Here is a 144,179-nt window from a genome sequence, read left to right as displayed (position 1 = left end):
TCAGAAAGAGGCATGGAAGCAGGGGAAGGGATCCAGAGGAAGGGCTATATGGAACTCCCCACTTTATCTGAGATACTCTTAATCGAGACACAGGGAGCCCAAAACGATGGCAGCTGTCCCTTGTGCCTCCAGCAGATGAGAGCAAGACTAGAACTGATCTCAAATCATAGGACGGGAAAGGGAAGAGCGGCCAAGCCAGAGAGAGAGTATGGAGCAAGGAAGTCCATCACCCTGGGGAAGTACACACTGGGGTGAGGGCGGGGTGGCAACTCAGCAGTTTTCAGATTGGTCCTGAAAGAGATGCCCACTGTTCTCACCTCACTGTGTGATGTTTAGACTAGAGGACCCTTGGAAAGGATGAAAAGCCCACGTTTATTCTGTAGCTGTAGACAATATCTTTGAGAACTTTAAGTTCTCTTTTTCCCACAAATTTAAGGTAAAGCTTCACCCCAGTATTCCCGTACTAAAGGTTGTCTAGGGCCCTCTTCCCACCTTGACTGCCCATCAGCTGGTGTGGGGGAAGCTCCCCGTGCTTTACCACTGAGCGGCCCTGGTACTTCATGCTAGCACCTCCAGAGGGTTTACATGCACAATAGTCTTGCTTTGACAGAGGAGAGGGTGCATGAACTGGCCTCGTCCCATAACCATACTGATGAATATTTTGCATATCACCATAGATCCTTCATCTGGTGATGGATGGAGATAGAGACAAAGCCCCGCTTTGGAGCACTGGACTTAGCTCCCTAGGTCCAAATGAGGAACAGAAGGAGGGAGAACATGAGCAAGAAGTCAGGATCACAAGGGGTGCATCCACCCACTGAGACGGTGGGACTGATCTAATGGGAGCTCACCAAGGCCAGCCGGACTGGGAGCGATGGAGCATGTGATCAAAATGGACACTCTGATCGTGGCTGGCAATGAAGGCTGACTGAGAAGTCAAGGATAATGGCATTGGGATTTAATTTTACTGCGTGGACTAACTTTGTGGGAGCCTGGTTTGTTTGGATGTTCACCTTTATAGACCTGTATGATGGGGGAGGACCTTGGACTTCCCATGGGGCAAAGAACCCTGACTGCTCTTAAGACTAGAGAGGGAGGGGGAGATAGGGAGGGGAAGGAGGGAAGGGGGCGTGGGGAGGGGGAGGGAAAAGGGAGGCGGGGAAGAGGTGGAAATTTTTAATAAATAAAAAAAATAGTCTTGTTTTGAGTATAGCTCTTGCCACCACATTCAGAGAACTAGAAACTGAGGCTATGCCCATGACCTAGATCATGAAAGACAACATTTTATCAAAAGAAAACCCACAAACAACTGTGTTTAATTTTTAATAGACTTTTTAGAGAGGTTTTAAGTTCGTGGCAAAGCTGAGCACAACACTCGTTCATCACCAATGAGACTGTGCAGCCAGTCACTTTGAAAGGCAGTGGGTCGGTGTCTCAGTCAGGGTTTCTATGGCTGTGAAGAGACACTGTGACCATGGTAACTCTTATCAAGGAAACCATTTCATTGGGACTGGCTTACAGCTTCAGAGGTTTGATCCTTTATCGTTTTCATCATGGTGGGAAGCATGGGCACCTGTAGGCAGACATGGTTCTGGCTACATCTTGATATGTGGTCATTGGGAAGTGGATTACATCACCAGGCAGTGTCTTGCATATAGGAGAACTCAAAGCCCACCCCCACAGTGACACACTTCCTCCAACAAGGCCATCACTACTCCAAAAGAGTCATGCCTAATACTGACACTCCCTTTGGGGCCCATTTTCTTTCAAACTACCATAGTCGGTTTCTTTTAAAAATTAAATGCATCATGCAAGCCAGCAATCACGCTCCATAGTATTTATTCAAATGGGTTTAAAGTTCACGTAAGACATGGTGTCTTATGCCTATAATTTCACCTCAGGACAATGAAGCAAAAGTTCTGCTGAAAGTTCAAGTCCTGCTTTTAAAAAACAAAACGAAAGAAAGCTTACATCCACACAAAATCTGCTCATCGGTTTGATCTGAAACTGCCAAACTGTGGAAGCAATCAAGATATCCTGCAGGGGGTGATGGGGAGTAAGCATCCAAACAATGGAATACTCTTTAGCCATTAATTTTTTAGCCATTAAACACACGAGCTACCAACACACGAGGAAACATCGAAGAGTCTTAAACACATGTTACCAATTAAAAGAAACCTGTCTGGAAATACTACATGCTGTATGATCCAACAATGACATCTCGAGAAAGCAAATCATGAAAACAGCAAACGGACCAGCAGTTGCCAGAAGTTGGGAGAGAGTAGAGCAGGGATGAAGCCCAGAGGAGTTTTAGAACGAGGAATCTGTTACATCTGTCCAAACCCGTGGACTGTAGAGCACTGAGTGGATCCTGATGTCAACTATGAACTTTGGGTGAAAATGAGGTTTGACTGTATGGCTACCAGCTACGACCAGTTCTGGTGAGAGTGCCGGCGACGAGGAAGGCTGTGTGCACATAAAGGCGGGGGCTGCATGTGTACCTGCCAGTCAAGTTTTACCCAGGAAATCTTTAATAAGCAGTTAGTCCATGGCATCTTAAGAGACACTTACTCTTCGCTGAGTTGATGCACATGTGTGTGACAGTTGCATGTCTGATACCGTTTGGTTCTACCTACAGCCCTGTGAGGTAAGGTCTATCATTGCCGTCATCTCCATCTTACTGAAAATGAAGTGAGACTTGAGGAGACTGAGTAACTCAGCCCAAGGTCGCCGTCAAATTGGACAGAGTCTGGAAGATTGGTCATTACACCATGATGTTGTCTCAGGCCACAAAAACATATTACGTTGTAACCTATAAACTTGCCTATCATTAATAGGCAAGAATGCAAAAGACTGTGCGCTGACGTTTTCATATGAAGCTATTTATAAATAGGTAAAAAGATCACCCACACACCCCGAGCACCCTCTTCTCCATTGAGAGAACTAAAGAGTGGTTTTGAATCCGGAAACTTCGTGTGTGTGTTGAAGTGATATCTGCAAACCTTTTTCTGTCAAAAGGAGAAAGAAAAAAAAAACAGCTAAAAGTTTTCTAATGAACGAAATCTAAGTCGTTTCTAATGATTTATGCCCTGACTAAGAAAGAAAAAAGAAAAAAAATGTTCCTCATTATGTGTAAAATATGACTTCTTCACTTTTTAATGATTTATGGGTTGTAGCTCACACTGCGCCCTCGCAGGGCATGGACAAAGGTAAGGCTGAGATCATTAATAATGCACGGGACGCCCACATCTGGCTGGTCCTCCCAGGTGAATCAAGCCGAAGCCTGACTTAACAGATGGACACTGCACTGCTTCCTGACGGTAAAATCACCAGATGTTTAGAGATTCCAGAAGTACAGCAGCAGGAGGAACGTGTTAATGATGAGGTTTCTAACATCCCTTACATCCCTTTGAGTTATCTTGTGTGTGTGTGTGTGTGTGTGTGTGTGTGTGTGCGTGCCCACGTGCGCATGTGTATTATTTGAAATTTAATTAAAATCAGGTTTTTTCCCCCTAGAATATTCTAAAATTAAGCAACAAGGTGTATGTTCTTACATGCTGTCACCACGCCTTGTTTTTTAAAGCTTGACATTTTTACTTGTTTTATTTCTCCCTGGCTTTCATCTGCAGAGGCTCTGGCAGTGCCCTGGGCCAGGGGCCTTCTGGCAAAGATCTGTGGCTCTTGTTAGGTTCTTTCCCTGGCTGTGCAGGGGACCCTCTACCTCTGCTGCAGGGGGTCACAGCTGGCTCACTACAACACTTTCCCAGGCTGTGCCCATTGCTTTTAACACTCTCCCTCTAAGACAAGTCAAGTCCAGTCTTCTTCGAGAAGAGTGTGTGAAGGAAGCCGGCAATAGGGTCTCTAAGGTGTGGAACGAAAACAGTCAGCAGTGGAGCTACAGGAAGGATTTCACTGTGGCAGGAGTGTGAAACTGACAGCTATATAAGGAGAAAGACCAAAGTTCGCACCCCGACACCAGCAGTTACTAACCAAGTGATTTTACCCTTGGGCAAGTCACTTAGTTACTGTGCCGTGGGTCTTGACTTTCTCCTCTGTACAAACTTCTAAGGAGTGCGTTAAATATTAAATTATGGAGTGGACAGGAACACACTTTGGACTTTGTATAGAATAAGTCCTTAGATAAGAAGAAACCAGAGAGATAACGTGTGAACTTCAGGCATCCTTCCTTCAGGATATTTCTGTGTTGGGGTCTGAGTTATTCTAACTTTAACTCAATTGCACATCTCAGTGATCAAGGTTAAGATCCTGTACTTCCCTTAGATGAAAATGCTTGTCTTAGAACTGGGAGCTGGCTAGCCCACTCCCAACACAGCTCTTCCCTGCAGTTCCTCAATCAGATGCTAGGACAGTGGCCTCCTGAGCCCATCCATCTACAGAAAAAAGGCCAAGTTAAGAAGAGGAAAAGGGGAAACTTTCTCCAAGGACTTAACTGTGTGTTTTTAACAGGGTGAAGTTGCCCTAGGGTTAAGCACTGTGTTACCAACCAGTAGAACACAGAGAGGCTCAGCCCCCAAACAGCAAGGTTCAACTTCCCTTCTTCCTATTCTCCCTCAAATGCCTGCTGGGTGTCTGTTTAATTAGTGAACAAACAGTGATTCCCAGAGATTATAGAGTCTTTAGTGTTCACGAGGAGAGAGTCCCAAATGTTTTCCCAGCAGTATATACAATCATTTCCTACTTTTAAATAGTAGGCTGATCTGAATATTAACTACTTGCCAACTTCAACACACCTCTCCTATAAACATCCCCTTCCTGGGCAGGGAGGAAGCCCCCACGATGTGGTGCTGTGTCGTTCTCCAGCTTCCCTTTTTATGATTGGTGCAGAGCATCTGATCATTTCCAGGTGTTTGGGATTTTCTCATGGCCTCCTTGTTACCCCCGCCCCCCTTCGAGTTCCTTTGGCAATGAATGTGACCATGAGGTCCAAAGCTATAAAGGATGCATTCACCACTTCCCTCTTATGTCTGTCTCTTTATTTAACCACAAGTTCACTGTCTTTATCCATGTTAATTCCCCGAGGAATTCGCACAGCATTTGGGTTGACTGCCTTAATTTTGATCTTCTCTAATCAGCCCCTGCCAGATGGTAGTTAAAGTTTAATGGCCCCTGTAAAAATAGTTCCCTTTCTTCTTTCATCAGTCATGTGTGTTTACTTAGCTAACTGCTGGAGGTTCGGAATGAACACACAGTGACCACCAGCAAAACGAATTCAACAAACACACTGGCTTAACACTTTTCATGGCGGCAAAAGATGTTGCCTGCCTATCTCCACCCGGCCATTATCCTTACCTTTTATCATCTTTCAGTGGCTGTTCTGTTAGCTTTCTTTCCTTTTTATCTCCTTTCTTGGGTTGCTGGAGACCTGGCAGTCTTCAATATGAAGCAATTAAAGGGTGTGGACACATCCCAGCTGAATAGCATTTAAGGGCTAGATAGATGGCATTTGGCAAATCGGGAGAGCTTTCCTCTCCACACCCCTAGAATTCGAGAAAGTATTATTCTTTATGATTCAGATAAAGAAGAAGAAACAGCTCAAGAGGCCACCCAGGAGGCCATGATAGAAACTTGGCACCCTCAAGAAACAAAATAAAGAGGCAGAGACATAGAACAAGCCACCTCTAAATAAATATTATGCCCTTTGTGTCTTTACTACATCCTACCACGCGTCCTGAGGGAGCCAGTCCAGAACGAGTAATTAAATAAAGACAGTATATGCTATTTTACGGACGAAGTAACTGAGATGAGTCATATCACCTAAAGTCTTGCCAGGCCACACACATATCTCTAGCAGTACCCTGTCGCTTAGATTTACAGTCAATTTATTAAAATATGTAGGGGCTATTTAAGAGGAAAATAAAAGTAACCAAACGAAATCCCAGTATTTTAAAAACAAGCATTCTAGGTGACTTTATATGCATGCACCACTTAAAGCCTATAAACAATAGGTCTCTTGGTCAGGAACCAGCCAACTCTAGTTTGCAGATCAAATGCAGCTCCCTCTCTGTTTTTATAAATAAAGTTTTATTGGTGCAGAGACAAGTTCATTCTTATGCACACTGTTTATGGCTGCTTTTACATTGTGGTGCTTCAGATATTATACATTGTGGTGCACCAGATAGTATATGTCCTACAAAACCTAAAGTCATTGCTGTCGGACTCTTTATAACAAAAGTTGCCAAGCCCTGCTCCACACTTTTGGATTACGACATCACATACCATTCTATTTCTACTTAGGAACTTTTTCTCGTAGCACGAGAATGTTTATTAGATATTGTTGAACACTGATTGGAATGCTGTTGATTTACAATAGCGTTCAAGTGGGAAAGGAGTCACCTATTAAAATGTCTGTTTTAGTTATATTGATCTCCTTGAAGAGTGAAGACACTACGAATGTTGCCTGGCAGTGGTGGCGCACACTTTTAATCCAGCACTCAGGAGGAAGAAGCAGGCACTTCTCTGAGTTCAAGGCCAGTCTGGTCCAGGGCTACACAGAGAAACCCTGTCTCAAAAAAAACAGAAAGGGAAAGAAAAGAAAAAGAGAAAAGAAAAGAAAGGAAGAAGAATAGAAACTCCAAATATTCAACAACTTTAAATTTTCATTTAATTTTTAATTATGTATATGTGTCTCTATGTGTCTATGTATGTGAGTGTAAGTGTCCCAGAGGCCAGAAGAGGGCGTCGGAGTCTCTGGAGCTGAAGGTGACTGTGAGCTGCCTGATGTAAGTGCTGGGAGCAGAACTCTGGTTCTTTAAAAAAGGAGGAAGTACTCTTAACCCCTGAGCCATCTCTCTAGCCCTTCGACAACTTCTTGATAAATTAGGAAGTAGCTTATGGGCACTGTGTAATCTGCAGTGCAGATGAGTCACATCCTAACAGTGGGGGAAGCAATGATATTTGGCTAGGTTTGCAATGCATTCTCTGAAGAATCAACAATCTATGATCTGTCTGGGTTCTGGTTTTTTTTTTCATTTAGAATCAGTGTGTTATGGATTCAATGTTCTCTAGAGTCCTTTGCAGCATAAATATTCTATTGCCCATCTTCCACCTTCCCAAAGTGAAAATATCCCTCATACTCCCCCACCACCACCACAAAAAAAAGGGAAAAAAAAGCCTTATATACTCTCTCATGAGTTTGTTGCTAATTTCAGTTTTTTTAATAGTCCCTGCAGAAATCCTTGAATCTGGGCAATCAATTGTCAGGTGAGTAAAGACAATGTCATGCTTTAGAATGAAGAGCATCAGATAATATGATAACATCAAGCAAAATATTTTAGTCATAACTATATAATGGGAGACTTTTGGCACTGGAGAAATGGGAGGAAATGTACCTGGATAGAGGGCATCAGCTTTCCACAAAGGTTTGTGTGGAGACAGATCATTAGTTAAAAAATGGGAGTGGCAGGGGTAGGAGGGCTGGAGAAGTGGCTTGCATGTTTGAGGATTGGAGTTTGGCTCCTCAGAACCCACAGAAAAAGCCAGGTGTGGTGGTAATTGGCATACACATACAATACACACAAAATCTTTTTACATTAAACTGAAAAAGTAACGGTGATTTAAAAAGCCTTTCTAGAGTGAAACAAATATGTCCATGTTGTGAAGTAGGATTCAAAATACAGCATAAATTTTAAAAATAAAAGACAGTCGTTAGAAACTTTAAAGTAAAACAAAAGTTTTGTTCATAAACAAAGAACTTTTATAGCCAAGGCACCCCTCCCTGTGTGCCTGTTCACTGTTCTTGGTGACCAGAGTCCTCTAAGGGGAAAGTTGGAGGGGCATTACCTTATGGAGAATGAACTCTGAGGGTCTAGCGCAAAAAACAGCCTGGTCTACAGAGCTAGTTCCAGGACAGGTTCCAAAGCTACAGAGGGAAAAAAAAAATCACTTGTGCCTTTGAGTTTCTGCATCAAAATTTATAGTCTGACATCCCTGTGCCTCGACCCAGCCCTAAGAAGTTGATTTCTCCAGTATGTGTGTAAGTGAACAGGCTAGCTGATTTATGCATTCCCAAGAGCCTAGGTATGTTGTCCTCATGTTCAGTAAATTACTGTGAGCAGGAGTCAAACGGCATCCATCCACCAAATGATCTCTAGACGCTTCTCCAAGCAAGGGAGACGGTAAGAGAAGATGAAAGACTAGGCAGGGGAAAAGCCAGGAAATTCTATACTAACTTAAGGACCAGACTTAGCCAAGTACAACTCTGAGCCATGATTTCCTTACCTATCCATGAGAATTTAGGCCTAAAGGTAGACCCACATGTGCCAAATATAAAACTTTTAGAAAATTGCAATAGTCACCATGTAACTGCTACTACTATTATTTTCTCTTTCCTATATAAAAACTTACCCAGCCTTCTGTGTCTTCTAAGGACTGAAAACACGGTTCTTTTATGTGGACGGCTGAGTTGTTGCTTTGCCAGAAAATAACCAGCACTGCAAGCAAAGCTGGTATTAGCCAGTTTTCTAAAGGGAGACAGGGAGAGAGATGCAGAGATGCTGCCATGAGACTCAACAAAAATGAGCCTTAAGAAAAAAATGTTCGCTCCTCCCTTGGTTTGTAATTGCAGTCCCTGTCCCTACAGCCACCCAGAGAGGAATGACAAGGATATAACTGCTTCTTCCACACGTGGTTTCCAAAGTCACTTCTTTTTTTTTTCTATCCCAGCCTCCTGGAGGGTGGAAACCAGATCCAGATATTCACGAAAGGCAGCTTTCTTGCCTTGTTGCCGACCACCTTCCATGGGTAGCAGCTTAATCACATTTCTGCGCTGTGAGTCCTGCACCAGGCCTGGGAGATGGACCATCTGAACGCAGACCAGTCTCTGCTGCAGGAGAAGAGGAACAGAGAGAGGACAGGGCACTCGTGATCTGTGGGAAGGAAGAAAGGAGGCTGAAGAGGAGGTGCGTCTGTTAGTGGGGAAGACAATGTCCTCATACAGAGATCCCAAACAATCACCTCTTATCTGGAATATGAGGGAAAATAAGTTTGTTATGCTAAAACATTGTTTTAAGAAATCTTGGGATTTATACAGTTAAAGACCTCAAACTCTCTCCCCTGTCAAACAAATAGAACCTTTCTTCTGGATTTGGCCTTCCTCTCTGTGTTGGTTAGATTTTGACATTTCTAAAATAAAAAACAAAACAAAACATAAAAACACACAATGTGGTTAATAGTAAAAATAAACATCTTTTATGTGTTTCATAGTTACCAGAACTTCTCTAACAACTATTCGTAAATATTTTAGATTTTTTTCTTTTATTAGTTCTTTCAGGATTTTGTATAATAAGTTTTGACAGTATTCACAGGCCCACCAACTTCTCTCAAATGCACACCCCTTCCATCTTCTTTTCTCCTCCTCCTCCTCCTTCTTCTTCTTCTACGCCCTGGCAATGCTGAAGCATGCGTGGGCAGACCGTATATGGCGGTTCTGTTGAACTTGCCCATAATGGGTTTCATGGTCTAAGTTGATGAGGACGACTCACCCCTTCCATGCCCCCTCAATTTTCTACTCTCTCTCTTCACCCTTCAAGTCCAATTTGTGCTGCCCATGCATTTGAGGATGTGTGGATATCGGGAGTGCAGTCAACCGACCAGTGAAAACACTCGAGAAAGCGGATCTCCCTCCCCAGCAGCTATCGGAGGCCTATAGCTCTTCAGCTAGATGGGAGTTCCCATCCATCTCCCCGCTCCATGCTGATTTCATCTAGCCTGGACCCGTACAGGTTTTGTGCCTGCATCATAACCACTGTGAGTCCGTCCATGCGGTTGCCCCTTTGTGTTTAGAGAACTGTTTCCTTGTACTCGACCACCTCCTCTGGCTCTGATAGACTTTCTGTCCCCTCTTCCACAGCGATCCCTGAGCCTTGAGAGGAGAGGGCACAGTATAGGTGTTCCACTTAGGGCTGAGCATCCCATCAGCTGTGCCTTGGCCGGTTGTGGGTGTCTGTGTTCATCACCACCTACGGGAAGTAGAAGCTTCTTTGTTGAGGGAGTTGTGTTGATCTGTGGGTCTAAGAAGTCATCTGGAGTCTGTTGGCTCCAGTGCTCAGCTGGTAGAATAACAATAGGCGCTCCCCGGGGGCCTGAGGCCTGACTGAGCAAGAAACAGGCAGGCAAAGTTATTCTTGCCTATTTGTTTGTTTGTTTGTTTTTGAAGACAGGGTCTCTCTATGCAGCCCTGGCTATCCTAGAACTTACTTTGTAGACCAGGTTGGCCTCAAACTCACAGAGATCCACCTACCTCTGCCTCCTAAGTGCTAGAATTAAAGGCGTGTGCCAGCACAGCCCAACTTAAGCATGGTTATTCTGATATCTAACAAAACAGACTTCTACACAAACCATTTATCTCTTTTGCCCAATTTTTAAACTGTGTTTCTGGCCTTTTAAAAATCCTATCAAGAATCTCTTTATATAGATTTGGCGCGATTCTTAAATGAGTATTATTCATTTTTTTGTGGAGCCATTTTTAAAGATGTGTTTAATTAGTTATCCAACACCAAATGGCCAGCCCTGAAAACAAACATATAAATAACATTACACAGAGTGAGCAGGTTATAGTCAGGAATGTGTGAGTGTGTGTGTGTGTGTGTGTGTGTGTGTGTATACATGCATGTTCATGTGTGTGTGTGTGGGTATCTGTGAGTATGTGTGAGTATATATGCTTGTGATGGGGGGTGTCTGAGTATGAGTGTATTGTGGGTGTGTATGTGAGGGAGAGTGTGTGTGAGTGTGTGCATATGTTAGGAGGGTGTGTGAGTGTGTATGAGAGTGTGTGTGTGTGTGTGTGTGAGAGAGAGAGAGAGAGAATTTGTATGTTTGAGAATGTGGGGTGTGGGTGGAGGGTGAGAGTGTGCATGTGTGTGAGAGTGTATGTATGTAAGAGGGAATGTGTGTGTACACATATACATATATATTCATGTAACAACAATTAATGAAAAAAGAGACCATGAAATTGAAAGAGAGAAAGGATTATATGGAAGGGTTTGGAGGGAAGAAAGGGGAACTAGAACTGGTACAATTATATTAATCTCAAAAATAAAAGAAATAATTTTTCAAGATATATTTATTTTCTTTTTTTAATGAAACCAGATTAGTTGATTCTGTGGGTTTTCTTGTATAAGTGTTTTGCCTGAAAGTAGTATGTGCACAACACGCACACCTGGTGCCCACGGAGGCCAGAAGAGGGCCTCCTATCTCCTGGAGCTGGAGATAGAGATGGTTGCGAGCCACCATGTGGGTGCTGGGAACCAAACTTAGGCTCTCTACAAGAATAGCAAGCAGTCATAACTGCTAAACCATCATATCTCCAGCCCCTGGTGTGATTGGGTGATTGATTGATTGATTGATTGATTGATTGATTGATTTTACATCCCAACGGCAGTTTTCCCTCCCTCCTCTCTTCCCAATCTCTCCCCCAACCCCCTCTCTGTTCCCACTCCCATCCACTCCTCCATTTCTGTTAAGGAAAGGGCTGGTTCCCCATGGTTATCAAGGAAACATAATGGATCACATCACAATAAGACCAAGCACTTCCCCATGTATTAGTGCTGGGCAAAGTGACTCATTATGAGGAATGGATCCCAAAAGTCAATAAGAGTCAGAGACAGCCCCTGCTCCACACTTAGGAATCTCCCAACAGGACCATGCTGCAGAAACATAATATATATGCAGAGGGCCTACGCCAGTGCCATGCAGGCTCCCTGGTTGTCGATTCAGTCTTTGTGAGCCTATATGAAACCAGATTAGTTGGTTCTGTGGGTTTTCTTGTGGTGTCTTCAACCCCTCTGGCTCCTACAATCCTTTCTCCCGCTCTTCTGCAGGATTCCCTGAGCTCTACCTAATGTTTGGCTGTAGGTCTGCACGTGTTTCCATCAGTTGCTGGATGAAACCTCTCTGATGACAGTTGGGCTAGGCACCAATCTATGAGCATAGCAGAATGTCATTAGGCATCATTACATTGACATTTTCTCCTCCAGTTTTGGTTCTATCCTAGGTCTTTGGCTCATCCAGCCTGGGTCCCCTGGTGCTCCAGGCACTGTGGGGGTGGATGACTCTCCTGGCAAGGACTAACCAGTCATTGGTTAACCACTCCCTCTATGTCTAGGCCCGGAACCTGTGTTGCTTGGCTCACAACCACATGTAACTCCAGCTCTAGGGGCTCGAGCACCCTCTTCTGGCCTCTGAAAGCATCTGCACTCATATGTACATATCCACACGGAGACACACATACACATGTAATTTTAAAAAGTAAATTAAAATATTATTTAAAGAAGAATTAAGCTTGAACACAACTTACATATTTGAATTTACAAATTCATGTTGACACCAAACAAAAGCTTAGATTTATATATCAAAGTCTAATCAAGTTCTTTTCCTATCTAGATGTTTCAAGTTCAACGTAATCATTCATTAATATTTTCCCCTAAGTTTGTGCTTCATTATGTTTGGTTCAAGAAATCCCTTCTTATCTCTATATCATAAAAGTAGCCTCCTAAATTCTTTTAATTGTCTTTCATATTTAAGTTTTACTTCAAACTCTTTTTCAATATCATGTAAGATATGTTTTGGTGTTTAAATTGAATTTTAATCTCAATTCTCAGAAGGAAAGACAAAAGAAAATCAAAGAAGACATTTTATAAAAACTGTAGCTAGGATTTTCCTGGAATTAAAGTATAAATAAAAAAGAATCTGTGCTCAGACACAGGCAAAACAGCAGACAAGAATTTTAAAATCAGTAAAAGAAAAAAAGAGGATATTCACACAAATGAATAACCAAATGGCATTTTTTTAACACTGTTTATTTGGGAGCAGGGAGCATGCACACGCCACAGCGCATGGGTGGAGGTCAGAAGACACTCGTGGAAGTTGGTTCTCTCGCAGGGCAGCAGTGGCACACATCTCTAATCCCAGCACTGGGGAGGCAGAGGCAGGTGGATCTCCGTGAGTTTGAGGCCAGCCTGGTCTACAAGAGCTAGATCCAGGTCAGGCTACAAAGCTATAGAGAAATCCTGTCTCAAAAAAAACCGAAGAAGAAGAAGAAGGAGAAGCAGAAGCAGAAGCAGAAGCAGAAGCAGAAGCAGAAGCAGAAGCAGAAGCAGAAGCAGAAGAAGAAGAAGAAGAAGAAGAAGAAGAAGAAGAAGAAGAAGAAGAAGAAGTTGTTGGTTCTTTCCTTGAACCATGTGCATCCCAGTGTTCAAACCCATATTGTCAAAGCACATTTTAGCAGCTCAGTTATCTCACTGGCCCTATGGTTTTCAATATCAATAATGAAAGCCAGCCAATTTTACTGCTCCCAAATACGAAGAGAGAAGAAAAGTCTCGATTAAAAACCGTGTACTACTTTCTTCCTAGAACCCTGCTGCATGCTGCTGGCCACTCTGGCCCAGGAATCAGATTAGTGTCTCCCTCAGCCATCATCAGAGAAGCTTCCTCCTGCAGTAGATGGAAACAAACAGAGAGACCCACAACAGGACGATGTAGAGAGAGTGAGAGAACTTGGAACATTCAGTCCTAATGGGATGTCTTCATCAAGTCCCTTCCCCTAGAGCTCAGGGAATCCTGCAGAGGAGGAGGCAGTAAGAATGTTAAAGCCAGAAGGGGTGGAGGACACCAAAGAAACAGGCATTTCTAAACCAGCGGGATTGGCGCACACGCGTGCTCATAAAGACGGCGGCAATGTGTGCAGAGTCTGCACAAGTCTAAGTCAGATGGCGTCCCAGCATTGAGAGGGGAAATGGACACAAGTCCCCATGCCTAACCTAGAAGCTATTTAGTATTCTGGCATCTGCACTGGCCAGCCTTTGGGGTCCTGACAGGATCCATCCTCAGCTGCTGCCACTAAGAGCGCCTCCTGTGCGCATTCACTATGTTCCCTTTTAAAAGGTGGGTCTTACCCACCTCCCGTCTCTTTCTCTTTTGCTACTCTTGTCCTCAGGAACCAGCCTGTGCCCACTTCTCTGCCCCCTTCCCTGCCCCTTCTCTCTCCTCTTCTAATAAACCTCCCATGTGAGCCTTGTTGTATGGCATGACTTCTCTTTATGGCATTTTTAAATAAGTTACAACAAGCTATCTCTAATTGACAGCCACTCACAAATGGAAAATTAGTTTTCTCCAACAGGGTTGTGGTGGTTTGAATAAAAGTGGCCCCCATAGGACTCAGAGTGGCACTATTAGGAGGCGTGGCCTTGTTGGAGTAGGTGTGGCCTTATTGAAGGAGGTGTGGCCTTGCAGGAGTAGGTGTGGCCTTGTTGGAGGAGGTTTCAGATGCTCAAGCCAGGCCCTGCTGCCTGCTGATCCAAACATAGAACTCTCAGCTATGTCTCCAGGATCATGTCTGCCTGCACACCACCATGCTTCCTGCCATGATGATAATGGACTAAACCTCTGAACTGTAAGAAACCCCAATTAAATATTTTCCTTTATAAGAGTTGCCATGGTCTCTTCACAGCAATAAAACCCTAAGACAGGACTCTCACTGGGTCTACAAACCACTCTGAAGAACAGACCTCACACCTAACAATAAATGGCCAACACAAAATGAATCCAGTGGCATTTTTGGAGATTCTTTGTTTCATAACACTTTGCCTGAACATTGTTTTTATTTTTATTTTTTCTTTACAGGTCTTTTGCATACGTATTATGGTTTCCCAGCATTGTGTATGGAATTTCTGTATGTGTGAATATTTGTGTCTTGGCATCTATATATGTTTCTTGTGTGTCCCATCTCCCTTCCCCCACCTTTGGCTCTTTTTCTTCTATTTGCTTGTTTCACCCTATTCTGGTTTATTTTTATTTATCTTATTTATCTCACTGTTGTTTTTTAGATGTCTATTTGTATTCTACTGATATATATATATATATACATACATACATGGTATGAATTTGGTGAATAGGGAGTTGGAGCAGAGGAAACCATAATCAGGATATATTGTATGAAAATATCTATTTTCAATTTTAAAAAAACAACCTGTGTACCCTGCAATATTATATTTTATGAATGAGAATGAAGGGTCAGGAGTGTGGTTCACTGGCAGAGCACTTGCCAAGCATGCCCAGGGTTCTAGACTTGATTCCCAGCACTGAAAAACAAATAGTGAGATATATAAGGAACAATAAAAATTACTCCAAAATTATTATCTGAGAATGGAGAAGCAATGGTGAGAAAATACAGTGGAAATGGTGTCTGTAATTGTTCTCTGTTTAAATGGTAATGACAGCAGTGCCTGGTGTCTGATGGGACAGAAAAGGACAAGAACCAAGACATTTGACAGCTGCATGTAAGTCAGAGTAGAGAGATGTGATCCAACCTGGGAAATTCTTGTTTTATTCAAAGAGGGATTAAAATGCTGGAAGTGTAACTTTAGATTTTTGCTCAGTTAAATCGGTATAAAAAATTCTTTAATAACCAGTAGGAACATATGATAAAAATTCCAAACCAACAGAAGGGAAAAAGGGTGGGCAAAAGGAAATACATTTAAATGTACATATATCAATAAAATATAACTAAATTGAGGGTCTAGCTATTAGTTATATGGCCATTGGAATCTTTTGGAGTCAGTTTCCCATGTACCCCAGGCTAGCTAAAGAGAGGCTTGATTCTCTGACCTTCCTGCCTCCACCTCTCCTGTGAGTAAAGTATGCCCCACCATGTCTTATGTGGTGCTGAGGATCTAGCTTAAGGCCTTGTGTGTGGCGGGCTAGCACTCTACTCCCTGAGTTATATGCCCAGTTCTGGCCATCAAGATGATTCCATGAAAGGAATTAATTTTTTAACAAACAATGCTAGAGGAACTGGATAACTGCATGTCAAAAAATGGTCCTATTTCTTATGGTGTGCACAGAAATTAACTTTAAATAAAAGCTGGAGCTATACATTTCCTAGGAGAAAATATTGAATTAAATCTTTGTGACTTTGGGCTATACAAAAGCAAAAGTAACCAAGAGAAATGTAGAGAAACTAGACATGACAATATCAAACTTAATGCTTCAAAGGCAATCATCCGAAAGTACATGCAAGGGCTGGAGAGGTGGCTCTGTGGTTGGGAGCACTGATTGTACTTCCAGGGCCTGGGTTCAATTCCCAGCACCCACACGGCAGCTCACAACTGTCTAACTCCAGTTCCAGGGGATCTGACACCTTCACAAGGACATGAATGCAGCTGAAACACCAAAGCAATAAAATTAAATTAAAATTTAAAAAAGTGAATGCAACCCACTAAATGGGAAGGAAGATTTTTTTCCAATCATATATCATAAATGACTTGTACCTAGACTCTATAAAGAATTCCTACAGCTCAATAAAATAACAGAAAACTCAGTTTCCTCTAAATCTAAAACTATTAATTTATTTTAAAAAGACAAAGCCAATTTAAAAAAACACACAAATATCTGAATGGACACCTTTCCAAAGAAGACACACATATGCCCAGCTAGCAATGAAAAGATGTTTAATAGCATTACCCATTAGAGACATGCAAACCAAAACCCCAGTAAGAAGCCAGGCATAGTGGAACACACCTATAATCCCAGTTTGGGTGAAGCTAAGGCGGGAGGCTAGCCTGTACTGTACTGGAAGACCCCATCTAAAGATAAGAAAGAGAGGAAGAGGAAGAGAGAAAACACAAAATAAATAGTCATACTCACTAGGACAGTTTTTTTAAAAAATAATTTGATGAAGAAACAAAAGTTATTGGTGGAAATGTAAACCTGTTTTCTCACATTGGAAAAGTTGGACAATTCCACATATGTAAACATTTGCTTGTTCTACATGATCCAGAAATTCCACTATACTCCATAAAGTTTGGGCAGATGGGGTAGGCCAGGCTGTTAGCAGGGATCAAGCTGAGAGAAACAAACAAGAAAGGAAAGAAACAGGGAGGGAGGGAGAGAGGGAGGAGGGAAGGAAAAGAGGAGGGAGAAAAGAAAGAGGAAGAAGAAAGAAAAAGAAATGATCAAGTTGGGATCTACAGTTCACAGATAACCCCACTTCAAAGAGCATTTATAAACCACAGCCAAGAACCTCTGCAAGGCAGTGGTGGCGCACACCTTTAATCCCAGCCCTCCAAGAGGCAGAGGCAGGCAGATCTCTGAATTCAAGGTCAGCCTGGACTACAGAATAAATTCCAGGACAGCCAAAGCTTCACAGAGAAGCCTAGTATCGAAAAACAAAGCAAACAAAAAACAAAAACAAAAAAGAACCTTAATCAGTTAGTCCTAAGTCGAAAAAGTTGTATGTGGGCAACGGAGACATCCAGTTAATGGGTCAGCCTGCAGATGCTCACCTTTACACGAGTCTGGCTAGCTACCTACAGAAGGGGTCGCCAGCAGGCCCAAGCATCGCAGATAGATTTTGCACCCCACCCCCACTCCCTTGCTAAAAACCGTTAGATTACTTTCCTGAAGCTAGTCCCCAGCGTCTCTTCCCCTACTTAGCTACAGACTCATTCCTGAGACAAAATTCCAAGGTCCAGCAATCAAAATTCATTCTTCGGCTAACACTGAAATCCAGGCAGGATTTCCCAACTCACTAACACAGACTCGCCCTTTTTCTCCTTAAAAACTCACTCCTTGCCAACGACACCTCGTCACTGCTACTGCTGCTTTCTGTCCACCTCTGCCCGACCCAAAAGCAGCCTCCACCCCAACCCCCTGTTTGTCCCTCCGGGGTAATAAATCTGTTTTGTGCTGAGAATTTGGTGTCTGGGTGTGTCCTGTGTTGATGCTAAGGAGCTGTTCCTCCCTTATATCTATTATGCAAGCCTCTGTCTAAAGAAGGTATATTCCAGTTGGATATTACCCAGAACAAAAGGGTTACATAATTGAATGATTTTTGTCTAACTTTATGATGACAGTTATGTGATTGCTTTTTGGCAGTGACCAAGGCCAGAGTTGCTCTGATAAATTAATTTCCTTTAATACCCACCCTTAATCATCTCCCTCAGAGGCTCATAAGCTTTAGAATTTACTAGTATTAATTCACCTCAATAAAAAAAAAATTTCTTCCTTAGTTTCACGTCTATTGTGCTTCTGAAAGTTAATTTTATCAACAGAACTGCCGAAATTGCCAGAGTACAAGGATGAATGTCAGAAGGCCCAGAGTTTCCAGACAAATTCTGACAAGACAGAAAAGGTCAAAGCAGATTTCTTCAATGTGTTTAAACATGGTCCTGATTATAAAGATTTTTTACGAGGAATATTTAGGTTAGTTCTTAAAATGACTGTGGTATTCCACTCTACTCGATGGATTAAATTTTGCTTGGGATGTCGTCTCTAGCGCTCCCACCTCCTGCCTGGCTTCTGGTCTGCCCCACTTCACGTTTCTGCTGTTGGTTTAGGTGTCATCGCTTCCAGTCTTTCCATGTAGGGCTGTCAGGTGCCCCTTCAAATCCTTCTCTGGACTTAGAGTTCGCCTCTAGGGTAGTATGCAGTGCTGTGCATTGTACTTACCTGCTAGCCAGTGTATCCCTTTCCCTCTGCATGATAAAACATGATTTCTGTATGACAAGAACTTTAAAACTTTGAAGAAAGAAATTGAAGAAAACACCAGAAAAGGGAAAGATTTCCCATGCTCTTGGGTAGGTAGAATTAATATAATAAAAATTACAATCCTACCAAAAGCAGTCTACGAATTCAATGTAATGCCCATCAAAATCCCAGCAAAATTCTTCACAGATCTCAAAAGAACAATACTCAACCTCATCTAGAAAAGCAAAAAATCCAGGATAGCCAAAACAATCTTGTACAACAAAGAAACTTCTGGAGGCACCACAATCCCTGACTTCAAACTCTGATACAGAGCTACAGTACTGAAAACAGCCTGGTATTGGCATAAAAACAGACAGGAGGACCAATGGAATCGAATCAAAGACCCAGATATCAATCAACACACCTATAAACACCTGATTTTTGACAAAAAGGTAAAATATAAAATGGAAAAACGAAAGCATATTTAACTAATGGTGCTGGCATAACTGGACATCAACATGTAGGAGAATGAAAATAGATCCATATCTATCACCATGCACAAAACTCAAGTCCAAATCGATCAAAGACCTCAACATAAAACCAACCACAATGAACTTCATAGACGAGAAAGTGGGAAGTACACTTGAATGCATTGGCAAAGAACACCACTTCCTAAACATAACCCCAGTAGCACAGATACTAAGAGCAACAATTAATAAATGGGACCTCCTAAAACTGAGAAACTTCTGTAAAGCAAAGGATATGGTCAACAAGACAAAATGGCAGTCTATAGATTGGGAAAAGATCTTCCCTAACCCCACATCAGACAGAGGACTGATCTCCAAAATATACAAAGAACTCAAGAAACTTGACATCGAAAGAACAAATGATCCAATTTTTAAAATGGGGTACAGACCTACATAGAGACTTCTCAAATGGCTGAAAGACATTTAAGGAAATGTTCAACAGCCTTAACCATCAGAGAAATGTAAATCAAAACAACTCTGAGATTCCACCTCATACCTGTCAGAATGGCCAAGTTCAAAAAACACTGATGACAGCTTGTGCTGGAGAGGATGTTAGGTAAGGAGAACACTCCTTCATTGCTGGTGGAAATGAAAACTTGGACAGCTGCTCTGGAAATCAGCAGGGCGATTTCTCAGAAAATTAGTAAACAATCTACCTCAAGACCCAGCAATACCATTGTTCAGTATATGTCCAAAGAATGCTCAATCATATCACAAGGACATTTGCTCAACTATGTTCATAGCAGCATTATTTTTAATAGCAAGAGCCTGGAAACAACCTAGATGTCCCTCAGCTGAAGAACAGATAAAGAAAATGTGGTACATTTACACAATGGAGTACTACAAAGTGGTAAAAAAAAATGATATCTTGAAATTTTCAGGCAAATGGATGGATCTAGAAAAAAACATATTGAGTGAGGTAACCCAGACCCAGAAAGACAAATATAATATGTACTCACTCATAAGTAGCTTCTAGACATAAAGCAAAGAAAAACCAACCTACAGTCCATAACCCCAGACAACCTAAACAACAAAGAGGATCCTAAAAGAGACACACATGGATCTACATAGGAAGATGAAAAAGGCAATATTTCCTGAGTAAATTGGGAGCATGAAGGTCACAGGAGAGGGTAGAAGGGGATAGGGGAGGAAGGGGAAAGGAGGGGAGTAGAGAAAAATGTATAGCTTAATAAAAAAAATGTTTGAGGAACAACATTTAAATGTTTTACATTCCAAAAATGTTAAATGGTTGTGGAAAGTCCAAGAAATTGTACCGATAAATGGTTGTAAAGAAGTCCAAGAAGGCATGACACCCATCCTTCACAGAACCCTGGATCAAAAAAAATAAAACCTTAATGGGACAATTTAATTGGGTCAGTTAGATCAGATAATAATATTGTTTAATGTTTGGTTGCATTAGATGTCAACATTTAGGGATCTGGGTGAAGGACATAAGAGAACTTTTATCTTAATAGTTTTTAATCAACCTAAAATTATTTCAGCATGGAAAGCTATTTTCTTTTAAACAGAAGCAGGTATGTGTAATGGTCTGTCCTATACCTTTAAAAGACAAGCCTCACCCACTCCCTTCCCCATCCCTTCCCCAGTCAAGCCGATCTTCCTTGCCTGAGCTCTTTCTTTTCAGTCTCTCTTCCTAAGAGGTAGCTTCTCCTCTCCTCTCCCCCTCCTTTCTCTCTCTCTCTTTCTCTCTCTCTCTATCTATCTCTTTCTCCTCTTTCTCCTTTCCCCTTTCTCCCCTATAACCCACTAAATAAATACCCGCTTTCTCTGCATGGCATGCCTATCCATCTCTATCTCTCACCTGCTGCCTCCCACCTGCCTGGGACGAGCAGAGGCCTTTGGTGATGGGACCTGCTGCCCCTTGTGGCCCGCTGCCGCCCCTCAGAGAACTGCAGCATTTTATCTAAACCGTTACAGTATGTATATGTTGACTTAGTATAAAAAGGAGGGACAGAGACATAATGGAAAGAGGCAAAGAAGGCCAGAAGGGGTGAGAGCTAGAAGCCAGCTGACTCTGGGAAGTTGAGCTAGAAATGGACCTGGAGAATTTTTATAAACATTGCAACTGAAAGTCCATGTTGCATTCTCATTCTCTCAGCACTCCAATCAGGGGGCTCCATTCACTGCCACCCACTCTGCTGTTGCTCCCGAGTTTTAGTCCATGTGCTTTCAAAATGTTTGGTTCCATTCAGCAAGGACTTACCAAGTGCTTGCTGTGTCCCAGGTCCTGGAGTAAGCAATAGATGGATGCAAAGGTAGTAAGATTTGATCCTTGCCCTGGGTGGGAAGCAGGGCACAGTCCGAAGGGAAGACTGAAGAAAAGGAAATCAAAAAGTGTCCATACAGTAAGAAGCATGAGCTGTAGACTCAAGACCCAAGTAAAGAAACGACACAGAAATATGGATGCTTTTCTCAGATGATGGAAGCCTCACAAGAAGGGTGACGTCCTGTGGTCACCCAAAAATGTGAGCTGTTTCCACCTTGTCTGAAGGTCAGAGAGTTGGAACTTATTTCGGTTCCTTCAAGGTTAGTTTCTGTTTCTACCTCAAACAAAGGTCCGCCTTGATTTGGTTCAGAGAGTTCTGCTCTTTCAAGGTTATTATCAGCAAGTGTGGCTATAGCCAGGTCTTGTGCTCCAGGAATAGAGAAGTAGATCTGTTTCTACCGCAAACAACAGTCTAAGGATCCAACTAAGTTCTTACTCCCCTAACCGCCCAGGGAGTGGTTTGCCGACAGAATGTTTTGGTCTAGTGCATGAGCATTACTTGTCTCGTTCTAGCCACAGAATGTTTAACTAAGAATGTAGCCTGCAAACTTCAACTTGTCTGTTCATTTCCTTGTATCATGTTAATGTAGTTTTTGTCTTACTTCTACTATTTGGGGTCAGGGTATTATAAGTAAAGGAAAATTAAACATAGGTGATTTCAGTATTCACTAGAACTCCTTCCCGATACTATCCTATGCTTCTGTTTTATTATTTTCACCTGTGTCTTCATTCTCGTTACTTATCTTTCTAATCCCCATGCCCCTACCCTGGTCATTGGTATCTTTGCCAAAGCTGGTCTCCAACAACATGCAAGCTGAATTTTGAAGGTCAGTAGAATTTTTTCAGATAGAGAAGTTAGAAAGAAACTTCCAGGCACAGTGAGTATAAGATCTCAGTCATGGGAAACAGTAAAGTTTACTCAGCAGATCTGAAAAGAGAAGCAGACACAGTAGCTGTTCTAAAGTGGTTTCTTGGCTTTCCACAGGGAGTACAAGCATCACTGCTACCTAACTGCAAAATATTTTCATGGGGCTGTGTAGGGTGCCAAGGCGCCACAGCCCTGCCATCATTTCCTGTCTCTCAAGCAGCTTCCGCCCCGCCCTGAGGCACTTGGCGCGCTTTCCCGAATGGCGCGATCCAGCCGCCAATCGTGAGCTGACTCGTAAAATCAGGAGCGGCCAGAGCCATTCAGACTCGGACACGTCTCAGGCTTTTTTCTGCACGGCTTATAAACCATGCACAGTCCAGGGTCCTTCGCCATCAACCTCAAGTTGTGCGCTCCCAATAAAAGTACGTTCTGAGAAGAATCCTGTTGTGGTCGTCTCTTCTGCTGGCGGATGCGGCGTGCCACAGGGCTGGAGAGACAGCTCAGAGGTCAAGAACACTGGCTGCTCTTCTAGAGAACCCAGGTTCAGTTTCCAGCACCCTCACGGCAGCTAACAGTCATCTGTAACTCCAGTTCCAGAGGATCTGATGCCCTCCTCTGGCCTTGCATGCACTTCCAGGCATGCCAGTAGTGCAGACATACGTGCAGGCAAAATATAAATAAAACAGAACAAATAAATCTCTTTTTTGAAAAAGAGTCATTTTTTGAGGCTGGAGAAATGACTCAGCAGTTACGAGCATGCAGTACTCATCCGGAGGACCTATGTTCAGTTCCCCGCACCCATGTCTTGTGGTCACAACCGTCTGTAACCCCAGCTCCAGTCATATGAAATTACGGCCCATCCTAATCTAGTATGACCTTATTTTGACTTAATTATGTATGCAAAATCCTTATTTTCAAATAAGGTCATTGTCAGGAATGCAGAGAACTCATTTATTAGTTCATTTATTTATTAGATATATAGAGGGACACAAATGAACTCATCAAAAGTAATTTTTATTTGTTTGTTCAGTTGGTTGGTTGGTTGGTTAGTTTTCGAGAAAGGCTTTCTATGTGTAACAGCTCTGGCTGTCCTAGAACTCACTCTGTAGACCAGGCTGGCCTCAAACTCACAGAGATTCTCCTGCCTCTGCCTTCTGAGTGCTAGGACTAAAGGGGTGCATCACCACACCCATCTACATTTGATTTTTGTAGTAACATTTAGAACACGTTTTGTTGTTGTTCCTTATTTGTTTTTGTTTTGATGAAGTGTAACTTATCTATTTTCTGCTACCTATACTTTGGTTGCTGTTTTGTGTTTATGATTTAATTTTGAGCTGATATATAGAATCTTGGTGAGTTTTTATTCTCAACTTGAAGCAACCTAGACTCACCTAGGAAGAGAAAACCTCAACTGAAGAATTGCCTCAATCGGCCTTTGGAAGTATTCTTAAGAGATTGTCTCAATTAATGTCTGATGTAGGAGAATCCAGCCCGCTGTGGGCAGCACCATCCCTAGACAAGTGGACCTGAGCTGTCTAAGAAAGCAAACTGATGAAGACACCACAAGCTTGAGGCATAGAACATGGAGAAATCAAGCTGGCACCAACCTAAGATCTTCATCTCTCTGACTAACTTTAGTAGTGCTAAAAGGTTCTATGCATGCTACCAGGAGAGAAAAGTAATTATCAGTCTTACCCAACTGTGAATCCTGAGAGATATGACAATAATCGGCCTGACAAGACATGGCCACTGGCAGGATCGTGGTACAAGTGTTGTGGGAATAACCAGTCACCTTGGATCTAAAGCCCGTTCCACAGAACAGAACTCATGCCTAACACCATTAACAGGGACAAGAAGCTTCCTCTCCTATATGTGTTAAACAATCTGCAGATAAATTGCAGTACCTAACACAGTGTGAATTCTTTGTCAACAAGTGTTATGTGATATTGCGTGGGGAAATAAGGACAAAAAGTCCGCACACGTTCTGCAAAGGTGAACTTTGTTGCTGATGATTTTTCATCCACAGTTGAATCCTCTGTGCAGAATCCACAGATACAGACAGCCAACTAAGATGAACAACTGCTCCAAGAGAACATTTTCCTAACTTGCAGTGGTGTGGGAAGAGTCTGTGAACTGTGTGCTACCTCAACAGGGTGTTCACAGCAAGAAAACCTAGAACACAGCACCCTTCAGTCTGCTCCTACGCAAGATCTCCTGCACAGCTGGCTCCCCGCCCTTCCGTAGGCTGCATCCCAAGCTCTTCGTCCATTTCTAAACCATGTGCTCTGCTCTGGGGTCATATTTTATGGAACAAATTATGTAATACATGCTTGAATCCATAGACTGATCTCCCAAATCCCATTTTAGTAGAGCTACAACTTGAAATAAAAGGGAATGAAAAATTAAGATAAATCATTTTCACTAATAAAAATTTAATTACTTAAGGTTTTTTTAATTAACTACAAACGTTGCTCTTCACAAGAAGTATTTCCACATAGAAGCCGGGGAGATGATCAGTGTAGATATCTGTGGCAATCTACAGGAAACTCCTAGTCATTTTCAAGGGATTCGGGGGCTAATAAAGACTCTTGGCTGATTCTCTCTCTATCCTTTCTAAATCCATTTTTAAAAGTATTTTTCTCATGCAGGCACATGAGGATACTTAATGAAAATTATCTTAAGTTATAACTTATTTTTGGTTTTATGTAGGCATTTCAGCAAGGGCACTCTTTCTAGGATTTTAATCCCATCTAACGCAGGCTACACCAACCATTACTAAGGAGGTGCCCTATCTCCTGGCTTTTCTGTTCTCCCGACTCTTCTGTAGCTGTATAGCTCCAGGACTCTCTGTTTACTTTTAAGAATTATTTCTTTTTCAAATCTTACGATTCAATGGTTTCTTTCTTTTAAACAGTGTGTGTGTTTACTGTATGCTTTGCTTTTGTCTATTATTTTAACATGTGTAAAGGGCCGGGCATGGTTGGTGCACACCTTTAATCTCAGTGCTCAGGAGGCAGAAGCAAGTGAATCTCTGTGTATTTGAGGTCAGGCTGGTCTATAGAGTGAGTTCCAGAACATGGTGAGAGAGTCTCAAGAAAATATTAAAATGCACAAAGAATTCTTAAGCCTGAAAATGAATGATTTGATGTCAAAATAGACCAAGAGCTCATATGCCAATGTTGATGATGGGACAGACAAAACAATATCTATTTGATGTAGAATCAATGTAACTGATTCATAATAGAATTGGGATTCTGTAGCAGAAATCTCACCCTGTATCTTAACGTTGTTATTCCGTCTTTTAAAAGTAAACTCGGACTTCCAGGTTCTAGTCGAAAATATAAGAGGTTGTGTGTTGAGCGTCTGTAAGAATGAACATGAATACTCTGAGTGATATTTCCTTTAGAAGAATTTTTCTATTATAGGTTCCCAGTAAAATGTAAGTTAAAACCCTGTGGTAACCAATACATGGAGCCCAAATCCAGATCACAGAAAACGCCAAGCCCTAGTGAGGTTATGGGCGACACTAGTGAGGTTATGGGCAACACTAGTGAGGTTATAGGCGACACTAGTGGGGCTATAGGCGACACTAGTGAGGTTATGGATGACACTAGTGAGGTTATAGGCGACACTAGTGGGGCTATAGGCGACACTAGTGAGGTTATGGGAGACACTAGTGAGGCTATAGGCGACACTAGTAAAGTTATGGGCGACACTAGTGAGGTTATGGGCGACACTAGTGAGGTTATGGGCGACGCTAGTGAGGCTATGGGCGACACTAGTGAGGCTATAGGTGACACTAGTGAGGTTATGGGTGACACCAGTGAGGCTATAGGCGACACTAGTGGGGCTATAGGCGACACTAGTGAGGTTATGGGAGACACTGGTGAGGCCATAGGCGACACTAGTGAGGTTATAGGCGACACTAGTGAGGTTATAGGTGACACTAGTAAAGTTATGGGCGACACTAGTGAGGTTATGGACGACACTAGTGAGATTATGGGCAACACCAGTGAGGTTATGGACGACACCAGTGAGGTTATGGACGACACTAGTAAGGTTATGGGTGACACCAGTGAGGCTATGGGCGACACCAGTGAGGCTATGGGCGACACTAGTGGGGCTATAGGCGACACTAGTGAGGCTATAGGTGACACTAGTGAGGTTATGGGCGACACTAGTAAAGCTATAGGTGACACTAGTGAGGTTATGGGCGACACTAGTAAAGTTATAGGCAACACTAGTGAGGCTATAGGTGACACTAGTAAGGTTATGGGCAACACTAGTGAGGTTATGGGAGACACTAGTGAGGCTATAGGCGACACTAGTAAGGTTATGGGAGACACTAGTGAGGCTATAGGCGACACTAGTGAGGTTATGGGCGACACTAGTGAGGCTATGGGCGACACTAGTGAGGCTATAGGTGACACTAGTGAGGTTATGGGCGACACTAGTGAAGTTATAGGCAACACTAGTGAGGCTATAGGTGACACTAGTAAGGTTATGGGCAACACTAGTGAGGTTATGGGAGACACTAGTGAGGCTATAGGCGACACTAGTAAGGTTATGGGCGACACTAGTGAGGCTATAGGCGACACTAGTGAGGTTATGGGCGACACTAGTGAAGTTATAGGCAACACTAGTGAGGCTATAGGTGACACTAGTAAGGTTATGGGCAACACTAGTGAGGTTATGGGAGACACTAGTGAGGCTATAGGCGACACTAGTAAGGTTATGGGAGACACTAGTGAGGCTATAGGCGACACTAGTGAGGTTATGGGCGACACTAGTGAGGCTATGGGCGACACTAGTGAGGCTATAGGTGACACTAGTGAGGTTATGGGCGACACTAGTGAAGTTATAGGCAACACTAGTGAGGCTATAGGTGACACTAGTAAGGTTATGGGCAACACTAGTGAGGTTATGGGAGACACTAGTGAGGCTATAGGCGACACTAGTAAGGTTATGGGCGACACTAGTGAGGCTATAGGCGACACTAGTGAGGTTATGGGCGACACTAGTGAGGCTATGGGCGACACCAGTGAGGCTATAGGCGACACTAGTGGGGCTATAGGCGACACTAGTGAGGTTATGGGAGACACTGGTGAGGCTATAGGCGACACTAGTGAAGTTATGGGCGACACTAGTGAGGTTATGGGCGACACTAGTGAGGTTATGGGTGGCACTAGTGGGGTTATGGGCGACACTAGTGAGACTATAGGCGACACTAGTGGGTTATAGGTGACACTAGTGAGGCTATGGGCGACACTAGTGAGGTTATGGGTGACACTAGTGAGGCTATAGGCGACACCAGTGAGGCTATAGGTGACACTAGTGAGGTTATGGGCGACGCTAGTGAGGCTATAGGTGACACTAGTGAGGTTATGGGCGACACTAGCAAAGCTATAGGTGACACTAGTGAGGTTATGGGCGACACTAGTGAAGTTATAGGCAACACTAGTGAGGCTATAAGCGACACTAGTAAGGTTATGGGCGACACTAGTGGGGCTATAGGCGACACTAGTGAGGTTATGGGAGACACTAGTGAGGCTATAGGCGACACTAGTAAAGTTATGGGCGACACTAGTGAGGTTATGGGCGACACTAGTGAGGTTATGGGCGACACTAGTGAGGCTATAGGTGACCCTAGTGAGGTTATGGGCGACACCAGTGAGGCTATAGGCGACACTAGTGGGGCTATAGGCGACACTAGTGAGGTTATGGGAGACACTGGTGAGGCTATAGGCGACACTAGTGAGGCTATAGGCGACACTAGTGAGGCTATAGACGACACTAGTGAGGTTGTGGGCGACACTAGTGAGGTTATAGGCGACACTAGTGAGACTATAGGCGACACTAGTGAGGCTATAGGTGACACTAGTGAGGTTATGGACGACACTAGTGAGGTTATGGATGATACTAGTGAAGCTATAGGTGACACTAGTGAGGTTATGGGCGACACTAGTGAGGTTACAGGCAACACTAGTGAGGCTATAGGTGACACTAGTGAGGTTATGGGCGACACTAGTGAGGTTATAGGCGACATTAGTGAGACTATGAACAACACAACTCTCACCTATTGCTGGTAGGGTTGTGAAAAGCCACAGTCCTTTAGAATGACAGCCCTTTACACGACTACACAAGCCAGCAATTGTGTCCCTTGGTATTTCAAAGCAGTTATAAAATCACGTCCACACAAACCGCTGGAGAGGTAAGCTTAGCTCCTTCATTCATAATTGCTGAGTCTTGGAACAACCAAATGTCATTTAAGAGATGAATGAATATATATGCTGTAATGCATGCTGATACATCCAAATAACCAAGTGGAAGAATACTATTCACTAAAAATAAATGCGCTGTCAAGCCATGAAAAGTGAAAAGGCATGAATGAGGGAGGGTGGTGGTGGCACGAACCTATCATCCCAACACTCTGAAGGCAGAGACAGGCAGATCTCTGTGAGTTTAAAGCTGGCCTGGCCTACAGAAGAACTAGGGCAGCCAGAGCTACACAGAGAAATCCTGTCTATAGATAGATAGATAGATAGATAGATAGATAGATAGATAGATAGATAGATAGATAGATAGATAGATAAAAAAGATAAAGACACAGGAAAAATGAAATAAATGTGTGTTACCAAATGAAAGCCACCCAGAAAACTACCTGCTATGACTCAGTCATACAGCACTGTGGAAAATGTACAGTCCTGGAGACAGTCGGCTCCTGATGCAGGAGATCAGAAGGGAGAACTGAGGACTGGAGAGCGGTTAAGAGCCCTGGCTGTTCCTCCTGAGGTCATGAGTTCAATTCTTAGCGAACACATACCATCTGTAATGAGATCTGGCGCCCTCTTCTGGCATGGCAAATCTCTTTTAAAAAAAAAAAAAGGAGGGGTGGAGAACTGAATAGACAGAGAGGCCTGTGAAGCTGTTCTGCCTGACACAGTCAGGGTGAATATATGCTATCATGCACTTGTCTAAACTCGAGACAGCAAGCGTGCATACTGTAACCTGTGGGCTTTGGATGCCGACTTGTCAATGTAGGGCCATCAGTTGTCATGAGTGTGCCACGGCGGTGGGAAACCCTGCCAGCACACCTGGGGGTGACGGCACGCGTGAGAAAACTCTGCACCTTCTCTTGGCACAGAGAATCTAGAGCTGGCCTAGACATTTAAATCTATTCAAAACATATAAACCAATTTTGCCTAAAAAGCTCGAACTAGAGAAGGTTTTCAAGTACTGAACATGAACCTACAGGAGAGAAAAATAGAGCCAAAATTTAAATTAATAAAAAAAAGTCATAACAAAGAGCTAGCCGCATCTTCAAAGGAGCAGGAGCGGTGCAGCTGCTCAAGCCTCCGGCTTCAGGCATTGCCCGTGTGCCGTCCTTTAGAACGGCTTCCAGCTCCCTGAAGAGAGAGAGCTTCTCGGCAGGCCAAATTACAGCGCTGAGACAGTTTGGGAAGAAATATAATCAACCATTTGTTGATTATTTATTCTTTAATCATGTCCTCAAGCACCTACAGATGTAAGGAGGCATGTGGCCTCAGACTGGAGCTTCCGCAAACCGCAGGATAGCCTGGCCCAGGAACTGGCCCTCGCTGTGTGATGAGAGCCGCCCCTCTCAAACCGTGTTTGGTTAGCACCTATGCCCTGCTGAAGCTGGCAGAGCGCATCCTCTGTGGGCATGCTGCCAGCCTAACAGATGGCTCTGAATGTAACCCTGCCAGAGAATCAGTATGTGCAATGAGTTCACAACTGTGGTCAGATTCGCTTCCAAGGATGTTGCATCTACTTAGACTGCCTAGCAAAAATGGACAACTTCCGTGTTTTCAAATGGCATCCATAAATATGCAAATCATTCTTCGTGTCAGTGGTTCCCTGGAACAGCAGCATCAGCAGCATCAAGGAAATTGGTAGAAATGTGAATTCTTGGGCACTACCCTTAGTTAAGAAACCTGAAACTCTGGGAAAGACCTCGTCATGTGGTATGTGCAACCCACCAGGTTAACTCTGATGCAGCTGGTAAGGTCCCCAGTGCACAGAAATACTTGTGAAATTTTTCAAAATACTAATGTGGCTGGAATGATGTCTCAGTAGTTAAGAACACTTGCTGCTCTTGCAAAGGACCAGAGTTTGGTTCCTGGTACCCACACTGCTTCTAACTCCAGTTCCAAGGGAGATGAAGCCTCCTTCTAGCCTCCATGGGCACCCACATGCATGTGCACGTTCACACACATAAAATAATATAGTTTTATAAAGAAAAGAAAAGCAATTACTTTACGTTGTCAAATGTCCTGAAATGCACAAAACGGCTTTCATCAAAATGGCAGGAACACCATAGTGAGAGCAAAGTCAACACAAGACCAGACTCTTAGACACGACTAGAAGATAAGAAAGATCCCCAGAACAGAGGCTTGGGAATAAGAACCAAGGGGAACGCAGAGGATGAACTGAACCCCAAAGTAGAATAGAGGCCTTTGATGTGATATTTTTAAGGAGCAACCTTGAGACAGTCACCTGGGAAAAAGAGAATACAAACAGGGCTGAGCAGAGGCAGAAGCCAAATAGGAAGAGCTGGCGATAGAGTGGCTCACCAAAGTCACCTCTGCTTGGGCGCAGATTATAGGACGAAGGAAATGATTATGGAAGTAGTGTGCCCTAGGGAGATATGACCTGGAGCTAAGCGGCTCTCTATTAAACACTGAAGAGGACAATAAGTGATGGTTGTCAATAGGACTCCCAGCAGCTGAGCTGACAGGTCCTTCATTAAAAAAAAAAAAAAAAAAAAAAAAAAAAAAAAAAAAGGTCTTTGTATTACATCACAGAAATTGACAAGCAACATGTAGAACGACATGGAACCCCGGTGGTCATCACTGCAGTACTGTTTCCCGGGTCAGCTTTCACTATGAATGCCCTAATCAGAACAGATTGCCCAGAGCCTGGCTGTTACCTCTGATGATGGGAAGTTGAATCTTTTTAGGTTATTGCTCATTAGTGTGTGTGTGTGTTATTGCCATTGTTGTGTGCACATGTGTAGTCATATGCGTATGTGTGCACATGCATATGAGTGCATGTAGAGGCCAGAGGACAACTTCAAATGTCTTTCCTCAGAAGCTAGTTATTTTATCTTTTGAGGCAGTCTCTCAGTGGCCTGGAGCTTACCAAGTAGGCCAGTCTGGCGGGCCAGCAAGCCCCAGGGAGCTACCTGTCTTCAGCCCCTTGTGTTAGGACTATAAGCACATAACCTGTGTCCAGGTTTTTTATGTGTGTCCTGGGGAATCACACATAATTTACACAGCAAGCGCTTCACCAACTGAACTATCCCCCCAGTCCCTCCACATCCCACTATATTTATTAGTTAGAATGGCCTAAAAAAAAAAAAAAAAAAGAATTGGTGTTGGGCAGTGGTGGCGCACGCCTTTAATCCCAGCAGCACTCGGGAGGCAGAGACAGCAGATCTCTGTGAGTTCGAGGCCAGCCTGGTCTACAAAGCGAGTTCCAGGACAAATTCCAAAGAAAAAAACAATAGAACAATAAAAGGAATTGGTCAGTGATGCTATGGAACTTCCTTCAACATCAACAGCAAGACACTGTCTCTCTACCCGTTCCTACCGCATCCAACCCAGCCGGTACCACACCCAAGTACAACTATGCTTTAGGTACCACCTCTCTGTCTTTGACTAACTTTGTCTGGGAGGAACAGTAACTTCTGCCTTAGCTATTTAGCCACTGTGGCCTTTTGCTAACAACTCCAGTTTATTCAAGAGTCCACATGGCCTTAGATGTGAAAATATTTCACTCAGTCTGTTAAGCCATCTAGTCCCGGCCCAGCTGCTCTCTCAGGATCTGGACTGTGTTGATTTCATCACAGGCTGTCTGGGATCCTGCTTTGAACTACACCGAACTTACCGCTCCCTGGATTCACCAACTCAGCCACTGCTCAGAGAAGCCTACAGCAGCAGTCCCAGCGGATCTAAACAAACACGTGAATCGGAATTGTGTGATTTGCTTCAGATCCCTTGGCCGCTGGTCAGGTCAGTCCCTGGACTTCTGTCCCATAAAGCTCCAGTTTCCTGTCACATCTTTTGTATTAGTTGGGGTTTCTATTGTGATGATAAAACACCAGGGTCAAAGGCACTGTGAGGAGGACAGGGTTTATCTCACCTTACAAATTTTAAGTCCTTTACTGAGCAAAGCCAGGGCAGGAACTCAGGAAAGGAACCTACTGGCCGGAATGAGAGCAGAAGCCATGAGGAGTGGGGAGGTCAGAGGACAGCTTTGTGGAGTAAGTTCTCTGTAGCCATCTTTTCGTGGATTCTTGTTGCCAGGTTTGCAGCAAGTGGCGCTCCACAGAGCCCATCTTACTGTTCCTATTTTCACATCCTCATAAATCTATGGAAGGCCCAGGGCAACCACGGCCAAATCAGAAGTTATCTACGACATGTGAAAGGCCTTTAGAGCACTCTCTTAGCAAATTACTTTGCTCATAAGAGGAAAGATACCCCCTGTAGTTTCTCCACGTAAGAAAGACTTGGGGTAAAAACTAGGATCTCAGGGCAGTCGGTGAGTGGGGACCAGAGCAAGACCAGAAAGAGATGCTCAGGAGTGAGAGCTGGATCGTCTTCAAAGTGCTCCACCAGAAACCCAGCCCAGGCTCTCCGCACCCCACCTTCACCAGTCTTGTTGGCGTTCCCCCAAAACTAGACCCCTCTTTCTTGCCTGCTTCCTTCTCACAATTGGCTTAATTAGCATCTTAGTTTCTTCAAACTGTGGCTCTTCATACTCTGACTTTGTTCTTGCCCTCCAGTCTATACACAGCCTTCTTATACATCCTTCCACATCAATCTCTACTATTACCCACCACATATTCTATTTCCCAAATCAGATTCTCATGAACAACCAGATCACGGGTCCAATTTGTTCCTCTTTTAATAGTCTCTTGAATCACACCACCCCATCGGTTGCTCTCTGATCTATGTTTTGGCTCTCCCTACTCCAGGGAGTCATATGAAAGGCAGATTTATATGGCACCAAAAAATAGTTTCTTTCCAAAATCCCTTTGGTCAGGACAGTGTACCACCACATCCAGTACAGTCTCATTCTACAAAGCTTTCTCACTTTATGCTCTAGAATAAGAGTCCCTTCTCGGGCATAGTCACAGAAACTACATCTGTTACAAAGAGCGGCTTGTTCCTCCCAGTCACCCAGAACCAAAATAACTACACAGAAACTGTATTAATTAAAACACTGCTTGACCTATTAGCTCTAGCTTCTTATTGACTAACTTTTACATCTTAATTTAACCTATTTCTATTTATCTGTATATCACCACAAAGTCGTGGCCCACCAGCCAAGTTTCAGCATGTCTATCTCCAATGGTGGATCCATGGCATCTCTCTCTCTCTCTCTGCCTTCCTTCTCCCAGAATTCAGTCCAGTTTTCCCCTCCTACCTAAGTTCTGGCCTATCAACAGACCAAGGCAGTTTCTTTATTCATTAACGGTAATCACAGCACATAGAGGGGACCCCCACATCATACATCTGAAGCATCTTTGGTATGGGATTAATCCCAGCAGAACTTCAGCTATTGGTGAGGCTGAACACCAAATGACTGACCAGGAGAGGTCAGCGTCAGCCATATCTCCAAGAAGCCTCCTTTGCTCTGGGCACCAACAGTGGACAGCCTTACCGGAGAGCCAGGAAGGTGAGAATTCAATGCAGACGAAATTTAAAACACCTAGCTTGGAGGCTAGAGCTGTGGCTCAGTAGAGACAGTGCTTTCCCAGGCCAGCTCAGCCTTTCCCTCTCTGTGCTCTTCATGAGGCCCTCAGATCCGTCCCTGGCACCACACACACTGCGGGGGGTGGTGCACGCCTGTAATCCCAGCACTCGCTCATCCTAGGTTACATAGCTAGTTTGAGGCCAACCAGGACTACATAAAACCTTGTCTCAAAAAAATACGGTTAATAACATTATATAACATATATATAATTCTGTATGATATTATATAATAACATACACATACATATTTCTTACACTTGCTGGCAAATTAGTATGTTCTTAATTTTGGCATGGCATAAATTTTAAAAATATTACACAAATAAATCTTTTTTATCGGAAAATTATTTTTAGTCTTTGGTCTTAAATCCTAACATTATATATAGCACATTTGGCCTGTAGCAAATGCACTAATTATTAATATTTTAAGCATCACATAATGGTTTATGTGTGGGTAGCAAACTATGATACTCCCTGGACCTGCAGAGAAAGGAAGCCGTTCTTGGAGACATCAGATCTGGCTATCTGAGGCTTCTAGAACAGACTGAGCTTGTCCTCTGGCTGCATTCCAGTTCTGCAGGGCTGGATGCTTCTAGGCAAGAGAACAGGCAGAAAAGCTGCATTGTGGGTGCCCCCAAGTGGGTACTCTCTGAGGTGCACACTGCAGAATCTCTGGCCAATTCCGCTAGCATGAGTTCATGTGTGTAAGATGTTTTCAGATACAGGGAAAAAGCTGGACATGTATGAGTTTTTTAGCATACATCTCTCACTGTCATATAACAACAACTGAACTAATATTTAATATAATAGTCCAGGTTATCACAGATCACTTATTTTCTTACAAGTATCTTAAAGTAAGGTTTTCAAATTATGTCTTATAAAACCATGAAGTAGAAAAATTATAGACTTTAGTAACAGATAAAACCTGACTTTGAAACTAACTTATTATGTAAGTTATTTTGGGCAACTACTAACCTCCATAGTCCACAATTGCCTCATTTTTAAAATGACTGCCTAAAAATAAATTTATCTCATAAGATTATATGTGACATAAGACAATACATATAATAGGGCAGAGTCCAGTATATTATAAGCACTTAATAAATATCATTAGTATTTTTATTAATCCTAATACTATTAACAATATTATTATATTTAACATACACTGTAAAAAATATATGAAATAATATATACTTATATACTGGCACTATAGAAACTCCTAAATACCTTTTCAATAAACTCCTTTCTTATTTTCATTATCCAAAGGCAATTTCTATTGTTTACAACTAAGAAATGAACAATTAATATGATTATAGTAGTGAAAAAGGATGAAGTAGACTTACATTCTTCAAAATGGTGAATAGCATGAGAGATACCAAAAAGATGAAAAAAGTCAGGCTGTGGTGGTGCATCCTTCAATCCCAGCACTCAGGAGGTAGAGGCAGAAGAATCGCTGTGAGTTCAAGGCCAGCCTGGTCTACAAAAGCTAGTTCCAGGACAGGCTCCAAAGCTACAGAGAAACCCTGTCTCCAAAAACAAAAAAAAAATGTGGATAATTCCATAAAGGGTTTGGTTGAGGTAACTGAAATATGAATTGTACAGTGGATAAAAGTTCTATATCAATGTAATTTTTTTTAATTTGATACAATAGGCTGGTTATATGAGAGAATCTTCTGGTTCTTAGGAAACATACATGGAAATATCAATGGCACAATCCTTATTTTCATACAAATTCAAAAAATAATAAAATGAGAGAATCGTCTTATAGTTGCCAAAAAAAGTCTGTACATGTAGACAGTACTGTGGTAGTGCAAGTAACTCATCAAGAGGCAGAAACAGGATTCTCACAAGTTTGAAGCCAGACTGATCTACAGAGTGTGTGCACTTTCACAGTGAGGAGTGAGGACTACACTTACCTGTGGGTATTAAAACAAATATTTAGAATGTGGTTAGGATTATGTTGGTTTAGTGAAGTGATGGCTGCAGGCTCTCCTCCAAGATCCATGACTTCACTAGTCCTGGCTAGTTGGCTAGCTTCCAGGCATGATTCCCTTTTTGTTGGACTGTGGAATAATCCTTCTGTACACTGTGAAGATGTGTTGCTCTCATTGTTAATAATAATAATAATAAAGCTGATTATCCAATGGCTAGGCAGGATTTTCAGGGCAGAGAGATTGCTGGGGAGAAGGAGGGCAGAGTCACCAGAAGACACCAGGAGATGCAGGGTGAGCAGGATGAGAAGTACATACATGAGGTAAATGAGGCTTGGTACAGTGCATGGATTAATAGAAATGGGCTAATTTAATTTGTAAGAGTTAACTAGTAATAAGCCTAAGCTATTGGCCAAGAACTGATAATTATGTCTCCATGTGGTTATTTGGGGAGTGTGATGGGACAGAAAAGCACACCTACAAATGGCACCCAAATGTCCAGCACGTACATCCACATAAGATTTGAGAAAGCTTTAAAAGGTTTTAAACACACAAAAACAGAGCCAAACATGACTTCCTAGATATGTGTCTCTCACACCAGTCACAGTACAGAGAAGTGTCTCCTAACAGCTGCCTGCAAGTCAGAGCCAGCTGCTACACCATGTACTACCACCATACACTAAGCTGAGCTGGGATGGTAGCTGATGCAGCAGTTAAAGATTCGTCTCATGAGATCAGAGAACAATACAAATGCTCAATAAAGACAGATGCAAATTGGAAAAAAAACTCTAAATGGTTACAGTGTATTTAAATATATACATAGACTTGGGAGAGAAAAGGAGAGTATATTAAAAATAGTTTAAAAGTTAAGTAATGTCCTTAAAAAGGAGTAAAGTCCTAATTAGGGAAGCAGGGAGATAGATACAGAAGAAGAGAGAGGAGGGTGAAATAAAAATGTCTGAAAAGTGATAAAGAATCACACTATTAACTACCAAAAGAAACCCACTATAACACAGGTCAGTCTCACATGAATATATGAACAAATAGATGGGTGGATGGATAGACAGACAGACAGACAGACAGATAGAATTTAAATGATTTTTTCCCATTTAGGCTGACAGTGCTCCTACTAAGAGCCAAAGGCGATGAACAAGAACCCCAGCATCAGGCATGAGTTACGTATAATTTTTAAAAGATCATACTACTTTTTTTTTTAAAGAAGTTGGTCAGAAATCAAAGCATGTGCCAAAGAGGCTAAGAGTCAGTATTTTGGCAGGCTAAAAATCCAAATTAAATAAAAACTCTGAGGCAAGAGATCTCTAGAAGGAATTAGAAAATCTCAGGGGTAATGCTGCTTATCTAGATAACCTGGCAACAGCAAAGAGACGGTAAAGGCCTTCGGTCTGATTTTAGCTTCTATCCTGTTGTCACCACCCCCACACACCCTGGTTCTGCTGGTTTGGGGTTTTGCTCTCCCTCTGCACTTTGGCAGCTTGTATTTGGATCATATCCACATGAAGTCACTAAAGACACCAAGTTTGCTGTGAATTTAACTGAAGCAAAGCAGACACAGTTACAAAGTATCTCTCAAAACTTTAAGGGTCCAGAATAAGCCTGGTCTCACTGTCCCCTTGGAAATCACGTCATCACTTGCCTGGTACTGTGGTTCATATATATTTATGGCCCAAATTTAAGACCCATAACAAATGGCTTATCTCACAAGACAATGGGTAACTCAGCAGCCTGAACTCCAAATCAAGGCTCCACCCACATCCCTCGATTTGTGCTTTCATATTAATGGACCATGCAATGAATCACACAAGAACTTCATAACTTTTTTAGTTTCAAAATGCTGCCATAACAAATTGTCACACTTGGTGACTTCCAACAGCATACATTTGCTAGCTCCGTTTTGGAGTTCAAAGGTTTGACGGGGATCTCAGCACACTAAACTCCATGTTGGGAGCACTATGCTTCTTCTAAAAGCTGTACAGGAAAATCTATCCTGAGCCCCCCCCCCTTTTGGTTTTGCAAGACAGGGTTTATCTGTAGCTTTGAAGCCTGTCCTAGTACTAGCTTTTGTAGACCAGGCTGGCCTTGAACTCATTAGAGATCCGCCTGCCTCTGCCTCCCGAGTGCTGGGATTAAAAGTGTGCGCCACCACTGCCCAGCCCTGAGCCCTTTCTTGATCCTAGAAATGACCCACAGTTCTTGGCTCCTGGCCATTCTTGATTTCAGAGCTTGTAACAACTAGTGGAGTCTTCCTCATGTTGTGTCTCCTCTACCTCTGCTTCTGCCACCATATCCCCTGTCTCCCCTCTGTTTCACTTAGAAAGACTCTTGGGATTATACTGTGCTCGTCCAGATACAAGACCATTTCCTCATCTCAATATCTGTAATTTAATCCTCTGTGAGGACCCTTTGATCACATGAGATAACACATTCACAGGTTCTGAGGATTAGGATGTAAACACATTAAGGAGGTAGAACTGAAGCAAAATTCTACCTACCGAAAGCATCCTCCATGCCAGACATGATGGCTCTTTCTCTAATCCCAGTGTAGGGAAGGTGGAGACAAGGGAATACAGAGTCCAAAGTCAACCTTGACTAAACAATGAGTCCTAGGCCAGCCTCAACAAAGTGGATCATGTCTTTTCAAAAAAGCGTGGGGGGGGGGGGGGAACCTTCCAAAACCTTATCTGAAACAATAGCAGAGAAAAAAAAGACAATAAATCCCTTTGTCTACCTAGGGTTAGATTCTTATGCTTTGATAAGGCGAGAGAGGGACCTTAGTGGTGGGTCCCGTGGCGGCTGAGGTCCAAATGCAGTGGGTGACAGACTACTCCATGCAGAGAGAACTTGAGTGTGGAGTTTTATTAAAAGGGAGGGAAGGAAGAGAGAGACAGAGAGAGAGAGAGAAGGGGGAGAGAGAGAGAGTGAGGTGGGGGGAGAGAGGCAGAGACCTACTTGCCTCATCAGGAAGAGAGAGGGAGAGAGACAGAGACCGGAGTGGGTGGAGCTTGCCTCTTAAAGGGACCTTTGCACCTGCTTACAATCAGGGAACTGCTTGCCATACATAGGTGGGTGACTGTGCCAGTTCCCAAGGGGCGTCTGGATACTAGCACCTTATGCTGTTGGTGTTGGCAATGGTGGGGGAAGAGGAAAACGTGGTGTGCCTCTGGGGGAATAAAATGAGAAAAAACTTAAGTGATTCGATTGGTCACTTAATTTAGGGGTTAGAGAGATGGCTCACCAATTAAGAGCTGCTCTGTAGAGAACCTGAGTTCTGCTCCCAGCACCACAGAGAAGCTTACAAAAAGCTATAACTCCAGCTCCAGGGGATCTGGTGCCCTCTTGCTGTCTCCTCAGGCACAAAGCACACAAGCAGGGAAAAACAGTCATACACATAAAATAAAAATAATTTTTTAAAAAAAACATATAAATAAAATTAAAGTGAGTCTAAAGCAGCAGTTCTCAACCCGTGGGTCAAAACCCCTTTGGGATTAGAATAAACCTTTCACCAGAGTAGTCACGTCAACCATCCTACATATCAGATACTTGTATTATGACACATAACAGCAGTAAAATTACAGTTATAAAGTAGCAATGAAAATAACTATGGCTGGGGGTCACTACAACATGAGGAAATTTATTAATGGGTGGAAGCATAAGGAATGTTGTGAACCACTGGTCTAAAATATAAACATTGTATGATTTATTTAATGACTTGAAATTTTGTGATTGGGGTTGTTTAGAGGGCACCGTAGAGGGAGTTGTTTTGGTTCAGTATCCATCCCCCCACACACACAGGGTTTCATTGTTACCTAGAATGGCTACAAAATGATGCTCCTGTCTCCATCTCTCAACATCTGGGACCCTAGATGCACAACACTGTACACTGTTTTGAAGTTTCACTGGTCCTTTAAAGATATACTCCCACTGGGAAATGCCTGTATTCCTTTGCTGTGTTCCTTTATCTGGTCAATATAGTTGAAAGGACTCCCTTAAATGGTCAAGAAAGGCAGAATCTGACCAAAGAATGACAGAAACAACCGATAGAATTAGCAATTATGTAACATGTAGTCTCCAGGAACACACACAGTCACACAAACACCAGCTATTCTCCTGAAATGGCTGACCGGCTATGGAAGCAAAAACAGGACAAAAAGTGTCTTTTGCTTTGCAGATTGAAATGTTCTCACCTCAAGGAAGAACCAGACATTCTCAAATCCAAGCCTTTAGTTACTTAAACACTTGGTTTGCTGTATTGATTGCTCATAAGTGTTCATTTGACCATTTTTCTACTTCAAGCTTTTTTTAACATTTAAAATGTGCATTTTTTTTTTGATTTTTCAAGACAGGGTTTCTCTGTAGCTTTGGAGCCTGTCCTGGAACTAGCTCTTGTACACCAGGCTGGCATCAAATTCATAGAGATCCGCCTGCCTCTGCCTCCTTAGTGCTGGGATTAAAGTCCTGCGCCACCACCGCCTGACTTAAAATGTGCATTTTACAGTATAGTGCTTGCCTAGGCTTCATCTCCAGTACTGGGAAAAATTAAAAATCGTGATCTTGCCTATTCCAAATCAAAGAGGCAATTTAGGCAAAGCTCTGACTTGGCATATAAATGAATCTTGATGATTCCACTTACAAATCTTATTTTATAAAATGTATTTCTTTAATGCTTTGCTTCTGAAAAATACACTTTAAAATTGTATATGCATCACTACTTTAGACCAGGTTACCTGACTTGGAGATAGGCCATAGGAAACAAAGCTAATTATCAAAGTGCTTAGATTAGAAAGTCTTTAAGGGTTATATGGGCAGTATAAAGTGTAATATTATCCATATAATGGATAACTTTATTTAAATTAGTAATGGGAAAAGGTGCCAAGAAAAGTATGGTTAGTACTGTGTAACTGTGTTTTTCCTTCATAAGGCCATAATGATCCAGAAATATATTCAAAATGAGCATTAATCAGCATAAAGCATTTGCACAATATAGAAGCCCCAGAATTGATAGAGTAGCTTCATAATCACATTACCCCATAAATACCTCCCTGGGACTAGCATTGAGAAAAAAATGGTAGAAAGAGCTCTCTTGGGTCTGGCTTGGTAGTTAAGACTGTTTGTAATACCCATATCAGGCTGCTCCAAGGGCTCCCATCTTTGGAGTCTATTTGGGCATCCTCACTCACATACTCACACACACACACACACACACACACACACACACACACACACACAATTTTAAAAAATATTTTTAAACTAAAAATAGAAGAATGCTTACAGATGTTTTGAGTGTTATAAAATTTTTCATCTCATGGGCTGGAGAGATGACTCAGTAGTTAAGAGCACTGACTGCTCTTCCAAGAGAAACAGGATTTCATTCCCAGCACCACATGGCAGCTCACAACTGTCTATAACTCCAAAATCTGACACCCTCACACAGACATACATGCAGGCAAAACACCAATGCATATAAAATAAAAATAAATAAATTATTAATTTTTATCTCTTAAGCATATGTTAAATATTCAAGTCTTCTAAAAATAGATGTCTTTGATTTTTTGAGGGAGATGGGGGCTTACACTAAGAATTGATTTTCAAGACAAAACAAATCCACTGAAATTTGTGTAAAACCTACCTGTATAGAAAATAATTCTAGCCAATACGGAGGTAAGATGCCACATATATGAGAACATGATATTGTCACACAAGGATAGCCTAGCCCTACATATATTAAGAGTTTGAATGTAACTTGAAGGATATTGAATGCAGTTACCACCTAAAGTATACACAAGTTCAACATTGATACCTGAAATTTAGTATTCATTTAGTCACTTAGTCTTTTTCATCAATGCGAGCACAATAGAGAAAGGATTGTTATCGATCGCTATAAATTATTAAAATATCCCTAATATACTGATTTTTACATTTTTAAATAATCCATTTTTACTATAACATCAAATAATAGATAGATGAAATAAAAGATTAACAATTTCTGTATTTCTTCTCAGCCTTATTGCTCAATAGTTTACTGACTGCCCGAATTAATTAACAGATTAGTAAGTCAAGCATTTTCTAAACTGTGGATAGAGCAATAAGCACGACAAAATCTCTATCCTCGGGGACAAATATTCTGTGAGAACCAAAAGAGCAAGCAATAAATAAAAGATGAGGGAAGAGGAGCTGGGGAAATGACTCAGGTTTAGAGTGCTCCCTGCTCTTCCAGAAGACCAGAATTTAGTTCTCAAATGGCTCATAACCACCTACACCTCTAGCTCCAGGAGATTCAACACCCTCCTATGGCTTCTCTGGACCCTTACACACATGGCAGAAATACAGCACACAGACAGACACGTTAATAAAAAGAAAACATAGGAAGCTGGAGCGGTGACTCAGTAAGCGTGCTTGTTCTTGAGAAAGACCCACTTTTGGTTCCCAGGACCTACATGGTGGCTCAGTACCATCTGTGACTCCAGCTCCAGGGGATCTGATGCCCTTTTCTGACCTCCTTTGCTACCTGGCATACACCACACACACACACATACACACATACACACAAAACATTTACACACATAAAAGAAAAATAAGTATTTTAAAAATAAACCTTTTTCAAAGATGAAAAAGAAGACAGGCAGTGGTGGCGCACGCCTTTCATCCCGGCACTCGGGAGGCAGAGGTGGGCAGATCTCTGAGTTCAAGGCCAGCCTGGTCTACAGGACAACAGGACTGTGGAGAGAGACCCTATCTCAAAAACAAACAAAAAGGTAAGTAAGGGATTCAGAAAGTCCTCAGAGGTAATATTCGAGCAAAGGCTTGAATAAAGTGAGGAAAAGAGCTAAGCAGCTATCAGAAGAAAAGGTATTCCAAACAAAAGTAACAATAACCACAAAAATTCGGAAGCTAGTGTGCAAGAAATGGAGTGAACAAGGAGCTGTCTTCTTAACCCTTCATTAAAACTCTGCATTTACCCTGTGTAATTGGAACTACCAAGTTGGTAGTTAAACTTGTTCATTCTGCTTATTTTCCATTTCTAGGGAGTTTCAAAGCATTAACTCTTGTAAGTGATATCCATGTTTCCAAATTCAAGTTTATAGAGCAGTATTCGAAGTCTTTGTTCTAGAGCTGGGCATGGTGGTGCACTTGAGAGGTAGAGCAAGGTAGACCTCTGGGAGGTCAGCCTGGTCTACACAGTGAGTTCCAGACAGCCAGAGCTATGTAGAGAAACTCTGTCTCAACAACAAAGTTCTTGTTTCCTTCAGCCTACTGTTCCCCTCATAGATAATTATGAACCTCCTAGCAGTTCGTGGCAATCTGTGGCTACATAATAAGTTCAAGGCCAGGGTATATGAGATCCTGTCAGGAAAGAAAGAAAGAAAGAGGAGGGGGAGGAGGGAGGAAGGGAGGGAGGGAGGGAGGGAGGGGGACAGAAGAAGGGAGGGAAATAAAGAGGAGAGAGACAAGGAGGAGGGAGTCAGAGGAGGAAAGGGAGTAGGAAGGTAAGAAGAAAAGAGAAGAGAGAAAGTGAGTGTGTAAGAGTGTGCACACTGGCAAGAATGGGGAGAGACTGGGAACCTTGTATTTACTGTAGAAATATAAAATGGCACAGCCACTGTGAAAAACAGTATATCATTTTAAAATACAATTATATGATCCAGCAGTATTTTGTGGCATATGCCCCACAGAATTCAAGGTGGAAACTCAAATGAGTACTCCTACATCTGTGATCACAACAGACCAAAGGGAGTAATGACCCAAAGGCTCCATCATGAATGAGTGGTTAAGCAAGTGTGATACGTACAGGTACAGACATACACATATACACAGATATTATTCAGCCTTATAAAGGAAGAACATTCTTACACATGCCTCAACCTGGATGAACTATGAAGACAGCTGCTATGTGAAAGAAATCAGTTATTAACCAGGTGCTTGTGATCCTAGCCCTCTCAAGGCTGAGGCAGGAGGATACGAAGTTCCAAGTCAGTGTGAACTATATAACCAGATCAATCTCAAAAATACACAACATGAACTTAAGAAAAGGACGGGTATACTGCAAGATGGCTCAGTGAGTCAAGCTGCTTGCTCGCCCCTGAGCCTGATGACCTGAATTCAATTCTGGGATCCGCAGGGTGGGAGAGTACTGACTCCCTCCGGGTCTTCTCCGACCTGTACAAGCACACTGTGGCATAGACATCCATACACACATGCCTGCCCTCACACAAGCACAAAGTCAGTAAATAAATGTAATAAAAAAATTAAAAGAAATGGCAGCTAGTTACCAAAAAAAAATAAATAAATAAATAGTGCATGACTTAAATGAAGGACCTAAAGTAGTCAAGGTCACAAAAGAGAAAGAATGGTGATTGTCTGGGGCTGGGGAGAGGGCCAAGGAAAATACCGTGATTAAAACATTATTCAGGCAGAGCAAATTGTATTTTTATAGGTGTGTGTGTGTGTGTGTGTGTGAACGAGACCATGAATTTGAAAAAGACAGGGAGTATGTAGGAGAGTTTAGGCGAGGGAAACAGTAGAAGAGAACTTGTAATTATAATCTCAAAAAACATTTTTAAAAATCTATAACGAGACCAGAAGTTCAACAACAGTCATTTATCTGAGACATTCATCTGGTTTGTTCAAAGTTACCAAAAATAGGTGCTAAATAAACTTCAAAGAATATTCAGACACTTTTTACTCCAAAATTAAGATATTTATAATCTCAATTTTTGGTTTTTGCTTTGTTTGTTTGTTTCGAGACAGGGTTTCTCAGTAGCTATGGAACCAGTCCTGGAAGTTGTTCTCTAGACCAGGCTGGCCTCAAACTCAGAGAGATCCATCTGCCTCTGCCTCCTGAGTGCTAGAATTAAAAACGTACGCCAGTACCGCCCAGTACATTATAATCTCTTAATTCTTCTAATTATAAAGTTGGAAGAAAGCCAAACACAAATCGGGCAGTGATGGTGCACGTCTTTAATCCCAGCACTCAGGAGGCAGAGGCAGGTGGATCTCTGCGAGTTCGAAGCCAGCCTGGTCTACAAGGACTAGTTTCCAGGACAGGCTCCAAAGCTACAGAAAAGGCTTGTCTAGAGGGGGAAAAAAACAAAAAAGCCAAGCACAGTGTCGCCTTTAATCCCAGCACTTGGAAAACAGAGGCAGGAGAGTTCAGTGAAGGAGGCCAGGCTGGGCTACATAGTTGCAAAAGTAGTTGACCGCTCATTTGTTTATCCCAGTACTTCTAATAAGGACCTCTTTCTGAAGAAAGATTAGCTGTCTAAACACCTTTTTCTGGGTTCATTTAAAGAAATAATCTCTCTGGACCTGGTGGTGCAGACCTGTGATCCCAGCTACTTGGAAGGCTTAAACAGGAGGATCACAGGTTCAAGGCCTGCGTGGGCAACTCACCCTGTCTGTAATAAAAGTGCAAAGAAGGTTAGCTTGTAGCTCTGTGTCTGGCACGTTTAAGGCGCAAGGCTCGGTTTGCAATAGCGGGAAAAGATTTAAAAATATCTTCACCCTTAATGACGCTAACAACGCCGGGGGTAGCCTTTTGAGAGCTCTTTTTAATTTCACTGCCCGCCGGCCTGCTGCCGTGTGACTGTCCTTGTCCTCCTCTGATGGTTACTAATAAAGTTGTTACAAAGTGACCTTGAGCGTCTACCCCCCGCCTTCTCCATCCGGGTGCTGCGGCGTGGATAAGAGCCGCACCGCGCCTGCGCGCCCAGCCCCACTGCTTCGACCTCTGCCGCCGCTGTCGCCGCCGCCGCCGCCGCCTCGGGAGGTAAGCGGAGGTAAGCAGAGGGCGCGGGCCCGGGGCGGAGCGGGCCGCTGGGCCCCATCCACCGGGCTTGCACCTCCTGGGCACGCGGCCACGTCGTCGGCCTGCGCGGGGGCCCTGGGGGCCCGGGGTGGGAAGGGCAGGCCCCTGGGGGACACTTGACCTTAAGCCTTTTTTTTTCCCTCCGCAGAGAGGGAGCGGGAGAGGAGCCCACGTCGCCTGTCACCCACATCCACGCCGCGCCGCCGGGAAGAAAGATGTTCGCCTGCGCCAAGCTCGTCCGCACCCCCGCTCTGGTGCGTAGCCCAGGCCTCGGCCCAGCGTACCCGCTGAGGGACCGGCTCTCCTTCACCCTTGCCCCGGTGCCCTCCCCACCCTCCCTCCCTTCTCCTTTCCTCCTTTCCCCTTCCTTCCCCACCCTGCCGGGCAGACCGTCCCCTCGCCCTGCGTCCCCCGAGGCCTGTCAGGCTCCACTCGGCGTAGGTCACAGCCTCCTTGCTCCTGGAGCGCGCCCCTCCCCCACTCCCCGGTCCCAGTGGAGTTGGGGTCGACGCGAAGGTCGGGGTGCTGGGAGTTGGGAGGGTGCCGCTGAGGCCTAGCTGCCTCTGCAGCGCTTCCTTCCCATGCGTGTCTGTAGGTCAAACTCTGCCGCTGCAGAGGGAGGGCCTTTGCTTCCCTATGTGGGCGGAGAAAGGTGGTAGGGGAGCCCCGAAGCTTGCTTTTTAGAGACTGGAAGTCTGAACCCAATGGGTTTGTCCTAGAGAATCAGGTCTGGGCTCTGAAGGGATTTTCTGTGACCTTAGTGTCGTGGACACTCAAGGGCAGAGAAGCCAGAAGGCAAGACGTCCTTATAGTGGCAGCGTTTCACCAGTTCTTAAGCTGCCATCGAACTACTTCAACTGTGCAGTAAAGCTGTGATTAGTGGGCATTTAGGAATACTTTGGAGATACTGGGAGCTGTAAATACTGCTGGACTGTTGTAAATGACAGCATTCATAGTGACACCCCTCTAATATGTTGCTGGCCCGCATGGGCTTATTGAATTACAGCATTACACTTACTGAAACTTCCACAGCAGCGCACAGTCACTTTGTAACTAATTGTTCTTAGGATTTTAGTTCACAAATCGGTTACATAGCACGGTTTACAATTCCTTAGCATGAAATAGTGTTGGGTTCAAAAGGATCATTGTACAGAGAAGTAAATCTCTGCTCCTTTTCTCTTCAGCTTTCTCCTTTAGAATTTATGGTTACGAGAAGACCCATCTATATTCTTTATACTTGAAATTTTTCCTTTCCTTCCATTGATAGATCCGAGCTGGATCCAGAGTTGCATATAGACCAATTTCTGCAGCAGTGTTATCTCGACCGGAGGCTAGGACTGGAGAGGTAAGTAGTGATAATAAAGATGAGGAAACACTGCCATATACGTTTTCAGTGTTGTTATAGTGAAGGGTGAATGGCTCCAAGGTAGTTTCTTTCCACTTTAATCAACAGTGTGTAGAATGAGCCTCTGAGAGGAACTCTGCTGGCCAAAACAGCCTCCTGAATTAGCAAATAAGTGTTTTGGTCTGTATTTATATTTAAGCCGGTAGTTTTGAGTTATTTGTATTTAAGATTAAAGTAGTCATGACTATCAAAAAGAGCCTGCTGTGTTGAAAAGCATTCACATATTCTATGTCATAATTTTTAACAACTCTAGAAGGTATAGGTATAGATTGTTAATTATCTTATACAAGGTAAGAATTAGTCCAAGTTCTTGGTTTTGTTTTTCATTGTGCCATGCAGTTATTTGTTCATACCAAGCTACACTATAAAGACGTCACTGTTTTGGCAGTATAGTCGTTAAACTAAATGTGATTAATGAATTGACCTTTGCCTTATTTCTCGTTCCCAGGGCTCTACGGTATTTAATGGGGCCCAGAATGGTGCGTGTCAGCTGATCCGAAGGGAGTTTCAGACCAGTGTAATCAGCAGAGACATTGATACTGCTGCCAAATTCATTGGTGCAGGTGCTGCAACAGTAGGCGTTGCGGGTTCTGGTGCTGGTATTGGAACAGTCTTTGGCAGCCTTATCATTGGTTATGCCAGGTAATCACTTCTGTCCCAGAGGAAGTTAGACAGTGGGAAGCTGTCACTCTACATAGGAAAGTCGTGAAGTAATAGTAGCTCCTTTGTAGTGTCTGTTGTGTGTCTTCCATTGTATTTTGTGAGCTGTGTGCATTAGTCACTGAAAGGGCACACGCTCTAACCCCAGCCAGCCAGGAGAGACAAGGGGATCATAAGTTTGAGACCAGCCTCAAGAGTATCAGGACCCCTCAAAGTGGGTGTAAACTAAGCATTTATATATGCATATGAAGAGAGCTCCCTAACTTTGTGCCACATGATTGGGAGTGGGTTTTAAAAAAAACAGTTTGAGAGACAGAAGCAAGGTAGTGTAGGGAGATAGCGCCTCCATAGAACTTTCTAGGTTGCAAAGATCCTCACACTAGTTATCTGATCCTTGACCATTTGCTAAATGTGTAACCGTCGTCTGTGTTGCATTGTGTCTTTTAGAAATCCTTCACTGAAGCAGCAGCTGTTCTCATATGCTATCCTGGGATTTGCCTTGTCTGAAGCTATGGGACTCTTTTGTTTGATGGTTGCTTTCTTGATCTTGTTTGCCATGTAACAGAAATTACTGCCTGAAATGTTGGCATTCATAGTAATTACGGATGTAATTCTGTGTATCTTACTGTGACCCCAAAAGCTGTAGTGCTGGCGTCATGGAAATGTACCCTGTTTCCAAAGTCATTTCATTAAAGACGAAAACTTTAATTTCTGCTGTGGTTTGTACTTACCTAATGTGGGGTCCTCCTAGAGAAAATGACACATTGGGGCAGTTGGTTGTCCAAGTCAGAGGAAGGTGTGGAAGGCACTGCATGTGATTTCTATGGGAATTCTCTTAGAGCTCTGCAGATTGTGCTGTATGGGGATTTTATTTCTTAATGTAAAGGAGAAATATTTTAGTTCTTTGAGCTTCTTTGAAACATGATTAATACCACATCTAAATAATTTTGTGTTTTTAAAGGTTACCGTGAAGTAGAACAAATAGAAACAGAATCACCTACCACCCTACATTGCTGGATCTGAAAAGAAATCATGTCAGTTTCTAGAACTTGGAAGCAGTTACTGGGAGAGAATGTGACTTTGTTTTTTCCAAAAGCCCCACATTAAGTTGTTCTGTGTCCATAGTAAATAGCCATCGATCTTAGGAAAGGGACGCAGTCACACTGGCAGCTAGTTTCATATTTAAACATGCCTCTTTTAAAAAGCAGTTGCCAAAAGTAAAATTAATTGGCTACAGTTTTTTAAACCCCAAAGTTGCTAAAATGAAACACTCCTGCCACCATTTGTAGTGGAATTCTTAGGAATGATGGTTGAGCGAGGGTCTACCCCAGTAGTGCACGATGCTTCTTGCTGAGACTCCCTAGTGAAAAGAAGAAATGGAAAGACTGTCTTGACCTAGTAAGTAAGTACTGTTCGATTGACATCCAAGTTTCTGCCTTGGGTAGAAGATACAAGTTTTAGGATTTTTCCTTTTGGAAGATGGACAGAATTAGGACAAATGGGCTCTTTCACTTTAGTACCCTCTGCCTATGTTGCTTTCAACTGAGAAAAGGAATTGCTGAAGCATTGTGGGAAGCTCTCTTCCCATCAATGTCACCTAAGTGCTTGTTTAAATTAATCTGTGGTCTTTCTGCCCTGGGTAGCTTTGTACATAGTGTTGGAGAATCACTATTTAGACATAGCCTTGCTTACAAAAAACAACAAACGTCCCAAAGAGCAGGAGCAGGGTTGTTTTTAGTTCATTGTTCATCCAGTCTATCACATACAAAGTTTTTGGAAAAGCAATTTTTCAATCACTAGAAGGAATGAAGACAGTATTGTAGATGATACCTGTAATCCCTGATGGTTGAGAGGCCGAGGCAGAACTGATAGGCGGTAAACGTTGCAGATTCTAAGAGAGCTGGGTGGTGGTACTCCTTTCCTTTAATCCCAACACTAAGGGAGACGAAGGCAGGCAAATCTCTTTGAGTTTGAGGCTAGCCTGGTCTACAGAGCCAGTTACAGGATAGCCAGGGCTACGTACAGAGAAATCCTGTCTTAAAACACCCCCACCCCAAAGAAAAATGCTAAATTAAGTAAGCCAGAGACAGAAGACTATGAGTATATGATTCTGCTTTAATAAAATAGGTACGTTTGTAGAGACTAAGCTAATTAGAAGTTTCTGGGAATTCTAGGGATAAGGGAAGGTAGGTGACTGCCTAATAGTGGTGGAATTTCATCTTGGGTGAATGAAAATGTTCTAGCACCAAATGTTTGAACAAGGTTATAAATGTACTAAGTTATCAAATTGTATACTTTTTAAATGGTTAACATGACAAATTTATGTGTATTTTACAATTAAGTCCCTGTGCCATGTAACAAAATAGTAAAGTCATAATAAAATTTTTAAATCATAGGAAAATACTTAGAAGAACTAATCTGTTCCAAGTTCATTTTAAATAAAACCAATCTTGGTAAAGACTTATCCATGGTTGACAATCAAAATATGGAAACTGATTGTCTAGAATCAGATTCTCTAGAAGAGCTGCCTCTGCAGGGGGAATCCCAAGCATAGAAGAAATCTCTGTGTAGTGAGTACACAGGTTACAGTTTACTGAGCAAAAGGAGGTAAGTCTTTATAAACTGACTTGGAACTATAGGCTGTTTTGTGTAGATGGGAGGAATATTTATAGTGTACCATTTGCTGTTTTTCAGACAAAGTCTCACTAGGTACACTAGGTAGCCCAATACTGCCACAGCTTCCCAAGTGCTCTGGTTAAAGCCGTGTGCCACCACGGCACTGAACCCTTCAGTGGCACTGAAGGTTGGACGTGACATGCTAGGCGAGTGCTCAGTCACAAAGCTACATCCTTATCTGGGTGCCGCTTGTGTATCAAGTGCCACCTCTCTTAGTTTATGAGCTTTGAAACAGACTGACGGGAAGGACTGTTTAATAACTTAATTTCAGAATGGAGGCTGATAGAGATGTTACTTTCATATCAACCAAACATGAAACATTTTCTCTTTTGAGAATACTACGCTTATTTTAAAATTACCAACAGGCAAGAATACCCCAAAGCACTAGAAGGCCAGTTCAATGTAGAATGTTGTTCCTTGGTGCACTGCAGGTTTGTAATCTTTTTATTTGATACTGCGTTTCCTTTAATAGAGATATTTGGGGAGAAGGGCGATTTTCAGAACTGGGAACCAAACCTGGGCCTTGTTCAAGTTAGGCACTCTGCTGGGTGACACCATTACCTTGAAATACAGTATTTTTAATGTTTTGCTGATTAACTCAATATTAGTTTGAGTATGAAATTAAACTAATAGGAAACTTGTTATCTAGCAGTAAATTGTAGACTTGTATTTGATTAAAATTAAAACAGGTGAATTTCACATAAGTGCCATACGAAGTGAGGCATCTGGAAGGGGTAGGCATCATTTTCCAATGAAGAGATCCCTTGAAAAACCTTGAATAGTTTGAGGACAGTCCAGAAGGAGAGAATATATTGCCTAGTGAATTAGCATAAAGGAAGATAGAACAGCCAAGCACTGATACAAGAAAAACGTTTCCTGGAAATAGTGTAAGCTAGAGCTGAAAGGCAGGCTGGGACCAAATTATGTAAACAAGCAAACATGAGTTTTTATCATGTGATCATAATCAGCCACTCAAAATTTGGAGTTGTGTTTTAGAATTGTTAAAAAGAGACCAGTGTGGAATGGCTTGAAGTCAGTACCAGTGGTTACTAGCAAATCTGCCAGTGATAAAAAGGATGTTGCGTGACAAGACTTCTCCTGGGGAGACGCACACACATCTATACCCCAGACTGGGAGCCGAGGTACAGACACCACCAAACTCCACCTTGGTGAACCAACGGGTTTTATTGGGATTACTTACAGGAATACGGGTTACTTACAGGAGCAGAAATGGCTCAATACAGCTGCATCACCAAAGCCCAGCCCAGCGCCTGTGACAGTTCACCAGACTAAACCTGGAGCACACGGCAGGTTTTGAGTTTACCTTCCTGCTGAAGGAGCTTTCTTGCAGGATGGATGTTCCAATCTCTGTTGTTACACAACAGAGGGCTGACTTAGTCTAGGATGGTGACCCTGGTAATTTTAAAGACTCTTCAAAGGACTAGAGCGATGACTTAGTAGTTGAGAGCATTTATTACTCTTGTAGAGGACGAAGGTTCTATTCCCAGCCCCTATGTGAATCCATGGGGCTTCACAACCATCTGTAACTCCAGTTCCAGGGACTTTGAAGCCCTCTTCTGACGTCTGCAGAAACCAGGGACACATGGTATGTAAACACATATAGGCAATAAATTCATATGCATAAGATATTTTTTTAATTTTTTCATTTTTAACAATAAAAATCTCCAAAATAGTATTGGCACTTGCCTAGCTCTCTGGAGCCAGTCAGGAAAGACAAGGACGACCATTCCCCATCTATTGAGTGCTGCTCCTTATGAGAGAGCCTCCACACGTACTGTCAGCACTCAGAACAAGCTGAAAATAAAACCCAGCTCATTTCCTAGATTATATAACCATTGTTCAATAGGACCAGGATCTAAATCCATACGTTCCTGCTGTGGGAACTCCTTCAGCCAGAAGCCTTAAGATACCAGCCCACTTAGGTGTGGCCTCTTATACTACAAATGCAGATGTAAAGCACACTCTCTCTCTCCTGGCTTCTGGATTCGGTTTCTGTTCCCCATTCGTACAGAGGACTATGATCTGTGAGTCTACCTCTAAATAAATAGCCCTTTATTATACTCAATTCTGAGCTAGTGTGGGATTATTTTATAGTGTCCATCATCACCTTCCTTGATTTCAGAGCCCATGCTTTTAATTTGCAATGTGACTGTTTTAGAGATGCCAAGAGGAAACTGATTTGGGGAAATAAGGAATTTTGACTTTTGTATAATTTTAAACATGAGATAGAATCTTAGAAATGAGCTTCGTCCTGTACAGAGAATGATTTATAGTGTACCTAAAAGCTGTGAATAAAAGTTCAGAGCACAAGGTCTGAGAAATGGCTCAGTTAAGAATGCATTTCTCAGCCGGGCAGTGGTGGTGCACACTTTCAATCACAGCACTTGGGAGGCAGAGGCAGGCGGATCTTTGTGAGTTCAAGACCAGCCTGGTCTACAAGATCTAGTTCCAGGACAGGCTCCAAAGCTACAGAGAAACCCTGTCTTGGAAAACAAACAAACAAAAAGAATGCATTTCTCTTGCAGAGGACCCAAGTTCAATTCCCAGTACCTGCATGAGGCTGCTCACAACTGTCTCTAACCCCACCTCCAGAGGAGCCAATACCTTCTCTTTTCTATGGGTTTGAGACCAGCTTGGTCGACAGAGCCAGTTCCAGGACAGCCAGGACTACACAAAGAAACCCTGTCTCAAAAAAACAAACAAAAAACAGAATGACCTGCAAACTGAACAAGTGAAGAAAATGAGAGAGACAAATTTTTAATAGCTCAAAAGCCCACAGCCTCAATAGACCGAACCATTTTAGCAAGAGCTACAAAGCTGGCCAGGGAATTCAGAGTTTAAAATCTTAAAGAGTTGACACAGACATGACAAATTATCAAAATTTGTGACTAAAGGTGATGCAGATAGTTGAAAGGATAACATGCTTGCTGTATAAGCATGAGGACCTGCCTACTCCAATTTCTATTGCCATGATAAAACCATGACCAAAAGCAACTTGGAGAGGAAAGGGTTTGCTTCAGCTTACAGGTGTGGGTATTGTAACCACGCTTCAGAGCAGGCCCAGTGCCCATGCCAGCACAAAAACTACTGAGTGGTATTTTCATATACTTTTTCTCTCATACTACTTCTGGGGGGCATTGTTTCTGGTTTTTCAAGACAGGGTTTCTCTGTAGCTTTGGAGCCTGCCCTAGAACTAGCTCTTGTAGTCCAGGCTGGCCTCAAATTCACAGGGATGCACCTGCCTCTGTCTCCTGAGTGCTGGGATTAAAGGTGTTTGGCACCCCTGCCCAGCTGGGGAGAAATTTTTACCTTATTCATCTTTTACTTGTGTATTTAGGTTTCCACGTTTGTGTTTTGTGTGGGCTTCTTAGGGTGTGTTTGTTTCTTGTTTTGAGTGTTAAAGAAAGAAAGGATATGCACTTGAGTAAATAGGGACATAGGGAGGATTCAGGAGGACGTCTGACAAGAACCTGAATGCAGGAACTGAAGCACAGACAAGGAGGAACGATGCTTACTGACTTGCTCTTCAGAGCTTGTTCGCCTTGGTTTTTGACATAACCCAGGCTCACCTTCCAGGGTTGATACAACCACAATGAGATGGACCCTCCTACATCTGTCTTTAGTCAAGAAAATGCCCTACAGCAAAGTGGTGGTGTATGCCCTTAATCCCAGCATTTGGGAGGCAGAGGCAGGCAGATCTCTGTGAGTTTGAGGCCACTCTGCTCTACAGGCGAGTTCCAGGATAGGCTCTGAAGCAACACAGAGAAAAAACAAAATCAAAACAAAAGTAGAAGAGGAAAAGGAGAAGGAGGAGAAGGAGAAGAACAAGAGAGAGAGAGAGAGAGAGAGAGAGAGAGAGAGAGAGAGAGAGAGAGAGAAGGAAGAAGGAAGGAAGGAAGGAAGGAAGGAAGGAAGGAAGGAAGGAAGGAAGGAAGGAAGGAAGGAAGGGAAAAAAGAAAGAGAAAATGCCCTACATACCTACAGGCATAGGAGGTGGAGGAGGAAGAGGAGGAGGAGGAAGAGAAAATGTCCTATAGACATACAGACATGCCCACAGGTCAGTCTGATGGAGAAAATGCCCTAACTGACATTCTGCTTCCTAGATGACTCTAGCATGTGTAAAGTTGACACAAACACACATACACACCAAAAAAAAAAACCATAAACAACAAAAAACCTAGCCAACACAGGACCAGAATTCAGACCCCTAATGTCCTCAGAAAAAGCCCAGCAAGGTTGTACCTGCCTTGTAGTTCCAATACAGTGGATGTGGGGGCGCAGACACAGGAAGGTTCTCAGGGTTTGCTGGTTACCCAGTCTAGCTATAACAGTGAACTCCCAAGTTCACTGGGAGATTCTGTCTCAAGAAAGAATAAACTGGAGAATAACAGAGAAAAACACAAGACTCCAACCTCTGACCTCCACACACACACATTCGGGTGAGTGTACACACAGGTGCATAGATAGACATATATCACACACAAAAAAGTACCCCCAAAACTGTAGTCAGGTTGCTCAGTGGTGAAACTTGGTTATAAATACATGTTGTTGAAGTTAATTTTAAGGAATGATCATAAACAAGAAATAACGCTTGAGAAGAAACTCATGTTTTTGATGAAAGTTTTACATTTTATTAAATATAATTTGGTTTAGGTCTTAGGTGTTTGATAGAGGACACAGTGTTGTTAGCATTTTCAAAGCCTTTAAAAATAATGTAATTTTATACAGGAAATTATAAATGGTATTGAGTTCTCTGACATAATAAGCACATCAGCTTAGTAATTTCATATTATAATTCTACTGGTAATATTATGGTCTTAAGACCAAACACGGCCTGGAGGGATGGCTCGGACGTTAAAGGCTAGGCTCACAACCAAAAATATAAGAGTTCGGTTCCCAGCACCCACGGCTGTTCCTCCAGGTACTTAGATTAAAAAAAAAAAAAACAAAAAAAAAAACAAACACATGGCTCTCTGCTTCATCAAACATGGTAATTGGATCCATCTTTGCCAACAGCAACATTATACTCTGGCTTTCTTTGATGTAGAGATAGTTATAAAAGCCCTAACTTATCAGAGTATGGGATTTTTATTTTTTACTTTTCAAGACAGGTTTTCTCTGTGTAACAACCCCAACTTTCCTGGAACTCACTTTTCAGACCAGGCTGGCCTCGAACTCACAGAAATAAATATACCTGCCTCTACCTCCCAAGAGCTGGGATTAAAGGTGTGCACCACTGCCTGGCCTGGGACTTTTAAAATATATCATTTTCACGAACTTTTAAAGAGCCAACAGCATGACTGTATTTGTACTCTTCTCAGCCAACCCTCCCCATGTCCCAGGCTTACCTGTGTATACCACATAGCCTTTCTTCTGATGTGTCTTTCGTAATACACTGGAGTTTGCTAGCCAAAGTGAGATGCAGGAAGAAGTAGCATCAGCGCCCCCAACTGCTTGCTAGAAATGCCAGTTCTCGAGCCTCACTCCAGATCATCTGAATCAGAACTGCACTTCAACAAGGAACACAGAGGAGTTCTAGACATGTTCAGCTTGAAGTAGCACGACACAGCAATATTGCAGTTCTCTCCATGCCGTGACTCAGGTCATAGCTTTAAACACTGTCCGCTCATGCACTGGAGATTTTTTCCTCTCTGCATTGAAATCATTCCTAACTCAATAATACTCAAAGTGTGATCTGAACTGATGACATTTGGGGCTCAAAGGCCTTTCAGATGTTCTGATCTGTGGGCTATGTCCCTTTTCACCTACCCTGGGAGACCAAGTTTTCATTATATACTTCAAAATGTCACAACACATCATAAAAGCAGATATAAGAATACTACTGCCTCTTATCAAGCATGACATGGTAACTTTCAAACATGAAAATGTGCAATGTCTGTCTTTATCTGTACAGATGTACCCATGATGGCCATAACTTCTAGAAAATGTGTGATTACTGAATCAGCCTTTACTGAACTCAAAGCAGTTCCCCATTGAAAACCTTAATAAGTATCAATGGTGTGATATACATATTTTAGTTATCCAAATTCTACAAAATGGAGCATATCCATCTCCCAGATTTCATTCCTTTGAGTACTCTTTGGGTTACTTCCTGCTGGTAGTGGTGTTTGGTTGTATAAAGAACAAGTAGGACATCTCCTTATAATTTACTTGGCTTGTTGCCACATGATGGAAAACTCTTTTTTTTAACCTTTGCTATTGGCATGATGTTTTTAATGAAATTCTGAGGCCTTCAGCAATTTCCAATCAATAATTGATTGATTTCTGCATTACTTTGTGCTAGAGGACCAGCCAGACCTGTGTGAGATTGGAGATGTGTTATGTATATGGAATGACTCCTATTCCTGATTGTATCCTGTAACTGAATAAAAGATAAAGTTAATTCTGTATTATCTGGTATAAATTCAGAGATTTCAACATGCAAAACTCTTTCTACATATTGTTAATTGGTAACTATTTTGAGAGGTTCTTTAGAATCCTTTAGTACCATGAGAATAGCATATAATTCTGACTTTTGGACAAAATCATTAGAACTTTGATCCATTTATTAAATTTTCTGATTTGTAACCTGCCTTTTCTGAATTTATTTGCATCAGTATAGAATGTTGGGGCTTGAGCTATTGATGTGCCCAATTGAAGGACCCAGTTAGCTCTCTTTTAAATTATCTTGTTTTGAGGATAGTTGTTGTTAATCTCTCCCAAAAAGTTACTACAAGCTCTTTTCCAGGGTCTATTTTCTTCCAATAATTAGTCAATACCATTATTAAAAGGTACTATAATTTCTTCTGAGTATGTTCCTGTTAATAGATGATGTCTCAATTTTCCTTCCAGAATTAACTCAGAGACCTTTTCCACATAAGTTTTTAAATTTTTACTCAGTTTATGTGGTAAAAAGATCCATTCTAAGATAATATCTCTCCTCTGCATTAAAATTCTTGTAGAGAAATGTTTGGAGGGTAATATGACCAAAATGCCGTTAAGATTTGATTCCACATGAGCTACATGTGCCTTCTGTAATTTCTCTTCAGTCAAAGCCAATTCTCTCTCAGCTTCAGCTAATAATTCCCTGGGACTATTTATTTAACTCCTTGTCAACATCTAATGCTTTATTTAAATTAACCAGGTCATTGGGACCTATCCCAATAGTGTGCTGAAGATGGGAAATATCTCTTGGCACTCTTTGGAAGTTATTAAGAGTTTGTAATCGATCTCTCCTAATTTGCACCTTTTGGGGTCTAATTTTCTGTAAACCTATTTTGTAACCTAGATAATTAATAGAATCTCTTCTTTGAATTTTTTAAGGAGCAATTTGTAATCCTCAACAAGGCAAAATTTTCTTCTCTAAAAATTCTTTCTAAAGTATCTACATTTGAATCAGATAGCAAAATGTCATCCATGTAATGGTAAACTATAGATTCAGGAAATTGCTTATGTATCATTTCCAATGGCTGATTTACAAAATATTGGCACAGAATGAGGCTATTTAACATTCCCTACAGTAGGAGAATCTTCCATTGATTTCTTTTAGCACACTGAGAATTATTTTAAGTAGGCACTGTGAAGGCAAATATTCTCTCTTTTTCTTTTAAAGTTTAGTGAAAAAACGACCTTTTAAATCAATAATTATAAGAGGCCATCCTTTAGGCAATAGAGAAGACAAAGGAATACCAGACTGTAGCAAATCCATTGGCTGAATCACCTTATTAACAGCTTAGATCTATTAGCATTCTCCATTTTCTAGACTGTGTTTTAACAACAAATACAGGAGAATTCCAAGGGTTGGTTCTTTCTTCAATATGGTATATCTAGTTGCTTCTGTACCAGCTGTTCTAAAGCCTGCAATTTCTCTACTGTTAAAGACCATTACTTAACCCATACAGCTTTGTCTGTTAGTCATTTTAAAGGAAGGGCTGTTGCTGCCTTTGAAATATCAGCAGCTGTTGTGTCCTGTTCTTGTTCAACCTGAATGGTTGGCAACTGTTCTTTATAATAACATGTAATATTTTTCCTAGAAATATACATTAATTTATTGTTTGTTTCTAAGATTGGGGGAATGTTAATCTGAGTATTCTATTGCTTTAACAAATCACTTCCCCACAAATTCATTGCTATGTTAGCCATATGTGGTTTTAATATTCCTCTCTGTCTTTCTGGCCCTGTACGTTTGACCCATCCCATGGTCTCCTTTACTTGAGATAAAGTTTTGATCCCTGAAAACTAAACATGTACGTCCTGAAGAGGCCAATTTGGATGCCAAGATTCTGACAAAATTAAGTTACGCCTGCACCTGTGTCTACCAGACCTTCAATGACGATGTCATTTATTCATATTTTTAATTTTGGTCTTTGTTCATTTATAGAAGTTTGCCAAAATACTTGCTTTATGGTTTCTCCTGAATTCTTTGTTCTCTCTTCTATAGCTGTTCAATTATCCAGAGCAGTATGGTGTCTTACAACACACATCAGGTTCTTTAATAGCTCTGGGAAGGAGTTTCCTCTACACTGGCAGGAAACAACCAAACCGGATTTGGCATATGGGTCCGTGAGAGGCCCCTCAGTGAGTTTCTCCAAAGGCAAAGAATTACCCTGAATAGTCCTCCTTGAGTTACATTCATTAGTCCAATGCCTGCCTTTGCCACACCTCCTGCATAATGCACAAGGGAGGGGCTTCCTGAGTGGATTATTCTTAGAAAGAAACATTGTTTCTAGGAATTCTCTGTCTACAACCCCCTTTTAAAGTGACTTCATTTGCCACAATTATAACATTTGAAATTTCAATTTTTTCTCAAACCTCTGGAAATAACCTCTCCTATTCATGTATGATCATGGTAATGAGATTTAATGTAGCAATATCTTCTGCTCCAGTGAAAATTTACCTTTTTTACTCAACTCCCAAGGGACTTTCCCTGCAGATATAACTGTTTCTTCTGTTTATTTCTGCCCAGCTCCCCTAGCAGAATGTCTCGGTAAAGGTTCTTTTTGCTTGTCTGCTCAGTTTATGCTGCTTGTTTATTCTGATCCTCATCAGGAAAAGAAGATCTTTACCCAAAACTCTTAAGAAAGAGATTGATTTGGGAAGAAGTAGTCCAGGAGGTGGCTGCCTCTACCAGGGTGGGAAAGGACAGCCAGCAACTGACTAGTCAGAGGGGCTTTTATAGCGCTTCTTAGTGGTAGAGTTTTCCCAGGGAGATTTTCTGTTCAGGGATTGGTTAGTTTTCCTACTCAGGGACTGATTGGTTTAGTTGGTAGGGGCAGAGTTGGCTCTGGTTTCAGGGAGAAACTGTGTTTCCTTCACTGGCCCTTTATAGCCTTTTGGCTCTATTTTCAAGGCTAAGGCATATTTCTTTCACTGGCTCTGGCTCTACGGCCAAAGCATGTGTCTTTGGCTCTGGTTTCAGAGTCAGGGTGTGTTTCTTAGTTTCTAGGTTCAGGGCTAATGTGTTGTTTTCACTGGCTCAGGTTCAGGGCTAAGATGTAGATTTCCTGCTCAGGGATTGGTTGGTTTTCCTGCTCAGGGATTGGTTGATTTCATGTTCAGATGATCAGGTGCAGAGTTGGCTCTGGTTTCAGGGCCAAACTGTGTTTCTTTCACTGGCCTTTTTTAGATTTATGGCTCTAGTTTCAGGGCCAGGGCATATTTCTTTCACTGGCTCTGGTTTCAGGGCCAAAGTATATTTCTTAGGCTCTGGTTTCAGGGTGAGCATGTGTTTTTTAGTGTCTGGGTTCAGGGCTAAAGTGTTGCTTTCACTGACTTGGGTTTCAGGGCCTGGGTGGGTTTCTTTGGTTGGCCCTTTTACCCTACAGTGAAACCGTCCCAAACAAACAAACAAGAGAAAGAAAGGGTAGTGAGGAAGGGAGAAAGAAAAAAAGAAAACTCAATTCCATTTTTGTTTCTGGAAAAAATAGTGTTTTTCAGAAGTGTTATTTATGTTGTGTATTATTAGATGTCCAAAGACCCCTAACCAGAAACCCACTGATTTAATGTGCCAGTGAAAAACAAATTCTAATATTTCACTTTTAACTTTATAGACATTTCATTTACATTTCACTCAGAATTCTAGAGAGCTACACAGGATTGACTGGGTCTCTTAGCTGCTGGACAACTCCGTTTTACAAACTTTGTAACCCTATCTTTCCATGTCACATTCTTTCAACTATCAATCTATTTATACTCCCTAAAACTTGGCCCTGCTGCCTGGCAGGAATTTATATAATTTTTTTCCCACCTGAATGTTGTAAATGATGTATCTCTTCTGAAATATTTAGCAACTTAGATTTTTTTTCTCTCCAGAGAGTATCAATACTGAAGAAAAAAACTGACCTAAGACCTAGAGAGACCCATAACCCAAAGACTCTTGGTTGTTCTTCCTGTTTTTATAAGCTAGCATTCTGCTGATGTTGACAGAGACTCCCCAGGGAAACTATGGGACCTTGGTAACAGCTGATTTCAATGGTAGCATTAGTTGGTACTTTCCAGGCATAATGATTCCATTTTTTAAATATATATTTAAGTCTCAGGAATTTCTTCCTCTAACAGCTACACAAGGTTGGCTGGGTCTCTTGGCTTCAGGACAACTCAATATTATTCCCTCAAGTCTTGTATTTAGCAGAGAATTGGCAGATTTTCCCATCTCTCAAGAGATACCAAAAGATTTGCTAAACTCAAGCTTCTCAAACTGTATAAAAAGAGCATTTGTAACACTGCATGTTTTCACACCTTTTTTGTACCATAGAACATAACTCCATTTAAGTTATCATACTAGCAGAAAGAATTTTACTCAAACAGGGCCTGATGGTGCATGCCTTTGTCACTGGGGAGGCAGAGGCAGGAAGATCTAAGTCCAAGGCTAGCCTGGTCTACATAGTGAGTTCCAGAATATCTAGGACTATGCTTTTTGACCTCATCTCAAAAAATGAAACAAAATAACAGAACTTTTTTAGTATACCTCCGCCCGAGAGCCTTAGTAAGGTAGCTTCAGCCAGGTGCAGTGCTGGAGTGCCCATGCTTGAGGAGCATCGATGCCTTACAGGAGCTAGAACATTTAGTTGACGGGTGACCTACTAGGTTGTGTGCAAGGTAAAAGGGCCCGGGAATGAACAGTGTATTAGTCAAAGGGTCTAGATGACTATGAACAGAAAGACCTCCCTCTGTTTCCGGCATAAGGAATTAATGGCTTTGGTATTTCGTGGGCCTTAGGTTAACACAGACTTGTCGGGGAATCATGAAGGTCAAGTAATGTAATTGTTTCCTCAAACAGCTCCACACAGTTGGCTGGGCCTCTTAGCTCTCAAACAACTCATTATCTTTCAGTATTTAAACTTCTCAGAGGTAAATATCTAATTACTAACTATCTCAAGTGAGATATGCCATTCAGGAGGAGAAAGTAAGCATTCTTGCCAAGAAGCTGGGCCAAGTTTTAGGGAGAAAAATCTATGCTAGAAATTAGTTCCATATACATTTATTGATAACTTAAGAATGTACAATATGATGGCAATCCCTCCATCTAACAAGTCAGATTGGAGATAAGAGGAAACACTGATTATCAGGGATAAAAGTGAAGCCCTGAATGTCCATTTTCCCCTGAGCTTCTCCCATAGGCCAGCTGATAAAATCTGAAGACGAAGCATCCCCTTTTAACCCCCCCACGCTGTCACACAGCAGTGGTCATCATTAAGAAACGAAGGATTTGGTTTCACTTTGACAACTGTGTTTTTCAAATGTCATGAATAGAAACCTCCAAGGTGAGTATAGGAACCAAGAGGCAATAAAAACATTTCAACAATGTGCAGGAAACCCCGGGGTTGCCAGACGGTGGGACAGAGAACCTATCATGACATGGAAGAGCCTGGGATATCTGAAGCTTTCTGACACCTTGGACATTGGCCTAGCTGTCGTGCCCACTTTCTCCACACCTTTTACACTTGACCCCCTGGCAAAGTCCAAGCTAATCCACTCTATTACGATGTACATTGACACCATGAACATATGGAATATTTTTCCAGGGGCTTGATGCTAGTTGTATCAGATAGACACAGGAGCCCCTGAAGTACTCTGTGCCGTGCCTTGCTAGACACACAAAAGGTGTTTCATAGGTTAAATGCTCCCTCCCATGTATGTGGGTACACACATCTTTTAGCAATAACAGACTTGTGGGTTAAAATAGGCTGAAATACCACATGCCCTGACATTTGGGAAGTTTGAGAGCATTAAAGACGATTCTTGTAGCATTTAGTACAAGAGCACTTTCATGAGAGAAGTGAGTTTTTCCTAAACAATCTCTTCTTGTACCTAAGGGATACATCTTTTGTTCAGAAGCCATGTGTTTTTTTCTTAAAAATGTCATTGTTGATCATGCACTTAGGGACAAGTATAAATTGATATCTGGACTGTTCATCAGAGAACATACTCCTAAGGCCTCTACACAAAAGGATACAAAGACATTTCAAACAGATAGTGCCTATATATCAAGGCACCAAATAAGAAAAATGTAAAAACACAGGGAATAGAATGAAATGCAGGTTTTCAGATAGACAGCATGTCACATTAAATTCTTTTTAATTTTTTTAATTTTTATTTACGTATCTGTCCATGTCTGTATGTGTGTTTGTATGTGTGTGTGTGTGTGTGTGTGTGTGTGTGCGCACGTGCGTACCAGAAAAGAGTGTCAGATCCCTTGGAGCTAAAGTTACTACAGTCTTCTGTGAGCCACCTGACAAGTTGGGAGCTTAGGTTCATGGTCTTCTTGATACAGCAGCAATGGATCTTAACCAAAGACCCATCTCTTCAACCTTTGTACCAAGTTCTTAAAGAAGACTCACTCTCCTTAAAGATAAAAGAGGTAGATACAGTTATGCAACAATAAAACATGCAAATGAGGGGCCCAAAGGAAACTTCCTACATTGTAAGCCAAAGACTGCAGAGAACTTTGTGGCAGCTGGAAACACTGAGGAATTAGACTCCATTTGGGACAATGGGGAAACAGGACATCTTATTTGGCTGGAGAGAGTTACAGATGGATGGGATCAGAACTGAAAATGCCTAGTTAGCTTGTTTCCGTCTGTAGAAAAGCTAGAGTGAGAGGGGAGGGGTAATAGAATAAGAGGTAAAGGGAGCTCCCTTGTTTACTACCAATTAGCCAATACGCCTAAGCAAGAACTACATTCTTTGCATTGGATTTTTTTTTAACTGAGATTTCACTTTTTTTCTCACCTGAAGCATCTTTAAAAAGTTAGCAAAAGCTGGGCAGTGGCACACACCTTTAACCTCAGCACTTGGGAGGCAGAGGCAGGCAGATCCCTGTTAATTTGAAACTAGCCTGCTCTACAGAGCAAATTTCAGGACAGCCAAGGCTACAAGAGAAAGCCTGTCTTAGGAAAAAAAAATAGTTAAAACTAAAATTTCCAAACAAAACAAAAACCACATTCCTTGCTTATATAAAAATTCTGAAAAGATTTTCTTTAAATAACATGTTCTTCTAGTACAGTGTGTAGAAAATTACTTGACAGCAGAAAATTTAATACCCAAACTTTTGATACTCGAGATGAAAATGAATCAGTCTGGATACAAGAATTTTAATTGTTCACATACATGGTGGAAAGGAAATTTAAAAACTCAGTTCTAGGGGCTGGAGAGATGGCTCAGTGGTTAAGAGCATTGCCTGCTCTTCCAAAGGTCCTGAGTTCAATTCCCAGCAGCCATATGGTGGCTCACAACTACCTGTAATGAGACCTGGTGCCCTCTTCAGGCATGCACATAGACAGAATATTGTATACATAATAAATAAATACATATTTTAAAAAAACCTCAGTTCTAGCTGATGTAAGTTCTCTTGCAATGCCTTACATTTTAAGGTGTTTCCTCACATTAGATATTTTGTTGGGTGAGGACAGACCATTTTGGTGAGCGTTTTCTAGTTCTAGCAGTTTATCATCTGGCAGTCCTACCTTTTGTCCATCATCATTTCGACTAGTAATCTGAGCAGCTGAGAGTTCGCTGATATAATTAGTGTTAAAATCCACCAACGTTACTGCAGTGTTACTACTATTACAGGTTGGTACTTTCATGTCAACTTCAGAACCAATGCTGTTAATAATCTGATTTCTTTCAGGTTTCTTGAGTAATTATAACTCGTTTTAAAGGAAGATTGAGTTGGCTCACACACATGTCCACGGGCCAGGAACCTATTAAAAGGTCCAGAGGCATGACAATTTCACTTTCCTGCTAGGCATCATTATTAGACTGCAGGTTCATTAACCCTCAAGCACTCTTCCCGATAAGCTTACAAGTTTAGTTCCACTTGGCGTGGAGAAACGGAGTGTATTTTATGTAGATACTTAAGTTGTACTTATAAATCTAGATTAGAAATAACCATTTCGCAGATGGAAAAGCTTGATACCAAAAAAACTGTGCTTTTAAAATGATTCATACAAAACTTCACAGACCCCTTAACCACATTTTTCCACTTGTGCATATTTGTTGGACAAACAGCATCCCTAAAATTAGCACCAAAATCTTCAGTTTGGACAGAAGATAATAAGGTAACATTAGGAATAAGTATTTTTGCACCTTACTGTTTTTAGGAGCGTACCTGAACTAGTTCTAGAGTTGTCAAGGTCTGTCTCTTTCGCCGTTGTTACACTAATCAAATAATCTTCTTTATTGCTTCCAGCTTTAAGGACTTATCACTTTATGTGTATGAGTATTTGCTTGCATGAACGCAAGTATGTGCAGCACACGTTCACCTAGACCAGAAGGGGTTGTCGGATTCTCATTTGTGAGCAGTCAGCCATATGGATGCTGCAAAATCGAACCTGGGTCCTCTTAATAGCAGCAAGAGCTCCTAACCACTGCACCATCTCTCCAGGTTCTTACCCCTAGTTTTTTAAAAACCTACTTCCAAATATTATCAGGCGTTTCTTTGGCACTAAAATTTACAAAGCAAAAGGAAAATATTGCTGTTAGAATGCCACTTCTATGCTGTGTTCACTGGTGTCTTTTAGTCCTTTTTAAAACGTTAATATCGGTTTCGTAAGCTTCAAAAGATTGAAGCGATCCTACTGAAATTAATGTTTTTACCTGTAATCAAGTAAAGAAAATGTAATAATAGAGAATACACCACGATCTTATTTCTCAAGTAAAAAGATCGTTGCATTGTTTTAAAATATGGTAACATGGTGGAAGACCTTCTATTTCCTTTTGACAGTTTCCTTTGAACACAGTCCTATGATAATATACAATGTACTTGATGCGGGGTGGGGGCGGAGAATCAGTTCCAGTTCTAGCTTAGTAAAATCTGAACAAAGACCTCTCTGAGACAAGGCTTCTCTTTCCTACGCCCCTAGGGCTGACTTATTTTGCTTCTGCCCTCACATGGGAGCAGGTGTGATGACTGGCAAAGCCCCACTCCCCCCAACCTTAAGCTTAGTTCCCCAGCTCTGGCTTCCGGGTAGCCGGAGGGTGGTCCAGGAATGCGTCTCCCTCGGTGTCTCCCAGATCCCTAGAGAGGCCGGAAACCGACACACCGGAGATGCTCCGAGCTCTGGGCTGAGCTCCTTCAGCCTCCCCAGACCTCACCTTTCTTCTCTCACACCGCCCACGCCCTCCGCTCTCCCTCCACTGGCACCTGCGCGCGCGCCCCCGATGCCGTGCCCGCCTTCCCGCTGGTTGCCAATCACAGCTTCCTGCAGTTCCCTGGTTACCGAAACAACGGTCCTGAGGCTTTGGCCACGCCCCCTGGCGCTGCTGCTTCCCGCCTTTCGCGCCCTTCGTCCAATCCCTAGTGTTCGAGTGCTCTCCGGTTCCCGCCTCCCCGTCCCCGCCCTCCCGAAGGCCCCGCCCCCTTTTGGAAGCACGGCGGCGTCACCTGACCCGTAGGCGCTCCCTCGGTAGAAAGCAGGAAGGGGCGTGTGCGCGAAAGGGAGGGGCGCGAGAAGAAAGCGGCGGGGATGCCGGGAGTGGGGCGGGGCGAAGGCTTGTCAGTCGGGTCTCGCGAGAGAGGACGGAAGCCTGTGGGAGCCCGTGGCCTTTAAAGTGCGATTCAGCCCTTTCCTCCGGGGCTACTTTGTAAACACGGCTGGGCTCCGGGCTGCTGGGGGGTGGACAAGACCATGAATTAGGGACCTGGACGGGTGAGTAGTGGGGAAAGGGCCGCGGTCTGGGGGGGCTGTGAGGATGCAGAGGAAGAAGGCGCTAACATGGCGACGTCTCTGCCCGTAGTCCCCACCCTCCCGCCTCCCACCCCCTTGGCGCCCCTGCTGTGGACCCCAACCCTCCGGACTGCTGTGGCCGCGCCGCCGCCGCTGGCCTGGCGGACCGACCGGACCCGTTAGGTAACGCGGCTGCTACGTCGGCCTCTCCCTCGCGCGCTTTCCCAAGCCTGGGCGAAAAGGTATAACGGCTCCTCTCAGACCCCTCCCTCCGCTGAACCAACCCCTTGTGTGGTCACTGGAGAGATCCCCGGGGCGCTCTTCGGATCCGCCCAGCCGACGGGGAGGGGGCCGGACCCCCGCCTTAAGTCCTTGATCGGGACGCAGGAGGGTCCACGCTGGGCTCCCCACCCAGGACTCAGACGGTTGAGCACCGCGGGGTTTGGGATGGTGCGGTGGAGAAGGCTTGGGCAGCGTGGCTAAAGAGCGAGCCGGGGTCCCTGGCTTCGGTGCAACGTGATGGAGCCGATGGTATGAAGGACTTGGGAGCTGGAGGTCTCTCGGCCTTTCCCGTCCTTTCTGCCACCCTAACACTCCCGCCACCCCCCACTTTTTCCAGGTGGGGCGGGGCTGAGGTGTGGGTGCAGGTTGATTCTGCTTTTTCCCCCCATTTTTTTTAAATCTCGACGGGTGTTCTGCAGAGCTAATCTGTTCCTTTTATCAATACCCGAGGGACAAGGGAGAGAGAATAGTGTGGTTTTTTGGGGTGTGAGTGTGTCTGCCTGCTTGCCTGCCTGCGCCTGTCTCTGTGTGTCTCCATAGTGCTCATTCATTGAACCAGACCTAGGAGGATCTGGGGACCATTTTTAATCCATCTAGGTAATATAAAATTGTCTCTTCTTAATGGGGACTCTTAAAACTGAGGAGGCCGGGTAAAACTACCGTCAATATAATGGAGTAAAAGGGATTATTCATGGTAGACGCTTAGGCCTGTTTACTAATACCTAGATTACCTTGTGGAAGTCACAGTTTCATAGGGATTACAAATTATGGAGACATTCACACCATATGCATGTAAACCATGCATGGTTTGAAACCAGACCAAACTCTGGCTCTTCTCTGAGCTCACTTTTTCCTATTTGAAGTAATTCTTAACCCCTGGAATTCCCATTGTCAGTAATAACCATTTCAGGAATACTCCTTCAGAGCCAAATGGCCTTGATCAATTGCACCAAAACTGGAAAGTAAGACTTTATAAAAGCCCATTTTCAAACAAGTAAGTCTAGATAATTTCCCAAAAGAGACACAGTAAGAATCTTGTATTTAGATTTACTAATCCCTCTTGAAGAATCCACCTCAGTAAACTTTTTCCAAACATAAGGGATATTTTGTAGAGTAAACTAAACATGTATCCTGTATAAGTTAAGAAAAGTCGGTTCATGGATTTTTTTTTTTTTTTGACTTTTTAAGACAGGATTTCTTTGTGTGTAGCCTTGACTGACCTGGAACTCATGTGTAGACCAAGCTGGCCTCGAACTCACAGAGAACCTCCTGCCTTTGCCTCCGGATTGCTGGGATTAAAGGCTTACACCAAAACTGCCCAGCAAGTTCGTGGATCTTAATTCATCAGTTGTGTTATAATAAAGCTTCTAGGTCTTAAAAATAATTTTGAAAAAAATCTTTCAAATTCACGGTGTTTATGCTGCCCTCCTAAGCTGTTTTTCAGTCTCAGTTTTAAAGATGCTGCTGCCATTAAGTTTTGAAAAATCCCTTAAAATGTAATATTGTGCTCATTTAGAACTTAGTTCTTTGGTATCTGTTTTTGTGGGAAGGTGGTTCGAGACAGTTTCTCCTTGTAGCCTTGGCTGTCCTGGAACTCCCTTTGTAGACCAGAGCTCAGAGCTCCTCCTACCTCTGCCTCCTAAATGCTGTGATTAAAGTTGTGAGCCATAATTCTAGAGAGGCACTTTCAGGGGGGTTGTCTTATTTTTGATATAAGGTACTAAAAACTTGTACCTGGAAATTTTCTTTAACATTACTAGGCTCTTTATTTTGTATTTGGAGCAATAGCAAATGTGTTGCCTAGAAAAGCTTACATTTATTTTTATGTAGAGGAGTAATGTTAAACTAAGATAGTGGTGGAACTGGTTATATGTCAGCTCTTTAAATAATTGGAGGGGTGCTTTGATGGGTGTTTAAAATTTTAAAGCTGTGTTGTTTTGAAATTCAATCATCCATTAAATATCTCATGGTTAACATTAAATCAAGACATCTAGGGGTTTTTTTTTTTTACTTTTAAAAATCTTGAAACCTTGAATTCTAATTATTTATCTGTACTCTCCTAATCAGTTATATATCTAAATCTGGTAAACAACTCTACCATACATGCTGTCTCCATCATTTTTGCCTTTGGGCTCCTCTGATAGGATATATGTGTCTATGAACTGGCATTGCTTTCTTTTGTAACTCTTATTGAAATACCCTTAGAAAGGTAATTCCTTCATATTTAAAACAGTTCCCCCCCCCCGGAATGTCCCTTGATTAGAACCAATGAAAGTAACTGTATAATTCAATTGACCTCTTTCAAAATTAATACAGATAGTTCTTGGACTACTTGTATTCTTAACTTGTAGCCTAGAAAAACTACCTAGTATAGTTATATAGTCAATAGTTCAACATTTTTGTGTTTATCTTATATTCACATCTATTTCTTCAGACTAAAAATTTGCCTGAGATGCTATATGTTCTGTGTATTTTTTAAAGATTTGCTTATTTTTATTTTGTTTTGCTTGAATATGTGTATGTGCACCATTTGTGTGCAGTGCCTTAGAGGACAGCTGAAATCCTGATTCCCTGAAACTAGAATACAGATTTTTGTAAGCCATCATGTGGGTGCTAGAATCTGTCCCAGGTCCTCTGCAGGAGCAGCAGGTTCTCAGCTGCTGAGCTTTTCTACCCTTGTTGGAAAGCTCTTTTCTATTGAGCTGTGCATTCCCAACCCCTCTTTATGTAATTTGTTTGTATTTTTAATTTATGTAGTATGTGCCTGTCTGTGGGGTGCTGGCATATGTATGGAGATCACAGGACAACTCTGAGGAATAAATCTTCTCTTTCCACCACATGGGTTCTGAGGACGGAGCCCTGGTCATCAGACTTGATGGCAAGTTCCTCACGCACGGAACTGTCTCATTGGCTCTAATGCTGAAACAGTAGTGATCGTCATCACTGTTTTTGTCTGTGGGAGAAAAGTCCTAGAAAAACACTTCCATTGTCTGTTTCTCAAAAAGTTCAAATAATAAATATGGAATACACAATTATAAACATGCATGTAATATATATGTCTTCTCATTGACTTTTATTGGCAAACCTAAAACTGGTATATTTTCAGTTTAAGATAGATTCTATGATGCTTACTTGGTTTTTGTTGATAATTGTAAAGGGTTTAAATTTTTCATCTTATTTATCATTAGGCTTATGTATAATGTGTTTATATTGGTGCATACATGCCACGACTTGGGTGTGGCAGTCAGAACAACTTTATGGAGGCAGTTTTTTCCTTCCACCTTATGGGTTATGGGCATTGAACTCAGGTTATTAGATTTATACAGCAAGTGCTTTGCTGGCTGAGCCATCTCACTTCCCCTAAAATAATAATTATTATTTCTATTTCTTTTCTTCCTCCTTCTGCTCCTTTTTAGGGAAGACCAAAATGGTCGTAAATATATTTTTGGGGTGTAGGTGTATTTTATTCAGGTTCATGTCTTATCCAGTAATTCTCAACCTTCTCCCCCATTCATATCCAAAAAGTAAAAAGCACTGGAACAAAGTAGTGAGTGACTTGTTACTGTGAGATCCTTGACAAAGTCCTTAGAGTAATTGTACTTGGCAAATGGACAAATGAACAGACAGACTTGACTTATTTTAGCAGTATGTGGTTATCCCCTCCCGTTTTGATACAGTTTTTCTGTGTACCCTGGTTATCCTAATACTCACTCTGTAGACCAGGCTGGTCTCAAACTCAGAGATCCACAGACCTCTGCCTTCCAAGGGCTGGGATTTAAGGCATGGGCCACCTTCGGTTTTTAAATATGTTCTCTAAAATGTTTTCCTTTTGTCTAATAGGTTCTAAACTTTTCTACCTTTACTTGTTAAGTTTTGTCTTTCCTAGCATTGTAGTTTTCTATTCTATAGATTTTGTGATGTCTGATGATTATCTACAGTTAATAAGTCACTTAAACCACTCTGAAATTCCCTGCTATTAAATGCCTGAATGGAAAAAAAAATGCTTTTTTTTTCTTTTTTTTGATTTAAGATGGGATGTCACTGCAGTCCAGACTGGCCTGAAACTTGTGGTGGCCTCAGACCCATGGGAGTCCTCTAGCATCAGCCACCCTGTCCAGCTAATTCGCTGTGTTAATTTATTTGTTTGTTTATTCATTCATTTATCCATTTATTTATTTACTTTTTTTGAAGTTTTCTCAAGACAGGGATCCTCTGAGTAATCCTGGCTGTCCTGGAATTACTCTGTAGACCAGACTCACCTTGAACTCAGAGATCTGCCTTCCTCTGCCTCCTGAGTGCTAGAATTAAAGGTGTGTTCCACCACTACCCGGCAGTGCAGCTAGTTAATTTTGGAGACAGCATCTTGCTGTGTAGCACTGACTGACCTGGAACTTGCTGTTAAACTGTGCTGACTTCTAACTCCCAGAAATGTGCTTGCCTTTCCTCATGAGTATTGTTGACGGTGCACACTACCATGCCTAGCGGCTGTGCTCTGATACTTTTTTTTTCCTTTCCCTGCTTTTAACATTGAATTAATGAGCATAATTTTCTGTTGTATACACTTTACAGTATTTGATACCTTTTTCTTTCTTTGAGTTGGTTCATAAGATAATAAACTCAATGGAATTGCTTATCAGAGGAAGTAAATATTTGTGGAGTTGCCAAGACTTTTGCTTTCTCCCAGAAAAAAGTTAAGCAGACTCACACTGGCATTTTAGTGTAAATGTGCTAGCTTTGCCATCATTTTTCTAACTTTGTGGTTATGATTGTTAAGTATGATGTGATTACTTAATTGGGAATTATTAAGGAAAATAAGTTGTATTGTTTAAGTTTCAAAGTCATCTAATTGACTGTATAACTTTATAGTTACTGAACAATAACATATTTACTGGGACAAATATCTATTTCATATTTTCTGCCACTTCCATTTGTTTCTCTTAAAGTTGACATGACAACCTAATAACATCAGTGCTTAAATTTTGTGCACTTTGCACATTGACCTTATTGGTTTTAATTAGCTACTTTCTGAATTACAGATTTTAAGGAATTACTTAATTTTCTTCCATATATTCTTCTGGGGCAATGAATGTAGTTTTAAGGTAATTGTTAGGACCCAAATTGTCAATAAATCCACTTATGACCCAAGATTTGCTTAGGCAAATTATTTGTTTTCTGTAAGGAGAACTGCACTTAACCTTGTAAACATTTGAGCAGTGTATATCAGTTCTCACAGCTGTGTCAGGACTGGCTGCATGCTCAGTGCATGTTAAGGTGATTACTGTCGAAGATCATCCAGAAATGCTCATCTCCTGTAGTCCCTTTAGGCATGCTTATGATATGACTGGCAGAGAGTACAACAGTCATTTATTTGGTAGCTTTGGCAACAAATTTGGATTTTTCCTAGGAATTTATAATTTGTGACAGAAATTCCTACCTTAAAATTTCCATAAACCTATTTCAGAGAATTTCATTTTGTTCCATATGCACCCTTTTCCCTAAGTCAGACTTTCCTTTTCATGTAGTAGTGTAGCATATGCATATTTTGAGGTTATAAAATTGATGCCATAGTTTTCACTAATCCCACCATCAACATTTTAGTGAGATCTTTCATTTCTTCTGATGAAATTAAAATACCACAGTTTTCCAGGAGGTGGTAGTTTGCACCTTTAATCCCAGCATTTGGGAGGCAGAGACAGGTGAATCGCTGAATTCTAGGCCAGCCTGGTCTACAAAGTGACTTCCAGGACAGCCAGAGCTATAGTTGTACCATCAATTCCCAGTTATCATGTTGCAAGTTTCTGGTGTCTTGGTGTCATTTGTCAGGTATGTTTTAGTGGTGACATACGGCTATTGGGCTAGGGATTTTTCTTTCACTTTCCTAAACATCAACATACTTAGAGAGTGAGAGAAAGAAGTGAAATTACTGTTACATTAATAGGAATTATATGTAATCTTAATCTTAGGAATTATATGTAATCTTAGGAATTATATGTATTTTCCTTGTTGTAATGAAAAGTTTTTATAAGTGAGTTCTTATTACTAATGATGATTGACTAAGTGTAATTTTTTTTAAATGTGTGGTATACCTGCACATCCATGAGGATGAGTGTATGTCTGCATGATTGTGCATTCACATGTGTGCACATCTGTGGAGGCCTGGCAAAATTTCCAGTGTTTGCCTGAATTAGTCTCTACCTTATTTTTTTAAAGTTTTTATTTGTTGTTGTTACTATTATGATGATGATGATGATGTATTTGTGCATTGCATGATGTGTGTTTGTGGGCATTCATGCCATGATATGGGTGTAGAGATTGAAGGACAATTCTGTGGAATCAGTTCTCTCTGTCCACCTTTGCATGGGTTCCAAGGTTCAAACTCAGGTATCTTGACTCATCTAGCCATGCACATTTGTTTTCGAGTGGAGTCTCTCACTAAAGCTGGAGCTCTTGCATTCAGCAAGGCTACCTGGCGATTGAGCTCTAGAGATCCACCTGATTCCTCTACCCCCAGCACTGGTTCGAAATTCATATCTCTCTTCTTGGCCTAACTTGTATGTGGGTAATGGAGATAAAATTCAAGTCCTCATTCTTGTGTCAGGTACTGTGCTGACAGCCATTTCTTTATCTCCTGAATAATTCCAGTTCTTTTTCTTTTCATTTTGATGTGTTTGTACATGTGGTGTATGTGCATGTACATGTACATGGGTACATATTAGATTATTTTCTTCAACCTTTCCTCTACCTTATTTTTTGATACAAGATCTCTCTCTGAACTTGAAGTTCACTTTTGGGTAGGATGATTGTCTAGTGAGTTCCCAGAATTCACCTGTCATGATGCGTGCTGGGAATTTGAACTCAGGTTCAATGCTGAATGCATTACTCACTGTGCTATCTTCCCAACTCCCAAATCATCATAATTCTTGAAGTGTGAATTTCTAGTTCTCGTACATAAAGGCCTAGGTTTGATCTCTGGCACTGTATAAACCTGACGTAGCACAGGTATGTGATCTCAGTAGTGGGAAAGTGGAGGCAGGAGAGCTGAAGTTTAAGGTTATACTTGGCTCCATAGCAAATTCCAGGCCAGCATAGCTCATACGAGATTTTACCTCTGAAAACAAATGCAACCTTGGCTGACTTAGAACTCACTAGATCCTTGCCTCTGCCTCCCCAGTGCTGAGTTTAAGGTGTTTGCTATCACACCTGGCCCCAAACATTTTATATTAAAATTTTAGAGGGGGAAGGCAGTAAGTATATTTTATTCTATGTCTGAGCAAAAATGATACTGCAAACATTGTATCATACAACTTAATTCATTACCAAATCTAAAACAATGTTATTAGTAAAATGATGTGGGAGTCGCCTCTGTATGCTGTGAATATCATTGGTTAATAAAGGAACTGCTTTGGGCCTATAGCAGAGCTATAGAGGGAAACAGCTAGGCAGGGAAAAGTAAACTGAATGCTGGGAGAAAGAAGGTGGAGTCAGAGAGAAGTCATGTAGCCCTGCCAGAGACAGATCCTGCAACTTTACCTGGTAAGCCACAGCTACGTGGTGATACACAGATTACTAGAAAGGGGTTAAATTAATATGTAATAATTAGCCAATAAGAAGCTACAGCTTTAAATAATATAGTTTCTGTGTGATTATTTTGGGGCTGAGCAGCCCAGGACAAGCGGCCTCTCTTCGACAGTAAAACTTAATCTAATGCTTTTTGTACTTGTTGCTTTTAGTCTGTGAGTTCTGGGAAACAGTAAGTAGCCCACTCAACCCAGGCATTGGTGGTCTGGGAATAATTTAAAATAAAATTTAACTTTGAAAGTAAACTAATTTGCTGGTTGGTGGTGGTACGTCATGCCTTTAATACAAGCGTTCAGAAGGCAGAGGCAGGTGGTTCTCTGAATTAGAGGCCAGCCTGGTCTACATAGTGAGTTCCAGGACAGTCAGGACTGTTATACAGAGAAACTCTTGTCTCTAAAAACAAAAAGCCCAAAAAAGTAAGCTAATTTATTTGTTTTGGGTTTTGTTTTTCTTTTGAGATATGTAGCTCTAGCTCACCTAGAATTCAGTATGTAGACCAGGCTAGATCTTCCCAGAGACCTCCCTTTCTCTGCCTCCTGATTGTTGGGATTAAAGGCATTGTGCCAGTATTACTTTTTTTTTTAAATTAAAGACTATTTTTGTGATATTGAACTGATTTTACTATTTACATACTCACTTATTATGTGCTTTATGACTCTTTATCAACTTTGAGATCAAAGTTTCAGTATACTGTTGATACTGATATGCCTGGGAAACATCTATTGTGTGTTATAAATAGAGAAAAAATTAAAAACTACTGCTTCATGTCTGTATGCTATGAATATGTTTTATTGCCATTGGTTAATAAAGAAGCTGCTTTTGGCCAATGGCTTAACAATATAGCCAGGCTGGAAAAGATACATATATATAAAGAGAAAGTGGGGTCAGAGAGAAACCATGTAGCCATCACAGGAGACAGACCGGATGGAACCTTACGGTAGGCCACAAGCACATTCCAATACACAGATTAATAGAAATGGGCTAATTTAAGATGTAAGAGCTAGTTAGAAATATGCATAAGCTAATAGGCCAAGCCGTGTTTTAATTAATACAGTTTCTGTGTGATTAATTCTGGTCTGGGCTGCCAGGAAACGAATGAGCCGCCTCAGACAACAACTGCTTCCCTCTCTGAGGTTGGGAATACCTTTCTCACTTTTGAGGAGTTTCCTTTCCCTCCATTGGTGAACTAAGCATTCCATAGCCAGTATACACAAGGATGATATCAAATCCACAAACTAACAATCTGTTTAACTCCCACGGAAGGTTTTGGCGTTAAATGTGTAATGTTCAGTTTCTAGGCATAGAGTATGAGTTAGTATTTATTATTAAGTATGATTTAGTATTAAGCATTAGGAAAACATGCATTTAACTTTAAAGTAAAATGTGGTATAACTTACATAAGTTTGATACTGTAAGTTTATGCCCTAATTTGTATTGTACACATTATTAATTCTTTTTGGTATCCATTAAGTACATGTGAAGGATTTTAGTGAAATAATATATAAAGGAAATCAGAGATACTTTAACATTGAATAGGTAGTAACTCTTTTTAGGTTATGACTTTAGGTTTCCATACTCATGGATTTAGGTTTGTTATGAGCATATTGCTGTTCCCAGGGTAGTTCTAAGATCATCTTTTACTTTGTGCTACTTGTGAAGTTACGATGAAATTGTGCCACAGAAAACTCCCTCCCTATGTATGGTTCTGCTGCCCTTGAATGACCTTGTGATAGAGCACAAATCCATCCTCCTGGTACCCTAGCATTTTTGTTTACTATAAAGGTTTTCCATTAGTGACTTATAAGTTGCCATACACTTAGCATCTTAAGACAGTATAAAATTATTTTTATAGGTCAGGAAAAGTCTATTTAATAATGTTCTCTGTGATGTTTCAATATATGTATAGATTATGTAGAATTTTTAAAACAAGTTGAAATTTTTCTCAGTCATCTTTCATTTCTGCATGTTGAAACACTGAAAATCTAGCTTTTATAGAGCGATAGTACATAATGGCTATCTGTAAGAGCATCTATCCATGTGTGATTTAGAACTCAGTGATCAGCCTTTCCTCACCTTCCTAACTTTTGTAGACGGATAATCACTATTTCATTCACTGTGTGTGTGTGTGTGTGAGAGAGAGAGAGAGAGAGAGAGAGAGAGAGAGAGTCTTGTAAAATGTGGTTTTTTTTTTTGTTTATGCATGGGTAAGAGAATGTAGTGCTTGTCTTTCTTGGTTGGCTTATTTCACTTAACATAAAACTTAAGTGTAAACAGACTGTGCTTTAGTTTCCCAGCTACCCAGACGTAGATAATCACATGGAGACTGTATTAATTAGAACACTGGCCAATGGCTCAGGTATATTCCTAGTTACCTCTTAACATTTTAAATTAGCACATTTCTATTAATCTATGTATCACCATGAGGCTGTGGCTGTGGCTTACTGGCAATGTTCTGGCATCTTTTTCCTTTGGCAGCTACATGGTGCGTCCTTGACTTCGCCTACTCTCTATATCTCTATGTCTCTGTTAAGATTTCCCGCCTGGCTTTACTCTGCTAAGCTATTGGCCAAAACAGCTTTATTTATCAACCAATAAAAGTAACACATATACAGACGGACATCCCACATCATCTCCCCTTTTCTGTCTAATTAAAAAGGAGGGTTTTTAACAGAGTAAAACTACATATCTAGTTATCAAACAAGAATTATAGTTACATATTGAGCCCGTTTACATTTGTCAAATAAAGGAAAATACTCTTATCTATCCTTTGTGAGTCTAAGTTTTATATCTAATTTATCTTTTATTATAACAAAAGTAAACTATCATTATAACTATCTTGTCTTCAGCGCCAACAAAGACCCCAGAATATTACCTAAGTAAACCGAAAGTGCATTATAAACAACTTCCAAAGTTCTAGAAATGACAAAGATATCTCACTGCCTGGACAGTCTCCTAAAGTTCTTTTGTAACATTGGGACATCTGTCTTCAGCCTTTAGGCCATAATATCTGGCAGACTTTTCAGTGAAACAGGAAATATGAAGATCTGTTCTGCCTTGTAATGGCAAAGTTTGTCAGTTGCTTCTTCTGTGAAGCAGGAACTCTGAAGGACCATCCCATCTTTTGCAAAGTTCAGCAGTCAATTTTCTGTGGGTCCTGCATGTCCATTTTATACAACGTACCATTAAGCAGTCCAGGCAAGAGCAGTTTCTTACTCAAATGACTAGCCTTGTCACATTGAAGGCAAATTTCATAACAAGTTTCTTCAGTGCACATGAACCTCTTCAAAGGTGCTGCCAGAAGTAGACATGTATCACTGTTGAGAAATTCTTAAGTTCTTAAAACCTTTTAAGTGCCATATTTTGTACGTCTTTGAAAGGTCTGTAGGACTAACTATCCATGTCAAATATATCTCTGTACCTCTAGAAATCCTAACTAACATTACTACAGTTTGACTGTTATAGATTACTATTAATCCACAAGTTTTAATTATACATTACATTTTTAAATGAGCTGCATAAACATAATACTTTAAACAAGAGTAGAAATATACCTATAACAAAATTGACCTTAAATTTGTATCAGTATTCCAAATTCCATACCAGTGTATTCATTTCTATATCATATCCCTCTTTTTTTCCCCTAGAAGAACCTTGACTGTGACCATTAACTGATTATAATCAACCTCCTTTAAATGAAAACAAACATTTATAAATTTATAAACAATATTTGGGAATTTGGGTGTAGTTCTCTAGACTACTTCCTGCTGATGGGTATTGTTAATTGGGTCTTTCATGGGGATATCCTGTGTGGCTGGTCCATCTCAGCCAGCAGTCCTGAAGCTGTTGTGGATATTGGACCGCTTGGGTCATTGCTTCATGGGGATTTGTTTTGACCAAATCATGAGCCAGTAAGAAATCCACAGCTTTCTGTTCTCTGTGGAAACAAAAGCAGAACCTCTTTTCCAAAGTAATATGCCCTTAGACTTCAATTTTGAAGTCAAGATACCTTTAAAATATATGTTGGTTTAGCTTAGCAGACTGAACAATGAAATATCTCTGTAGTTAGCTCATTCACAGTCAAAAATTTTTTTAAAAAACCACAGTAATATACATAATCTAGACTCTTTGTGTATTTTCATCTTTATGTGGCTTTTTTAACTCTTTTATTTTTTACTTTTGTTTTGTTTTGTTTTGTTTTTTTGAGACAAGAGTTTCTCTGTGTATCTTTGACTGTCCTGAATCTCACTCTGTAGACCAAGCTGACTTTGAACTTACAGAGATCTGCCTGCCTTTGCCTCCCAAATTCTAGGATTAAAGGTGTGTACCATTACACCTGGCTCCTCTATTTCTTTTCTTTCTTTTTTTTTTAAAGGACTTTCTCTGCCCTTTTTCTTTTTTCTTCAAAGCCTACGTATATTTTTAAACAGACTGTATGTTGTTTAGAGTTTTTTTTTTTCTCATCTGAATCTGTCTTTACGGTATACATCTATCTTTTTCTGAGCACGAGTCTTAAATCTGTAAGCAATATAGTGATATGGCTGGGATTAAAGCCACAGATTTGGCAGCTGATTCCACCCCATGCCTTGGCTTCCTGAGAGTCTAGCTTCATGGCGGAGGTACTGGCTGGAGCTACATTTTTTGCCACAACTCTGAAGTTTCTAGGTCCATACCACCACCAAGGAGCATGCCAGTGGGCTGCTCATAAACACCATTTAAGTGTTTAGTGGCAGGGCCTCTTAAAAGAGCTGCAAGGTTTTTGCCACTAATGCTGAATCAGGAAGCTTCTTTTAAAGGAGCTGTTGCAAAAGGAGCAGCAGGCTGAGTCCCGGCTCCCTGGCTAGTTTACACCTGAAATAATTACACAGAAACTGTATTCTTTTAAACACTGCTTGGCCCATTAGTTCTAGCCTCTTATTGGCTAACTCTCACATCTTGACTAACCCATATCTAATAATCTATATGCCACCATGAGGTCGTGGCTTACCGGCATGAGTCTAGCCAGCGTCCATCTCGGGAAGGGGAATCACGGCATCTGCCTGCCACTGCTTTCTTTCTCCCAGGATCCATTTCTGTCTACTCTTCCTATCTAAATTCTGCCCTATCAAAAAGCCAAGGCAGTTTATTTATTAGCCAATGAAAGTAACACATAGATAGATGACCCTCCTACATCAAGGAGCCACACTTCTGCTCACAGCCAGTAATCAGAGCTTACCAGAGTAAAGATGGTTACCAGAAGCTGTGCTTTACTTTGTTCCCTTTTTTTTTAACCCACATCACTTAAGAATCTCTACTTCTATTCATGTTGTTGCAAGTGATCAAATATTTAGGAGGTCCTAAAGCCAAAACCAGTGTGTTGACCATGTTGTGTGTAGTTTAGAGTTTCTGGGAAGAATCCACTTGCAAGATCATTCAAGTTGTTGACTTTGCAGTTGTAGGACAGCTGTCCCTCTTCCCTTGTTTCTCACCTGCCCAGTTCTGCTCTTAGCTTGAGGAGACTGAAATGCTTTCCTTGTGGCCACTCTTGCAATGGCAGATCCAGGTCCTCTATTTCTAAGCCATCTGACTTCCTTTTCTTCCTAAATCTTGTGTTCCAGATGGCAAATTGTGCAGTGTTTTAGTCTTTTGGCTTTTGGGGGGCCCACCACCCAGCTCCCAGCTAAATCACATGGAGACTTATTTGTAGTGAGGAAGCGATTTTTTTTAAAAAAAGAAAAAAAAAAAGGGAAAGTGGTGCAGGAGAATTATCTGTATTCTGTCAATTATGTTTTAAATAAACGCTGATTGGCCAGGCAGGAAGTATAGGCGGGAAAACCAGACAGGAAGTAGAAATGATGCAATGAGAACAGGAGAATTCTGGGAAGGAGGAAGTTGATTCCTCCCACTCCTGCCCAGAACACCGAAGCAGCATGATGTGATCTGCCCCACTGAAAAAGGTACTGAGTCATATGGCTAAAATAGATCAGAAAAATGGGTTAATCAAGATGTGAGAGTTAGCCAATAAGTAGCCTGACCTAATGGTCCAATTGACTTTATAATTTATGGAGACAGACCTATGTGTGGTTTTCTTTGGGGCTAAACAGTTGTGGGGTATCGGGCGGGACAGAAAACCCAAACAAGCAGGCCCGATCATGTTACAGAATGGTGCCCAAGCCCCTCATGTTACACTTATTCTTATTTATGATCATCCAGCCTTAGCTTGGTTTATTTCTTGTCAGCTTTTCTTAAATTAGTCTTTTTTTTTTTTTGCCTCTGGGCTTTTATCTTTTTCTATTTCTGTATGCCATTCTTTACATCTTTCTCAGTGCTGGATGACTGACCCCTGATATCCTCCTCTCCTTGTTCTTTTGTTCTTTTTCTTTCTCATTTCTCCTTTATACACTCTGCCTGCCAGCCCTGACTATCCTTGCTCCTGCCTTGCTTTTGACTGTTCAGCTCTTATTATTAGCCCATCAGGTGTTTAGACAGGCAAAGAATCACAGCTGTATAGAGTTAAACAAATGCATCATAAACAAATCAACACACCTTAAAATAATATTCCCCAACATCTCTGCTCTAGTTGAGCTTACTTGGATGGATAACAGGATATTCTGTGTTGGTATCTGTAATCTCTTTATACCTGGAGAGTTCCCTTTCCTTTTAATATAACCTAGTCACAGGTTTCAGGTATTAGAGTATAGACTTTTTAATATATATATATTTATTGTGAAAGTTTGTCTGATTTATTTTATTAATTTCATGTGTGCATGCATGCATGTCTGTGTGAGGGTATAGAATCCCCTGGCACTGGAGTTACAGACAGTTGTGAGGTATCATGAAGGTTCTGAGAAATGAACTGGGATCTTGAAGAACGCCCAGAGCTTTTAACTGCTGAGCCATCTCTCCAGCACTATGGAACATGGATGCTTTTGAGGGACCATTCTACCAAAAATTGACTCCTTAAAGTTTTTAATTGTAAGTTTAAATCATTGAAAAATTTAATTTCTGGTTTTTTTTTTAGATGATCAGCACTTTTTAAAAAAGTATCTAATAACATAATACTATGACTGGTTTGAAAATCAAGCTATTCTTAGTAGTTGAATTTTTCAGTGTTCCTTTTCATTGCTTCAACATAATTTTGTTTGGTCCAGCATATCTTAGTGTTTAAGAATACTTTATTGATCATTTTTTACTTTGTAATAACTGTGAACCTAGCTTATCAATTTTCATGTTTATTCTTTTCTTCATTCTCATGGAACTCCCTCTCAGGAAAGTGTATTTTAATTAGTATTTCATAAGTGGAAAACATAGTCATTAAATGAAAATTGTTTTTATTATGAAGTACAGGGCATATGAAGAATTCATAGCATTATTGAACACAGCAAGATACAGTTGATAAAACCATGTTTTGCCTTTAGCAAAAATACATTATTGTAAAATAAGATTAAATTAATGGAGGCTTTGTGACAGTCTTATTTAAAATTATTCATATTTTGAAATATAAAGCCAGGGCAGTGTGTGCAAATAAGATTTCGGATAAGTGAGGAGTATAAGGGCATTTCTGGTTTTGAAAGCATGAAATTGAGGACTCAGGAAAAAAAAAACAAGTTGAAGACCTAGAAACCAAGTATTCTTGGGAAACTTTCATGTGACATCATTGATACAGACCCCTCAAGGTTGTGACTTTGGAAGTTTGTCCCAACAATCTTACTATGTACCACCCATTACTTCTCTTGTATGTATTAGACTCTTGAGTTTGTGACCAAGAACAGATTGGTTCTCTTTAACACTGATGCTGGTCTCTGTGTTCTAGTAGTGTTTGGTTTGGCATATTTACTGTTGGCAGTCCTGGTACCTTTGTGTGGAGATATTGCCTATGCCCACAGGTTAGTTATGTCCAAATATACAGAAAGTGGGTAGGATGATGTTAGTGAAGGAGAGATTCCTTACATCTGTGCCTTCTGAGCTTTAACAAGTGTTACTTTAATGTTTACCGAAGTCTAGGTGATTATGGAGTAAGTTAAGCTATGTAGGACAGGTATGGCTGGTTAGTTTAACCTTGTTGCCTTTTGTTTGAAGGGATAATTGCCCTGGTGTGTTTCTAGATGCTAGTTCCAGATCTTTTTGTGAACTGCTGAAGTAAGAACATAAACATCTGTGTGCAAATAGGAATAGCTAAAGCCACACTTGTAAAAATGAACATTTCTCTGAAAAACAATAGTTTGTAGGAGTCTATCTCTGCTTGAAATATGTGAGCTTTTTTCCATTGTCACACAGGCAATATGCAAGGCCAATCTGTAGGTGACGAGGAAGAAGGGACAATCATGAATATGAGAATGGCAATGTAAGAGCACAGAAAAAAAAAACGAATTGTACTTGGAGAGAGTAAACTCTACAGACTGTCCACAAAATTGTCCTTTGAATTGCTGTCCCATATATAGCTTCATTTTGCATTTATGTTGCTAAATATCTTTTTTAAAATCCTTTCTCCATAAGGAGCAGTTTATATTTAAAACAGATTTTTTTTTCCCAGCCTTGAAATGAGACACTTCCTGGTTTCTGATTTTCTACTTTAAGATAGTAAGGAACCATCAGAAATCCTAAAGGAAAGTATTGCCCTTCTTTCCAATAGTCTGCAATAGGAAATTCCCCCAAATTCTTACATGACCTGATAATAGGGGTTCATTCCAAGGTGATCTATTTCCTTTTGAACATCATGCTTTGGAAATCAGTACTTTTCCCTAACATGGTTGATAGCTGAACCATCTGCCAACTTCTTATTCATCTCACCTTATCCAGTACTTACATAACAGTCTGTGTAGTCATTGTAAATTTTTTGGATTGTCTATAAGAACTTACCCTCAGCCTGGCTGTGGTGGTACATGCCTTTAATTCCAGTATTTGGAGGCAGAAGTAGGTGAATCTCTGAGTTTGAGGCCAGCCTAGTTTACGTCGGGAGCTCCAGGACAACCAGGGCTACACACTACACAGAGAAGCCCTGCCTCGAGAAACGAGAGAGAGACAGAGACAGAGAGACAGAGAGAGAGGAAAGAAAGTGTGTTTGCTCTCTCAAATGACAATGATTCAGATTTTTCTTTCCTCTTACATTGCCATTCTGATATTCATGATTGTCCCTTCTTTATTACCTACAGGTTGGCCTTGTATCTTTAGAGAAATCTTTATGAATGTTGGTCATTCTCTGACAGTGGCAGGACCTTTAAGACATTTTTATGAGCTGTCTACATTTTAGAAAGAAATGAATAGGATGGCAACTAATTATCCAACAATATGCATTCCCTTTTTACTCACTGATATTTCAGTTTTTAACTAGGCAGGTGATGGCCTGATAATGGGGACTCAGTCCCAAGGAAATGGTACAAGAACATCTATTTCCTTTTGAACACCATGCTTTAGAAATCAGTACTTTTCCCTGACAAAGTTAATAGTTGAACCATCTGCCAAGTTCTTGCCCGTTTCACCTTGTTCAGTACTTACATAACAGATCTGTGTAATCATTTGTAAGTTTTGTAAATTGTAAGAGTTTACTCTCAGCCAAATAATTTCCTTGGCATTTTTGGCCACTTGTGACTAAGTTCTACCCCATAGAATGTGAGTAGAAATTTTCTCTGGCATTTGTGAAAAGTTTCCTTAAAGGGAAGTCATTATTTACTTCTCTTTCCTTTGCTGTCTGATCTGCAACTGTGATGACTAGAGCTTTACAATTGTTAAAAACCTTGAAGGGAAAGGATTTATGAGGACATCAGAGCACCAAAGGGCCCTGAGTACCTTATGATTATGGTTCCGGGATGCCCGTGTTTATGTGAAATAATTAAACTTCTGAACAATACAAGATTGCATTTAATCAGTGGATCTTATTCTAGCATGCATGCATGAAACATCAAGCTATTTCCATGTAAGATACACATAAACTAGGGTCCATAGATTTTATTGTGTTAGCAACAACATAAGAAAAATATTAGTTTTCACTATGAATGTTATGATGCTTGAATTCAACTCATTTATTTCTTGTCCTTTAGGTATATGCTGCTAAAAATCATTTATTTTCTCCCTTTCACCATGCTTCTATTGCCTTACAACCATCCTTAAAGCTGGTCTATATCTAGTAGGTGATAATGTGTTGGCAATTGGGGGTATTGTTTGGTGACCATCTTTCTGAAACATTTGAGATTTTTGGAAGAAACTTTATATAATAAGATAAATAGTAGGCAAAATTTAAATATAACATGTATGTTAAATAGGGTAACAAGTGTTTTCTCTTCTGTTTCTCTCCTTTTCTCTAGAGATACTAGATGGCAACTTGGAAAGTGCTGCTTGTTTAACAAGAACTTAGGGATTCCTGTCAACAGAGTAAAACTCATGGCCCACCAGCTACAAAGGTAAAGGAATTTGAGCTTCTCCCCCATCTTGTGTGTGTGTGTGTGTGTGTGTGTGTGTACACGTGTGTGTGTACGTGTACATGTGTATACGTGCACATTTGTATCATGAGTGCATGCATATGTTGAGGCCAGAAGTCAATGTTAAATGTCTTTCCATTTGTTTCTACTCTAGTTTCTGAGACAAGGTCTTTGAACCTGGAACTCACTGATTCAACTAGACTGACTGGCTGACTGACCAGCAAGCTCCAGGGTTTCTCCTATCTCCACATTTTCAGTGCTAGCCTTTTTTTTTGCCATGAGTTTCTGGAGATCTTTTCATGTTTGTGCAGAAAGCCCTTCACCAACTATACCATCTCCCTGCTCCAAAGTAAAGCTTTGAATGTAAAATTGTTCTTTTCATATTGTAATGATTAGTCTCTAAAATATTAATGAAATAACAGCTGTTTCTGTTTGACAGTCCTCAAACACTAGTATCCTGTATTGATAGTGTTCAGTCTAGGGGGTCCAGGAGGAGATCTGGAGGGTTAGCAGATTTGGAGATGACCTCTTGAAAATGGGATGTGTATTAGCATATGAGAAACACACTAAAGACTTGAATTCTTTTCATAATCCAAAAGTTCTTAAACTTAGCTTTTTAGCAAAAGGTCAAAAAAAGTCCTAATTTACCTAAAAAACTTTAAAGTAGGAAGTTAATCTACAGATTGTTTTGTGGGTTACAGAATCATTTGAGGCAAAAGGTTTATTTTGTGGCCGTGTAATCTTATTTGCTTGTGGAAGTTTATTGCCATGATGGTTATCAGACAACACATAAGCATTAAGCTGAAGTTGCATAGTTTGCCCCTTATTCCTTTTTGAACAAGTACATGCCAACCACGAGGATAGTAGAGAAATGAAGTATGGTGGGTTTTGTGTGCAAACCATTTACTATTTATGTAATTCCTAAAAAGGTAAGGAAAATAGCAATTTAATAAAGGTTGTCTGGTTTGCAGAACATCTCAAGACATGGTGAACTAATGATAAACATTGTCAAATATATGAAGATAAATAAATTGATATGTGTTTCTTTTTGAGTCTTGAAGTCCAAATCAGAAAAATTGCATAAATGGGCAGTTTCTCTAATTTTGATTTCCCCCAAATTAGGAAGAAACTAAAATGTACATTTATTTTAAAAGTAAACCAGCCATGTAGTGGTGGTGCATGCTTTAATCTAGCACTCAGGAGGCAGAGGCAAAGGATTTCTGTGAGTTCGAGGCCAGCTTGGTCTACAGAGTAAGTTCCAGGACAGCCAAGCCTACACAGATAAGCCCTGGCTGGATAAGGCAAGTATGAGGAAGAAAGAGATAACCTGATAATTTTTTGCACTTACTTGTATTTTGAGCTACTTGATATAAAAATTAATGATGTAAGGGCTGGAGAGATGGCTCAGTGGTTAAGAGCATTGCCTGCTCTTCTAAAGATCCTGAATTCATTTCCTGGCAACCACATGGTGGCTCACAACCATCTGTAATGAGGTCTGGTGCCCTCTTCTGGCCTGCAGACATACACACAGACAGAATATTGCACACATAATAAATAAATAAATAAATAAATAAATAAAGAAAGAAAGATTAATGATGTGATTAGAAGTATTCTCCATTAAATTTATTCCCTGAGTATGAGGGACTATGTCTAAATCATTGTACTCTGGAGTCTAGCATAGTTAACACTTGTTGCCTATGAAATAGTGTTCATTGACTACATACTGAAGCAAATAAGATCTGAATTTCAGGATAGAGGAAGATGAGAAAGATTAATAATGATTCCTGTGAATGAAAAGGGGATAAATGGATGAACTTCAAGGTGTGCTTCCAGTATTTTAGCCTTTTTGAGGACCACTTGTGATCTCTGTTGCATATTCTTTGACAACTTCTTCTCCTTCCCCTGCCATTTAAAATTGTGAAACCCTTTTTTTAGTTTATCCTAGGACCATAATTTATAAACTTGGGGAATGGTAAGATGGGTGGGTAAGAGTAAAAGCCAAGATCCTTTCTTTCCATGGTTCTAAAGACCCTCATCATTTGCTTTATTCTGTCTTACGTTGCTTCATTTAATATAAAATCTCATGCATCAGCCATCAGAGGATCTCTCAGTTTATTATTAGTATTGCTCTTTGTGATGTCTTTGTACACACATATGCCATGACTTACATGTGAAGGTCAGAGGACAACTTCAGTTGTTGGCCTTTGCCTTTTACTTTGAGATCAGTCTCTTTCACCCCCTCCCTCCCCCCCTCCCCCCACAGTGTATGCAAGGCTAGTTGGCCCCATGAGCTTCTAGAGATTCTTTCTTTTCTGCCTCCTGTCTGGTTGTAGGATCACTGGGTTACAGATGGACACTATCTTACCTGGCTTTCAAATCTTGTTTACACAGCAGGTGTTTTTCCCACTCAGGCATCTGTTTTATTTTGGCTTGTTATCTTCTCTCTGTGAAGTATAGTCAACTAGCTTGTCTTTTCTTTGAGAAGGTTCAACTCAGGCATCACTTCCTTTGGTAGTATTCCAAGGCCCCCCTCCAGAATTTTTTAGGTACTTTGGGAACAGATAAATTAAGTTTAAAATAAATTTTAAGAGACTTCTACATCAGGAGCACATGGTCAGAAATCCATGTCATAAGTAAAAGCCTATGGCTATGAATATATATCTCATTTGTAGAGCATGTGCCTAGTATGTACATGTCCCTGGGATTAGTCCTTATCAATTCATAGCACACAAACTATATTCATAGCACACACATCTATATTCGAGAGAAAATCTTAGACTCACTTTTTTGTTGTTATTTTGTTGTTGTTGTTGTTGTTTTTCGAGATACAGGGTTTGCTGTGGGACAAAGGTCTTGTATTGTTTTAATAAAACGCCAGTTGGCCAGTAGCCAGGCAGGAAGTATAGGTGGAACAATCAGGCAGGAAGTAAAGGTGGGGTGATGAGAATGGGAGAATTCTGGGAAGAGGAAAGACTCAGTCTGTAGTTGTCACCCAGACACAAAGGAAGCAAAATGAGAACGCCTCACTGATTTAAAAGGCCACGTGGCTGACACAGACAAGAATTTTGGGCTAATTTAATATGTAAGAGTTAGATAAGAAGCCTGAGCTACTAGGCCAACTAGTTTATGATTAATGTAGACCTCTGTGTTTCTTTGGGACTGAATGGCTGCAGGACCAGGCAGAACAGAAACTTTGGTCAACAGAATGGCACCCGGTGTGGGGTGAAGCACCAATGTGGTCAACTAAACCTAAAAAGCTTAAAAAGAATTCCAGACACAAAAGAACGGAGTTAAGCGTGGCTTCTTGGTAGCCATCATTTTGCTGACTGCTGGTGGTGTGCCACAGCTTGTTTAAGTGAGGTCTTCCTGATTCAGTGGTAGCAGACAAAAAACAACAACAACAACAAAAAACGTGCGGTTTCAAAACAGCGGCTTCCTGGTTTGCTGGCACAGATAGCTCTGACTCTCTTGGGAGTTCTGGCCAAGGAGCATTTAAACGGGGTTTGTAAGCAGAGTGTTACAAACCGCTTAAAGGTTCGACATAGACCCGCTGCATACTTGAAACTGGGGTGGTGTGTGTGGCTTACAGAAGCAGTGAATATGCCTCCACCATGTTCAGTTGGGCAGAGCCAAAAGGCAAAGCAGCTTTAGTCCTAGTCATGCCGCCAGTTAGCTTTTTAAAGAAGCACTTAGCATTTTAAGAGGTTCTATTGGCCAGAAAATAATTACAGGTACACAATAAAGACAAATTCAGATGAAAAAGGCCTCTAAATGGGTCAGTGTCTTTAAAAAATGTAGACTTGGGAGAGAGAAGAAAAAGAGTAAAGAGACAGTAAATATAATATAAGAGTACAGCCAGTTATAGATTAAAGATAATAAAATATTAAACTCATAGAAAAACTAATAGACTAAGAAAAAATAAGCCTCATAAAGATGGACTATATACAGAGAATCTGGTTTTCTTTGAATTTTTTGACTGTGAAGAAGATAAGTACAGAAAGACATTTCATTGTATGGGCTTTTAAGCTAAACCAACCTATATATTTGAAAGATATCTTGATTCCAAAGTTTGGGTCTAAGGATTTCTTTCTTTGGAAAAGAGCTTCTGCTTTTGTTTTCACAGAAGTTTAGAGCCTGTGGATTAATTCCAGACTAATGTGATTTTATGGACCAAGATCCCTGAAAGGTTGCCATGAACAGCCCCAAAAATTACTTCGCCCATCAAAACACAAGAAGCAGTTTGGAGAGAACTACACCCAAATTCCCAAATATTTTTCATAAAAGTTTATTTACATTTAAAGGGAGATATGCTATAGAGATTTGCATTGGTATGGATCTTGCTCTATTCATGCAAATTTTAGGTCAGTCTTGTTATATGTATATTTCTGCTCTTGATTAAGGTATTGTGATTGTGTAGTTAATTTAAAAATGTAAAATTAAAGAAATACAGGTTAATAGAGAGTCATCTATAATAGTCAAGCTTGTAGTAATATTAGTTAGATTTTCTAGATACATAGAGATATATTTCAATTAGATAGATATTCTTCAAATCTTTCAGAGACCTTCAGAATATGGCATTTAAAATGTCTTAAGAGTCAAAACTTTTTATGACAATGAGACACATCTGCTCTTGGCAGCACCAATTACTTCAAGAGAATGATGGGCATCAAAGAGGTTTCTTATGGAGTTGGTTAGCCACTTGGGCAAGAAGCTGCTCTTGCCTGGACTGCTTGATGGTATATTTTATAAACTGAACATGCAGGACCCACAGAGAAATGACTGCTGAACTTGCCTAAAGGTGAGATGGTCCTTCAGAGTTCCTGCTTCATGAAAGAGTCTGCCAGACATTCTGCAGGACACAGAAGAAAGTGACTGACAAACTGTTACTGAAGGTGGAACTGTCTTTGAAATTTCCTGCTTCGTGGAAAAGTCTGCTGGATATTATGGGCCTGAAGGCTAAAGATGGATGGTCCAATGATACAGAAGAACTTTGGGTGACTATCCAGGTAGTGAGATGTCTCTGTGAATTCTGGGAGTTTTGGAAATTGCTTACAATGCACTTCCTGTTTACTTAGGTAATATTATATTCTAAAGTCTTGGAATGGATGTTTAAAAGTAGATATAATTGTAGTTTTCCTTAGTTATGATAAAAGATAAAGTAGATATAAATATTGTAACTAATTTTTGCTTGATAACTGTTTTGTTATATGTAGCTTTACTGTGATAAAATGAGAACCTTCCTTTTCATTTAGACAGAAAAGGGGAGGTGTTGTATGTAGAGGGGAATCCCACATCACATTACATCACAGAAACTGCTTTGAGCCTATAGCAGGGCAGAATAGAGCTAGGTGGGGAAAACTAAGTTGAATGCTGGGAGAAAGAAGACAGAGTCAGTGAGAAGCCGTGTAGCCCCATCAGAGACAAACGCCAAAACTTTACCCAGTAAGCCACAGTCTTGTGGCAATACACAGATTAATGTGTGTTAATTAGTTTAAGATATATTAAGCCAGAAATACGCTTAAGCTATTGGTCAAACAGTATCGCAAATAATATGGTTTCTGTGTGATTAATTCGGGGTTGAGCAGCAGGAGTAGACGAGCAGCCTCACACAAGTTGTTGCCCAACATGGGGCACGAACTCATGACCCTGAGATTAAGAGTCTCATGTAGCTAGGCCCACATTCCGAAAAAAAATAGATTATGGATGTTTGCCTTTGTTTAGAATATTGGTTACAAGTTGATATGGATAATGGTCAGGGAAAAAGCTAAACAAAGGAGATTTGATTCATAGTTCCTGTTTTGAAGAAAAAAAAAAGCAGGGGGGAAGGGCTGTGGGACAATGGTCTTCTACCCTGTAAAGATTTGTTACTTGTATTTTAATAAAACGCTGATTGGCCAGTAGCCAGGCAGGGAATATAGGCGAGGCAACCAGGCAGGAAGTATACGTGGGGTAACGAGAACAGAATTCTGGGAAGAGGAAAGACTCAGTTTGTAGTCGTCACCTAGATGCAGAGGATGCCTCACTGATAAAAGGTACCAAGCCGTGTGACTAACACAGACAAGAATTATGGGTTAATGTTGGATATAAGAGTTAATAAGAAGCCTGAGCTAATAGGCTAATCAGTTTATAATTAATGTAGGCCTCTGTGTGTTTCTTTGGGACTGAGCATCTGTGGGACCAGGTGGGGCAGAAACCTGTGTCAATGCAGGGTTTTTCTGTGTATCTTTGGTGCCTTTTTTGAAACTCACTATTGTAGACCATGCTAGCCTCAAACTTGCAGAGATCCACATGCCTCTGTGTCCCAAGTGCTGGGATTAAAGACATGCAACCACCACTGCTCTGCTTTGGATTGACATCTTAAACAAATTGGTCATACCCAGCCCATATGGTTGTATAAGATATAGCTGTTGAAAATCATATCTAAGATAGGCATTTTGGTTCCTGTCTGTAGTTCCAGGATATGAAAGGCGGAAGTGGGAGAATTGTTCAAAGTTCGAGGCCAGCGTGGTCTACAGAGCAGGTTTCAGGCCAGCTAGAGATATAGAGGGCACTACTGTCGCAAAAAATGAAGAAAAGAAAGTCCATTTAATATTTAGTGGCATTATTTCTGAGTACTGTGGCAGAATTGAGATACATAGTGCCAAGACTGAAATCTGCGCTGCTTTGGGCTATTAACAGCAGTTATCTCTAAATGGTGACTCTGACCACCCGTGCTTTTGTATGCTCTAGTGGGAATAAATTTAAATTTCTTACTAAGTTCACCATGTGCAGTTTAGTGTGTGTTTTCAGAAGGAACACGTGATCTTCCAAACCTCAATTCAAACATGAACTTTAAGTGTTTGTGTGTTTTGCTCTTTTTGAATGATCTGATATTAGCATATGCAGGATGCCTAATCTCTCTCTCTCTCTCTCTCTCTCTCCTCAAAGGAGTTTATGTTATTTAGGTTTTCATAGTCTGATAAGGTACTTTAATTTTAACTTACATTTGTGGGTATTTATTTTTAATCATAATTTTACTTCATGTTTACAAATGAGTATATTCCAACAATTTAGTGATAGAATTGGTTAATATACTATATAGCTCTCCATCTGGAATAAGATTATGGGACCTTAATTTATACTATGATTTTTTTTGGATGATTTTTTTGTTTGGATGTTGTTTTGAAACAAGTCTTACACTCTTGCTCAGGTTGACCAAGAACTCACTGTATACCCCAAGCTGTCTTCAAACTCAAGACATTCTTCTTGCATATACCGCAGTAGCCAGCTCTAGACCAATTTCTGCTTCAGTCAAATGGGAATAAAGTGATGTTAGTCATGTTTTACATATAGACTTAAAAATTTATCAGTGGAAAAATTAATGAGTACTTAATGTGGAGTTATTACCCAGTGTTTTTAAAATCTTTTCATTCAAAATTATATTGCTATATATTTTTAGTAGCTATAAATTTATATATAAAGTACTCTTTTAAGTTATTGCTGGTCTGGAGAATTAGAGCCTCTGTAACAAAAATGAAGGCTCAGAAACCTGGGGTAAATCATCTTATTATCTAAGCCATCTCTACTAAATCTTGCTCTTATTTTAAAGAAGAAAACAGTGGTTTCCATTTGAGTGCTTATGGCAAACAAATCATTGAGCTATTTTTTATTTTACTCTCAAAAGTATATTGTAGATATTCCCTTTTATCAAAACACACAGTGACTGAGTTAAAGCTTAGTTTTTAAAGAAACAGTGCATTCTTTCTCAGATGTAGGATCTGTAGGTGTCTTCCCACCTCAGCTAACAGCACTTAGTTCACATTAAAGGTCCTTAAACTTAGGTTCTGTGTTACTTGGTGTGGTTAATCTCTGACCTTTACCACAAGTACTGGTCATTTGTGTCTTCACTGGTACTGAAGCACCGGAATGCAACTATTTAAGATTTTCTTAGGAATGGGAATGCGGTATTTTAGATTCTTCATAATTTTTGAATTTGAAGTCATGCACTTCACAAGCCATTTGTAAGCTCCTTTGGCAGCTTTCGTTATGTGAAGATATTTTCAAACTTGCTGTGAGATTATGATGAGCACAGATTTAAAGGTTTGAGGTTTAGTTAGATTATCAGAGAGATAGCACTTAGAATCTCTTAGAGGAATTGTTAACTTTTCTAGCTGTAGATGCTTGAACTGTATTTATAGCTATCTCCACTGAATATTATGTTATAGTGATAAGAGAATGGGTATTTGTGTTAGTTGGCTAGAAAAGCGGTTGTGTAGATTTGTTTTGAAGAAGAAAACAGTGATTCTGGAGGTGTCAACTTCTTAAAAAGCTTCTTTAGAACTGTCAGTTTGTCTATAGATAGTTAATATTTACATGTTTATGCATTTAAATGAGTGGTGTGTTGCCTTAGGAACAGTCACCCTGAGCTGACATTTTGTTGATAAAGACAGAAGCATGATGAGATGATCTTTGGGTTATCCTAGTGTTCTCTTCTTCATAGCAGCGTACAGTTGGATGTGAGCAGAGAAATGATTTATCTTACCTAGGGTAAAGGAAGACAGTTTTTCCTTCCTGTCTCCTAAAGTAGGACTCCAGGACTCACCACTACTGCCAGTTGTACTTTTCTACATGGGAATTATCTACTTTTTCTAAGCAAGACATAATTCCCCCCCCCCCCACACCACTAACTTATTTGCAATGAGAAAACTGTTTACTGTCTTTAACACATGATAGGGGAAAGGAAAATGAGAAGGAGGAGTTGGGATGATAGTGGTACTTCCTTCATAAAGTACTTCCAGGACAAGCTGGAGCACACTTCCTTAACCCTGGCTCAGAAAGTGGGGTGGCACAGAGAGGGGTGGATCCCTGAAGTTCATGGCCGACCAGTCTAACCCAGTGAATGAGTTCCAAGCTCAGTTCTAAATTCAGCAAACCTAGTTTTAGAAAACAGGGTGACAAACAAGCAAAGTGTGCCTCTGTTGACATTCATGTGTATCTGCATGCACATGTTACATACACATAGACAAACGTACTGTATATACAAGCATACCAAAATAATCATAGAGAGTTGGCAGATTTTTTTAAGTGGGCCATTTGTCTTTTTAATTTCAGTATGATTTACATATACACACACAATTTGCTTATATTTAAGCTAGCATTAAATAAGTAAGTTGCAAAGATATGGAAGAGGAAACTATATAGATCATTTATATTCAGGAAGAAATAAATTTTGATAATTTTCTAAATAGAAATTTTGTACTGTGTGTGTGTGTGATTGTGTCTTTGTTTTGTGATAGGGTATTCCGTTTAACCCAGGCTGACTATGATCCTCCCGCCTTAGCCTCACTTAAGGGGGGATTTTAGGCTTGTGCTACCAAGCCTGATTTAGTTCTGTTTTTTCTTAAAGATTTCAAATGTATTTTTTTTAAAAAAATGCTGTTTTAATGACTACTGGCCAACCATGCCCTAAGGGCTAAATTAAATACTTTTTCCTTTTTTAAACCCTATTGTGGAGCTTGATGGATTAATGCCTCCAATTAATGCATTTATACAAGTTTTCGTATTTCAGAAGTAATGTATTGTTATAAATATTCTTAATTTTTTGATAAAATAATGTTGAGAATGATCAAGTGCTTTCATTTTCAAAATCAAATGCATTTTAAGAAATGTTTTAGTACTATTTGTAACAGTGTGAAACCATTTTGTTTTCAGTATCTTTGCCATGAAACAGAGGACATGATAAGCTATTTAACTTAATGAAATTCAAGTTACATGTGAATTCTGCCAGGTAAGTGCATGATGTAATAGTTAATATTTTGAGCCATGTTTCTTATTATAAGTTGTGAAACTTATTTTTTCGTATGTTGTATCTACTAGATATATATTTCAATATTTTTTTCCTAAATCTGAAGCCTCTTATCAGTATGGTTTTCAGTTGGTTCTTGTTTCTGAATTATCAAGTTAAGAGCATTAAAATAACAGGACCCACCCAAGATCAAGGCCAGTGCTACAGTAGCAACATCCTGTCTCAAAAAAACAAAAACAAACAAACAAACAAAAAAACCCAAAACAGTGTGGAAGATTGTACAAATACATGTTTTCTGTTTTCAATGTCTTCTAAAATGAATTCATGTTGATGTGTTAGAAAAGTTTTTAGCTATCAAATAACATTTGCAAAATGTCATATACTCAAGTCCTCTTGGTTCAGTTTACCAGTTACTAGGGTCATGAGGGAATGCCAGTGCCCTGCTTTTAAAAAGCAAGCTATAAGTTGTTAAAAGAGTTAATTTGAAACTTTAAGGAAAATTCTGAAGAAGGAAAGTAATCTTGACCAAGAAATATCTTTTTATAGTTGTATTTGAGAAAATCGTTGGTTTGTATGTGTTTTAGATCTTCATTTAAGCTTAAAAAGTCCCTCCCTCTGGGTTTCCTTTTTCCTTGTGAATTTTACTTGTTGAAAAGACTGGGTAGTGTCTTAATAAATGCTTTCATATTGGTTTGGGCTGATTGATACTATTGGTAGTATTAGGTATGTTTCATATGTTCTGTAGAGTTTTGGTGGGTTTTTTTTCAACTTGTGATAAAGAAGTGTTACTAGATTCAGCCCTAACACCACTTCATACTCTGCAATTATTTTTAATTTTATTGTTCAATTGATGTGTGTTATCAGCTTGATGTAAACACTGTCTCTTCTTAGTGATTTTTAAACAAATGATTCTTTAATACTATGTCATCACCTCAGATTTAGAAGTTTTTTCTGGAACACACATGTGAATGAAGATACCTATATTATTTTTGTTTTATATCATAGATAAACTCTTGGCTTTGCTTGATATTGAAATACAAATTTTATAGAACAAAATACATTTTGTGGAGTTTTGTTTTGTTAGTCTTTTTTTTTTTTGTCCTGAGCATTGCCTTTTGGGTTCTTATAAAGAAAATTCAGGGTTAGAATAAAGAAAATTTAGGGTTAGAAAGATGGCTAAGCAGTTAGAGTACTTGCCGTTCTCCCGAAGGATCCAGGTTTGTCCCAGCATCCAGGTGACTATTCACTACTGTCTGTATCTCTAGGGGATCTGGTGATCTTGTTGTTGGCAGGTACCACGCACAGACACTGCACATACACATAGGCAAAACATTCACAAACGTAAAGTAAAAATAAAAAAAGAGACAAACTTTTACCTACATCAAAATCATGAAGATCATTACCATATTCTCTCATCTCTGTGACTTGATTTGTGTGATGTGAGATGGCCAAAGGTAGAATCCGTGGGTTTTGTTTTTTCCCAACAGATTTAAAGATTCTCAAAGGATTTAGAAAAATTTACAACATTTCCTAAATTTATTTGGATGTAAATATTTTCTGTAACTACAATAGCCCTGTGTAGTATGCTTTGGAAACACTTTTCTAGAAAGTTAATAAACCAGAGTTGTAAAGGGTATACCCAAACTGCCAGTTAAGTCAAATGTTGATGGAAGTGTTTTAGCTGACGTGGGCGCCGAGCAACAAGTCCCCTGAAACTGCGCCGTCGCTCCAGCCCGGGTACCAAAGTAAAAAAGAATTAACATGTCCCAAATCTATAAAGCCATCACAAAATAACACATAGTGACATTATTTCTGATGAACTTAAATGTACAACAAAATATTAGCAAATAAAATCAGGAGATTATATCTCCAAGATGGGGTTGCTCCAAACATTCTAGTTGGTTTATCAACTGAAAATCATTCACCACATTATTGACCACATTAAAAAAAGAAAGAAAGAAATTAAAGGGTTGAACGGGGTGTGTGTTGTAGCTGGGCTTTGAGGTAGACTGATTTCCAGCTTCCTGAGGAACTGCCACACTGATTTCCATATAGTGGCTGTACAAGTTTGCACTTTGGCCAGCAATGGAAGAGTGTCCCCTCTCCCCACATCTTCATCAGCATGAGCTGCCATTTGTTTTGTTGGTTACAGCCCCTCTGGCTAGGGTAAGATGAAATCTTAAAGGATATTGAATCTTTCTTTAAGTGTTTTTTAATAATTTGTGTTTTTTCCTCAAGACCTCTGTGGTTAGTTCTGTACCCCAGTTGGCCAGTTGGGTTTTTGAGGTGGTTTTTTTTTTTTTTCATGTGTGTGTGTTCAGTTTTTTTAGTTCTTTATATATTGCAGATACTGACCCTTACGTATTAACCCTGTATCAGATGTATAATTGATAAAGATCTTTTTTTATTCTGTAGACTGTCGTTTTGCCCAAATGAGGTGTCCTTTGCCATACGGAAGCTTTCCAGCTTCATGAGGTTCTATTTATTATTGTTGGTCTTAGTGCCTGCTATTAATGCCCTGTTGGGAAAGCCCTTCCCAGTGCCAGTAACTTCAAGCTTATCCCCACTTTTCTCTCATATTCAGGGTATCTGGTTTTATGTGAAGGTTCTTGATCCATTTGGAGTTTTGTTTTATGCAGGGTGATAAATATGGATCAATTTTCCACTTTCTACATGCAGCCATCCAGTATGACCAGCACCATTTATTGAAGATGCTAGCTTTTCTTCCTTATGTAGTTTTGCCTTTTTCTTCTGTTAAAAATCAGGTGTGTTCATAGGTATGTGAATTTATCAACCTGTTTGTTTTTATGTCAGTACCATGCTGGGTGTTATTATTATTATAATAGTTCTGTGATACAACTTGAAATCTGAGATTGGGATACTGCAGCCCTTTTATTATTCAGGATTCATTTACCTATCCTAGGTCTTTTGTAAGCCATAGGATTTGAAGATTGTTTTTTTAGCTTCTGTGAAGAATTGTGTTGGAATTTTTATGAGAATAGTATTGGATCTATAGGTTGCTTTTGGTAGGATGACCATTATGACATTATTAATCCTACCAATCCATGACATGGGCGATCTTTCCATCATCTAGTAACTTCATTTTTCCATTTCCTTTCCATGTTCATATAACATGGACATGCCAGTACATTGCCTTCACTTCCATAGTTTATGCAATTCTTTCTAGAAAGATACCTTGTAGGAAGAATATTCTGCACACTGCCCCATTCAACAGAAGACAGAATTAAAAATGTGACAGAAGTATGCTATTTTGCATTCAAATAGAAAAGTTAGCAAGTTTGGTAGAAATCAGATCTTGAGATAGTTATTTGAAATTGTTCTTTATTCAAAAACATCTCATAAAACACTTCATTCTCTGTGCTTTGTTACAGGTAATACAAGGACCTGTGGAATATGAGTGATGACAAACCCTTTTTATGCACTGCCCCTGGGTGTGGCCAGGTAATATATCCATTGTTTATAATAATCTTGTATGTTTCTTTTCATTTCATTTCAAATCATTGCTGGAATATATTATCATTAAGGTTTTACTGCAGCGATTTTTATAAGATTAGAATTAGGATAAAAACTAAACAAAAACATTTTAAAATTCTTTAATATCTATCCTAGTTTTAGAAAAAATAGTGTGGACAGTGGAAATAGTTTATCTTGTAGTAAAGGTCAGAACCGTAGACAAAAACACCAGACTTAAAAGAATATTATTTGAAAAGACAAGATCTCCTAAGTAAATTGGGAGCCTGGGGACCATGGAGGAGGGTAAAGCGGGAAGGGAGAGGAGGTGAGCAGAGAAAAATATATAATTCAATAAAAAGAATAAAATTTTAAAAAGAATGTTGATTTGTATTCATTGAAGATCATTGCTAAACTACCTAACTGAAAATCAGAAATGCATTGCTCTATGTAGAAATTGTTTTGCTTATTTGAACTTTTATAAAATCAGCTGATATTTACCTTAGACAGTATCACTAATCTATTAATGTTCTGAAATCTAACATCTTTAATTCAGTGCATGTGTGGAAGCATTTTCAGGAGATAATATTTTAATTTTTACTAGGATATTAAGTTATTAATTGCTATTACCATTATGCTAATCTTCTAACTACAGACACTAAAGAAGAATCGAGTTTTAATGTATAATAAACTTACAGAGTACTTATACTACAAAGTTAAGTAATAGACATTAAAGTTTTTTTATTGGTTTCATTTATTTTTAGTTGATATTTTAAGTTGAAATATAATCGACATACACTAAACTTCACTATAGTTCACAATTTGATGCTTTGGTCCTTTTTTTTTTTTTTACAGTTACTGATTTTGTTCACGTGTGCATGTTGTATGTGTTTGTGTTTGTTTGCTTATTAGCACAATTATGCCACATCTGGTATATGGAAGTCAGAGAACAACTAGGAGCCAGTTCCCTCTTTCATACCTGATGAGTTTGTGATACTCAAAGTCAGGTCATCAGGCCTGGAAGTAAACACCTTTACCTGCTAAGGTGTGCCACCTTACACAGTGTTGCAGTTTTTCATGTGTGTGTCTGTGTGTTCATAGAGCTGTTTGCCACAGTCATGATAGTGGACATACTCATCACCCCCAAAATTTTCTTGTGCGCATTTCCTTGACCCTTACTTGTGTCAACTACTGATCTGTCTTCCACAGTTGTACACTAACTAGTTTGTGCTCTCCAGGCTGTGTGAATGAACAGACATTAGAATATGTACATTTTTCTGAATTCTTTCATAACAAAATATGAGTTCTCAATTGTCTTGTCTACTTTCTGTGACTATACTGCAGATTAGGTACTTGGCAATTTATAAAGAAAACAGTTGGTCACATAACAGGGACACTGTAATCTGATTATATCACCAGAAATTCATGGATTGGAAACTTAAGCTCTGAAGTCATATGTTATCATACTTGGAGGTGGGAACTTTGTGAAGTGTCTAGGATCCCTACTTTAGACCTCTCAACCTCCAGCTAAATGAGCCCCTATTCTTCATTTGAATAATTTTATTCCACAGTTTATCCAGCATCTGTCTTTATTTCCATATTTAGCTACCAAAGATAAAATGAGTGAAATACAAGTCTTTATGTCTACACATGCTGTGTGTGGTTTCTATTGGATTGCCAACTGGAAGTATAATGGTGGAGTCGTGTGATAAAGCCTGCTTATCATTTTAGGAAATTATAGATTGCTTTCCAAAATGTATGGGCCATTTTATATTCCCATCAATAATTTATAAGATACTTAATTCTTTCATATTCTTGTTAACAATTGGTGTTTTCATTCTTTTAAATTTGACTCATCTTGTTCATAGATGGTAGTGCTGTCTCATTTTTTTCATGACTATTGAAAAGATAACAATTTTTCTAAGATGTATATATCAACCTTTTGTATATCTTTATTGTTCTGTGAGTGCTTTATCAACTCTTGTCTGTTTTTAAAACTTGAGTTGTCTAAGGGTTAGCGGTGTAGCTCAGTGGTAGACCATTTACATAATATGAGGTTCATTTAGCCCCTAGTAAGAAAGAGTATTTAGCTGGATTTTATTTTTATATTTAATTTTATGTTATGTCTATGGATGTTTTGTGTGTAAGTCTGCATTACATTCATACCTCGTGCTTGCAGAGGCAAAATCACTCAGGAACTGGTGTTATGGATGGTTAGTCAACACGTGGATAATGGGAGCAAAACCTGGATTGTCTGGAAGAGCAACGAGTGTCGTTAATCACTGAAATATTTCTCCAGCCCCTTGTTTTACTTTTTATTGATCATTATTATGGGTACATGTGTCACATACATGTGTGGAAGTCAGGACTTAAGGACTGGTTGTCTCTTTCTACCTGTTTGCTTTCTGGGGATGGAATTCAGGTCCCCAGGCTTGCACGGCATATGCCTTTACACACTGAGCTCTCTTTCTCTCCTGCCCAGATGCTATCTAAAGTAGATTGGTGAGGAAATGTATCAGTGGTAAGGTGACAATTGGATCAGTTGGACAAATGAAGAAAATACGGAAGAAATTGCATGTTTCTGTTGTGGCTGAAGTATACAGTGATTGGTGAGGAGCTTGGCAAGAGATCAGAGAGATAGGAAAAATGTTACCAGTAGAGCTTTGTGGACATGAGATACATGGATTTATTCACAGAGCATTGTGAAGCAAGGAATTTAGAAGATGATAATGGTCAAGGTGAAAGATGGACTAGGTAGGTAGGACAGTGGACACAGGAGAAATAGACTTTCAATAGCCAATATAAAGCTCTCACATGCTTTTTTATAAAGTAAGAGTAAAAATTAATAATCTTAAAAATTCTTTGAAACTAAGAGTATGACTAGTTTCCACTAGCTGGATTTGCTCTCTGATAAGTCAGATTTACTTTTATTTATTTATTTTTGGATTTAGTACCAAGTTGTCTAAAGAAGAGAGCTGGGTAGTTAACTGTTTTATGTATGTGCCTGTGTGTAGGTACTGGTATGCACATGTGGAGGTCAGTCCCTCCTACCATATGGTCCCCAGTATAGAACTTTTCCTTGGTAACTCAGAATGTTTGAGGTTTTACTTCATGGTCAGTTGACCCTGTTACTTGGGACCTGTAGCATGGCAGAAACAAAACTAATTACTCATATCACAAACTAAGGGATGAAGAGGCACTCAGTCCTCTTCTAGGCCACACCTCAAATGCCCACAGGACCTCTCCAAGACCAACATATGACTCTGCTTCCATCCTGGGAAGAAGCCTTTGGATTTTTGAGGGAAATTGGAGCTCTAAAGCTTAACAGCAGATACATTGTTTTTAGAAGCAGTCTTTTCAAAGTAACAAATTTTGCCATGTTATTCTAGAAGTCATTCTTGGAAACTTGGCCTCAAATAAGCAAGCCCTAACTTTTTCTGCTTAAAATAGAATGGTTACTGTGATTCTGTGCATGATCCCTTATTAATATATACTTTTTTTTTTTTAAAAAAAAAAAGGTTATTACTTTTAATTACATTTGTCGGGGGAGGGGTGTTAGGGCAATGCCCACGAAAGCCAAAAGAGTGCATTGGGTTCCTTGGAGCTAGAGTTAGAAGCAATCCAGTCCATCTAGCATGCTAGGAATTGAACTCTGGCCTTTTCCAAGAGCATTAAGCACTTTTAAATACAACCCCTACCCACCCTTCCATTTCTTAGACAGGATCTTAACTGTATATATAGCCTTGCCTGATCTGGGACTCACGATAAAGACTAGATTGGCCTTAGAGTCAACGAGATCCACCTACCTCTGCCTCCCAAATGCTGGGATTAAAGACATAGGTCACCACACCTAGCACTGATAATATTTTTAAAGAGTTTTTTTAATTTATGCATTTTTATGTGTATGTATGTGCTTGCTAGAGATGCTGTACAACATGTACTGCTGCAGTCTGTAGAGACCAAAAGAAAGCATCAGCTCTCCTGTAACTGGTGGTTCATTCGCTGCCTTGTGGATGTTGGGAACCCAGGCAAACTCCTGAAAGAGTATTAAGTGCTCTTCGTGTCTTTATGACGGAGCCATCACCACAGCTCTACACATGCTAACTTTTTTTTGCTTGCTTTTTTATTATTAAAATCATTATATTTAAATTTGTTTAAATAGAAGAATCAATGGCTGAATGTTAGAATATGTGTTTGTATGTGTATCATAAGAAATTGTTTTGCTGGGCATGGTGACACACACCTTTAATCCTAGCACTCAGGAGAAAGGCAGGCTAAGCTCTTGTGAGTTCGAGGCCAGCCTGGTCTGTAAAGCAAGTTCCAAAACAGCCAGGGCTGTTGTTACACAGAGAAATCCTGTATGGAAAAACAAAACAAAATAGAAGGAAAGAAAGAGAATTTCCTATTTTTAAATTTATAGTATTTGAAAAACGTTATTGAGTTACACATGTGAGCCACCATTCCTGACTTAACATGGTTTTAAATTGTTAGCTGTGTTTTCTTGCTAGAGCTTATCCCATCATTTACTTATTTTTTCTATTATGAACTTTGAAATTAATTTTAGTATTATAACAAAGCATTGTGATGAGTATATTTTACACAATTATGTGTGCCTCTCTAATTAGTTTCTTAGACTACATTTCTCAAACTAGAATTACCAGATCAATATTATATAAACAGTCATGGTGGCTGAAGCACAAAGACCAGAAGTTCGAGACCATGGTAAGACTAAGACCTTGTCTTTTAAAAACAAGGACTGAAGTGAAGCTCAGTGGTAAAGCAATTGCCTAGAATACACAGGACTTTGGGTTGGATTATAGTTATAAATAAATTAATAAATGAATGAAATGTATATATGGTTAAATATTGGGCCAAAAAGATGATTCTCTGGGTAAAGGCATTTGCTCGAAGACTGAATCCGAGTTCAGTCCCTAGAATTTGCATGGTAGAAGGAGATCCTAACCCTGCAAGTTGTGTCTTCTGACTCCCACACATTCACACAATACAAAAGAAGAAGAGAAAAGGTCACTCTGATTTTACTTTCATTAATAGTTTAGCTCTCATTAATAATGAACTGTTTTCATCTTAAGCACTCCAATCTTGAGTATTACATTATTTTAGCCAATGATTCTGTGAGATATTTAATGTTATATACCATCACTGACCAAAACAGCCCAGTGAATATCAGTTTTATGTGTTAAATCTTGCCGAAAGCAGCAGTGATATATTATTTTTATATTAAGTAGTATTTCTTAGGATGTTGAAAGTTCTACTAATTATTATTATTTTTTGAGCTAGGGTCTCACTTTGTAGCCCTGGCTGTCCTGGAGCTCATTGTTCAGGCTGCAGACTCACAGAGCTCTCCTGTCTCTAAACCCTGAGTGCTGAGCTTAAAGGTGTGCCCACCATGTAAATTTTTTTGAACTTGCCCATATTGGGTTTCATAGTCTAAATTGATGATGACAACTGACCAGGTCTTTTCCTCTATTACCCTGCAATAATTGATTTTAGAAACACCAATTTGGTGATGATAGTATAAATTACTTTTTATACTTATCAATAAACATGTGTAATCCAAATTTTGTTCTAGCCTACTTAATTTAAACATACAGATTTTCACGTTTTAAAATGTACTTTGTTGATAGTATCACTTTAAGAATGAGCTATAAAAATTAGCACAAAGGATTTACCTGAAAATCCTTACCACAGTCTTTTTGTAAATGCCTAGCTAATTTTTAGATATTGTACAGACTCCTATTAGTCTCATTTGTATTTAGGGGATGTGCTGTTTAGTTGAATAAAAGATGCAGAGTTAGATACTTAATAAAATTCATTTACACGCTCTATTTTGTTGGTAATACCTTTGCCTTTGGTGTCACTTTCATTGAGAATACTTTGTGGTAAATTATTATACACTGTCAGCTGATCAAAGTGGAGATTAAATACAGTATGTACTTAGCTCAAGTCTCAGTGGAGGTCTGTTAATCAGTAGCTTTCTGCTATTGAATGGAGTTCTCTTCAACTAAGGAAAAAGTTAGCAAAAAGAGCTGTTACCCACATCAAAACTTATTTATACCTATTTAACAAGTTAAATAGTAATAATAATAATAGCATGAGAATAACTGTAAAACCACAGAATGGCTAATTCTTAGGAGGTTAATTCTGGTAAGAGATGGCTTAGCATATAAAAATACATGTCATGCAAGCCAGGCAACCCTAGTTCAATCCCTGGAACCCCTGTGTAGAGACAGAAGGAGAGAACCAACATCACAGAATTGTCTTCTGACATCCACATAGGTGCCATGGTCTGTGTAACACCTCACCCCACCCCAATAATCTGAAAAAACATAGCCAAGCCTTGGAGACACAGGTTTCTCAGCTATTAGAACTTAACATTAATTTACTATGGATGCTATGTGTTCACCTTCCTCCCATCTGCCAATTACCCTTTTTCTGCCTTGTTAAGGTCCTATCCAAAAAATTTTTTCACTTCTTTCCAACCTTGTTCAATGAGATAAATGCTCAAGCTTTCGTTTTTATTGAGAGAAACACTTGGGTTTTGTATATATTCATTGGAGTTGGACTTGGTCTAGAAGAAATTATATTAATTCTTGGTTAATATTGCTAGTAATAGTATTATAATTATTCTACAAAGTTTCTTTTTAAAAAAAACCTTTTAGCTGGGCGGTGGTGGCACACGCCTTTAATCCCAGTACTCGGAGGCAGAGGCAGGCGGATCTCTGTGAGTTTGAGGCCAGCCAGGTCTACAAGAGCTAGTTCCAGGACAGGCACCAAAAAAAAGCTACAGAGAAACCTTGTCTCAAAAACAAACAAACAAACAACAAAAAAAAACCTTTTAGTTTGTCTAGGAAACAATTCACATAAATTATAAATTTTATCTTAGCATATAATAGTTACTATATTAAATATTTGTTTTAAAAGAATCCATATCCTTCATGATATCATAAGCATTTTTCTCAATTTAACCAGATTAATTTTTCACTCAAACTCTCTAAGTTTCTTTTTATATACACATTTTCTCAGATGATTGCCAAAGGTCAGATTCACCTTCACCTGAATCAGATACCAATTTGAGTGTATTTTGTCCTTCATATTAAAAATTGTGTGTGTGTGTGTGTGTGTGTGAGATGTGTGGTCAATAATCTCTGTGTAACTAATAGTTAAATTTGATCTTTGGATCTTGTATGAGAATTCATGAATATATAACACTTATATTTTCATCTGCTCCTTTTCACTGAAGACAGTTTGTTTTCATTTTCACATTATACAGCTGGCAATGTTAATCTATAGTATAGTAGGATAGTTGGATAGATTTGTTTGTTTGTTTTGGTTAGTGTTGCTGCTGCTGACACTAATCATCAGACCTAATGTCTTGTACATAGCACTTTAAAACTAGACTACACCTTCAACTCCAGTTGTTCCTTGAAACTAATCCAAGCAGAGGACACTAGTAGAATAAAATTCTAAGTTAAATTTGCTTAGGTTTTACCTCTTAATTTTGACACCTTCACAGTTTTTTAAGTGTGGCACTAATACCAAGATGAGTTTAGAAACAAATGCTTTAATAATTGCCTTTTATAGAAAAGTCACATTGTGAGGTTCTGTGGAACCTAAGAGGAATCTTACGTGCAGATACTTTTAGTGTGGAATGTAAAGTATAGCAATGAGAATTTTAATACAAGGATAAAAAGTAACAAACAATATCAGTAAGCTCTGCAATGTGTTCATTATCTTAAGAGCTCTGTTTCTGGGGGTGCTTATCAAAAGCACCACTACTAATTTCTCTGGATTTGGGGTGGACTCTTAAAGGATAAAGTAATAGGAAGGTAGCCTGAGTGGCAAAGAGTTGGATTGTCCCAATGTCCACAGCTGAATGGATAGTTAGTGAATGAAACAGTTCCTTCAATATGGAGATACAGACAGGTTCTGAAGAAGTAATATTTTCAAAAATAATGATAAGTTTTCTATTGATGTTTCTAAGTACATTGATTTTCTTTAATGTAGCTTAGTATTTTACTGATTTTAAGAATCAACTATTATTTTAAGGGGTTTATTTTTTTCCATTAACATTTATGTGGTTTTGGCAGACTTGGAGATCATAGGAGGTACTCAGCTTACTTAGAAGGGTAGACATAAAGATAAGTCTGGTATAGTGGTAGGCCAGATAATGAACGTTGAGAGCTCAATGGGCACTGGTGAGGCTTCTAACTTGAAGCTGGAGGATGGAGAGAGGGTTCAGTAGTTAAGAGTGCTTGTTGCTCTGTTAGAGGACTGGAGTTTGCTTCCCAGCACCACATCAGGTGCCTTACAACTTTGGGCAATCTAGTATCTTCTTGCTTATAGACATCTGTAGACATATACGAGAACATAAATTAAAATAGCATAAGCCTTTTTTAAAAATTGAAGTTGGGTTTATGTGCAGGACTTAGGATGCTGATAGGTACTAGGTGTCAGACTTCTCAACAGTTAAATGACAATTCCAACATCCCCATTTGTAAAGCAATAGAAAAGAGTGGGGTTAATTTAACTTCTGAACCAGGAAATGGACAAAATAAATGACTGATTACAATTTTGGGTAAAAGTAGTGCTTGATGAGGAGCTCTTCCTAAAGGTTGACTTCCGGGCACAGTAGGTATTTAAACATAATGTGTTGTGTCTGTTGGCATGCGATACTTACCCAGTATGAGGTGAGGAGAGGTATGACAAAGAGCTTTAAACGTGCATTCACTTTAACATGAGCTATGATTTTAAACATCACTTTTAGATTAAAACTATTTAAAGTGATGTATTGTGGTTGCTGTTTCTTTTCTGTATTGCAACACAGGAATTCTTTGTTGTTGTTGGGGTTTGGTTTTTTTTTTTTAACCCAAGGTTTTTCTGTGTATCTTTGGAGCCTGTACTGGAACTTGCTTTGTAGATCAGTGCTGGCCTCAAAGGCACAGAGATCCACCTGCCTATGCCTTTCAAATGCTGGGATTAAAGGCATGTGTCACCACCACCCAGCCAACTAGGGAATTCTTTACTGTGGAATATAAAGCCAGATTTCTATCTTTTTCTTTTCTTTCTTTTCTAAAAAATTTTCTTTTTCCTTTCTTTTTTTCTTTTTTAAATTGAGACAGGGTCTCACTATGTAGCCCTGGCTGACGTGGAACTCTCTATGTAGATCAGGCTGACCTCAAAATGACAAAGATCGGCCTCCCTAGTGCTGGGATTAAAGGTGTGCACCACCACACCTGACCTCAGATTTATTTTTTAACTTGCACAGGAGTCATGTTTAGAATATTCTCAGTTAAAAAGTGGTAAGTAACCGTACGTCTAAGTAAAAACAGTATTTTTGTAAAGTCTTTGAACTATAGAGTTTTTATCTGACATAATGAAAAATGAATAATGATCATTTTATTAATTTTTTTGGCCTAAGGTTTTATTTACAAGTCTTTCAAATTAGTTATGTACTATCATTTCTTATTCTTCAGTAGTGGTTTTTCTGGTTATTTAAATCTAGTATGTCTTTGTGTGCTAACAGTAGATAATGTTTTAGTTTATAAGTTGGTATTTTACTGTTAATGGTGGTTTTACATGTTGTGGAAATTGATAATCCTAATCAGTTTTCTTTGATCAAATTGAAAATCTTAACTGTATTTTAAAACTTTTTGCCACAGCGTTTTACCAACGAAGATCATTTGGCTGTCCATAAACATAAACATGAGATGACACTGAAATTTGGTCCAGCACGTAATGACAGTGTCATTGTGGCTGGTTAGTATATGCTTTTATTAATGGCTTATATACTATTTCACCCAGAATTCTCTGTGAATGCTATAGTCTGGTGATATCCCAGTTACTTCACTTATAGTAAATGTTGGCAACATGAATTTACCCATTACGTTTCTGTATGTTCTTTGATCATTCATTTCACTTTTATGTGTGTTTTTCAAATAACCATTTGAAGTCAGTTTTATGGAAGTTAATTAGAACCCTTGGAACATTCATGACTTTTACAAAGGGGACATTTAACGATAATTGACTTCATTGATATTTAGTGTTTCTTTTAGCTGTCTCGCACCTGGTTTTCAAAACTTTATGAAGATAATAAATGATTAAACACTTCGTATGGAAAAGAAATCTTTAGTAAACTTGTTCATATATAATTTTGTTTAAAATGTTTTATTAATAATGCTCTGAAACTGGGGTGTAGATCAGTAGTATAGTGCTTGCCTAGCATGCACAAGGTGCTGGTTTTAATACCCAGGCATGCAAAATGAAATAAAATACTCTTCATACAGGAGACCTAAGTTCAGTTAGTGTGTGTGTGTGTGTGTGTGTGTGTGTGTGTGTGTGTGAGCCCTATACCCATATGTAACACCCTGAGTGGATCATTATTTTTCATATGTGAAAAAGAAACTCAATTCATGCATTAACTTATCATCACTGTCCCATATTAGCTGTTTTCTTTGATGTTTCATATGTATACACATTTTTGTGTATTTTATAATACATACTATGTAATTTCAGCATATTTTCTAAATAAATACTGTGATAAGTTGTTTCAAATTTTACATATAATTTAGCTCTCTTCTCTGCCTATATGTGTATCATAAATATAACTAGAATCCTTTGTTTTGTGAAGCTTAGCTTATCCTGTGATTCTAGAATTAACTCGAATAATGAATAGTATTACTATTTTAAAATTACTACTTGGTCTAGAGATCAAAACACCATATGTAATGTTTTAGAAAGATAAGATGTTGAAGCAGTATCAGATAACTCCTCCTATGTGTTTTATAATTTTTGCAATGAATAAATGAGAGGAAACAGAGTGATTTGTTAAACAGTTTGTGGACGGGAACTTTTGACATATCTTCAGTACTGTGAGTAAAAGGGCACAGAACAGAGTGAAGCGTGCACTTTGGGATATGTAAATAGTAGGACCACGATACAAATTAAAGAACAGTAAATAAAATTAAAACTATCTAGAAAGTGTTTTCTTGGGTAGGAAAATCTTTGTTTCCTTGAGATTTACTATATCAGACATTCTCTTTGTAAACTTTGTCTTAAGAATGTTTTAAATATGGTTTCTAGAAATTGCTTTTCTGATTACATTTAGTACAGTATAAAAATAGAACATGTGCAGTCATAGCATTTTACTAACATTGAGATAATTTACTCTAACTGTATAGATAGAATGCATGATGATAATAGCCTTCAGCAATCTGCATGTTAACCAACTGTGCCTGTGATGACTTTTCTCAAGTCTGATGGTCCTAGTAATCTTCATCAGTGATTTAGGCTTGCGCATTTCCCAGACTCATTCCTCTCTTTAGTGTGAGTTGTCTTTAAGATGATGTTCCCGATCATCTTAGACAGTCCTTTAAGTTTGAACAATAGTCACTTTTATATTTGAATAATTTGAATTAAAATAGATTTAAGCTGATATGTATACATAAAACCATATTAAAATACTGTTTTTGGCTGGGCGGTGGTGGCGCACGCCTTTAATCCCAGCACTTGGGAGGCAGAGGCAGGTGGATCTCTGTTAGTTCGAGGCCAGTCTGATCTACAAGAGCTAGTTCTAGGACAGGAACCAAAAGCTACGGAGAAACCCTGTCTTGAAAATCAAAAAATAAATAAATAAAATATTATTTTTTTTGGAGATCTTTGGAGCAAAAAAGTAGGGTACTGGTTAAAGATTAAATAATAAGTAAGATTGTGATTATGAGGACGACCCTACAGTAATTCTGATATTGTTTGCACTGATGTCTAATATGAATGCTTAGTGAATTATTTTTGTTGAAGCTATTTATACATAGTATATGTAAGAGGTAAATATAAAATTGTAGTACCCCCTTGTTGACAGAGGGGTCTGTCCTGCCCGGACCTGCAGCTGTTTAGCCCCAAAGAAACACACAGAGGTCTACATTAATTATAAACTGGTTGGCCTAGTAGCTCAGGCTTCTTATTAACTGTTATAATTTATATTAGCCCATACTTCTTGTCTGTGTTAGCCACGTGGCTTGGTACCTTTTTCAGCAAGGCAGTCACATCTTGCTTGCTCTGTGTATGGCTTCCTCTCTGGATGATGACTGTAGACTGAAACTTCCCTCTTCCCAGAATTCTTGTTACCCTGCCTCTACTTCCTGCCTAGTCACCCTGCCTATACTTCCTGTTCAGCTATTGGTTTATTTAAGATACAAGTGGCAGGGTACAGACCATTGTCCCACAGCACCGCCTATAGAAAATCAGTAATTAATAAGTATCTGACCTTCAGCTGAACAGATTTTATCTTAAACCAGTTTTGTATTAAGTAGACTAGATTCTGTGTATAACCACTAAAATTACTGCCCTAAAATGCATAATACATTATGAACAGCTAGTTGAACTTACCAAGGTAAAGCATGCATGTGCTCTCGTTAATTTTCCCTAAATGGTATTCATTTAGCAACTTTAACTTTTGATGACGTAACTTTAAAAAATTCTTATCACTGTGTTAGATAATAGTAATTCCTCCAGAATATTCTTTCGGTCACTCTACTCAATAGTATACTAAGCATAAAAGAACTTTTATGGTTTGTGAAATTGGGGAATATCTTGATATAAAATAAAGCCTAACCAAATTTTGTTTGTTTTGAAGGAAGACATCTCTTCAAAGAGAGAAATAACGTGTGACTGAGTCAGTGCTACTAATTTGTCAATTTGCTAGCAATATTTTAGAATCTTAACATGATCATTTTTATTTGTGTACTTACTTCTTGACATTTATTTCAGATCAGACACCAACACCAACAAGATTCCTAAAAAACTGTGAGGAAGTGGGTTTGTTTAATGAATTGGCAAGTCCATTTGAGAATGAATTCAAGAAGGCTTCAGAAGATGACATTAAAAAAGTATGTTACCCATAAAATTTAAAAAAGAATATTTCTGATGGGAAACAAATGATAGTTTTTGCTTCTCGATTGGCCATTTTTTTTAACTTTTTACAAAGTTTTCTTTATTGTTTGCATTAGATGCCTCTAGATTTGTCCCCTCTTGCAACTCCCATCATAAGAAGCAAAATTGAGGAACCTTCTGTTGTAGAAACAACTCACCAGGACAGCCCTTTACCTCACCCTGAGTCTACTACCAGTGATGACAAGGTTAGACCTGTGCAAAAGATTACCTTACATGCCTTTGTTTATTGTCTATATTTTTGGGTGTGCATGGCATGTGCAGGTCAGAGGACAACTTGTAGGAATAAGTTCACTTCTTACACTGTGTAGGTCCCAGGGATTGAGCTCCGGCTTTCAGGCTTGGTGATAAGCACCTTTATCCACTAAGCTATCTCACTATTCCCAAACTTGATTATTTTTAATCTTTATAAGATGTTAACATGAAATTTTATAATTCACTGTTGGATTGTGCAATATATAAACAGGTATCTATCTATCTATATGTATGTATATATACCTGTGTGAGTACTTAGGGAAAATTCCACCTTCATAAGTAATTATCTTTATTAAATAATGTCAATTAAAAGAACTGCAACCCATTTAGAAAATAAGGTGCTGTTTTAAGATCTGAAAAATCAGTACAACTGAAACAATTTGAACAGGATAGTCGAGTGAGTAATTATTACTTCACAGTATATATTTTATATCAACAATGAATGATATTAGTAACTTGGACTTCCTGAGCTATAGTTATGTGTTGAGTTGTATTATGATGTATACTTGATCACATTTTCACTTGGAAAACACATACAGTAAATGCATTTATTCAGTGCCTACATGTAAAGAGACAGTGACAGTGTTCCTTTTTAAATTGTCACTATAAAATCATTATAAGAATAGATTTCTACTGTGAGAGTATAATTCTGTATTGCTGACAGGGATATATCCTAAGAGATGTCTCAGCAATATCATCTTTCTCTTCAAAGCATAATGTATTTACACAAATGTAGACTATAACCTTCTACATACTTAGTATGTTATGCCTGTCATTCCCATGTTATAAATCTGTACTACTTGATGGTACAGTATTGACTATATAGGTGATTATACCATTACTGATATTTGTATTTAAACATAGAAAAGGCACAATTAAAAATGCACACTGGGAAGATGGTTCAGTGAGTAAATCTTGTTCCCTAAGGCTGAATTTTGAGCCCCAGAACCCACATAAGAACCAGATGCAGTAGCTCAAGCTCCTATAATTTTTGAATGGCAGGGATAGGAAAATCTCCAGAAACTCATAGGCCTGCTGCCTAGTTTACACCGTGGCAAAGAAACTGTCTCAAACAAAATAGAAAGGTGAAGACTCACACCCAGAGGTTGTCCTTTGGCTTCTATGTGTGCATGCCTGCACCCCCACACACAACTATGTACACGTACTCTTATGTTCATATATTGCAAACCTACATACACCAAGAAAAAAACCACTCAGCAACAACCAAATGACCAGTATAAAAAAGTGTAAATGGTGCACTTATATAGGCACTTACCATGAGTAGAGCTTACAGATTGGAATTTCCACTGCCAGACTTAAGTGAGGGAGGGCCAAGTGCATGTGAAGATCTAGGATTACTTTTTACTACTGTAGGTTTTACAGAATCCTGTATGTAGACTATTAAATGTATCTTTAATTCTTTAGATAAGAAATTAACCTAGCTTACTGTAACTTTTATAAAGTTCATTTTTTAACTTTTTGTCTAATAACATTTATCTTAAATCACAGACAGATGTGTATAGCACATAATAATGCTTTATTTATATCCTTATTTTGTACTACTCCATCCCCCAGTACCAAACTGAACTGAGCAGGTACCCTGCCACTGAGCTACATTCCCAGCCCCCAACCTCAGAAATCTTGAAGCTAAGTACATTAATTAAATCTTGAAGCTAAGTAAAGGGAGAAAAGTACTCCCTTTCATTAGAGATTTCCCAAAGTCATAACTTTTAATGATTATACTTTATCATTTTCTTGATATATTTAATTATCTTCTTTTAAATATTTATTTATTTATTATGTATACAATATTCTGTCTACATGTATGTCTGCAGGCCAGAAGAGGGCACCAGACCTCATTACAGGTGGTTGTGAGCCACCATGTGGTTGCTGGGAATTGAACTCAGGACCTTTGGAAGAGCAGGCAATGCTCTTAATCACTAAGCCATCTCTCCAGCCCTCCTCTTTTTTTCTAAACATATGTCATTCCCACATTTATTATAGTTGTTAAACAGATCCTGAGAACAATCTTATTGCCCTCAGAGCATTCTTTCCTCTTTACATTTATCAGTTTTCATCCTTTGTGGCTACTTTATCATCTTCTAGGGGTGCTCCTTCTGCATTCTTTAGTCCTCGGTTCCTTTTAGGTAGTACCTAGTCATGCCGAGTTGAATACAATCAGTTTTGGACCTCCTTTTCTGTTTAATTTTCTTTTAGGTATATACCAGATATTTCCCAGATACATACCAGATCATGCATCCCTCCTGACTGTCAGACTTGTATCTAGTTCTGTGTTGACATCTTCTGTGCTGTGTCTATGGAGCATATTAGATGTCTGAAACAAAGACCTTATTTCTTTCTTCAGTTTTCTCTGCTGAGAAAACCCAGCCAGGCATGTTGGCATATCTTTGTAATTCTTGCATTAAGAAGATGGTGTCAGGAGTATTGCAAATTCAAGGCTAGCCTGTGCTACTATGTATTTTTTTTTTAGTAAATTTTATTAAATTATAAAAGTTTCCATTTCCGCCCCCCCTCCCAACACCCTCCCACTCCCCCCCTCCTTCCCCTCCGTCCCCCAGGGCAGTCAGGGTTTCCTGCCCTGTGGGAAGCTCCAGCTCCCTCCCCCTCCCTCCAGGTCCAGGAAGGCGAGCGTCCAAACAGACTGGATCCCCAAAATCCAGCATATGCAGAGGAAACAGGTCCCAGTGTCATAGTCAATGGCTTTTCAGAAAGACCCCGGGCCAGCCACAGTCAGAGAATCCGGCCAAATTCCGAGAATCTGGCTAGATCACGTCCTCGTTCAGTCCCAGTCCGACTGGCCCTGGTAAACTCTCATCAGATCCGTTCCCTTGTATCAGTGGGTGATAGCATCCCTCGCAGTACTGATTTCGTCTTTCATGTTCCTCCTCCTTCCGCTCCCCCTCCGGACCTCGGGGGGCTCAATCCGGTGCTCCAATGTGGGCCTCCGACTGCATAGCCGTCCTTCGCCAGACGAAGGATCACTCCGAAGGCCCTTTGGATCTACTATGTATATTTTAACCCTCCTGGGTTGTGTAGCAAGATCCTGTCTCTCCCTCTTACTCCCCTCCCTGTGCAAGACCACCCCTCCAACAAAAGAATGAAAAATACGTATCCATCTACTTACTTAAGCCAATCATTTAGGTATCACCTTCAATTTTTTTAACTTGACTTTGAAACCCGTAGCAAATATTCCTAGATTTTCTTACAAAGTAAGTTTTGAATCTTCTATTTTTGTTTCCTGTTGTTGTCTTAGCTATCATCTTTCAGTTGGATCACGAACACCCTACTTCTCTTCCCACAGCCTCCAGCTCTTCGAATGGAATCAAGGGTCTTAAGCATGTACTCTAGACTACTGGACATTACTGATCTCTCTGTTTTTCTTATAAAATACAGGGCTTCTTTATTTTGCCCAAACTAGTTTCATATTAATAATATTCTTGCCACAGTTTCCCAAGTTTCTGGGACTGTGTATAGGTGCATGGCACCATGCCAGGCTAAAACTTGTTTCTAACCTGCTGTGTACCTGATCTATTTCCTTAAGTTCTGGACGAGGGAACTCAAGAACTCATTGAGTCCTTTTCCCAGCTCAAAGTCTTTTAGAGAAATGCTACTTAAGGAAGTTTATATTCATTCCTTAGGAAAAGCCTCTGATCTCGACTCTTGTACCCATCCATCCTCACTTCATGCTACTCTGTTCATCAACTATTCCAAGGTTTTTCCTGCCTAACACTGCTTCCTTCTCCACTTCCCTCACTGTTACATTATCCGGCTCTACCTTATCCTCTGCGCAGTCCTCCCACTTAGTACGTGGTTGCTGAGCATCTCACTTGTACTGTGGAGGGAAGTGTCCCTGACTGTCCACTCATTTCTTGTCACTCTGCCCACAAGTTCTTGAGTTCTAAGTTTTCAAATGTGCTGAAAAGCTGTAGTTATAATGTTACCAATTTCTCCTTCCAAGTATCTTAATAAGACTTTAAGTGTAAGTAGCAGCATAAAGGCAGGTTTAGTTAATGAGTTCTGGGTAAGGTCCTTATCTTTCTTTTGTAATCTGTAAAACTATGGAAGACTATTAAGAATCATACTAGCTAATTTATAAATTCTATTTTCCTTTAGTTTTGGAAGCTCTCAGCAGTAGTTAGTAATTTTGTGTAATTCATAATACCAGTATTACTTGGTTTTTTGATACTAGAAAAAACTACTTGAAATTAGAAAACTTTTCTGTTAATTTAAAATGTTGTAAAACTTTTTTTTTGTTTTGTTTTGTTTCTCAAGGCAGGGTTTCTCTGTTGTCCTGGCTGTCCTGGAACTCACTATGTAGATCAGGCTGGTCTTGAACTCTGATATCTGCCTGCCTCTGCCTCCCAAGTGTTGGGACTAAAGACTTGTGCCACCACTACCTGACATCTTAAAATATTTCTAAAGACCAAATTTGTTTAAATCATAATACTACCTTTCTGGATCAGTTTTTTTTTCTTCTATAATATAATTAGCAAATAGGATAGGGCAATCCCTTTAGGTTTTGTTTTCTCATTACTGACAGTGGATTGGGTTTGTATTTCTTACTGAAATTCTCACAGAATCATTGCTAAGTAGTCCAGCCTAATCTATTTTAAATTGGTAGAAGACACATTGAACCATAAAATGCAGATTTGCTTTTTAAATTTTGAGAATTGCATTTGAACTTTACAGCTGCATCTAAGATATTTTCAGTTAACTTTAGATATTGATTTATTTGGAGGGTCATTAAGTATTATCTAGTGGTTGCTTTCAGAAATATGTTACATTCTGTTCACTGAGGTACATGAATTAACTTGCATTTTTAAATACCACCCTTTATTTATCTTAAAATTAAATAGGAAGTACCATTGGCACAAACTGCACAGCCCACATCAGCTATCGTTCGTCCAGCATCATTACAGGTTCCCAATGTGCTGCTCACAAGTTCTGACTCAAGTGTAATTATTCAACAAGCAGTCCCTTCACCAACCTCAAGTACTGTAATCACCCAGGCGCCGTCCTCTAACAGGCCAATTGTGTAAGTTCTTCCGTCAGTCACTGACTGTACGTCAGTTGTTAGGGTTTTCTTACTATGGTTTTTCCTAGGATATTTAATTACTTGAATTATACTCTGTGTGTGTGTGTGTGTGTGTGTGTGTATGTGTGCACTCATGTGTACATGCGTGTGAGTAAGTGATCTGTCTATCTTGTTTTTTGGAAATTTAGTATTCTTTTTAAAATAATATCTAGCAAATTGGAAAATAGATATCTAAACCTTAGCTAAAAATAGACTATAAGTTTAAGATGTTCTTATTTTTATGCTGCTTAACACAAAAACATAAGTTATTTCATTACAAGACAACAATTGTCTCAGTTCTTAAAAGTAATTCCCAAGACTTTTTCTGATGAGAATTTTTCCTTTTGAAAATTGGGAATTGATGATTTTCCCCAGATTTTTTTTTAAGCATTCCTACATGGATTATGCATTTAAGATGCAATTAAAAAGAACTAAGTTTTAGAATTTGCCTTTGGAGGTTAGAAGACGTATTTTTAAGTAATAGGAGGAAAATGACTGTTATTTTCCATAGGTGGTTCGTATAGATCTTTACATTTTCCCTTGTTTTGTTTTTCTTAGTCCTGTACCAGGCCCATTTCCTCTTCTATTACATCTTCCTAATGGACAAACCATGCCCGTTGCTATTCCTGCATCAATTACAAGTTCTAATGTGCATGTTCCAGCTGCAGTCCCAGTAAGTTGGAAAGTTAGACCATTTAAGTCTTTGTCTCAAAACTGGTCTTGGTAAAATAACCAGAAAATATAATTGAACTGCTTGATTGGCTCACTAAATGGAATTTATCAAATGCTTATTAATGGGTAATATTTATTCATTGATACTTAGTCCTTGGCAAACATGATTGGATAGAAAACATTTTTCTGTACCTCTCCCCACAAGTTTTCTATATTTTGGGGGTACTATTTCTTTATTCAGCTCCTTCAGTTTGCCTAGATTTATGGAATTAAAATATTTCCAATTTTCTATTTTAAGATATTTGTGTTGGAATGCTGTCAGATAGCTCTGGTGTTTATAGTTCTAAAAGTTCTTCACAAAACCAACGTTATGATTATATGAAGTTTACAGAATTCCTTTGATGGTCTATGCATGTTAAAGTCTAACCATTCATATCTAGGCCTGGTGACACATTAGTAATTCTAGCACTTAATATGCAGGCATAGGAGGGCCAGAAGTTCAAAGCTAGCCTCAGCTCTATAATAAATGTGAGGCCAGTCTGGGTCTCTTTGTTGTGAGAAAATCCAAAAGAAGTTTTATGAGGGACACATTAAACATACAAATTTTAGAAAATGTGGAAAAGATAATTAACTATTTTGAGTTGTCGAATGAACAATTGAAAACACATTGGTGGAGATGTATTTAAGAGCTTGTACTGCTCTTGCAAAGGACCTAAATTCCATTTTGCAAAGGACCAGTTTCCATTTTGAGTGACTTAGATATGACTGTAACTCCAGTTCTAGAGGATCCGACAGCTTTGACCTCCATGGACACCTGCACAGAGTGCACATACCCTACACACAGATAGACACACATACACATGGACACCTGCACAGAGTGCACACCCTACACACAGATAGACACACATACACATAGTTGAAAAACTTAAATCTTTATAAAGCACAGTATTTGGAATGATGAAAAATTAGAAATAGTATTTTTTCTATCACATTTTACAAAATAATTTTACTCATACTTTTCAAATTAGTCTTCAACGTTTCACAGTTTCATTCTGAAAAGCACTGTTAGACATTTAGCAAAGCTGTTCAGAACATACTATTTTCTTTTTTCCTAAATTATTTATGATACAACATGCTTTGAATCTCTCTTAATAATTTATGTAAAGCATACTTCACATCTTAATCATTCATATAATTAAATAGTTCCCCCCGTCCCCCGGGGCCAGTGAAGTTGCTCAGTGGATAGACGTTTGACAACCTATGTTCCAGTCCCCAGGTCCCACATGGTGGAAGGAGAGAACCAACTCTTGCAAATTGTCCTCTGACCTCCATATGTATGCCATGACATGCCTGTGGGAACAACTATACAAAATAAATAAATGTAAAAAACATTTTAAGTTTTATTTTGTTATTACATGGATAATAGTGTTGATTCATGTGGTATAATCCTATACTGTGTAGCTTTTTGAGATTATTTTTAAAAGCCTGCTTTATAGCAACATTCTAAAATTTATTGTTTGGATATGCTCCTTAGCAATATTAGTGGCATAATAAGTATTAACTTTATTTTAAAAATCTTTCTTCCTTCCTTTCTTATTTTGAAGCAGGATTCCACTATGTATCACTGGCTTGTCTGGAACTCTGTAGACCAGACTGGCCTTGAACTCACAAAGATCCACCTGCCTCTGCCACCTGAGTTCTGGGATTTTCTTTTAAGTGATCTAAATATCCAAATTATCCTTTATTGAGGTAATCTAAAATATTTTGTCATCCTTAAATAGAACCTTGTTACTCAAGATGCATTATTTAAAAGACCTAGTGAGGACTAGGATATAAGGTTTGATTTCTTTGTTTTGAGGATATTTTTGAGGCAAGAAATACTCTTGTATTGCATTTGAGATAAAATGGTTATCCTTTTAAATGTGCCTGGCAGTGAAAGAAGAGATCAATCCTATTCATGTAACAACTGCAAAAGTGGCAGACCCTGTTAGAGTGCTTTCTGAGAAGTTTTCAGGGACCACTCGCTTCCTTGTTATCACACAATTTATTAATATGTCAAAGCACATACAGTTTAGAAAATTTATATACTTAGTAAATCAAAGTTGATGTTGAAATTTTTTTATTTCTTACTATCACCCTTTTGATACTCCATTGATATGAAAATTAGAATGTAAGAGATAATGGTGCAAATTTTTGCACCAGTCACTTTGAATATTATAAGTTTATAAGAAAAATTTGTCAAAACCAGGTCAGCTGTCACAGGCCTGTGTCACTTTGCTGAGACAAAAAGTATGCAAGTTCAAAGCTAACCTGAGTACAGAGTGAGTTCAAAGCCATCCAAAGTAACGTTATGAAATTCTGTCTCAAAAACCAAAAGTAAAATGATGGCTAGTGATTCAGCTTTATAATAGAGCACTCACCTCATATATACAAGGCTTTGGGTTCAGTCCTTGCGAAGTGGGGTGGGAGAACCTGGAAATCAGTGTTTTAGAGAAATTGACAACTTTTTAAAAATTTATTTTTTTTTTCTGTTTCATTTTACATTCCAACCACAGTTCTCCCTCCCACCGAATTGACAACTTTTGAAAGATCAGGCTGTACAGTTCATCAGAGTTCAGTGCAAACATATAATCAGCTGCAGTTAAAGTTTATAATTTTCTAAATCCAAAGGTTACAGATTATAATTGTGTTCAGTAAAAAATGTACATCTTGTTTTTAAATACTGAATCAAAGTTATTTTTAATGTCTTTTACACAGCTTGTTCGGCCAGTCACCATGGTGCCTAGTGTTCCAGGGATTCCGGGCCCTTCATCCCCTCAGCCAGTGCAGTCAGAAGCAAAAATGGTAAGCAAGCGTTGTTTTCTGTTTTTATTTTTGTTTTGAACATTTATTAAGTATGTCAGTCCCTATCTATCTGTGTATCTATGTATGTATGTATCTATCGTCCTATCTATCTATCTATCTATCTATTCTATCTATCTCCACTAAAGCCAGCATTTTATAGTTATGGGCTGAATTATACTATGGAAGAACTAGAAATTTTGGAAAAGGAAAGCTTCCCTTAGTGTAGTGATTGACTAATGACACTTTAAATATAAAGGGTGAGCTGGGACCACCTTTGTGGTTTCTGTCACTTGTTTGTCTGGTTTGGAGTATGACCTTCAACTCCTCCTGGTGGAAGCTCTGAGTAGTACAGCTAAAATTAAGAGGACGCTCTTGAAAGTGGTGCCGAACAGTTAAACATATCTTCTTCAAATAGTATGCCAGTTAGAAAACAACATGGGTTAAAAGGAAAACACTATTTTTTTCAACATTAAAAAGTTCACATTATTTAAGAAGAGGAGCTATAGGTTGGGAGTCAGGAGAAGTTTTTATTTTAGTCCTTACGCTTTATTCTCTGTTCTTTGGGTCTTTTCCCTAACGTCGGCTAGGCAAGCACTCTGCACCTGAGCTAAATTTTAATGCCCTATTTTTTGTTTTATTTTGCATCAGGGTCTCACTAGGTTGTCCAGGCTGGCTTTGAACTTGCTCTATTCCTATACAGACTTTGAACTTGGGATTCTCTTGCCTTAACTTCCATAGTGCTAGGATTGGGGTCTGTATCACGGCCCAGCTTGACTTTCATTATCTGGAATTAGTTTTATTTTCTGTAAAAGTAAAGGAGTAAGCTTTCATTCATGCAGTTTTTTTTTTTGACTCAAGTCCTATAAACTATCTTAACTTTCTTGATAGATTCATGAAGTTTCCCATATTTATCAAAATCAGTGTATTAGACTCTCTGTGGTCTATTAATGATACAATGATACTTTGTCCTAATATCAACTAATATAGCCTAGTAGATAATAGATAAGTATTGCTAGGTTCTTTCTTTATTTGCTTCCGTTCTTTATTGGCGCTGTGGTCATAAAAATTTGTGCATCTAAGAATATAATTTGTTGAAAGACTTAGTTTTTTTTTTACTACTGTCTTTTAATCTGAAATTTGTACATGATAACTTCTGTATAAATCTTGTATATCACCTGGATAAAGGATATTAGAGGTTCATAAATGATGTAGTTACTGTTGTGGTGATGCAGTTGCTGTTTTTGCTGAAAGAGAAAAGCTCTCACAGTTTTAGTCAGCACTGAAAATACTGAACTGGATCTTTATTTAATGACAGAGTATTCTGCTGTACGTTTTCTGTTTAAATATGGTGTGGTAATGGGAAAAATGAGTTTAATTTGCCATACACGCAGAAAATAAAAGCCGAGTAGAGTAGGAATGAGAGGAAGGGCCTGTTGTGGTACGTGTATCTGGATGTGCTTTCACATAGTGTAGCTTGTAGCTTACAAACCGACTCCCGAACAGGCACTAAGGAAATTCATTTGACTCTAAGAACCATCATTCTAGCATCTGTTGAGGCTAACAGTGGATCTTTGATTGAAAACCTAAAAATATAAGGGGGAGTCAGAATGACCCACTTAATCCAATTAAATTTTTATTAGAATTTTGCTAATGCAAAATAGCCATATATTCATGATTACGTATTTTAGTTGAAGTAAGTAAAAATACTTTTCTTAATTTTGATTAAGTAAAAAACGAAAATTAATTTTTAAATTTTCTGTGTGAAGAGTATATGTGCATCTGTTCATGTGTTTGTGGAGGCCAGAGAAGGTGTCCTGTGACCCTTCACCTTTTTTTTTTTTAAGATTTTATTTATTATGTATAACAGTGTTCTACTGGCATGTACAATTGCATGCCAGAAAAGAGCACTATAGGATGGCTGTGAGTCATCATGTGGGTGCTAGGAATTAAGCTCAGGACCTCTGGAAGAGCAGCCAGTGCTCTTAACCTCCAAGTCACCTCTCCAGCCCTCACTTCACCTCACTTTTTTAGAAAGGACCTCTCACTAAATCTGGAGTTCAGTGTTTGAGCTGGAGTGGCTAGCCAGCAAGCTCCTGGGATCCACCTGTCTCCACAACCCCCAGCGTTGGAGTTACAGGCACATGCAAGAACTATTTATTTTGTTTTAAATGTGTATATGCATCTCTGTGTGTATTTGTGGATATGTACACATGAATGCAGTTGCCTGTGGAGAGAAGAGGCACCAGATTTACAGATGCTTGTGAGCCTCCTGATGTGGGTGCTGGGAATCAAATTTAGTTCTTCTAGGAATGCTCTTTACTGCTGAGCCATAAATCTAGCCCCCCCCCTTTTTTAATGGTGGAAATTTTTTTATATATGCAAGATACATAAAAGTGAACAGGATAATATACTGATCACCCAGCTTCATTTGTTAGTAATTAATATACAGTCATTCAAGTTTTAACTGTAGTTAACCTCCCTTTTAATGTAAATTTTATGTATATTGAAATAAGTCACTTTTCACAGCAAAGTTCTGAGAAATATGTACGTTTCATGTAATATATACTATTATCATATAGACCAGACCATAAACAAATACCCAGAAAGGTTTCTAATCTGTTATCTCTGTTTTGTGACTTGGCACCATAGCTTTTAGTTTAGTATATATAGACTCATACTCTGTTTTGTGTGCAACTCAGCATATGTCTCTGAGATTCACCCATGTTGTTAAATATATCATAACCTACTTTATTTAATTGCAGAGTAGTATTTTATTGTGTTAGTGTACCAAAATTTTTTAGTCTATTTTCTCAGTGATAGACATTTAGCTTCCAGCATTGATCTATTGCTAGGAAAGCCATTGTGTGCATTTGTACATTTCGTTGTTTTCTTGTCTTGTAGTATCTCTACATTTTTGGAGACTGAAATGCTCACCGAGGTACCTGCTACTGAGCTACACTCAGACTCAGCCACCACACGCATTCTTATGTGTCTCTTTGTGGGCACAATTATTTGTTTTTTCTTGAACAGATACCTGAAGAACACAATTGCTGAGTCAGATACATATTTAACCTTTTTTCATGTAGCCTAGGCTGGCCTCAAACTGTAGTTAATGATGGCATTGAGTGTCTTACCTTCTGCTTCCACCACCTAAGTGCTAGAATTATAGGCAGGTGCATTTGTGATGCCAGGAATCAAACTCAGAATTTTGTACGTGTGAGACAAGCCTCTGCCAACTGAGCTACATCCCATCTATTTCTAAGTTTTTCTCTTAATCTACACCCTGATTTTTTTTGAGACAAGTTTTTGCTTTGTAACCCAGGCTGGCCTAAAACTCAGGTTGACTCAAATTTGAAGCAGTCTGTCTATCTCAGCCTCCCAAGTAAGTGCTGGGATTACAGGTATGAGTCCCCGCGCTCAGTTCACTTTACTTTTCTTAAGGCTGTATTTGTAGTCTTGTGCTAAATTTTTCCCTTTTTTCCCCCCTAATTTTTGGCTTCTTACAGGAATAGCTTATGTCATTTATTGAGATTTTTTATGTTTTATTGTAGGCATTTATAGCTATAAATTTCCTTGTACTCACCAGTTCTGACATACTGCAGTTCTATCATGATGAGTCTTCTAAATTTCCCTATGTTTTCTTTGGCAGGTGGGTTATTTAGAAATGTATTATAGAATTTTCACTTATTTGGGGATCTTTCCACTTAGTTTCTTATTGGTTTCTGTTTTAATCTTGTGAGAACTTGCCATCTCTGGGAATCATCAAGCATTTGCTTTACAGCTATTTCTGTCCCTTACTATTTATTTAACAAATATTTCATGCGTACTAAGACATTCACCAAGCAAAATGGTCAATATTGAGATTTTTCTTGGATACATTTCTGGTGATCACGAGACATTTGTTTATTTCGGTTCTTTTTTAAAAAATATTTATTTATTTACTCATTATGTATACAATATTCTGTCTGCAGACCAGAAGAGGGCACCAGACCTCATTACAGATGGTTGTGAGCCGCCATGTGGTTGTCAGGAATTGAACTCAGGACCTTTGGAAGGGCAGGCAATGCTCTTAACCACTGAGCCAATCTCTTCAGCCCTATTTAGCTTCTTTTGAAACAGGATTTGTCTGTGTAGCCCTGGCTATCCTGGAACTCATTCTGTAGACCAGGTGTTCTCAAAAGAGATACTCTGTCTCCTGAGTGTTGGGATTAAAAGAGTGTGCCACCACTGCCCTGCTAGATATTTATTTTTTATATTGCTATTTTAATAATGTAACTTTTCTGAATGTTTATAATTTAAAAAAAAACACTCCTTGAGTAAGATGTTAATCACCTTGGAATTGTGTTTAGGTTTAGTAAAGTGAGTTCCTCCACAGTGACTTCTTTAAGACCTGTGTGACAAACCAAGAAATCTCTCTGTGCACAGTTGGTAGCCAGTGGCTTTCTGCAGGGGTTTCTACTAAAAGCTGACAGAGGGCATCTTGGCAAATGTTCAAAAACCTACATTACCTTAGCTTGGCCCTGTGTGGAACTTCATGTTCAGCAGAATTCTTCTGACCTGTCTCTGCATGCCGAGCTAATCAGCAAACACCTAATGAGCCCACACCAAAGAAACAGACCCTCTCCCAACCGACTTCATTTTCCTATGCTCTCTAGGGGTGGAAAGACAAGACTTCATGAGGACTGATGATACTGCAAAGACCACAATAATGATAATTAACTTGCTGAATTTAGAAGATTATGCTGTTAATTAGTTGCAAAATAAAGATAAGTACTACCGCAGCAGATGGTAGGATAACACCCAGGAGAAGGAGGGTTATCACTCTGATGAGCTGCCGCGGCATGTGTGAAATATGGATCTGACTTGCTCATAAATTGCTCCTAGAGCACATTATCTTTTTCTTTGAACTATGATGGAGTAGTTTATTTCTACTAAATTCTGACAGATGTGATAAACATTTATTTTCAGGTGCTGCATAAACATAGAACATAAATAACAATTTTCTATGCAAACACCTCTGAAGAATGAGTGTATCAGGTGGTCAGCACAACAAACTATTCATCCTTTAACTGGCATAAACATTCCCTAAGAAAAAAAATTCAGTATAGCAGTTAAAATTTATACCATTAAAAATTAACTCTAAACACAAACACGTCCGTCTGCTTCTTCGAAATACATTTTATTTTTTCAAACAGTGGATACCTTTACCTTAAAATTAAAGCTATGCCCTGGCTTTGTTGCACTTGTTGGAGATTATAGACCCTGTAAATCTTATTTAAAGTGTTCAACCTTTATTTCTCTAGATACTCAGTTTTTATTTACTTAACATTAAGCTTCTCTTTTGAGAGGAATACTGCTCTTATTATGGACTTAACAAATATATGATAGTACTAGGCTAAAGCTTTTATTTTTGCAAAGCTATTGTTTAAAATACTGAATTACTAGTCAACAGTATTCTTTTATCTCTATTCTAATTTATTCCATAATTTTGAGAAGAAGCTTCAGTCTTCAGGGAGTTTCTTCACTTGTAACATGGTGATTGATTTCTGTATCTCTGCCAGTTTTTACAAGGTCAGTTTATAAAACAAATGTCTGTTATGTTTGGGTTTGCATTGATTATTTCAGCAAAGGTATTTGGCCTTGCAAATATTGTAAAAATGAATATAAGTGAATTATAGATATCTTTATATCAGTTGTGTGAAAGTTTACTACTTTCATCACCTTGTTTAATCTTGTGTGGTTTTTTTTTTAGCTTACATATACTTCTGTAATTTTAAAAATTGGCAATTCAGAGCATTGTCAGTTAACCCTTAAAATCTCTGTCTTGTAGTTTATACCCAGTAGCACACTTCATAAGTCAGACTCATTGTAATCAGTGTAACAGCATGGTGCCAACATTAGTGCTTCCTCACTGGATGAGTGCTGTACCCTAGGGCAGTCAAGGGAGGATAATGAGTGAATCCTGATACTACCGTAAGTGCTCTAGATGGTGGTAACTTACCCTACTAAAGATTATTTAGGAGAGTGATGTTTATGTACTTCAGACTCCCCTATGTGTAGTTACTGTATTTCATAAATTCTGAGTTAGCTCTTGACTATAAAGCTTTAAATGCTTTTTAATTCTATGATGTTTTCTACCTAAGGCATTTTTAAGTTTTTCCTTCACAAAATTTACTAAGCTAACCTCTGAATACATTATACATTTTTTATCCAGAAATGAAACCCCTGCACAGATTAGGTGTTATTCTTTGTATTTTGGTGTCTAACATTCTAATGATGAAAGGCATAAATCTGAAGGTTGGCCACCTCCCCAGAGTCTCTTCCTCTGTTCTGTTTATATGACCTGCAGTGCTGTTTTCCATCTTTGATCTTTCTGCCTTTACTTCTTGAAGATTTTTTAAAATTTTCCCGATTCTAGTCAGTTACTGATTTGGTAGTCATCTAATTTGTTTTAATCCATCCATTCAGCATTATCCTATCTTGGATTCGTCTTGTCTTTGTGTATTTGTTACTAACATTATTTCTAATTTCTTAAGAAAAGAAAAAGGACCCAGTGATCGCATCTGGATCCTGTGGGCTTGTACATCATTTGTGTAGACTTCTGGGCCACAGCAGTGCTTCCGATGGTTCCCAAGGACATTTGGAAAACAAAAAGTGTTTAAGTTAAATTCTCCCAAGTTTTGCCCCTGTGCTGAGAGCCTGCAGGCTTCTGTAGCCCTTTTGAACAAATTAGGGAACCTGCTAATGAGATAGCTCAGTGGATAAAAGCATCTGACAGTAAACCTGACCACCTGATGGAAGGGGAGAGCAACTCCCACAAGCTATCCTGGCCTCTGCCTGTGCTCCCGTGTGTGCGTGTGCGTACACACAAAACATTTGTTTATGAAAAAGAAATAAGGAAACAATATTTGAGAAATCCTTTTATGGGTTAGTTAGTTTTGCATGTTAGGTTTAATTTTCACTTCAATTCTTACAAGCAAATTGTCATTAATTTTATAAATGAAGACACTAAGACTTGAAGATTGAAGATTTGTTCAGTTGTAATTGAGAAAGTTAAGTCTAAATTTGTGTCTTAGTTGTATAAGGCTTAATAATATTTGTGTTTACCAATGAACCTTGCAAACATTGTGCTTTTGTCATCCATAAAATCAGCTGGGAAAGGGAAAGAAACGTGCCTCATCTGGGTGAGGTGGATTAGGAGTTTGCAGTGTTGATGTTTACCACTCTATTTAGTTCCCAGTGGTTTTTATTTGAGAAATTCAGTCATGTAGTCTTAGACGATCTTTTCTGTTCTGTGGTGTTAGTAATACTAAGGACAATGTATACAACAGTATCCTGGGAGATTGTGTACTTGGAAAGTAAGTCTGTTTAGACCTCGTATTTGAACTAGTTTATTTGCTATATGACCTTGAGTAAAATGATGGTTGGTTAATTTATAAAGTGGGACTAGCCTCCAATTAAAAACACATTGGAAACTACTGATCATAAAATAGCACAGATGAATCTCAAGTGTGCTTTACAGAGGCAAGAACCAGATCTAAGTGGTTATACACTGGGTACAGCTTTTTGATGTGATAGTCTGGAAAACACAGAACACCCAGCATCACAAAGCAGATTGGCAGACCCAGGGGCAGGAATTGAGGTGCTGTGACAAGAGGCAGCAGGGTATTGTGTTGACAGAGCAAACTGTTCCAGGGTGCATGTTGCTTGAAACTCCCAGAACTGGAGTACAGTGAGTAAATCACTGCATACCACATACATGAGTGAAACTGTAACTGCTGACTTCATTTTAATTGCATAGTATCTACAAAGCCCTCTATTCATTTTTTTTATTAGTGAGAAAGGAGGGAGGGATAAAATTATCTTTGACTCATATATTTGAGGCTTAAGGGTTACATCTCAGTTATTAAGAACAGTGTCAACAATAATGGCCCTAGGTCTCTTAGATCACTGAAGTCCCTTTGTTAATCATGTTTCTATTAATCAGTGGACTATTTGCTAAAACAGGATATATAAAAATATACAAGACAACCTCTGCTGTTAAAGAGCTTATTATCTGACTGGTTGACAAATAATTGAATGTATAGAAATTCTATAATAAGCCTCATTCAAGTTTCATTCATTCAGTGTGTGTGTGTGTGTGTGTGTGTGTTCTCGAGTTTGTGAGCATTTGTGAAACAGGGTCTCACTATGTAGCTCTGGCTGACCTGGAACTTCATGCATAAAACAGTCTGGCCTTGAACTCAAGAGATTTAACTGTCTCTGTCTCTCCCCAGTGCTAGAATTAAAGGCATACCCCAAGCCCAGCTCAAGTTGTATCTTTATTTAAAAAAAAAAAATGATTAAATTATTTCTAAAGCATCATTCTAACACTGGATCTTTCATATTTAAGTTCCTGAGATCTGATTCAGTTACTGGCAAAATGTAAAGTAAAACAAAAAGATCTTTGAGGGCTGGGGAGATTACTTAGTGGTTAAAAGCATTTGTTTCTCTTATAGACAACCTGGATTGGTTTCTGTCCCCCAGATCATGGCTCACAGCCACCTGTAACTCCATTCCAGGGGATCCAGTGCCCTCTTCTGTCCTTCACGGGTACCAGGCACACAACACAGTACACATCCATACATGCGGGCACTCACACATACACAGAAATAAATCCCAAAGGTGGGATGAAATGGTCTTCGTACTAGGGAAGGAGAGGACCATAGATTTAAATTTTAAATTCTTCAGTATTTTAGGTCTTCATAGTTGCCTAAAAAAGGCAGCATCAGATTGCTGAGATGGCTCATCCGGTAAAAGTACTCCAACCCTGGAATCCATGGTAGTAGAGGATCTACTCCCAAAATGTTGTCCTCTGCGTGTGGTGTATGTACACACACAGAAATAAATAAAATACGCTTAAAATGCAACATCCAGTCATCATCCTAGTAAATACTAAACATCTGAAAGCAGAGATCGATTAGGCCTGTCTAGAAGAGAATTAAATCTTGGGATCTATTCAAAGGCTGATAAAAGGGGTGTGGGCCTAGGGTTAGGGGGGTAGATGAAAACATACAAAGAGTTGATGTTCTTTATTAATTTTTGTTATAGTTGAACAAGACTGGATACAGTATTTTCAGTTTTTTAGGTCTTCTCAGAATGAAGTATAACAGAGTATAAAATCCTGTATTTGTGCTAGACAAAGAACAAAGCTTTCCAGCGTTCTAGTTCGCCATAGTGATATTTATTATACCCCAGTGAAATGAAACGAATGAAAACAAATTTTTAAAGCCAAATGTATTTATGTGTTCTTCGACAAATACTACCTTTTTACTTTTTAGTTAGTCTAAGAATATGTTGAGAGTTAGGTTTGCATGTAACACAGGAGCCGTTTTTCAAAATAGTGTTTGCATTTCAGAGATTAAAGGCTGCTTTGACCCAGCAACACCCTCCAGTTACCAATGGTGATACTGTAAAAGGTCATGGCAGTGGATTGGTTAGAAGTCAGTCAGAAGACTCTCGTCAGCAGTCCTTACAGCAGCCAGCCACCTCCACTACAGAAACTCCGGTATGTGTGACGCTGTCCTCACTCACCACACTGGTCATCCTTAAAAGGAAAATGCAGTACAGCTTTTGTGACTTCTTTATATAGTTATAGTCTATCATATGATATAATATAAATATAGCCATCTTAATTTGGTGTTTATTTGTGCTGGTTGATTGAATACAGAACTTCAAGCATGCTAGATAAGCTTGCTAGATAAGCTCCCTTTTTCTGAGCCATATCACTACCCCTGATGCTCAGTTTTTAGTATTAGTTATTTGGACAAAGACTTAAGTTTGGTGATATGCCTACCGAACCCATCTTGAGCTTATTATGTTCATAAATCCACATTTTATTTGATTATGCTATTTTAAAATATACTTAATATAGGTAAAATAATTTTTTAGGTTTTTCCATTTAAGCACATGCTGGTAGTCCAAAGTTCTCTTTCCTCAACATTGTTTTCAAGAATTTGTTTCCTGTCTCCCACACCGCCATATTCTGTGGCACAGTTTGGGATTTGTAAGACGATGAGGGTTCATAACATTGGACAGTCCTGTGTACTACACAGGGTGATTAGTGACTGAAGATCCATATCCTGGGCTGATCAAAGATAACCAAGCTGACCATTAATGAAAATCAAGGTCCAGTAGGCTTCTCTTTGCCTGGAAAATAAGTATTATTGTAAAAAATAACTAGTAAAACTGGCATATTTAATAAACTTTATTTTAAAATAGAATTGAAAAATGGTTGTAAACTTATAGTGATTAGTTTTCAGATGGTTGAATAGGTATAAAATCAGTTAAAAAGAACATTTACAAAAATAGTTTATTAAAATACACATGCACTTTTTATTTTATTGAAAATAGATTTTTTTCCATATAAATTTTCATTATGGTTTCCCTTCCCCCTACTCTTCCTAATTCCTCCCCCATCTCCCCTCACATTTGTGTCCACACCCTTTCTTTCTCTTGTTAGGAAACAAACAGGCAGTTTTGAGACCAGCCTGGTCTATAGAGTGTGTTTCAGGATAGGGCTACATAGAGAAACCCTGTCTTGAGAAAAAAAAAAGAAGAAGGAAGAAAACAGTCATCTAAGGAATAATAATAATATGATAAATCAAAAGCAAGCAAATTAGAATAGGAACAAGAAACATATGTAGACACAGAGACACATACATTCATACACATAGGAATCCTATAAAAACCCCAAACTAGAAGCCATAACATATACAGAGAACTATAAGGTAAAAATAAAATGAATTTTTTGACTTGATATTATGAGACAAAGACCCTCCAAAGATTCCTTTGAGTTTGTTTTGTGTTAACCACTACTACTGGGCATGCAGCCCACCCTTAAGTGGTTTGTTTCTCCAGCGAGACTCCCTTGGAGAAAACTTATTTTTTCATTTGTAAGTGGCATCTTCTGGGTGAGGGATGGGGGTGTGTGTCCACTTCTTTCATCTCTAAGACCCCACCTGGTGCAAACTCCACAAGCCCTGCATGCCTTTTGTCTGGCTGTGCATCTCTTTATTTGTCCCCATCTGCTGCAGGAAGAAGCTTCTCTGATGGGGGCTGAATAGGGTATAGTAGAATGCCGCTAGTCACTTCACTGCTGTGGTCCTTTAAGGAAGACGTTCTCCGTACATCACATTGAGCTTTTCGCTATCACATAGCTTGTTATTTAAAAGGAATTCAGCCACAGAGTGATTTTCATGTTGTTCCAGAGTACTGATGGTGATCATCAAGTTTCATAGCATGAAGTTAGCAGCTCTCTCCCTTTTATACCATGCCTTGCCTGTGTTAATTTACTCCCAACACAGTGGTGTTACAAGCTTCTCTCCATGTTGTCACAGGCTTCTCCAGCTCACACAACTCCGCAGACCCAAAATACAAGTGGCCGTCGAAGAAGAGCAGCTAATGAAGATCCTGATGAGAAAAGAAGAAAATTCCTGGAACGAAATAGAGCAGCAGCTTCAAGATGCCGACAAAAAAGGAAAGTCTGGGTTCAGTCCTTAGAGAAGAAAGCAGAAGACTTGAGTTCACTGAATGGCCAGCTGCAGGTATGGGGCATAAATGCAGTTTGCTTGTGTTTATTAGGAACATAGTTTTTCCATTTCTCTAGATGATTCTCCAAATACTCTAGGACATGATGTATACTGCATCTGTGTGGACTCTGTAGTAAACATGGTCTCCTAAACCTTTGTGCACGATGACATGAAGTAATACCAAACTTTCAACACTGGCACACTGAAGAAATTTTATGTGTAACTGTTTATTTGTGTGTTTCACAAATACCCTAATTACCTTGCTTGAACTTTATAAAGTTCTCAGAAACGTTTTAAATATTTTTAAATATCACTGGGGTTTGTTGTTGTTTGGTTTTTGTTTGTTTGTTTTTGGTTTATATTAACCATAAAGTTGTTTCAGTGGCAGTTTTGTCATTCTTTCTTTGAATTGCAATTTTATTTTGTTTCTAGGTTTTGTGTGTGTGTGTGTGTGTGTGTGTGTGTGTGTGTGTGTGTATTTTGTTTTTTAATTTTAAGTGAATATAGTGATTGTGAAAGGTATCAAATTGACAGCTTTGGAAACTGAAGGGTTCTATTTATCCACAGAACAGGTACAATTTGGCCAGTGGCAGAGCAAATGATTTCATACTGCCCTGCCGATGTGCCTCAAATACATTTCTTAGGACCTCGTGTGGTATAAAGATTTTAAGGCTTCTTCACCATCCAGGTCTTTGGTAAGATTTCCAATAAAAGTATCGGGTAGCACCAAATGTGTTTATTGCCTTCCTTTCTTCTTTCTTTCCTGTTTTCATAATTTTGCTTTTGATATTGTGAACATTCTCTAGTAGCATCTTTTGAACTACCAGTTAGCTGGAAATTAATGTTAATAAACTGTAGTTGTTTATTATATAGATGAACAGCAGTAGAAACTGAAGTCAGGGCCTCACTACTCTTCCACTAGTGCCTTCTTTGTTATTTAGGAATATGAACTTAGAGAGCTAAATTGCTCAGACTTGCTTAAAATTTAAGACCTTCCTGCCTCAGCTTTCCAAATAGCTGGTATTGTGAGCAAGTGACTAGATCAGTCTTTTGAATTATCCATTCCCAGTTTTCAGTAAATCTTCATATATGCACAAGACTAATAGTAAGAGGGACACTTGACTTCTTCCTTAAATTGATCTGCAAAGTGCCATAAATATAATTGTGTAAATGCTTAGAAAACTGTTTAGCATCCTATACAGCACTTACCCCAACTAAATTTTATAACAAGTTTTCATTTGTGAGACAGACATTCTTAAAGCCCTTGTTGAATTTTGTATGAAAATTTGGTTATTTTAAAATAAATAGATTGTCATTTATAAAACTTTTAGCCATCTAATTTTAATAATTTGAAGAACAGATTAATCATGACTTACTAAACAACATAAACTCCAAGTATATACTACGATTTAGTAAATATCATCATGGGAAATGAATTTTACTCAAAAACTTCCACAGTTTTTTAGGATAAAATTAATTTTTCTTTTAAATAAAATGAAACAGATTATACATACTGATCTATACATAGACCAAAAAAATTCTTTGTCAAACCTGTTAAAATATTAATTACTATTACTTACTCATACAGATACTCATGTTAACAAAATGTTTTAAATTTATCTTTTTGTTCTGAATAAAACCTTTTAATTTTTTTTTAACATTTCTCTTCCCTTTCCTCCCTCCAAAGCCAGAATGTACCCCTCCTCAACTCTCCTTCAAATTCATGACTTCTTTTTTTTTCTACTAATTGTTGCTGCATATATTGTATTTGTTCTCAAATATAAGCTCTTGAGTCAATATAATGCTACCTGTATGTATGTTTTGAGGATGAGTCTTTGATACTGGACAAGCAATTGGTATGTTCTTCCTCAGGAACACCATCTCTCACCATCTCTCCCATTCCCAACTTTCCTCAGTTGAGGCCTTGGGGGCTTTTCTCCATTCAGTTTGTCATGTTCATTGCTGTCATTCTTGTTCAGTTAACATTTAGACAGTTGTGTTGGTCAGACTTTATGGGTGAGAGAGCGGATTAGGAGGGTACAAGCGATCTGATCAGGGAAACGGGAAAAGGCAGGAGCTTCTTAGGGAGAGGCAGGAAGATAAATACAGAAGAGCTGGGAGGATGGAGGAAGATAAAGGGAAATGACAGTAGACAAGTGTTATGGTAAGGGAAGTGGGAACAGGAGGTCAGTACAAAATCAGAGGAGTGGGTAAAATAACAATAAGGAAGTCTGGAAAAGCCACAAGGGCTTAAACTATTAACTATTTCCAAAAAATAACCCAAAAAACTATAATACTCTGTGTATGAATATACATAGTTTTAATGAATCTTTCTCATCTGTGTAGACGTAACTTCATCCAAGAACCAAAGACCACCTAGCAAAATCACTAGAATCAGACATGATATACCCTCTTTTTAATTGTTGTCCAGGGCTGTCCAAGAGACTCACAAAACAGTCTATTGCTGTTGCCCTTGGTTAACACCCCCCTCCCCAGAGGTGGAAGGTAAGTCCCCATTGCACTTCAGAAATAGGGCCCAAAGATCCCTGAGCTGGAACCAGTCTAAATGCTGCTTCCCTGAAGACTAGCTCTCATGGTACCAGAAGGTGCCATGTGTGCTTCCAAAGGAGGCAGCTGTCAACTACCTTAACCCCGTTATGACATCAGTGACCAGATGGCACAGTAACCCTGTTGGTGCAGCAGTACCATGCATACCTTGGTGGTGACCAACAGCTCTAATTGGACTTAAGACCCTCTTAACAAGAGGGAAACCATGTCTGGTACTAGAAACCTAGCTGAGTACAGTGTCAATGAAGTCATGGTTATTAGAGATGAATCTACAACCACCTATTTTTTTTTTAAATTTTAATTGCGTTGGTGTTTTGCCAGCATATATGTCTGTGTGTGGGTGTCAGATCCCCTGGAACTGGAGTTACAGACAGTTGTCAGCTGCCATGCAGGTGCTGGGAAATGAACCGTGGTCCTCTGGAAAAGCAACTAGTGCTCTTAACCTACTGAGCCATCCCTCCAGCCCCTGCTACCTATTCTTAAATACAGTATTCTAAATGTACTTTAACCTTTTACTGTTTAGGGTTATACTAGCATAAAGTTTTGTTCTGTGCTTTATAGTACATGGTGCCAGTGTTGTAGGGTGTGGGAAACTGCACACACTCATTTTTCAGATTGCTTGACTTTTGTTCTCAAGATTTTGTTCCTGTCACTAGTAACTTAGGAAGGCCTAATAAGACTAATCTGCTAAAATAGTTCACAACCAGCTTTCTGGGTTAAGAGGTAAATGGAGATTGAGTTTGGTGATTCACATTTAATAGTAATCCCAGCACACAGGTCTAGGGCAGGAAGATTGCTGTGGTTTAGAGGCCAGCCTGGAATGCAGTGATACCTTGTCTCAGAGAGGTGTTGGTGGATTATGTGCCTGCAATTTTATGTGTGCTAGTATGCAAAATGTTCTCATCTGTTAATACTTTGGGGTTCATGTGTTAAGCCTAGATGGCTAGAGTTAATATAAATCTAAAGGAGAAGAAACTGTTTCATTAATGAATTTTTTAAAGCTACTCATTTATTAAATCAATAGTATTTCTATCTCATGAATGTTGGTAAATGAGCACTAATTTCTGCTTGTAATATATGGGGCTGAACCAAAGGAATTAGATGGGTTTTTTCAGTTTGAAACTTTGATGTAGAACTTGGTAAATTAATGAATCCTAAACAAAGGCTGAAGTACTCTGGTGCGGGAGAATTGTCAATCATATTTTAAATAAACGCTGATTGGCCAGGCAGGATGTATAGATGGTACAACCAGACAGGAAGTAGAGGTGGAGCAAGGAGAATAGGAGAATTCTGGAAAGCAGGAAGCTCCCTGGGGAGTCCTGCCCAGACTACCAAAGAAGCAGGATGTGTGTGACCTGCCCCGCTGAAAAGGGTACTGAGCCATGTGACTAACATAGATAAGAACAATGGTTTAATATAAGTTATAAGAGCTAATACAAAGCCTGAGCTAATGGGCCAATCAGTTTATAATTAATATAGTCCTCTGTATGATTTTCTTTGGGACTTGCTGGCATGGGAACTGGGCAGGACAGAAACCCCAACACGCAGGCCCCTCATGCTACAATACTCATTCTGTTTTAAGGACTAAAGTGATCACCATGGGCATAACATTTAATTTCGATGTCAGTATCACAGGCAACAAATATATTTAACAGTATATCCACTTTGATTGGTTCTAGTGCTCAGGATAATGCTCAGCAATTAGGTTTAGCGATTTATGATTCTTGAATAAGTATATTTTGTTTCTAAACTACAAACTTGCTTAATGAATAAACTTTCCATTTTTAAAATGAAAACTTTCCATTTTTAAATGAAGTTGTTGAAAATTCTTCCTAATTACTGACATTTTTAAGTCTTCAGATAATCAAAAGAGCATCTAATATTTGTAAAATAAAGATCTTCAGTGAGGAACCTATAGTGCATAAGGGTTCCCATGGCAATGGTGAGCTAGAATGCAGTTATGGTGTTGGTATGATTTCAGTTTTTTAAACTAGAAATGTTTGTATAAATGCTAAAACATAAAACTGATATATATATAATTTAAATAGCATATGTTCTGCCAAAAAGATCCAATTTTCATACCTTAAGTCTCACTTCCTTTAAGTAGTAAATGTGCTGTGTCTGATGACGGTAAGCCCAGGAGTTGTTTCTCCCCCAGAGCGAAGTCACCCTGCTGAGGAATGAAGTGGCACAGCTGAAGCAGCTGCTCCTGGCTCACAAAGATTGCCCTGTCACCGCCATGCAGAAGAAGTCTGGCTATCACGGTGAGTAATGCACTGTTACCTACAGCTTAGGCTGCATCAGGGCCAGACTGCCAGAGTGGGCAGAGCTACCAGTAAAGCAGTGCAGCCTGCAGTTGTATTGCTTCAAATTAAATAGCTATTTCTGCAAGTTTTCTATCTCTAGCTTTTTCTAGGCGTTAGTATGAATCACAAGTTGGTCAGCTATACATTTTACTATTAGTGGCCATTTATTGTCACAGGTTAACACTTTGTCTTGAATCGACAGAGCCAAACAGTTTTTCCTTTCCTGTCCCATTTATTTAGTCATAATGAGAATTTTTTTAGTCCACCATCTTCATTCAGCCATATACTCTCCATTTGTAATATCATAGTCTATTGTTCTTTTTCAGAGAATGTGAGCATTGGACAGTGTTTGTATGGTTGTGAGTTTTTATTTGGTACTGTCACATTAGTCATAAAAATGCTAAAACAGAATGGTATTGGAGTTATTTGCTTATAAATTTCCTTTATGCCCCCACCACCACCAGTGAGAGTCTTCTGTTTCCAGCTTTGTAGAGGTTAATTGTGCTTTTTCCTTTCTCTAATGTCCTCCTCCTTGACAAGATGCGCAGTGTTGGAACCAGCTGTTACTCCTGAGTAAATAGCCAATTTTGTCCGTCACACACAAATTTGTAACAAATAACAGAGCTGGGAATGCATTAGGCAACATTTATAATACATAACCCATGGCCTTCCGTTTTTATGATTTAGTGGTATTTCAGGATATTTGTAAATGTGAAGATTGTTTCAACCATATGTATCCACTTCATTTTAATTTGCCGATGTCAGTAATTCAAAAGAAGGAAACATTTTGTATTGGATGCAAACAGTTCCTCAGGTACTTACAATAAAACTTAATGGCTACCATCTTTACTTGTAGTCAATTGTAAGCAGTTTCATCAAAATGAGCAATATTTTTTAATTTAAGAGATTCAGTAGACGTAGCTATTCTCATTTGCCATATATATTTAGAATACTGATTTTTGTCTGTTTTGAACATATAAATCTCTGTTATTTGATATCCAGTCATTTTGACAGGACAGTGAAACACATTGTGGAGTAAATTGGAACCATATAGAACTATATTTGGAATTTGTATTAACTGTGATCGCTGTAGAGATGAGGCCATTACGGTTCCCATCTGACTTAAGAACATAATTTCCCATAGATGCTACTGAGTTCAACATTATGCATACACAATTTTCTTCAACAAGAAAGCTTCCTTGGATTTTGATGGTTTACAAGGAACTATATGAATGATTTTGTAAAATTAGAAGGAAATTAACTTACTTTGTACTTAATTGAAAATAATCTACAGTTTTAAAATCTTTTATTACTGGTTGAATAATCTCAACTATTTTAATTATGCAGGCAATATATGCTTAATAAATGTAAACCAGTTGTTATGTTTTTGTTTTCATTTTGTTTTGTTTGGGTTTTGTTTTGTTTGTTTTTAAGATAGAGTTTCTCTATGTATATAGCCCTGGCTGTCCTGGAACTTTCTCTATAAATCAGTTTATATATAAACCAGTTTGAGGCTGGCCTCAAACTCATAGAGATCCACCTGCCTCTGCCTCCCAAGTGCTGAGATTAAAGGCATATGCTACCGTGTCTGGCTTAAAATTCTATTTTAAATTTTGATATAAGTCTAGTGTCTGTCATCAAGGTAACAGAGATTAGACAAATAGCTCTTGAAGAAATAAATTCCACACTCTGAATGTAGCATACAATATTGGTGTGTGCTACACTGCCAGCTAAATCTTTTAAAATATTTGTGAAAGAAAGCTGGGTTTAATGAAACCTACGGTTATTGTGAATTTTTTAGGTGAAGGTAGCAGTACTAGCAATTGAACCATTGCCTAACCAAGTTTCAGTACTGAAAGTTCTGAACCACATCCCAAGAAACCCCACAGCTATGGGAAAACTGAGTATTCAGCACCCTAATTGTTAAATAATATAAACCCTGACTAAAAAAAAAAAAAAATCAATGCACTTTTTAATACTTAAGTTCATGATCTTATTGGCATGAATTCATATTCTCTAGGATATGAGCATGTATAATTTAAATTATATTATTATCTGTATAATTGTAAATGGAAGGAAGCTTCTTGAGCCTGAATTGAGTATCATCAAATTTTATTATTGAATATATGTGTGATATAGGTAGGGAACTTAGGTAAAGAATTGGATTGCCAGGCTTACAAGATGGCTGAGCAGGCAAAGCATGTACTTTGCAAACCTGACAACTTGAGTTCTGTCCCTGAAACTACATCAAAAAGCTTGATGCAATTGGTAAGCATCTATGGAGAAAGAGACAGGAGAACCATGTGGACACTCAGAAGCCAGCTAGTCTATAGTATACATAACAGACAAGAAAGGATGCCCTGTCTTCACAGGTAGGAAAGAGAGAACCAACTCCCAGAAATGTCCTCTGGCTTCTACACGCTCAAACACATCAGAGAGGGAGAGGGGTTGAATTTTTCAAACATCTGATTTAAACTAAAAGTCGTTCTCTGAGGACAGCATATGTGTCTTTCTAGTATTTTTGATTATTTTGTTCATTTTTCCCCTCAGTTGCTAAAACTAGATTTAAGTTCAGATTTAATATGTTGCAAAAGTATTTCATATACACAAATTATAATTACCAAATATATAACTGTTAATTCTTTGTACTACCTAAAGATGTACTTTAACCTATTCTGTGAGTCTATAGATATGCACTCCTTTAACTTTGATTTTGAGTCATTCTCTCCTCCCTGTTTTTGATGTTTTTCTAGAATCTAGCATGTGGACTTAGCTTGTTGTTTTGATAAAGAAAAATAGGAAAGTAACAGCTTTTTGATATTTTCTCCACTTGAATTGTTATTGCCAGTGTTTTCTTTAAACTGTCACTGTTACATTGTAGGAATAGAATTATGTGTTAAAAAATATTCATTTTTGCCTCGAGTATGTTTTCTGATTCTTGTATTTTTTAAGATTTCTGATTGAGGTTTTTTTTTTTTAATTGTAGTTTGAGGTCAGATTTGATTCAAGGAAACATGTTTGCATTTACAGCACATTATGGAAAAGATAGAATTTCATCTCACAAATTTTAAAATCAGCTTTTCAAAAATACATGGATTTGAGGCTGATGTATAAATTCTATAAGAACTTCTCTATTTAAGAAAATGATCAAAAAGAGGAATTTTATTTATTCTCATTATACTTGCCACTGTCCATGACAAATCATGGGGTAATTGTTCCATTACAGTCTGTTGTCAATAGGAAGTAGGCCCATCAGTTGGCTGGTCTGCATTCTCATATTTACTAGAAAGCCTGAATACTTTCTAAAACACTTAACTAAAACTTATTTTTAATGCCAGGAGAAACAAGTCCAAAAAAAGAAAGCATCCAAGTTGGGCATGTCAACACACCTGTAATCCCAGCACCTAGAACACCGAGACGAGAGGATTGGCCATGAGTTTAAGGCAATTTTGGGCTTCATTTTAAGACCCTGTTTCAAAAACCTAAAAGAAGGAAGGAAAAATGAAAAGAATGTGTCTAGTATGATGGTATTTTATGTTGTATAGCAGCAAACAAAACTAAGTTGTAGGGATTATATTCCACTGTGATAAATCTAGAACTCGAGGAGCAGATTAAAGAAATCCAAAGAGTGATCGCATGTGAAAGAGGAATGAACAGTGTCATTGACAAGTTCCCAGTGAGTGCAAAGGACCACAGTGTGTGTGTCAGCGTCGTATCTAGAACTTGTAGATTTAACACATGTCTATATCTGTTGGATATCAGATTTTTCACTGAATAAAATTCTAGCCTACTAAAGATGTAAGATTTGTTGTTCAAGTCTAACTATTGTAAATTTGTTTCCACAGATAACTTAGAATGCCCTTTCCTGAGTGCTCCCTCTGTTTCGGTATCTTAGGTTTTGTATGGATATGCATTTGAATCCCAATTAATTTGTATAGCTCTAACAGCTGGTGACATTTAGTCTTTGAATATTACTTATTCTCATATGTATGCATCATTAAACTCAGGTGTTCTAATCATTCATGACTGCAGTAAATGAAAATTTAGGTAGAAAAAATACAGTCTGGTAAATGCAGAGGGAATAATCGAAAATAGAATTTGTAAGATTCATCTCATTTATGCATGTGGTTATAAATTGTTTATCTTTTAATCAGGGTGGCAGGTAGGCAGAAAGCCTAGTTTTGTTAAATGTGTTGCTCAGTGCATGCTTATTATATCTGTGAGTGTTCCAAACTTTGGCCTCACTTTGTTGTGGGATTAAGACCAGGTCTTGCTCTGTAGCCCATGCTGGCCTAGAACCCAGGTTGTCCTCAAACTTGCAGTTCTTCTGTTGCTGCCTCTGAAGTGTCATAGGATTACAGATGTTTGGAAAAGAGATGCCTCTTTTTTGTTATTGTTTTGTTTGTTTTTGATAAGGTCTCATTATATAACCCAAATAGGCCTTGATCTCAGAGATCTGTCTGCTTCTACCTCCTGAGTGCTGAGATTAAATACATGCAGCACCCACCTGGCTCTGCCTCATTTCTTTGACCCTGTTTAGCAAGTATGATGATGCTCTGCCTTCATTTGGCCTGTTGAACACACAGTTGCCTACTTTCTCTGACTGGAGCCATGTTCAGTTTATTTCAGTTGTGCAGCTTGTCCTGAGTAACAGTGCTGTAAAAAACCTTCCAGCTCTGTGTGTGGACTCAACTCAATAATGGGTTTTTGTCAATACTGCTAAAAAAAAAAAAAATGGGTTTTCGTTTTTCCACTCAGCTGCTGACAAAGATGACAGTTCAGAAGACCTTTCCGTGCCCAGCAGCCCACATACAGAAGCAATCCAGCACAGCTCTGTCAGCACGTCCAATGGAGTCAGCTCAACCTCAAAGGTGGAAGCTGGAGCTACTTCAGTCCTCACCCAGATGGCGGACCAGAGCACGGAGCCTGTGCTTTCCCAGATGGTCACGCCTCCTTCCTCTCAGCCACAGCCCTCAGGAAGTTGATTAAAGACCCTCCGTGCAGCAGCTCTAGATACTGATGAGTGACTTCAAAGGGAAATCAAGGAAAGACCAGTTTGCGTTTATGCGAAATCTGTGGTTGTAAATTTTTTTCTTTTCTTTTTTTTTTTTTCCTTTTTTTACTTGAAATTATATTTGGCTCTAGCGTTGGTGTAGCAGCAGACGATCAGACTGAACAAGATTTTAGTCTCTGGAAGACTGATTTTGCTTTTTTTATAAATATTGTTAGATTTTTTTTAATTTTTCTGTGCTCAATGTGTAAATTGTATCATAATTCATTGTGGTTTATTTCACTTTGGTTTAGTGGTGTTTTAATAAATGGGGGTGTTAACTGAATCACTCCTCCCACTTCCGTTTCTTTGCCCACCCCTTCCTTCACCCTGAGCTGTGATGTTGTCTTGTTATCATTTATACCAAAGTTCTGCAGAGTCCCTATTGACTTTGTAATAGGAACAACATTGTAAGGCACTAGGGAAGAAAAGACAAAGAGTTCCTTTTAATCTTTTTGCCTTTTATTTTGCACATTATGCAAAAGGAAAAATATCCGAAACCTTTTTTTAAGTGAGTGGAGGTTTGGTGAGACACTTAGTGCTTTATGCACATTCTTAAACTGGCCAGAGTCATCCACCACCCTGCAATGTTGTAAGATTAAGTAGACAAAAATTTTGGAATCTTGAGCATTTCAAAAATGACTTGATTTTTTAAGTCTTAAATTCAGTATTTTAAACCTGTGTTCTTGAGACTGAAAACTATGAAATTATATAATGTATGATACAGGGTTATCAGATGTCTAGTAATTTTTAAAATTTGCTCTTGTCATTTTGGGGTTTGTTTTGTTTGTGTTTCTGTTGTTGAGTGTGGTTTGTTTTGTTTTGTTTTGCAGATTTCAGGTAGCAATGTGAGAAGTTTATGCATAATGAAGTATGATGTGGTTCCAGAAAAGCCTAAAATTACGACTTAGAAATTTTAAGACTGTTCCCCCCATTGTTGTACTTGTAATTGCGAGCTAACTTGTACTTATTCTTGTGAAAGCACTGTCATCTTTTAGTAGCCAATTTTGATAATGTTTCTCGTGGAAAAAAATCAGTATCTATCTTTAGAACAATGTAATTATAATGTGGGAATGTGAATGAGAGAATGAGTGTATGTGTGTATGTGCGTATGTGTGTGCATCTTCCAATAGTTTATGCCAGCAATCTTTGCTTGAATGTTTAATGATGCCTTCAGTGTGATGCTGGCAATAGATGACTGCAGTTTCAGATGCCATTACTGTGCAGGCTTGGATAACTAACATTCCATGAAGTAGCTTGTTCTGATGAGACGATTGTAGTTACACTTTGCTCATAATCCAGTCGTCTGTGGAATACTGAGTTTTCTAATGTGCCATTATCTATTTTTATTCTGCAGTTATGTTAAAAATACAGTACAATATTTTAAATAGACTAAATTGTTAAACATAAAAATAAAAAAGTAGTAGATGTGTGTAAGAAAACTTTGTAAAATAGTTGAGTCCTACCCAGTAGCAACTTCTGGCGTTGAAGCAGGATTCCATTCTGTAAATACCTGTGATGTGTTTATACCAAGCTGTGTAGTCTGCCCTGCATCCGTACTGCACTATCGCTACGGTCTCGGGGCCGCCTCTTAATGAGACTGACGTTTCCAAAGCCTGCGTGGAGTGCCCTTGAGGTCAGGGGCTCTCCATCCCACCTGCCTAAGTTCCAGACTGGGAAACATGCAAATTATAGAAATGACATTTCAGAACTTTTAAGTATGAAGATAATAGGAATTTTATTACTTGGCTTATTAAAAATGAGAGCATTTTGGTTGCTGATTGTATTTGTGTCTGTTACTTTCAGCCTGATCTCATATTTAAAGTAATCAGTTTCACTCATAGTTTCGTCATAGTTATGCTAAGGAGTTGCTCTCAAAGGCACAAAACATGAATTCTCCAGGCAAGCTCTTTCTGTTGTAGATGGGTAAGGTTGGTCAAAGCCTCCGTGTCTCACTCTCTGCACCCTGACAACATTTTGCTTTTCTCTTCCGGTTTGTGAACGCTTCAGTTCTTTGGTAACAGGTTCTTGCAACTGTAAAGTAGAAGTACATAGATGTGAGAAGTCATGTAACGGTTAACGAACTTACCACGGTTGACAACGCTCTCATTGTAAATCAGTCTGTACTCAGCAAATAAAAATCATTATTAGTTGTATAAACACAAAAAACCCATTTTGACTTCCAGAATGTCACACTACTTCTGTACCTAGCATTTTGAGTCCTTATATTTGCAATGTTACACAAACTGTACTATTTTCTTTTATGTACAGTTTGCATGACTGAACCATCAGAGAATAAATTCTATCTTTAAATTATGTTTATAATTTGCTTGTTTTTATCTGTCTTTCACAAAGTAATTAGCTTGTCATTTTTTCCCTCACTTCAGGGCATTTAATTCCCTGAGAGGAGCCTGAGACCCTTTCCATATCCACACTGCCACTCATCCGCTCTGGAAGGCCCTGAACCAGTGGCAGGCATTTTTTTCTGTCCCTGTGCTCACGTTAGGTTGCCTTCATATTCAGTGCAACCTTCTCAGTTTATGTGCCCCATCTGGAACACCACCCAAGCATCAACCATGAGACCCACCTGTCACTACCCAGGAAACCACCGGAAACCATATCCAACACTGAACTAAGCTTCCCTCATCTGCCCTTTTTCCGTCTTTCATGGTTTGGTGACAACATAATTCCTCCAGCAGCTTAAGCCAGAACAGCCTTGCCGTTGATTCTTT

At 39.4% G+C, this 144,179-nt stretch overlaps 2 protein-coding genes and 1 long non-coding RNA gene across 4 annotated transcripts in view; 2 read left to right on the top strand and 1 right to left on the bottom strand.

Annotated features, from left to right (window-relative positions):
- LOC146890395 (uncharacterized) overlaps positions 1–8,893 on the bottom strand; it is a 17,063-nt gene extending 8,170 nt beyond the window's left edge. The window contains exons 1-2 of the long non-coding RNA XR_014998735.2: positions 8,365–8,893; positions 5,311–5,498 (exon numbers count right to left, since the gene is read on the bottom strand). This is a non-coding gene — a long non-coding RNA (uncharacterized LOC146890395). The remainder of the gene's footprint in view (positions 1–5,310; positions 5,499–8,364) is intronic.
- A 36,650-nt stretch (positions 8,894–45,543) lies between these two features.
- Positions 45,544–48,463, top strand: Atp5mc3 (ATP synthase membrane subunit c locus 3). Of its 2 annotated transcripts, none has more exons than XM_048426045.3 (5): positions 45,544–45,651; positions 45,839–45,944; positions 46,958–47,035; positions 47,544–47,737; positions 48,203–48,463. In XM_048426045.3, the coding sequence occupies exons 2-5, from the start codon at positions 45,906–45,908 to the stop codon at positions 48,315–48,317; spliced, it is 426 nt and encodes a 141-aa protein (XP_048282002.1). In that variant the 5' UTR covers positions 45,544–45,651; positions 45,839–45,905; the 3' UTR covers positions 48,318–48,463. The 2 variants fall into 2 exon arrangements, with proteins under 2 accessions (XP_048282002.1, XP_048282001.1); XM_048426044.3 differs by having other exon boundaries at positions 45,544–45,661.
- A 17,975-nt stretch (positions 48,464–66,438) lies between these two features.
- Atf2 (activating transcription factor 2) lies at positions 66,439–143,772 on the top strand. Its single transcript, XM_085680943.2, is given in 17 exon segments — positions 66,439–66,600; positions 84,756–84,851; positions 89,632–89,944; positions 94,560–94,635; positions 97,293–97,430; positions 98,046–98,115; positions 107,805–107,901; positions 110,908–111,026; positions 111,147–111,275; positions 116,220–116,398; positions 116,996–117,110; positions 119,867–119,953; positions 129,351–129,500; positions 131,332–131,538; positions 136,250–136,355; positions 141,156–141,361; positions 141,363–143,772. Coding segments are annotated over 12 exon segments (1,467 nt in total). The 5' UTR covers positions 66,439–66,600; positions 84,756–84,851; positions 89,632–89,944; positions 94,560–94,635; positions 97,293–97,430; positions 98,046–98,067; the 3' UTR covers positions 141,387–143,772.
- The last annotated feature ends 407 nt before the right edge of the window (positions 143,773–144,179 follow it).

The sequence above is a fragment of the Myodes glareolus genome, chromosome 21, assembly GCF_982192425.1.
Source record: "Myodes glareolus chromosome 21, mMyoGla1.1, whole genome shotgun sequence".
NCBI lineage: Eukaryota > Metazoa > Chordata > Mammalia > Rodentia > Cricetidae > Myodes > Myodes glareolus.
The sequence above is the reverse complement of the archived record's forward strand: the minus strand, read 5'-3'. Positions and strand labels throughout refer to the sequence as shown.

What these genes read in the sequence shown, in the direction of transcription:
- Atp5mc3 (XM_048426045.3), top strand. Translation starts at nt 45,906, where the DNA reads ATGTTCGCCTGCGCCAAGCTCGTCCGCACCCCCGCTCTG. An exon ending in TCGTCCGCACCCCCGCTCTG is followed by an intron (nt 45,945 to 46,957) that starts GTGCGTAGCCCA and finishes TTCCATTGATAG; the next exon opens with ATCCGAGCTGGATCCAGAGT. An exon ending in CTTATCATTGGTTATGCCAG is followed by an intron (nt 47,738 to 48,202) that starts GTAATCACTTCT and finishes TGTGTCTTTTAG; the next exon opens with AAATCCTTCACTGAAGCAGC.